At 44.0% G+C, this 144,179-nt stretch overlaps 7 protein-coding genes and 5 pseudogenes across 7 annotated transcripts in view; 7 read left to right on the top strand and 5 right to left on the bottom strand.

The window, feature by feature from the left end:
• LOC136479102 (rhamnogalacturonate lyase B-like) overlaps positions 1-2,366 on the top strand; it is a 10,813-nt gene extending 8,447 nt beyond the window's left edge. The window contains exons 7-9 of the mRNA XM_066477074.1: positions 1,007-1,785; positions 1,895-2,018; positions 2,124-2,366. Coding sequence (XP_066333171.1) covers positions 1,007-1,785; positions 1,895-2,018; positions 2,124-2,366 — 1,146 coding nt within the window. The remainder of the gene's footprint in view (positions 1-1,006; positions 1,786-1,894; positions 2,019-2,123) is intronic.
• Positions 2,367-18,505: 16,139 nt separating this feature from the next.
• On the top strand, positions 18,506-26,215 carry LOC136481217 (uncharacterized). The gene is made up of 2 exons (XM_066478571.1): positions 18,506-18,877; positions 23,864-26,215. Exons 1-2 carry the CDS (start codon positions 18,871-18,873, stop codon positions 25,972-25,974), a joined length of 2,118 nt encoding a protein of 705 aa, XP_066334668.1. The 5' UTR covers positions 18,506-18,870; the 3' UTR covers positions 25,975-26,215.
• Positions 26,216-33,884: 7,669 nt separating this feature from the next.
• LOC136479103 (uncharacterized) lies at positions 33,885-35,214 on the bottom strand (annotated as a pseudogene).
• A 1,930-nt stretch (positions 35,215-37,144) lies between these two features.
• On the bottom strand, positions 37,145-38,251 carry LOC136481218 (uncharacterized protein OsI_030282-like). The gene has a single exon (XM_066478572.1). It carries the CDS (start codon positions 38,192-38,194, stop codon positions 37,445-37,447), a length of 750 nt encoding a protein of 249 aa, XP_066334669.1. The 5' UTR covers positions 38,195-38,251; the 3' UTR covers positions 37,145-37,444.
• A 23,715-nt stretch (positions 38,252-61,966) lies between these two features.
• Positions 61,967-80,644, top strand: LOC136479104 (uncharacterized). The gene is made up of 3 exons (XM_066477076.1): positions 61,967-62,854; positions 78,035-78,566; positions 80,601-80,644. Exons 1-3 carry the CDS (start codon positions 61,967-61,969, stop codon positions 80,642-80,644), a joined length of 1,464 nt encoding a protein of 487 aa, XP_066333173.1.
• LOC136483828 (uncharacterized) lies at positions 64,352-66,318 on the top strand (annotated as a pseudogene).
• On the top strand, positions 74,195-75,791 carry LOC136481220 (uncharacterized). Its single transcript, XM_066478574.1, has one exon. The coding sequence runs from the start codon at positions 74,232-74,234 to the stop codon at positions 75,312-75,314; it is 1,083 nt and encodes a 360-aa protein (XP_066334671.1). The 5' UTR covers positions 74,195-74,231; the 3' UTR covers positions 75,315-75,791.
• LOC136481219 (uncharacterized) lies at positions 75,489-77,505 on the top strand. Its single transcript, XM_066478573.1, has 6 exons — positions 75,489-76,207; positions 76,286-76,549; positions 76,640-76,750; positions 76,857-76,941; positions 77,025-77,117; positions 77,199-77,505. The coding sequence occupies exons 1-5, from the start codon at positions 75,489-75,491 to the stop codon at positions 77,031-77,033; spliced, it is 1,188 nt and encodes a 395-aa protein (XP_066334670.1). The 3' UTR covers positions 77,034-77,117; positions 77,199-77,505.
• A 6,042-nt stretch (positions 80,645-86,686) lies between the features above and the next one.
• LOC136479105 (uncharacterized) lies at positions 86,687-88,199 on the bottom strand (annotated as a pseudogene).
• Positions 88,200-88,204: 5 nt separating this feature from the next.
• Positions 88,205-88,994, bottom strand: LOC136479106 (uncharacterized). Its single transcript, XM_066477077.1, has 2 exons — positions 88,281-88,994; positions 88,205-88,237 (listed from the first exon to the last, which is right to left on the bottom strand). Exons 1-2 carry the CDS (start codon positions 88,992-88,994, stop codon positions 88,205-88,207), a joined length of 747 nt encoding a protein of 248 aa, XP_066333174.1.
• A 1,827-nt stretch (positions 88,995-90,821) lies between these two features.
• Positions 90,822-93,559, top strand: LOC136479107 (uncharacterized; annotated as a pseudogene).
• A 10,537-nt stretch (positions 93,560-104,096) lies between these two features.
• On the bottom strand, positions 104,097-117,348 carry LOC136479108 (uncharacterized; annotated as a pseudogene).
• Positions 117,349-144,179: the final 26,831 nt, after the last annotated feature.

Here is a 144,179-nt window from a genome sequence, read left to right on the forward strand (position 1 = left end):
ATAATCTGCTGCATCCCTATGTGAACGCGCGGCAAGGGAAGGCGGCGTCGAAAAGGTACCCTGTTTGTGGTACTGTAGCCACAGCAGGGACAGGCGCCAAACGACTCACCTGCCGCACTGTGTTATCTAGTCACTGTAGCAGTATGGCAACTGTACTAGGACTAGATGGATAGAGTTGTATATATAGTTTGTCAGTGCAACTCAATAAAGAGAGTTCAGATTTGCCATCTCCTATAAAGAGCTCCGACCAATACTGGTGTCTTTGCTGTGTGCATGCTCTGTTCTCTCTCCCTTCTCATACCTCTAGTCATAGTGTGTAATTGGACAACTATAGACGTGGTCGGTAAGACTGAAGACTGGTGAGTGATCGACTCAGCCGATGATGCTGTTTGGGCCAACACACGCTGCTCACCGTATCCCGCTGCCTCACCTCGCACCCTCGCCCGTCGCTCAGGTCCACCCAACTACCCTTGCTCACCTCCTCCGCAGCCCCAGTCCAGCAGCAGCACCCACGGCCCCACCATGTGAATGTGAATATGCTCCGTGGCCCTAACCGCATAGATACGTCTCTGGATGCGATCAGCGTTCAGATCAATGGCTCCCCCAGCCCTAGGCCGCCACTTGGTGACTCCCATAAGCCCCAAGGTGACCAGCTGGAGCCAACACACTGCAGCTGGCGGTAGCCGCTATCCAACATTGGCTCCAGCAAGCAAAAAGGACAACCGGATAGCCGACCGGTGAGTGGCGAGGCTTGAATAAATTGGTGGTCGACGTGCTTGTCTTATAAGTGCGAAGATTTGAGTTGCTCTCAAGCTTGAAAGTCTGAACTCTCCACTGTTGTAGCCAGTGTCTGTTGCTCCTGACTCTATGTCACAGTATCTTCATGCTTCATGAATACCAAAAGTTTTTCTAGGTCACTAAAAATTAAGAAAAAGTTTGCAAGGTTATGTATTTTTGTACAATATATATACTATGTTTTGATAATTGTTAGTATATGCATCGTCAGGTGTTTCTAGGGACGCATTACACTGGGATCGACATAATGCTGAACCTGGGCGACGGCGAGTACTGGAAGAAGGTGCTGGGCCCGGTATTCATCTACCTCAACTCCAACCCCAACAATGGCAGCGACATCCGAGCTCTCTGGGACGACGCCAAGGCGCAGTCGCGAGCGGAAGCCGGCAAGTGGCCGTACAGCTTCCCGGAGTCGCCGGACTTCGCCAAGGCGGGCGACAGGGGCACGGTCACCGGCACCCTCCTGGTCAGGGACGCGTTCGCGAGCAAGGGCGGCGACGTGCCTGCTGCAACGGCGTTCGTCGGGCTCGCCGCGCCCGGCGGGCAGCCTGGCTCCTGGGCGACGCAGTGCAAGGGCTACCAGTTCTGGAACACAGCGGCGGCCAGCGGCCGGTTCAGCATCGGCGGCGTCCGGGCTGGGACGTACAGCCTCTACGCGTGGGTTCCCGGGTTCCTCGGAGACTACGTGCACACCTCCACGGTGACGGTGACGCCAGGGGGCGCCGTTGACCTTGGCACCCTTGTGTTCGAGCCGCCGAGGTCGGGCCCGACGCTGTGGGAGATCGGCGTGCCGGACCGGACCGCCGCGGAGTTCTTCGTCCCCGACGCCGACCCCAGATACGCCAGCAAGCTCTTCATGGGCAAGGATAGGTACAGGCAGTACGGCCTGTGGGAGAGGTACGCCGAGCTGCACCCGGTTGGAAATGACCTCGTTTTCACAGTTGGTCAGAGCGACTACTCAAAGGACTGGTTCTTCGCACATGTCACAAGGTAATCCTCCTAATATACATATATGGAATTATGGACAACAACCCTTACGGTAAAGATGCCAGGTGGTCATGATGGTCTATATGCAAAACATGCATGTTTGTGTTTGCAGGATGATTGGCAACGTCAGTACACCGACGACACGGCAGATACGCTTCAACCTCGACCACGTCGTGGCAAACGGCACCTACACTCTGCGCATTGCTCTTGCAGCTGCTCAAATGTCCAGACTCACGGTACACATGCATGTTACATATATACAAATCTTAATTTTGTAACCTAATCAGCCAAACATGCATGTCTGCTGATACAATACAATGTGCTCTCATCTTTGAAATAAGGTGCGCGTGAACGGCAGAGCGACTAGGGAAGCCGTGTTCAGCACGCCGGAGTTCGGCGAGGGCAACGCCATCGCGCGGCACGGCATCCACGGCGGCGTGCAGTGGAGCTTCGAGTTCCCCATCAGGGGCTACCTGCTGCAGCAAGGCAAGAACAGCATCAGCATCACGCAGACGATGGCGTTCGGGCCCTTCTTGGGGGTCATATACGACTACCTCAGGCTGGAAGGGCCTCCGCCGGCGTGATCACTCCGGCGACCTCCATTGCGCCGCTAGCCGAGAACAGTCACAACATCCTAGCTAGATGGCAATGTAGTCACAACAGGATATGGATTCCCGCATCTGTATTCTTCTATTCTAGCAGTAGTCGCAGAACAGTAGGAGAAGCCAGCAAAAAGCCTGTTCGGCTGCACTCATTTGCAGCTGATGCAGCGGCGAGCATGAGTGAGCAATGGTGGATGGAAAGTAACAAGTGTAGTCACAATTCTACAAATAAAGGCAGACGAACAGGCCGAAACCAGAGTGAAATAAGTTTGGAGGATAACTAGATGTTTAAAAATTCGACACAAACTAGCCCATCGATCCATGCTCCAAACATGGTTAGGTATGGTAATTCAATCCACAGGTGCTGCTGGTAAGCGAGCCAAGTCACACCTGCAGGTCTCATCGAGTCGGAACCCGAAATGAATGAGGGTTATGTGCGGATGCTAAATCGCACCCGTGAGTGCCTATCGCGGCCCAAAATATAAGGAACATACTAGGTAACCAAGTATCCATGTCCAGATGTAACGACATGTTTGCCATTTAGGTCTTAAATTTTAGTCCATTTCAAATATAAATGAGTGACTATGTGGTAGATGACTAGATGTGTGATATAAATATAAGAAATTTTGTTTATTTTCAATTTTTTGTACTTATTGATATAATCATGATGATATATTAATTGTAAGATGAACACACTTAATGGGTGCCCGAAACTCATGAGCGACCCGTGGACAAGGACGCATGTACAAAATTGCACCTGTGAGGTGTTGCAATGGCGGTTGTGACCAGGGTTTCAAATTTTGGTTTACATGTTTCTACCGACCAAAATTCATAAGTTTCAGAAATTCCGGTGCTAAATTTCAGTCAAAGGAAATTAAATCAATTTTGATCAAAGGAAATTAAATAAATTAATTTTATGGTGCTCAAATTAAAAAAAGGGAATTGTTTGAGATTTGATCCTTACACCTCCTGCAAGGCGGTGGAACCTTTCCACTAGATTAGATACCAACTTACGAATTTTGATTAATACAAATCTATCTGAAATCCATAGTTTTGGTCGCCTTTGAAGACATCAAAATTGACAAATTATGGCTGGAATTTTGCTGAAAATTTGAACCCTAGGTGTGACAAAATGTTGCAAGTGCTGTTGTGGGTGTGTGTTTACTCCACATGCAGCATACTCGACCCATTTGCCATCCCTAAGCACGGTCTACAATCTTATGTTGCATAAGTATTAAAAGTTTAGTAGATAAATTTAGGCCCCTTTGGCAGCACTCTCGATCCACTCCCGCGGCCACTCCCCACTGCTTCAGCTCCCTCTAGCTCTCCACTGCTCCCGGTGCTGTTTGGTGGAGCTCCCTCGACGACTCCCGCTCCCAACCCGCATCCCGGTAGGAAAGGTCAAGCTGTGGTGGCGCAAGGAGGAGGCAAGCTCGGCGGCCTCGAGCTCCGCAAGTTCGGCAGCCTCGGCAAGCTCGACGATGGCGTGCTGGATCTCGGCGAAGTCAACGGCGGTGGGATGGGTCTCGGCGAAATCGACGGCCGCGGGCTGGATCTCGACGAGCTCCGTGATGAAGAGGACCTTCCCAGCGGAGAAGTACGCGGAGACAAGCACGGCGGAGGGGCGCGAGAGAGACAAGGGAGCAGAGCAGAGCAGTGGAGAGCGGGTTTTTTCTGCTCCCCAGCCGCAGTGCAAGTTGGGCAGAGTGGCGGGAGCGCTTCCTACGCGGAGCAGCGCAGAACCGAGCCCTTTGGAAGCGCTTCGCTGATTCTCGTGGGGAGTTAGGCCGCTGGAGCGCTGCCAAAGGGGGCCTTAGGATATGTCTATACAGATCTTGGGTGATCTATGTAGTTCGGTTACCCGTGTGTTTGCACGTCCAAAAGCAGACGCATTTACAAGTGCAAACAAATCACGTATTAGTGATACCGAGTTCTAGTTACAATCGAAGCAAATACGAAGAGATCGCGTGCTGCTGCGGATGGAAATATTTAGTGATTCTACAGAGAAAGAAGAATTGGCCCACGGATTAGCGGGCCCGATTGGCTAAAGTCTAGAAATTATATATGGGTCCTTGGAAATTGGGGGCCCTGTTCTGTCGCACCTCCTGCACTCCCCTAGGCACAGCCCTGCTCAGACTGAGGTTGTGCATTTGTCTTTGGCCATGGACTTTGCAATTCGTCTAGGGCTAGGTCCATCACTCCATAAAAGCCTCTCCTACAACTTCTGGCTATGGATAAAAGCAGGGGCAAAGCTATAGTGATTCCTAGGTATTCCCAGGAATGCCCATCTTTTAGGTAATACCTCAAGTATACATCGACTATACTCATATGTATAATATATATTGGGTTTAATCCTCTATTTTTGGGAGTAAGAGCATCCCAAGCAACACCATTCCATTCCTCCCATTCCTAGGCCGGCTCATAAGGTTGTGCTTGACCATCCCCAATCAGCCAATTCCCCATTGGCTACTTGCAAGTACTAGGTCTGATGGCCGGTGGAGCTCCTGTGGCGGTCGATGCGGCTAGAACCGCAGGAGTAGCGAGTGCGAGGAACGGAGGGGTGGTGGTCAGGACACCAAGGGACATCCAAGTGACTTGTGCCAAGTGGAAGGCAGCAACAAAGGTAAGGACTGCGGACTAAGGACTATGAATCTATGATTTCTAATTTCCATTAAGCTAGTTGAATCAAATGATCATTTCAGACATGAAGCTAATTGTTTACAAGCTTGTCAAATCTTATCAAATGGAAATGCTCGTACTTCCACAAGCAACTACTAGAGAGGATCTTTTCCTCCATGAATTATGTGAAGAATAAATTGAGGAATAAGATGGGGGTATGAATCCTTGAGTGATTACTTGGTCACATTTATTGAGACGAACTTCTTTTTGCAAATTACAAAGAGTTTTCCATGCAAAGTTTTCAAAACACGTTTACATACCAATTAGAATATTTTTTGCAATTTTCTAGATTTTTCTAGATATTTTTTCCATTTTCATAGTGCTAAATCTATTTTTTCAAGCATCTAGAAATATTTTCATGAGCTCTAAATAATAAATTTGGAATTTTCGTCCCAATCTATTTCTAAATTTTTTTTTGAATTTTTAAAAGCTCGGAGACATTTTTTGTGGCTTTAAAACCTTATCGAGTATTTACTGATTTTTTTAACTAAAATGGATAAAATCACCTTCAAAACCATTCCAAACTAGAGCAGTGAGGTAATTTGAATGGTTTGAGAGTGTGGGAGGTAAGATGTCTAGTTTTGGAGTTTGAGGAGGAAAATCAGATTATATCAGTGAGATAGAATATACCTTTTTGCACTCAGAATTATATGGAAACACCTTGGAACAACTGCAAGCACAAGGAATTTTACACGGCCCATCTTGGAGAAGAATAGAATTTGAGCCCGACTCGTGTTTTCTGGGAGGATATTGGGTCAAAACTCGTTGTCAAGCAGGCCCTTAGCTATGGTCTTCATATGCCTTCCAAGTAGCGATAAGGCCCAATTAAGTAGCGATCTAGATGCAGGCCCAAAACTGATCAAAACGCGTGCTGCCACTTTGCAGGTCATCGCCATTTATGTACTAGTGCATTTTTTACCTAATAAAGCTAGCTAGCTCTGACTCTGACTGAGACCATTGCAGTTGTCTCCGGGCGGAATAAGGGCATATTTGGTTTGCCTAGTAGCTACTAAATTTAGTAGTTTTTAGTCACTTTAGTAACTTTTCAATCAAACACTATAACTAAAAGCTACTCAAAGGGCTTTAGTCATCTCTAATAACTCTGGAGTTACTAAAAGTGACTAAACTGTTTAGTAGCTACTAAAGTTTAGTAGCTACTAAAGTTTAGTAGCTCGAACCAAACACTCCCTAAAGCTTTTCAAGTGGTGACGATGATGTGTACTAATACGATGTCCACCGAGAAAACCATAAAAAGGTACAATTCAAGATTTGGTCAATGTCGAATTGTGCTAAGTTTAACTAAGTTTATGAAAAATATTATCAACATGTACGACTCCAAAAGGACATACTATAAAAACATATTTCACGATGAATCTAGCGATATTAATCTAGCATGATAAATATTAGCATCTTATAAATTTGTTCAAACTTTAAATCATTTGACTAAACACTATTTTAGAATTGCGTCATTTTTGGGATGGAGTAGTCAAACTATCTTAAATTTGACTAAGTTTATAGGAAACATTACAAACATGCATGTATATGACTCCCGATTAATATACAATTTAAAATATATTTCATGACGAAGCTAATGATACTTATTTAGTATGATAAATAAATACCAATATCTTTTTATATAAATTTGACTAAACCTTAAACAATTTTACTTACCATTATTCTATTCTAGAAGTTGCATCTTTTTTTACAGATGGAGCAGTATTAGCTAGCTAGCGTGGTTTCCAAGTGATATAGATCCAGATGGCTTTCCAAGATCTTGACGTGTGTGCATGTCTCTATCTGTCCCAATACAACACAAGTGTCTTATTGTCCCTTAATCTCAATGCACAATGATGACCATGCATGCATGCCTGCCTGTGCCTGCCCATGGTTTGATGACTGAACATGACATGGACACGCTGACAACTCCGTTGATCATAGCGCATGATGGTCCCGTGCCCGACCAATCACCACACAAAAGATCGCGGTCAGAACTCATCAGAAGGGCTAACCTAGGGTGCGTTTAGATCCAAAAATTTTTGGATTTTGGCTCACTGTAGCATTTCGTTTGTATTTGGTAATTAGTGTCTAATTATGGACTAATTAGGTTCAAAAGTTTCGTCTCGCAATTTCTTGACGAACTGTGTAATTAGTTTTTTTTTTCGTCTACATTTAGTACTCCATGCATGTGCCGCAAGATTTGATGTGACGGTTACTATGCAAAATTTTTTGGGAACTAAACGGGGCCCTAGTAGTAGTAGCAGCTGCTCCATCATCATACAGTTGTGGAGTACTATCATATATGTAATCCTCTGTACATATATGTACGTACTCATCTGTCCTTTATTAACTATCGGTTGGGAAGCGTGTTTCTCTCACAAGCACAGTTCGGAGCGACCAACAAAAAGGGACAGAGGGAGTACGTGTATGTTCTTGTGAGGGGTGGGGGTGTCCACTAGCTCCTGTTCAGCAGCGTGCTCAAAAAGCAGCAGTATGCGGATCACCGCCTTTTAGTTAGCAGCATCTTAGCATGGATGGATGCATTCAACAATACGCTAGCGTTAGCGTGCGTGCCTCTCTTTTGCCATCCCCTTATCACGCTGTCTTATATTGGAACGGCATGCATGTCAGCTTGTCACACACACACCCCGGCCCTCTCTCTCGAGACTGATGAGTACACACATATCCAGTAATAAAATTCTCTCGGTCGACTATATTGAATCGCCACCCACACATGCCCAACATTACGTTGATCGCCAGGTAGCTCGATCAGATAGCGCATGCCCGTGTGAAGAGTAACACCATGTTAGTTTGGTTTATAAGTTGTACTTTTTCAGTCAACGAACATTATTTTTCTCTCACAACAAATCAACCAATAGTACTTTCAGCTACGACTTATCAGCCGAACAAATATGATATAAATAGATGCAAACAATAATTTCAGTGTTTGATTAGGTATGTAGATGGGAACAACTAACAAGACGGTGGCAGCAGACACGCACGTACATCTGAGAAAAATCTATACTTATATACTAGCTGCTGCTAATTAAGTACTGGTACTATTTATTACCTGGGAAGAGAGGATGAGGTCAGGTGATTAAACTGCAGCATGGTTAGTTAAACCTACTATCTTGTCTGGTTACCATGTGAGCGCATACTGATCTCAGTCAGCTTGCTTACCTTAAATTCGCTTGTTCGACTTTTTTTAGCTGAAACAGTTTTTCTCTCACAACATTTCAGCCAAACTGTTGTATGGTTACTCAACAGAGTGTGCTGTGCAGCTATTCCGTAAATGACAGTTTCTTTGAATTTTACCTGCAAGGCTGTAAATTAATATTATATTCTCACCTTAAACTCACGGCAGACAGAATTACGGCATTCTAAACATTGCATAGAGGATGCTAAACAGCCAAATAATCCATCGGGGCATTCGGCTGGTATAAAAGGATTTTTTAACATATTTTTAAACTAATTTTAAAACTAACACTGTTTATTTTTTTTAAATCTAATATTTTGGCCGCGCCTATTCGCACGGAGCGACAAATTAACGCTACCGCGCCATACATGGGGCGCGCAAGCTTGTCCACGTGGCAGGGACCAGGCACCTGACCGGGACGTGGCCGGCTCTGTCGCGCCACCGATCAGGGCGCAGCGGTGACGCGCCACGCATCTTGGCGTGCAGTGACGCGCCACCGTCCAGGGCGCGGCAGAGCCGGCTAAAGGCCCGCGGCCCAGTCCCACCACGCCCTGCCCACCGCACGCACGCACGTGGCCGCCGCGCCCACCCGCGGCTGCCGGCTGCCGCGCCTGGCCGCCTGCCTGCCGCGCCTGACGCACCTGGCCGCCTGCCCGTTGCGCCTTCGCGCCCGCCGCGCCTACCCACCGCCTGCCTGCCCACCTGCCTGCCTGCCCGCCGACCGCGCCGACCGCACACGCGCCCCCCGCCGCGCCCGCCGCTCCACGAACGCTGGCACACCACGGCCGCCGGCCGCCCGCTGCGCCCGCCGCACCCGCACACCGGCGCGCCACCCCTCGGCCGCCCGCCGTGGCCCGCGCCCGCGCCTCCTGGCCCGGTCTAGCGCGCCACACCGCGAGGACGGCGCACGTTGCTGCCCGAGGACGACGCCGTCGTGAGGCGAGCCGCTGCCGTGAGGTACTCCCCTGGTGTATTTGTTGATTAAATCACATTGTTAGTATAGTAAGTTAGTAAATAAATAAAGATAGTATAATTAGTAAAGTATAGTTAGTAAAGTTAGTTAGTTTAGTTAGTATAGGCAATATAGTAAGTTAGTATGGATAGTAAAGTTAGTTAGTTTAGTTAGGATAGTTAGTGAGTCTAGTTATATATTGTATTTAGTATAATTAGTTTATTGTAGTTAGCCTTGTATGATGTTAATATTAGATTAGTTAGTAGTGTTATAATTAGAATATGTATTAATATTACTGTGGAGATTACGTACTACGATTTCGATGACTTGATGATTTTCTTGAAATGCTTTTGTAGATGGATTGTTGTGATTAGAATTTTTTACGGAGGGAAGTGTTAGGAGAGAAGATGGTATGTTTGAGGATCTGGAAGAAGAATTAGAATGGTTTGATGAACCTCCTAGGCTTTAACGACCTTTGTGTCCATTTGAATGCAAAGTTTGACGGTGATTTTACACTGAAGGGGAGGTTTGATACTGGGAAAGACTAGGAACACTATATTCTCATGCCCTTGCACGCCCCTGCTCACTGGTCCCGCTACACTAGGGTGCTCCAAGGTTCCAATGTGCCCATGGCTGAGGTGGTGGTGGAGAATGGGTACAGGATGGTAGGGTATCCTGGACGAGCATCCATTGACGGTGTTGGAGACAATGAGCAAGAATTAGGGGGTCGAAGGGAAGCAATTCAGGGTAACATAGATTTGGACGGTCAGTGACGCAGAGAGATGGCAGATTCATTCAAGTCAAGTAGGCTGTATAAAGCAATGATTTTGATGTGAACGAGTTCGAAGCAGATTTGGACGGTCAGTTGACGTAGGAGCAGGAGGAGGAGGACAGAATGGTGATGTAGTTAGTAGTGATTCGGACGATTCAGATGATGACCAGGGAGATAGACATGCTATGCCCACACCGGTTGATGCCATGCTAGTACCTATTCATGGTATGCCATTACCAGTACCAACTGAGGTTTTGCATGCTATCTAGGCTAAGTGTAGACTAGTCACAGATTGCCAGTAGATGATACCCCCTATGATTCATGGGGCAGAATTAGCGAAGCGTAGCAGTATGTTCTACCACCACCTTACACAGCGACTGAGCTTGAGCAACAAGGTCGATGAACATACCTTTCAGGGGCGTTCCGAACTATAGGGATGTCAGCATGACGGATATGGCATTTTGTGACACCAGTCTCTAGATGTGTAGAAAATTATTGTATGACCATGAGAAAGAAACCCTTAGGATGGGGATGATATTCAATACAATGTCAGAGATAAAGCTCTTCCTTTAGGACTATGCTGTGTATCACCATAGGCCGTACATCGTCACTCATTCAGACCAGGAGTTGAGGTACCACGTGATATGCAAAAATGGTTGTATGTGGAGGTTAAATGCACCAAAGAGACAGAGTGATGATAAGTGGAGGATAAGTAAAGTTGTCGAACCCCACACTTGCCTAACAACTCACCAAAAGGTTTTCCGGCTCGGGATGGCTGATGGCGGCGCTAGGGCTATAGCTGCTCGGCGTCTCGGTGTCTCGGCGAAGCGGAGGCTTGCTCTAGGCTCAGGATTAGAAGCGGTGGACACGAGGCATCCAATTTTATGAGGTGGAGGTGGCTTGGGCGGCATGGCAACGGAGCATGCATAGAGGAGGCGGATACACTCGGCGGCAACAGAGATGGTGTCCGGCTTGGACACGACACGAGGAAGAGGGAGACTCCGACACGGTGGCCCCACCTACCAGCGAGAGAAGGAGAGAGGAGCGTGGTGTGGCACGGACTACGCGACGACTAGGCTGTGGCCGGTGCAGCTTTGCGAGCTTCTGCTAGGCCAAACACGAGGAGGAGGTGCTGGGCCTACAACTGCTTCGGCCAGAGCTGGGTTGGGCTGTGAAGTTGAGAGCGAAGCTAGGCCACTTAGCCATGGGCTCACGGAAGCGAAGGAGGGAGTGGGGCTGCTAGCCCAGAAACAGAGAGGGAGAGGTTTTTCCTTTTCTATTTTGTTTTCCTATTTCCAAACCACATTCAAATTTGAACCAAATGCAAGTTCAAATAAAGTTTTGAATATACTTTTCAATTGAAATAAAAGTGAGAAAATTTTAGTAAGTTTTCAAAAATAATTTTGACAACTTTTTAAATTCTTTTATTTTCTAATTTTCTTTTCTTTTACTTCAAAGCTATTTTTAATTTATTTCCAAAAGCATTTTGAATGTTTTTAATTTGAATCAAATCCACACAATACAAAGAAACAAATGCACTGGTATGTATGCACAACCATATTGCTATACCCTATGATGAATTTTTAATTTAATGAAATTTTTTTATTTCCCTATATTTCATGAGCACAAAATTCAGAAATAAATCATTTCAAACCTATTTTTAAAAGAGGGCAAAATTTAGGGTGTTACAATTCTACCCCCTTAAGATGAATCTCATCCCTGAGATTTGAAAGACGTCGACTAGGAGATAGGAACATTCCGTCTTTAGATTCTTCTTTACTTCCTCGTGTAGCTCTGTCTTTTTGTTAAGGACCCTACTTTACTTTGCATACCTGTTGACCCTACTCCAAGTAACTTATCAAACTGATTCTAAGATTTTGACAGGCACCTTGAATAATTCTTAGGTAACTCCATTCACTAGGACATCTTTTCTTTTATACCAATTCTCTTTCTTAAAATATCCACCTTCCAACAAAGCCTAACGAATCACTTGGTCAGAAGGAAATTCTACTACCAATCTTCAAAACATTAATGTTTCCGGCTAAGTTGCTCGATCTTGGAATACAATTCCCAATCCTTAGTGTCACCCGAACCTTCTAGCACAGCTCTCCGTTGCTAAGGGCATCAGCCATGACTTTGCTCCTCGAAGTGATAGCACTTTTCCAAGTCATAAATCAATTTTCATTCCAACAAGGATAACACAAGCTCAAGACCAACTTAGTGAAGATGTCCTGTAGATTCTTGTGATCCTCCTATATGTCACTTTTACTTCCAAGAAGGTATTACTTTCATGCTCTATAATGGATAACTCCAGATGCATGTTAGGTAGTTCAACTCAAAATTTCTTAGTTGACTTAATGAATAAGCCACTACTTTTCTTCTTGTATAAGGACACATTCCACACCTTGATAAAGTGCATCCTAGTGGATATAAGTTCTTGTCCTAATTTGGCAAAGCTAATACTTAGATTTTACTCTAACCTCTTCTTGGATTTCTTCAAACACTTACTTGAAGTTTCTTGATCCAAACTAACTTAAAAGCTTCTCCGGTAGCTCTACCAATAATTGAGGATCTTGGATAAACCTTCCTTGAACCTTTAACCAAACCTCATGGAAACTCTAAGTTTCTCTCACATCTTTGAGTACCACCACGCTTCCACTGCGCAATCTAGAACGTAGGATACTTCATCTTGCAAATTCTTCAACTTGGCTATCCCCCTTAAGAAAAGATCAACCAGGAGACACAAGAAGGGTAGCTTACATCTCCTTCTAAATGAACTAACAAGTATCAAGGCGTTCGGACATCCCAATGATACTCTCGTATATGGGCATGAACAAGAACTCTAAAATTCCTCGCAAGTAGAAAAATATCAGTGCAGTAAAATAGCTGTAACACTCATTCAGTTAATCCAATAAAGTTGTAGCTTATACCATTAGAAAGCTTATCAAATTCTCCACAACTTCCTTATAGAACACTTTTCCAAATTCTACAGTTAACTTAGTTGAAAACATTGCATAATAGAAATTGCTCTAGGTTCCAAACAACACAGATGCATCGCCTTGTGATTTTCGTATCTCCATAACCAAAATAGCTATCAGGCTGATTCTTGCACTCAGAGAAAGATATTGAAGTCTACTATTGTCTAGAATTTGCTTAGGGTTTTTGGTCATCCAAGATTAGAGATATAAGTTGAAGAGTGCAGACTGCTCCGAAAGGACAGGATGGGGAGAACAGAAGAAAACCATAACTTAACTATTTATTTCATTAATTCTTATACCTTAGGCCCATAAGCTAAATGAAATTGTGGGAACACCTAAAAAGATCATTGCAATCATTACAAAGATTCAAAACAATAATTAGCATAATGACAATTCAATAAGCAATAAAGGTGCACAACTTAATCATTGACTCAACTTACGATACTATCGTTTTTATTACATAAAGGGCACATACTCCTATTCCTTATCTAAGGATCTTGGGTAGTCTAGCATAACTTCTTAATTCATCAATTTCACCAAATGCTTCGTTCGAGTTGGATATCACTGACACTTCCTGGTGGCAGTTCGGTAGTGATCTGACTCTGGCTACTTCCATGGTATAACTGTTGATTCTTCTGTAGACAAGATTTAATATAATGTCCTTCCTATTGGCAATGATAACACTTTCTCTTAGTTGGATGCTTCGTGATGTCATACTCCACAAAATTGTTGCTTAGTGTGTTGCCAGCTTGCTGATTCTGAAAGTTCATGTTTGTTTAACTAGACCGCTTTTTAGTTCGCTTGATCTTTCAGGGTTGAAACTCCTTATAGGTGATCGTCCACCCATCTATGCATACCTCCTGTGGAAAGAGTGTAGTAGTCTTAGCTTGAGACACTTCTGACGCTTTAGAGTCTGAGTATATCTGTCTAGGAATTAGAGCTAGATGTGATAATGTAGTAGAACTCGAATGTCGATTGCTTCTTTATTCTAGCTCTAATGAGACCATCTTTCTCTTCTTATCCACATCAATTTCATGGCTCCGGTTCACCTTGACTTCCCTCTAATTAGACTTGCTCTAAAGACAGGGAAAATCATAATGCTTGTAGCATTGACATTGATACTGACTTCCAAGCGTCCTGCTATCAACACCTTCATTGGACTTCATTTTCTTCCAAGCTTCTACCACTTGTCTCTTCACTGGTCCCTTTGGTACATTGGTTTGACCTTATGGCAAGCACTGTGGAGAACTTCCATATTGAGTCATTCCTTCAAGTACTTGTTGTTGCATAGCTACAAGCTTCTCCTTGTCGAATGCTCTTACAGACAACGTAGCTTGGTCCTCCTGACCTTTGATGCTGGTAGTCTCATTATGACCCATCTATATAGATGAAGAGAGAAGGTTCATAATAGAGACAAGGTTTTTATAACAGAACAGAGGCCAGAGTGAGCATAACTTTTACCAAATATCAAGGTTAGAGAGAAAGCAAGAATTAAGCGGAAATGAAAGCATGCTAAATCATCCAGTTCTATCTAGGCTTTCGTCCTACAGTCAGCATTGCTCTGATACCATTGTGTAGCACTTAGTTTTAAGAACAAAACCAGATACACATCATGTGTGAGTCTAGGAAGTTAAATCTCACATATAGCTACAAATAAGGGTAATATCAAAAGACAATGATTAAATACATAGCATATTAGTATAAAGATTATAACCTTAGAGTATAGATAGTGGAAAGACAACTCCGATCTTTAGGCGAAGACTCTAAATCCACAGGGACAACTGACTGGTTGACCACAAGCCTAATTTCTCTAAACTCTAGCAATCTGGTACCCATCCGGAATTTTTTCAAAATAATTGAAAGATAAAGCAAGCGTAAGTACATGTCGTACTCAACAAATATAACATGGGGTTCATGAGGCTTAAAAGGCTGACATTGGTTTAACTGTGATTAGCTTTTAATGAGTCATCTTTTAGCAATTGGGTAGCAACAAGTTTATCACAAGCCCATAAACACATGATCAGGTAAACATGAATAATGAATAGCATAAACAATTAACCATTAGTGAGCATCTTCATCATTCATATCATTAGTGTTCATCATCTATTCCGTAAGGGTTCCAAGGCCGCTCGTGACTATGAGCACGACTAATATACCAGTTTTACACTCTGCAGAGGTTGTACACTTTCACTGTGAGTCATGATTTACCCTTTTGCCCGAGGTCGTGAGCCTCTTAACCCACTACCAAGGAAGGTTGACAGGGTTCACTATGAAGCCTTTCAAAGGTTCGTCTAACAAGTTAGGGCTATTAGATTCACTCGGCAAACATATATAGAGCCTCCCTTCCCGATGGCACAATGACACGCAGCCTATACTCAAGAGGACAGAGGCCGCACTATATTCGATTCGTCAATCCATTCTTACGCCAATAAAGGTAACCAAGAACAACTAGAAAATGTCCCCATACTGAGCTAAAACTAGAGCCATATAACCTTCATAGCTATATTGTAGGATGATCACTTACAGATAAGTCCTTAGGGAAAGAAACCTAGAGCATCATAAAACAGGCCAATGCCCTAGCCCCATTGTTCCATGTTGCTAAAAAGCATATTTTAGTGTTTATTGCATATATCATTAGTCAAGTTACAAGATCATGGTTGTAGTTGAGCACTAGTATCATACTACCCAATGTAATACCCCATAGGTAACAAGGTACAAGGTAACAAAGTACTAGGGAATCCTTAGTGGTAACCAAGGTAGACACATGCAGCATGAATTAAATGATTAAAGGTATATAGGACAACAAGGATGATCCCATGCTATACTTGTCTTAAACATCGATCCTTCGGTAATCTTTAATCTTCAATGTTTTTCTTCTTCTTCTTGATCACTACGTATATCTCACCAACTAGATGAAATCATAAAGCACCACATAAGCATCCATACAATCATACACAAAGCAAACAACAGATCTAAATCAGAACAGTACACCAATCATAGAAAAATAAGTAAAAGAGTTTGAAACACGATTCTACGCATCGCTACGAACACACAGTCACGAGCAGCACTATAATCGGAGCCACGGTTGAAAAGATATAACTACCGAGAGATTTGCTTTATACGTGGAAAAGAAAACTATAGGCTTCATTTATTTTAACTATATAAATTCATATATATAACATATATTATAGATAATATAAATTGAATTAAGTCAATTTTAGATTTGAATTATAAAACTAAAGTAAAACAAATCATATTTTATTTATAAAGTCCAGTTGTATAATTATTAATCAAGATATGATTTAAACCATGAAATTTCAAAAATAGTAATATGGTAAACAATGTTACTAACGCGTAGATATCGTTGCTATGAATCTAACGCAACTTGAATGGGTCAAAACGGAGCTAAAACGCAGAAGATATGAAATAAACAATGTTTCCTTTATTAAAATAAAAGATTAAATCTAACCTCAAATTTTAAAAGTTGAAAACATATATAACAGTAGTATGAACATGTAGATTATAAAATTACGAACCTAACGCAATTTGAACGGACCAAATTGGAGTTAAAACGAAAAAGTTATGGCCTAAACAAATTTAGTGGCAAAACTGTAAATAGCTGAAAACGTATTTTCAATCTAACCGAAACAAAGTACGCTTTCAAAAGAAGAAAACGAAATCGGGAAAGGCGCTAGGGACCGCGGGTTCTATTTTGAAGAAACCGAGGGGCTCTTTAGCAATTGCGCATGTGAACCGGTATGGATGAATATCGACCGTCGGATTAGATGCGGCCGACTGAGATTGAACCAGGCGAGGAAGGCTGGCCGGAACAGGGCCGCGCGACGAGGTATCCGCGGCGGCGCCATGGACGAGCTCACCGGAGCTCACAAATTTGACGATTTAGGCCCCGGTTAGACTCAAGGGAAGTACGGGGAGCGGGAGGGGATAATCACCAACTCACCAAAAGGCTTTCCGCGGATGGAGAAGACGCGACGACGGCGGCCGGCTCAGGATGGTTGATGGCGGCGCTTAGGGCTATGGCTGCTCGGTTCTCGGCGAAGCGGAGGCTTGCTCTAGGGCTCAGGATTGGAAGCGGCGGACACGAGGCATCCGATTTTATGAGGCGGAGGCGGCTTGGGCGGCACGACAACGGATCACGCGTAGAGGAGGTGGATACGACTCGGCGACGATGGAGATGGTGTCCGGCTTGGACACGACGCGAGGAAAAGGGAGACTCCGACACGGTGGCCCCACCTGCCAGTGAGAGAAAGGAGAGGAGGAGCGCGGTGCGGCACGGCCTGTGCGACGATTGGGCTGTGGTCGGTGCGGCTTTGCGAGCTTCTGCTGGGCCAAACACGGGGAGGAGGTGCTGGGCCTGTGACTGCTTCGACCAGAGCTGGGTTGGGCTGCGAAGTTGAGAGCGAAGCCGGGCCACTTGGCCATGGGCTCGCAGAAGCGGAGGAGGGAGTGGGGCTGCCGGCCCAGAAACAGAGAGGGAGAGGTTTTTCCTTTTCTATTTTGTTTTCCTATTTCCAAACCACATTCAAATTTGAACCAAATGCAAGTTCAAATAAAGTCTTGAATATACTTTTAAATTTAAATAAAAGTAAGAATTTTAGTAAGTTTTCAAAAATAATTTTGACAACTTTTTAAATTCTTTTATTTTCTAATTTTCTTTTCGTTTACTTCAAAGCCATTTTAATTTATTTCCAAAAGCATTTCGAATGTTTTCAATTTGAATCAAATCCACACAATACAAAGAAACAAATGCACCAGGACGTTTGCACAACCATGTTTCTATACCCTATAATGAATTTTTAATTTAATAAAAAAAAATTAATTTCCTATATTTTATGAACACAAAAATTTAGAAATAAATCCTTTTAAACTTATTTTTAAAAGAGGCAAATTTTAGTGTGCTACGACCTGTTACCATGTGAGCCCATACGATCTCAGTCAGCTTCCGATCCTCCATACTGTATGGTTACTCAACAGGGTGTGCTGTGCACTAGGGTGGTCAGCTATTCCGTAAATGACAGTTTCTTTGAATTTCTATCTGCAAGGCGGTAAATTAATATTATATATTCTCACCTTAAACTCACGGCAGACAGACATTCTAAACATTGCACAGAGGATGCTAAACAGCCAAATAATCTATAGGAGCGTTCGACGGGTATAAAAACCGGCTGATTTAAGCTGATTCAATAACGTGGGCTGATTGCACATGTCATGTCATCTCATCTTTGCTGCCAAGCCAGCCAACAAACAGACAGCCTGTTCGTTTGGCTATGGCTTATCGTAAACGATCGTAAATTTTCAACTAAAATAATATTTTTCTCTCACATAAATTAAACAGCAGTTTTTCTTCCCGAACCGGCGACGATATGAAAACCAACCAAATAGGCGGAGAGTCCACCGCAAAGAAAGAGCAAAGCCCAAGACAGCACAGCTCAGCTACAGCGCACGCACACAGGCACCTCCTCCACTCAACCACACTGCACTGCACCTGCACGCACAAAAAGGTGAGCTCTGCTCTGCTCCCAGTTTAAAAAAAAAAGGGTCGTCTGGGGTCGAGTCGAGCCGTCGAGGGAGGAAAAGGGGAAGAACGGGCGTCCCAGCCAGTCAAGCTCTCTGCTCTGCCGTCGCTCGCTCACCACCGGAATTCGGGGAGCGGTGGAAAGAAAGAAAGAAACCGAAGTAGTCCGATCGATTTTCCCTAAATAAAAATCCCACCTTTTTCCATCTCCTTCCGTCTGTTTCCGGAGGGCGACGGATGTCTTTTCTTGGGGCTGGGGCGGCCGTCCAGCGACCACGGAGCTGCGCCGAGGCAGTTGGGAGTAGTCGCCCTACCGCTCCAGCTCCAGCAGCCGCTCCAATCTAGCCGCCGGCGAGGACGACGACCCGGCCGCCTCATGGAAGGTACGAGCTGCGACCCCTCTCCCCCCATCTCTCGCTCTGCTGGACTTGGTTTCCTTCTTGGGGGGTAGTTGATAGCTTCCGTTCTAGATCTGCCGCGGGGTTTCCCTGAGCTGTAACAGTTTGGGCGGCGCTGTTTCGATTCGCCCGGATTTTTTTCTCTCCCCACGGTTCGGGCCTGCACCTTGGTCGAAGCACAACAAATCCTGGGCGGATTGCTTGTTCTGCTCTTTGATTTTTCTTGATTCTTTTGGGCGGATGTGGCGGTGCGATTTGGGAGAGCTGCAGGCAAAGGTTTAATTTTTCGCAGTGCCAACTGCCAATGTATAGCTTAAGTGGATCCCAACCTTTGATTTTAGCTTCGAATGCGGTGGTTGATGCGGGTCTTTAGTTAGCTTTATATAGGGTGAAAGTAAACTGTTTCGCATGCTATGAGGCGGGCTGTGAATGTTTTGCAGCTCATGTGTGCTTGCTGATAAGTTTTTACTTATTTTAAGGCTGGACCAGTTCAGTTTTGGGAATGTATCCTAGTCAGTTTTAGGTTCCAGGAATCAGGATCGTGTGTGAACGAAATTGAGATGGGTATATTTTTCTATGCAGAAAGGAAAACAAGTCCATTCCAGTCCTGTGGGTTAGCTTGAAAATGGTATTATGGTAATTACAAATCCACAGCTCCCCAATCACAAGTTTAGTTGAATAATATACCACATTTTAGAATTCATTGCATATTCAGCCTAAGTTTCTGAGTTTTTGTGGTGTTCAAGCATAGATGCCATGTATACTTCGGTCAGCAGCAATGCTATGTTCTTGTGTCCCCTTGTGACACAATATAAATGAAGTAAAGATTGCAAAATGTAGGACTGCCAATTCAGTTCATTTGGAATTTCAGTCATTTGATATCTACAAAGCAGAAGTTGGTATCGTATATTTTTAAACAGTAAACATCTATAGTGTCCTTGCAGCAGTGGTTACCATGGTACAATCTTTGCTGCTGCCAGACTATCAAGTTTCATTTTTTTTTCTTTTTCTTTTTGTTTTGTAATGGTGATGGTGAGGGATATGCTCATGTAGAGTTTTGTAGAAGGAATGAAGGATAGGATGGGATTACTACATTTGGTTACTCAGAATTCTATTGTCCAGTAAATGAAGTTACTGCTCATATTTGGTTATCTCTGGTTCTCTGTATTTCTTGGCTTTCTAATTCCAATGATCATTGTGGTAAATTCAAGTTGACTTGATAAGTCATTTTTGTTAGTAGATTGGTGTTCGTTCTGTCATGTGGGGGCGCCAATATCAAAGGCGCTCCAAGGCTCGAGACGCAGCCAGGGCAGTCTCCAAGGGGGCACTAGCTGTAGTTAATGACAATTAGTAGTCTGGGGAAATGATAGAATTAATGAGAGATTAAGGATGATTAATGGGGAGAGAACCAAGGAGCTTGTGGCTGGCGCCTAGGGGCTGGGCAGTCCAATATATACCCTGTAATCAGCTTATGAAAAGGCAATCAAGAAACAAGTTATCTCCTAATCTACCTCTGCTGCTCTTAATCTCATCCCCTTCATCTTAATCTCATACCCTTCAACATAGGGCATCCAGGGGATAAACCCCACGCCATTACCAACCCAAGCTATGAGCTTCGTAGTCAAGGGCCTGCTACCTTGAGCACCGACGCCCTTGACAACTTGGTATCAGCTAGCCGGCGATCTTCTTCCACCTCCGCCCCGCACTCCAACCCTGCAGCCACCTCGCCATCAACCCCTGCTTCACCCACCGCCTCAGCAGCCTCCACATCCTTGCCAATGGCTGAGCCGTCCACCGCCGACCTGGCCAAGATGATCCAGGCCCTCACCACCACCATGAACGCCACCATCAACGACCTTCAACAGCAGGTCGCCGCTCTTCAGCAGGCGCAGCCACCGGCGTTCTCCGGCTCAAGATCGCGAGGCTCGGGCCACGGTGACCACCACGGGGACCGCCCACCTTGGTTCCAGAAGCTGGACTTTCCCAAGCTCGACAGGAAATTCGATCCGCTGGCCTTCCTTAACCGATGTGAGTCGTATTTTCATCAACAGCGTATTGCAGCCGAGGAGCAAGTTTGGATGGCGTCATATAACCTTGAAGACGGCGCCCAGATGTGGTTCCTCCAAGTGCAGCAGGACGAGGGTACGCCGTCTTGGCACCGCTTCTTCGAGCTCCTCAACCTCCGCTTTGGGCCGCCGATCTGCTCCAACCCCCTTGGTGAGCTAATGGTGTGCAAGCGGACGAGCTCGGTAGCGGAGTACCAGAGGCGCTGCTTCCTCGCGTCGGCATGCTCACGGAGGCGCAGCGTGTACAAGCGTTCACGGCAGGACTGCAGCCGCCGCTCAGCCTCGACGTGGAAGTCCACAACCCGCAGTCCCTCGTCATCGCCATGAGCCTCGCGCGCAAGTTGGAGCTGCGCGAGCAGTACTACCCCGCCGCTGTTCCAGCTCCGCCTGCGCCACAGCAGGCCTCACACGGCCTCTTGCCGGGGCCACCACCACAGCTGGCCTTGCCAGCCCCCCCACCCCGTGCAGCCGCCCCTTCTCTCACCGTCGAGGGCCGCAAGGTGAAGCGGCTGTCCCAATCAGAGATGGAGGAGCGGCGCCGCTTGGGCCCCTGTTTCAACTGCAACGAGAAGTTTGGCAGGGGTCACAACCGCGTCTGCCAGCACATCTTCCTCCTTGATCTGGCCGAGGCCGATGGCGACGACGATCCTGAGCAGACCGATGCTGCGGTTGCCAGCCCGCTCATCTCACTACTCGCCATGGTAGGCGTCCGCTCCAGCGAGACCATGCAGGTCCGCATCCAGCTGGGCGGGGCGTCCTTACTGGCCCTTCTGGACTCGGGCTCCACCCACAACTTCGTGTCCGAGGAAGCAGCAGCACGCACCTCCCTCAAGCTCCGACCCCGCGGCAACATGAAGGTCACGGTGGCGAATGGGGAAAGGGTGTCGTGCCCCGGCGTCTACCGTGCCTTTTCCTTCTCCCTCGCCGGCGAACCATTCTCCACCGACTTCTTCGCACTTCCTCTGGCCGGTTACGACGTCGTCCTCGACACCGAGTGGCTGGCCTCCCTTGGCCCGATCCTCTGGGATTTCGGCGCACTCACCATGTCCTTCTGGCACCGAGATCACAGGGTGTGCTGGACAGGCATCGCCGGGGGCACCGGCCCCTCTCTACGGACGTACAGCGCGGCTGATCTCCTGCCAGCCCTGCTGGACGATCGCCCTCGTCAGTGGCTGCGCTGGCTGCCATGGGCGGAATACATCTACAACACCGCTTTTCAGTCCGCGCTCAAGACCACGCCATTCCAGCTCGTCTACGGCCGTGAGCCACCCTCCATCCGCTCCTATGAGCCGGGTGAAACCAGGGTCACTTGTGGCCAAGACCATGGCGGAACGCGATGATATGCTGGCTGATGCCTGGGCCCGGCTGGAGCAAGCTCAGGACGTCTACAAGCGGTTCTACAACAAGCATCACTATGACGTTCACTACAGCGTGGGGGATTGGGTCTGGCTTCGTCTCCGCCATCGCGCCCCGGCCTCCCTCCACGGCGTCACCAAAGGGAAGTTGTGGCCCCGGTACTATGGGCCGTACCGCATCTCTGCCATCATCAACGACATCGCCTACCGCCTCGAGTTCCCTCCCCGCGCTCGGCTGCACGATGTCTTCCACGTCGGGCTCCTGAAGAAGTTCGTGGGCACTCCCCCGGCCATCCCCCCGGCTCTACCTCCTATGCATTATGGCGCCACACAGCCGGTTCCCGAATGCGCCTCACGCACCAGGCTGGCCCGAGGCGTCCGCCAAGTCCTGATACATTGGCAAGGCGAGCCCTCAACCTCCGCTACCTGGGAGGACATTGACAGCTTCACCAAGCGTTACCCAAGCTTCCAGCTCGAGGACGAGCTGCTCGTCAAGGGCTGGACGCCCTATGTTGAAGGGGATGAGATTAAGATGAAGGGGATGCGATTAAGAGCAGCAGAGGTAGATTAGGAGATAACTTGTTTCTTGATTGCCTTCTCATAAGCTGATTACAGGGTATATATAGGACTGCCCAGCCCCTAGGCGCCAGCCACAAGCTCCTTGGTTCTCTCCCCATTAATCATCATTAATCTCTCATTAATTCTATCCTTTCCCCAGACTACTAATTGTCATTAACTACAACTGGTGGGAGGGGTAGATGTCATGTGGGGGCGCCAATATCAAAGGTGCTCCAAGGCTCGAGACGCAGCTAGGGCAGTCTCCAAGGGGGCACCAGTTGTAGTTAATGACAATTAGTAGTCTGGGGAAAGGATAGAATTAATGAGAGATTAATGATGATTAATGGGGAGAGAACCAAGGAGCTTGTGGCTGGCGCCTAGGGGCTGGGCAGTCCTATATATACCCTGTAATCAGCTTATGAGAAGGCAATCAAGAAACAAGTTATCTCCTAATCTACCTCTGCTGCTCTTAATCTCATCCCCTTCATCTTAATCTCATCCCCTTCAACATAGGGCGTCCAGGGGATAAACCCCACGCCATTACCAACCCAAGCTATGAGCTTCGTAGTCAAGGGCCTGCTACCTTGAGCACCGACGCCCTTGACACGTTCTCTGATCGTCCTGAATATTGGATCCATATTTAAGTTTCTATGCTTTTTGCTTTGACTTGTATGGACTTGTTGGGCACATCCAGAAAAATCTCCAAAAAAGTCATGCCCATATATGATTGTATTGGTATTGTGTTTAGGTATTGATTGATTAAACCAAGTAGACATCTTTGTAGAGCAACTTTTATGTGCCAGATTTTCTTGTGATGTATTGTTTCATGCTACACTTGCTATCTTCAGTACCCTATTGTTTATCTGCTACTTGTCCTTTGATTGCTCATCTTGGATCCTAGAGTTTCTTGAAGTTTTCATATTATATTATTTGAACATCCATTTGTACAAACTTTACACTTAGTAACTGAGGGATTTGACGCAATTTTGCAGACCAATCGCCTGACCATGTATCAGTCGGTTCAGCACCAAAGAAGTCTAGTACTTCATCACGAGGCCGGCACCGTAATTTCTCATCATCAACATGCAAAGATTTTCTCCGGAAGTTTGTGGACAGTGAACTTTTAACTTCAAGCCTAGAGGATTGGTTCTCTGGTCACAGTGAAGATTGTGGTTTCAGGAAGCCAGCTTTTGATGTTCCTTTCGACCTTACAGAATTACAGAATTTTGATTATGCTCTGGAGGGTGTTACTTTTCAGCAGCTAGTACGGATGCCAAATGCTCTATATGCATCGACATCAGATGTTTTTGAAGCTACTGCATATCTTGCTTTAGAGGATTTCCTTCATGCAGGCATTAAAGGATTGTGGCAAACTTTCTGGGGTCCTGATGAAGCAATGCCATTCTCAGTTGCCTGTATACACAGCACAAGCTCCAAATTTTATCCTGCTGAGAAGGCTATTAGCAGTGGAAAACTCGATGGTGTTTGTGCAACCGCTATACTATTGAAGAATTTGAAGCATTCACAAGGAAGATGGGATCATATTGTCGTGTTGGCTTTGTTGAGACCAGATATCGGAATGGTTTCCGCACAGGGTGACCAGGAGCCATCTCCTGCTGTCTTAGGGGAGGCACTGTTCTTTGCTTTGCGTGTCCTACTATCTCGAAGCCTTGGTAGATCCTCTACTGTTCTTCGCAATTCAGACTGTGTTTACTTGCTTCTTGTTGATTCACAGTTTGGAGGAGTGGTAAAAGTGCAAGGTGATTTGAACAAGCTGGATTTTGATCTGAACAATGTTTATGACTGTGCTGCTGAATGGATAAAGAAACATGCCAAAATTTCAGTTTCTTCCATAGATCGAGTATGGAACAAACTTGGGAATGCTAACTGGGGAGACATTGGGACCCTTCAGGTTCTCATTGCAATATTTCACTCAATGATCCAATTTTATGGAGAGCCTAAGTATTCTCTCGATGAACTGGCGACGGAACATAGTTCAAGGCTACAAAGTCGAAGATCAGAAAGACATTTGGTTGATAGACAAGCTAATGGGAATGGCTTATTTCGATTCCAACAGCGAAGTCACTCTCCTGAAATTGTCGAAGTTCAGGAGGAAGCAGCTGTTGATGTGAAACCACATGAAACCTTAAGGCTTGAAATAGGATCTGTTGTATTGATGGATGATGCTTACAAACAGAAAGGTTTTCAAATCAATGACATCCTAACAGACAGTGATCCTCCTATTTATACTTCTACTCCTGTAGAAGAACCTACGAGAACCTATTTGCTGTATGTAGGCTCCAGTCCTTCTCATTTGGAGCCAGCATGGGAGGATATGAACTCCTGGTACCAAGTACAGAGGCAGACCAAAGTACTGACTGTGATGAAGCAACGATGTATTTCTAGCAGATATATACCACAGATGGTATCTTCTGGACGGGTCATCCATCCAGGCCCATGTAACAAGCCTAACTCAAATGGAAGTTGTGGTCATCCATGGTGCAGTACTCCAATGCTTGTCACCTCACCAGTTGGTGAGACCATTTCAAATCTGATACGGAATGGATTGTTCGGTGTTGAGGAGGCTCTGAGATGTTGCCATGACTGTTTATCGGCTCTTGCTGCAGCAGCTTCTGCAGGAATCCGTCATGGTGATATCCTGCCAGAGAATGTGATCCGTGTCAATAATGGTTCAAGGCATCCATATTTTGTGCTTATTGGATGGGGTCATGCTATCCTAGAAGATAGGGATCGGCCAGTAATGAATCTATTCTTCTCATCTACATTTGCACTCCAGGAAGGAAAACTATGTGGAGCATCTGACGCAGAAAGTTTAATTTATCTTCTATATTTCTCTTGTGGTGGAGTTTGCCCCGAGCTTGACTCTGTTGAAAGTGCACTTCAGTGGAGGGAGACATCATGGTCGAGGAGAGTTATACAGCAGAAGTTGGGCGACATCTCAGCAGTGTTAAAAGCTTTTGCGGATTATGTCGACAGCCTTTGTGGAACTCCATACCCAATGGACTATGAGATCTGGTTGAAACGACTGCGAAGAACAATAAATGAAGATCATGGGAAGGAGGTCGACACATCCTCAAGTTAATATTGCAGCACATTCCCTTGCAAATCCAAAATTTGGAAGATCAAGAGTGATCAGCCCATTACCTTTTGTTGTTGTTGTAGATAATTTATTTGTGAAAGGTCCATAGGTCATAGTATTGTCCATCGTTTCACACCATTTCTTGTATATAAGGGTATTTCAAAGTTGCAGTCTGCTGCTGCTATCCTCAATGGGATCACTGTCAATGTTTACTATTCCGTGGTCTTGCCTTCAGCCCTTCATACAGGAGATCCTTGAGGATATCAGCAACATGATGTATTTTGTGAATCTTTGGTAAATTGGTGAGCCTCTGTTCTGGTTGCCTTCAGAGATTCTGGTCCCATTTTATTCGGTTCTGGTAGGCTTCAGGATGATTTTGTTTTTCTTGTGATCAGTGTCTAAACTGTTAATCAGTCAGTAAATTTGTAACTGCTCTAGAAACTGGAGTTATGGCGGAAGACTTTGGAGTCCAAAGGTTTTAGACTTAGTAGAACTAAAACTGAGTATACGAGGTGTGACTTCGGCACTCCTACTCGGGAGGAGGAAGATGTTAGTTTGGAAGGTCAAGTAGTGCCTAGGAAGGATACCTTTTGATATTTAGGATCAATGCTACAAAGGGACGGGGATATTGATGAAGATGTTAGCCATAGAATCAAAGCAGGGTGGATGAAGTGGCGGCAAGCGTCTGGTGTCCTATGTGATAAAAGGGTACCATAGAAGCTAAAAGGCAAGTTTTATAGGACGATGATAAGACCTGCTATGTTGTATGGTGCAGAATGTTGGCCTACGAAAAGACGACGTATTCAACAGCTAAGTGTCGCGGAAATGCGTATGTTGCGTTGGATTTGCGGTCATACAAGAAGGGATCGAGTTCGGAACGATGATATACGTGAGAGATTAGGGGTAACGCCAATTGAAGAAAAGCTTGTCCAACACCGGTTGAGATGGTTTGGACATGTGCAACGGAGACCTCCAGATGCACCGGTGCGTAGTGGAATCCTAAGTCAGGATAGTAACGTGAAGAGAGGCAGAGGAAGACCGAAGTTGACTTAGGTAGAGGCAATAAAAGGAGACTTGAAAGGATGGAATATACCCAAAGACTTAGCCTTAGATAGGAATGCTTGGAAGACAGCTATTCACGTGCCTGAACCTTGATTGCTTCTGTTGGGTTTCAACTCTAGCCTACCCCAACTTGTTTGGGACTTAAAGGCTTTGTTGTTGTTGTTGTTGTTGATGTTATTGTTGTTGATGTTCAAGGTCCTGTAAATGATGTTCCATTGAGCTGCTCAAACTCGTATCCTGCTACTGTTCTTAAATCTCTTTGTGCGTGGGCTGTGGGGGTACTACTTTGCTCCATATGCATCAAGAAATGCCTTGATGGTGATACTATCTTTGTTTGCAACAAGAAACACTGATGCGTGTACAATTGTTTCACCTTTCATTGACTTCATGGGATGATGCCACATGCTCTTAAGTTGTGTTGTAATGAATGTTTTGTTCCCTAATATAGTCTGTTAACATATCCTGTCCAGGTTTTGAACTCGTTGCAGATTGCTTCAATTTGCAGAACTGAACCCCTTAAAACAGCCGCTTAGAAAACATCATTGCTGAGACTGCAACGCTGCAACATGATGGAAAATAAAGGATGTACATACTTGGTACCTGCTCTGTACTTGGAGGAATTTCGTTAGAAGTAATAATATGAGCTTGTGCAAATGCTGATTCTTTCTTGTAATTCACATTCCACAACGACCGTAACAGTGATTCGAAACATTCAAAAAAGTTTTCCCAAAATGATTGAAAAAACTTTTTTTTTTAAAAAAGGTACTGGCGGGTGTCGAAGGCGGTGCACGCCAAGGAGAGGCTGCAGCTCGCCGGGGACTACCTTACCTCCTCACCAGCGTCCACCAGCGCAAGGTAGGGGATTGATCGCCATGTTTCTGATGTGTTCGATGAAATGCTCAAGAAGAGTTTTTTTTTACCTCCACTTCATCTAAATGCCTCTCTCGATGTGCTATGCGTTGCCTAAAAAACAATCATTAATCAGCTAATTGTAAAACATGCCAAAAATTGCATATTTGAGTTCACTACGTAGGAAGCCAATATTGCGGCAGCAAAATAAAGAATGTGGATGGGAAGCACAAGGAGGAACAAGTAGCATATGCAATTGAGTACAAAACTTCTCTTACTGAAAAAATGTACTGTAATATTCAAGGCAGGATAAACCATGCAAAATTAATCATTGCATTAACTAACTTCATATCAGCATATGCTTCTGAAACCATGATGCAATGATGGGGGAAAAATCATATGGAAGAATTCTCTTGCTGCTTCTGAAACATGGCATATATCAACCATTGGTCCAGTTTAGTTTCAGCTTCATGTGATTGCTGAGCCTTTCCACCACCACAGGAGTGATAATAATCTGTTAAGTCTTCTGATAACCTTTAATCTGCGGAGTTCTGCATTAAAGTCAGTAAGGTATCCAATTATAGGCCATTAGCGTTTGGTAAGAGCTCGCATACAATTTAAAATTAGGATTCCTCCTCTTTCTTTTCTTTCGGGTTAGAATCGGGCTGTTTGGCTAATGGTTTTTATGGCTGATTCAATAGTGTTATGTGAGAGAGAATAAGCTACGATAAGGGTGAAAAGCCGGCCGAAACCACCAGCCGAACAGGATATGTTTTACAACACCCACCACCACTGCTGGTAAGGGTTCCCTTTTTCTTGTTGTAACCGGATTTGTTTTCCTAATAGTAGAACTATAGGTTATCATAATGTAATAAGCACGGAGAATATATATATATATATTCTGCAGCTGGCCATAAAATAACTTGTTCTATAGCCACCTTGATTTATGATAATGTTTGTACCAATTTACGATAACATGGATATGCATTTACGATACTCGTGTTACTATAACTCATGGTGATATTTACCATAATGTTATAGTAAATCGCTTAGTAAGGAGTTATTGTAGTCTCATAAGTTAGCATGGTAATTATCATAATTCAAAGTGGCCACAGAATAAGTTATTCTATGGCCAGCTGCAGAAGAGTAGTTATATATATATATATATATATATATATATATATATATATATATATATATATATATATATATATATATATATATATATATATATATATATATAATATAGCTGGCTACAAAATAACTTATTCTGTAGTCACTTTGAGTTACGATAATTACTATATTAATTTACGATATTATAGTAATTCCTTACTAAGTGGTTTACTATAACTTTACGGTAAATATCTCCATGTGTTATAGTAACCCAACTATCGTAAATATGTATTGACATTATCGTAAATTAGTATATAAAATTATCGTAAATAGAGATGGCTACAGAATAACTTATTTTGTAGCTGACTACTGAATATACTCTCTCTCTCTCTCTATATATATATATATATATATATATATATATATATAGGGTAAGGCTATTCTGTAAGCTGGCCATAGAATAACTTATTCTATAGCCACCTTGATTTACGATAATGTTTGTACCAATTTACGATAACATGAATATGCATTTACGATACTCGTGTTACTATAACTTACGATGATATTTACCATAATGTTTTAGTAAATCACTTAATAAGAAGTTACTGTAATCTCGTAAATTAAAATAGTAATTATCGTAACTCAAAGTGGCCATAGAATAAGTTATTCTATGGCCAGCTCTAGAACGGTAGTTATATATATATATATATACACACACACTTGTATATAATATCAAAAAGTCGGTCGCAACTCGCAATGAAACGTCCCCGCATCTGTGTACCCATGGGCATGGCGACCGGCGGCTCCAGCTGGTCCTCACTCCCCGGCGATCTCCTAGAGCAGATCTCCCACCACCTGTCCACCGATGCCGACCACCTCCACATCCACCAGGTCTGCGCACACTGGCGAGCCTCCACCTCTCCCCCGACCGCCTTCCGCCCGTGGGTCGTGGCCCGCCGCACGGGCCGGAGCAGCCGATTGCCAGCACCCGGCCGCTACTCCGTCTGGCAGCTCCCTCGCCGCCGCCTCCAGCACGAGGTGGAGATCCGCCACCCCCCGGTCGGGCTTCCCGTACTGCTTCGGCGCGTCTCGCGGCTGGCTCGCCCCAGCCGACAGCGTGCGGCCCCCCACGCGGCTCGTGCTGTGGGACCCGGCCTCCGGCGCCGAGCTCCGGCTCCCGCCCCTGGGCGACCTCGTCCAGGTCTTCCTCTCCGGAGACCCGCTCGCGTCGCCGTCGTCGGACTGGGTGGCGGTGGGGACCCAACTCTATGGCAACCAGGGGGCGCAGAAGTCCTTCTTCTGGCGGCCTGGGGACGCCGCCTGGAGCGTCCTGTCCAAGCGAGGCACCGCGGGGATCGAGACCGTCGCGTTCCACGGGGGGAGGGTATACTACATGGACTGGAGGTGGGTCCTCGTCGTCTGCGACATCAGCCTCGCGCCGCCGGCGCCGGCGCCGCCGCGCGTCTGGCTCATGAACATGAGCCAACCCATGTTCTGGCGCTGCAGCTGCCAACGTTACCACGGCGTGCGCGGGGCGCAGATGGTGACGTGCGCCGGCGAACTGCTGCTCGTCATTCTGCGCGTCGAGGGCGGCCACCCGTCCTTCGCCGAGGTGTATAAGACGGAATGGACGCCGGAGAATATGCTGGAGCTCCGCGACAGAGTGACGGACCTCGGCGACCACTCTCTCTTCCTTGGTCGGGGCGAAAGCTTCGCCCTTTCTGCCAGGGAGTACCCTGCTATCAAGAGAAACCATGCCATGTCTACGGCTTGGCACTTCAAGCACGTTCTGGTGACGGCACGCTAACAGAGTGGGCATTTGTGTATGACCTGAGCTCAGATACTTTGAAAGAAATTCACCACCCGAAAGAGCTCAGGGAGGACGGGACCAAAATTTGGCGGCCACTTTACTGGTTATGTCTCAGAAGCTCATACAAGAGGAACCAGCAACAATAAACTCTGCAGCTGGTTCCAAGCTGCTCCTAACCTGTTTGCTACTAGATGCATTTTGGCCTTTTGGGCGTGTGCAACACAAGAAACACTCACTTAAAATATAGCTAGTAGCTACGCATTCTATAAGAGCTCAAGCTTCAAATGCAAGTATATATAAACTTATAAGATCATATGAATATGAGATCTGTACAGTCCTGTTTATGATCTTTATTTTGTCAGAAGGTCTTTACAATTACCGATTCTGACATTCGTGACTGATGCTTGGGAAATTCTGCTAATCTATCCAAGGTGCCAAATGTTACTGTTAGACAGATGAATTTATGAATGCACTATGAAAACACTCAATGTGCTCTGAAATGACATTCAGCATATCAGCACTTGGAGCTCTGCTAGATGGTGATTAACCTCTGTGACTACTCACTGTTTGTCGTCTGATTTGATGCATTTGCCCTGTTTGCAAAGGGGTTTCCTGCCACCAAGAGAAAGTATGTATACTGTGCAGACAGATATCACGAGCAACACTACTGTGTCTGTGTTCCATTTGAAATCATGCTTTTTATAAAGAATTCCCTACCCTGAACAGCTTATGGAAGATGGGAATCGGCTGAATACTGCCCCCTGAAGTGGCAGTGAACTGAAGTCATTGGGATTTGGGAATAAGTTACATCATGCATTCAAGGGCTTGTTCAGAATGCAGTAATCTCCTTGGGAACTTTGTACAGTCACTGTTTGGAACAGAGGAGTGCCCTTGTGAAATTCCATTTAGTACCATGCTTTCCAAATGGAGAAGGAAAGAGTGTCGAATAAATTTCTACCACAATTAGTGTTTAGATTCAATCAGAATAGCATCAGTTGATGTCTGCTTAAATTTCTTCCTTCAGACCTTTGTACATGAACAATTTGCCTTATATTTATTTATTTATAAGAAAAGATATTCAGTAGGGCTCTCATAGTATTCTCCTGAAAAAAAAGAAAGAACAAATGCATGATGCCAACCTAACGTGCCCTCTTCATGTTGTTATTATTACAAAACTTTGTACTTGATTTGAATGGGAAATTTTTATTAAATAGCATCCTCTTTGATCAGTAATTCAGACACAAACAGATGTGTTTTCTGCATTTTCTAAATTACTCTCTCTTTTTCTGCATATCTATTTGCACATGATGACTACTGGTTTGTTCAACTTGGTCTAGTTTTAATAATGTAGTTTAACCTAAGTAATGAAAATATTGAACATAACGTGTCATTCTTTAGCAAGAACCATACTTTTTGCAAAACTGAACAAACAACCCAATTTCCTTCTTGCATCCACAAAAGGATTATATTTATCCATATGTTGGTATAAGCCCTCTGAGAAACCCCGTACTCAAGGTATTTGTCGTTAAGCTGTTTTAGGTCCCTGACGATCAAGATGGCCACTTGACTCATAATCAAGTTAGTTCGAACACATACAAGTGGACGAGATGAGCGCCTCATTCTGCTTCATGTAAAGCTAGATGAGTGACTACAAACGGAAGAGTCTCAAGACCTAGTATAGACTAGTGGTGGCCTTATTTTGATAATAAATCACCTCTTTAATTTGAGACTTACTTTCTTCCATCTAAACTTAATAAAATATTTATGTTGTTCTTGTATCGTGAATGTAACCGATGGTTTGGGAACGCTCTTGAGATGTGAATATCGAGTTAGTGGAGCTCGGAGTTTTACCTTAGTTCGAGTTAATCTGATGGACAATACTCGAGTTAAGTTAATTAATTGACCAGGGTCCTTGCACCCTTCTTCCTAGCAAGGGGTGGCTCCTGTTCATCAAGAGCTCGCTCCTAGTTTAGCCCCGTTAGTCTTTCACAAAGGGCAGCTGTGCCTTGATACTTCTTCCAGTCAGATCATAATTTCTTGCAGGGCCGCCGTCCCTGATATTTTTGGTGGGCCAGTGCAAAATTCAAAATGAGACCCTATGTATAAAAACAGTTACTTTAAAAAAAAAGTCTTTTTTTTTGTTAATCCTATTAGAAGTATAACTTTTTGATTATATCTTGCCAAAAAATATATGGACTTCAGCTCTCCAAATTGAAGCAATCTGCAACTGAGTTCAAAACCTGGACAAGTCGTCCTGATAAACAAACTACTGGAACAAAACATTCATCAACAGATTTTACAAGCATGTGACATCATCCCAGAAGTAGCTGAAGGTGAAACAATTGCACAACCACAAGCATCAGTGTTTCCTTGTTGGAAACAAAGACAACATCACCATTAGGAGGCATTTCTTGATGCATGGGGAAAATCTATACAGCACACACATACAGACAGAGATCTAATAACATCAGTGGCAGGATATCTCAATCAATAGAACATTACTTACAGGACCTTTAACAATTAACATTGCACCCAACAAATAACTTAGCCTTCTAAAAAAAAATGCTACTACGCCACACCACCACTAACCGCATATCTATTCTGGAGCAGTTACAAAGAGGAAGTGCCAAAAATTAATCGACTATATACCACACACTCGAGGTCCACATTTACCTACCGGTTAACATCCACAATCCTAGCACAGCACCAAATAAAATGGGACCAGAATCCCAGAGGGCAACCAGAGCAGAGGCTAACCAATTTACCAAAGACCATTTACAGAATACATCATGTTGCTGATATCCTCAAGGATCTATATACTGCACTCCTCTGTGAACCGCTGAAGATGGGAGCACAGAATAGTAAACAGTGACAATGATGCCATTGAGGATAGCAGCAGCAGATTGCAATTTTTGAAATACCCTTATCAAAGGGGCAAAGAAATGGTGTGAGACGATGGACACTACTATGACCTATGGACCACCTTTCACAAATAAATTATCTACAACAACAAAAAGTAATGGATTGATCACTCTTGATCCTCCACATTCTGGATTTTGCAAGAAAATCTTCCGTAGTATTAACTTGATGATGATGTCTCGACCTCCTTCCCATGATCTTCATTTATTGTTCTTCGCAATCTTTTCAACCATATGTCATAGTCCATTGGGTAGGTTCCGCAAAGGCTGTCAACATAATCCGCAAAAGCTTTTAACACTACTGAGACGTCGCCTAACTTCTGCTGTATAACTCTCCTCGACCACGATGTCTCCCTCCACTGTAGGGCACTTTCAACCGAGTCAAGCTCTGGGCAAACTCCACCGCAATGTTTTCAAGTCGTCCAATTAATCGTGATTAATCATGACTAATCATCCTAATCGGTCCCTGCTGACTGATTAGGGGTACCGTCGACTTGTACAAGTCATCCGATTAATCACGATTACGATTAATCGTGATTAATCGACCTAGTCGGTTCCATGGCGACTAGGTTTGACTGGACGACTTGAAAACGTTGCTCCACCGCAAGAGAAATATATAAGATAGATTAAACTTTCTTCATCAGATGCTGCACATAGCTTGCCTTCCTGGAGCGCAAACGTAGATGAGAAGAACAGATTCATTACAGGTCGATCCCTATATCTTCTAGGATAGCATGACCCCATCCAATAAGCACAAAATATGGATGGCTTGAACCATTACTGACACAGATCACATTCTCTGGCCGGATATCACTGTGACGGACTCCTGCAGATGCTGCTGCGGCAAGAGCAGATAAACAGTCATTGCAACATCTCAGTGCCTCCTCAACACCGAACAATCCATTCCGTATCAGATTTGAAATGGTCTGACCAACTGGTGAGGTGACAAGGATTGGAGTACTACACCATGGATGACCGCAATTTCCATTTGAGTTAGGCTTATTGCATGTGCCTGGATGGATGACGCTCCCAGAAGATGCCATCTGTGGTATATATCTGCTTGAAATGCCTCTTTGCTTCATCAAAGTCAGTATTTTGGTCTGCCTCTGCACTTGATACCAGGAATTCATATCCTCCCATGACGGTTCCAAATGAGAAGGGCTGGAGCCTACATACAGTAAATAGGTTTTGGTAGGTTCTTCTACAGGAGTAGAAGTATAAATAGGAGGATCACTGTCTGTTAGGATGTCATTGATTTGAAAACCTTTCTGTATGTAAGCACCATCCATCAATACAACAGATCCTATTTCAAGCTTCAAGGTTTCCTGTGGTTTCACATCAACAGCTGCTTCCTCCTGTACTTTGACAATTTCAGGAGAATGACTTGGCTGTTGGGTTCTTGGTAATTGCTTGTATGATAGTGCTGGTACTGAGGTTTGCTTGTGATTAGGTGGTTTGCCGTTGGAGAGTGTCTACCTTTTTTATTACCATCGGTAAAGGCAAGTAAACATGGTGTTGTGGTCGACATGCTTTGGCTTTATTATTTGAATTGCCTCCACTAAACTTAAGTAACTCATACCAGCCAGATAATATGAAATTTGAAGTTAATCATTTACTTTGATGGAGATTGCTATTTTACAGCTTGTGGTACTGTTCTATTTAATTATGAATTACGAAGTATTGCATTTGCACTTTTCCCGCTGAGATGCGTTTAAATAAACCGTAGCCGAATTGGTGCCGTAAGTACCGGTGTAGCAATGCACGTTAAAATAAAGCAATGTCGTTGTAGCCCGCACTCCCTCACCTTGAGACGTGTGGGTAGAAGTGAATTCATGCATTGCATTGCATTGCATTGCACCATTTGCATTTGCATTTGCATTATGAAGTTATGAAGTAATTGTTGTCTTTATTACCATGCTATAAAATCATTAGGGGTATTTTAAATTATGTTTGATAATGACAGATGTGTGTAATAATTAAAGCGTTATTTGAAATTATCTTTGTAATGCCAACGGTGGGTAATTTAGGTCCAATGTTAGGGTGTTATTTTGAATTATGTTTCATAATGGCAAATGTAGGTAATTTAGATGCAAATTTAGGGGGGGGGGGGTTATTTTGAATTATTTTTTATAATGACATATGTGTGTAATTTATATACATACAAATTTAGGGATTATTTTGAATTACCTTTCATAATGGCAGAGGTGGGTAATTTATTAGATGCAAAATTAGGGGGTTACTTATGTTTTTCATAATAGCAATGGTGGGAATTTTTTTTATAAATTGCAAGATCCAATGGCTATTATCGGTGGTAATGATTAGAGGTCTACCAAATTAAAGGTCAGATGTTTCTAATCATATATTGTGAGAATTTTTAGGATTTATCTATTTTTTCTAGCGTGTCTGGTGAGAATTAACATGATGCCTCTGTTGGAGCCTCTAATTAATAATAGTATGATATTTTGGGATTCTAACTGATTTGAATAAAAAACTTGTCAACTACGAAGTTTTAGATTGCATCAAGAACTACAATTTTGATATAAAGTTTGTCTTCGTCCAATTTCGTATGAAAAAGTTATGATTATTTTTTAATGCAATTCTTTTTAGAGACGGAGAGATCTAAATAGATTTTTAGAGACAAACCCTTAGAATGGCTATTTTTGTTAATAGCGATTTTCAGAGGTGAGCCTCTAAGACGACGGCCTCTCTAAATCTATGTTTTAACCGAGGCAGGTGTTTACCTAGAGGCGACCTGAACCTAGATGTGCCTGCCTCTGTCAATCAAAGAGGTGACGTTGCCTTTGTGGTAGTGCAAATTGGACCAGATCCGTTGAAAACACGACTAATCTAGTATTTCTGTTTGTTCTGCGCCACTTAATTAGGATGCCAGATTCGAATAGCATGTCGATTTTGGACTTGCAAGTGTTTTCTAGAGGGATAACACCATCCCAATTAACCATGGATATTTATTGCCCCGTTTGGCACAGCTTAGCTTCACCAGTGAAGCTGTTTCGCTAAATAATTTTCTCAAAACAGCTCAGCTTCGCCGAGAAAACTACTCATAAAGCTGTTTTCCAAAAAAAAAAACAACTTCACTAGTGAAGCTGAGTTGTGCCAAAACCATGGCAATAAATATGAAGCGTCCATGGTTAATTGAGATATTATCCAATCAATACATTCTACTTTTATACATCTCAAACCTGTAATCTCTTCCAACCTTCAATATCTTCTTGTTATATTATTCTTCTCTCGATGAGATTTGTGAACGTTGTATGTAAATGTAACCTTACAGACCTAGGACAAACATCTGTCCCCGACCCACTTACGACGGTCCCTGTGAGTTTTTTTTAAACCATCAAGATAATTATAATTATCCTGTAGGTTTAAGCAATAACCGTCAAAAAAAAAAATCGAACCGCTTTCCAATAGCGAGCCATGCAAACTCGTTTGTATATATTACAATTACAATTACAAATCAGTAGTAGTACCTTTATATGCTACTAGCAATATACAAACCGAGAGCACAGTACATATCGTCACACTACTACAGGTGCATGCATGCATGTATTGCCGCTTATATATGCAAAAAAAAAGCCCGTTTCTCTAGCAATGGAAAGAAGACATAACAAAAATACGGCACACAGGATAGGTTTTTTTTTTTTTTTTTACTAATCGAAACACTTCTTCCGTAGTGTACGTGGTTGCATGCAGGAGCTCTACCTTAAGCTTTAAGCTTTGCAGCAGCACCAGCAGCAGCCTGATGAGCGGCGGCGGCCACCGCCGAGAAGGTCTCCTGCATGACTCTGAGCTTTTCAGGAGGCGCGGCCGCAGCGACCGCGTCGGCCGCCTGCCCGTAGGCAGCAAGGATTCTCGCGATCTTGTCCCTGTCCCCCTCCGCGTACGCCTTGTTGATGGCCGCGTCGGTGGCGAGCCTCTGCTTGAGCACCACGTCCGTGATCCCCAGCTTCTTCTGCGGCGAGTCGCCGGTGGCGATGACTCCGCCGAAGGCCTTCTCCGTCTTGGCGTAGGTCTCGCAGAAGTGCTTGTCGACGGCGGGGCACTTGCCCGGGTCCGGCGCCACCACACCGTTGAAGGCGAACGCCATCGTGCCGAGCTTGCCCGCCGGCGACGCCGCGATGACGGCGTCCGCGGCCTTCTCGTAGGCGCCGGCCACGCTCACGAAGTTGTTCTCGTCTCCTGACGCCGTGGCCTTGCCGAGGGAGACGTCCATGTTGAGCTGCTGCTGCAGCACGGCTTCCACGGCCTCGGACCGCTTCGCCGGCGGAGCGGCGGCCACCACGCCGTCGAAAGCCTGGCGCGTCTTCGCGTCCATGGTGGACTTGTACTTCTTCGCGGTGGCCCACTCCGCCGGCAGTGCCCGCGGATCGGCTTCCTCCGCGAGCACTACCATGTCGATGGCAGCAAGGACGACGACGACCATGAGTAGGAGGAGGAGGATCTTGGCCGCCATTATATTGCTGTAATTTGTTTATATGTGCTATCAAGCAATTGGGTAGTGTTGAGAGACGCAAATATATATAATGACCAAGAAGATGGACGTACGGCATTTCTATTTCTTGTCTATAAATAGTGGAGATGGTATGGTAGGCGTAAGGCCAAGAGAGATTCATGGATAAGCCATATATAAGCGTGTGTTTTTTTGGCTCCAAATTTTAAGTGGCCTACCTCGACCCGTTCCATGCATGCATGTGTGCATGGCTGGTGTTTGGGGTACGTACCCCGGCCCCTCCTCCTCCTCCTCCTCCCCTGCCTTTGACCGAGGACCAACCGTATTAATATCACTTATTATTCATTTATTCATAAGATCACCTGAATCTGCATCCATCGGCTAAACATTTATGGTTTAACTTTGTCTCTAATGTTATTTTTTTTCCTACGGATTCAGTTTAATGGCTTACACAGGATGAAGATGATCAATGCTCATTTGTATACTCGGTGAACAATAAGTGGCCTCCAAGAGGTCAAGAAGCACTTGCTTAATAACCTTTGGAATTTCACAGTGAAGTACAAGGAGGCGGATCCGAGGAGAGGGACCTGGACAACTTGCTTAATTACCTTTGGAATTTCGCAGTGAAGTACTTCTTTGCGGTGGCCCACCTGACGGCACCAGCTTTGTTCCACCGCCTTTGAGGAAGAATCTACACTATCTATCAAGGTCGGTTTGAATGGAGAGTCCAGATTTACGTTGCCACGGATCCATGGGCCCACATGGTGCCGGGAGCCCCCTATAAAAAGACCCCTGGACCCCCTCCAGAAAGGCAACTGATAGACTACGATTCATTCAAGTCAGATCAAACTTAGAAGAGTAGAACTCCCAAATAATTAGAGCTATACACTACGCCAGATTTGCACATCATTGCCGGCATCATCACTACCGGATTTGTAAGAACCGGCAGTGATGTGCCTTCACTGCCGGTTATGAGCTTGAAAATAAAAAAAAATGATTGGTGCTAGGCTAAAACCGGCAGGGAAGGACCACATCACTGCCGATTTATGGCTTCAACCGGCAGTGTTTTAGCGGGCACTCATCACTGTCGGTTTAAGCCAAGAGCCGACAGTGATTTGGCTCTATCACGGTCGGTTCTAGCCAAGAACCGACGGTGATAAGCCTACAACACAAAAGGCTGCAGCCGTCCTCTCCTTCCTCCTCTCTTCCATACCGAGAACAGAGGCGCGCGTTTGGACCCTTTCCTCCATTGTTGCGGCTGCTCTTCACCATGAAGCTAGTGCTTGGATTTTGAAGAATGGCTTGATCTTTTTCCTTTAAGGTTAGTAACAAAAATCCACTCCTTTGATTTTGTTGCTTAATTAGCTTCGTTTTGATGGCTACATTCCTTGATTCTCATTCTAGTTCTTTCTCCATTCTAGAGAGCACTTTTCCAATTGGACATTTGTGCAAGGCTCAAATTGTGATGAATCCATCATCCAAAAGGTTGGTGTCTATGAACACATTTAAATTCCTAGCTAATTATTCCATGGTGGTCAAGATCATCATTGCTAGTATGTGATGCTATAATTAGTTCTTAGAAGTAGAGTAGAATAGTTGTTCTTCAATATTGTGCAATAATTGTTTTTTACTACGATTTTCAATTTATAGGGCCGGGGCTACCAATTTTAATCTTTCAATAATTTATGTACAATAATGTTTTCCAAAAATGGTACTTTCGAGCTACAATTATTGTTCATGAAGCTCGATTTCTTATTAATTCTTTGTAATTACTATCTCAGTATTTTTTTGTGCAGAGATGGATCGAGAGTGGATGCATCCGTCCCGAACGGACAAGCGGTACATGCATGGCGTCAGCCAGTTTATCACCGATGTCAAAGCCCATGCTGGGAATGGGAACCCTGTCTTCTGCCCATGCAAAGATTGCAAGAATCATACGAACTTTCATTAAATTGAGTCTATACGATCACACTTGATTACCAGGGGGTTCATGCCAAACTATACGATATGGACTATGCATGGCGAGGTTGGTGTGAATGTTCTGCAGGAAAACGATGATGATGTGGACATGCCTGACGTAGCCATCCACGATGCTGACGAGGAACCCGGTGTCAACACGGAACCTATGGCCACAGTTAATAATGTGTTTAGGAACACGCTAGCTGACGACACCGAGGATAACGATGGCATTTCTCAGCTGCTACGTAATGTAGAGACCGGATGTCTTAGTGAAAGAGAACTGAGAAAGCTAAAGAAAATGAGACAAGATGGCAAAACACCATTGTATAGGAATTGTCCAATGAGCAAACTGGAAGCCGACATCATGCTGTTAGAGTTTAAATCCAAAAATGGATTGAGTGATAAAGGCTTCGATCAGTTGTTAGGTATAATAAGGAAAATGCTCCCAGAAAAAAATGAGTTACCAGAAAAGACATACTTGGCCAAGCAAATGATCTGCCCCATCGGCCTCGAGGTTAAAAAAATCCACGTGTGTTCCAATGATTGCATATTGTACCGTGGAGAAAAATACAAAGACTTGGACAAGTGCTCCAAGTGTGAAGCTCCACGGTACAAGGAGGGGCCGTCAGATGAGGGTACCAAGACCAGAGGAGGTCCCGTAAAGGTCGTTTGGTATTTCCCTATAGCTCCCCGGGTGCATAGGCTGTTTGCATGTGCAAAGTCAGCCAAGCTGTTGCGTTGGCATGGCGAAGAGCGTAAGAAAGATACAATGATGAGGCACCCCGCCAATGGGCATGACTGGAGGACTGTCAATACTATGTTCTATAAGGACATAGGTGGAGAGGTAAGGCATATTTGGTTTGCTTTGAGCACAGATGGGATGAATCCTTTCGACTAGGTTAGAAACAATCATAGCACCTGTCCAGTGACGCTCTATATATACAACCTTCCACCTTGGGTCTATATGAAGCGGTCGTACATCCAGATGCCACTACTGATCCAAGGGCCAAGACAACCTGGGAATGACATCGATGTGTTTCTGGAACCAGTGATCGATGAACTAGTGGAATGTTTGAAAAGGGTGTGCCTGATGTTTGGGACGAGTACAAAAAGGAACATGTCACGATCAAGGGAGTACTTATCGCTACAATCACCGACCTGCCAGGTCGAGGTTCGTTGTCCGGAGAGAAGACAAAAGGCTATACTGGATGTGTCGAGTGCTTGGACGACACCGATGAGGTAAATCTGCTAAATAACTCAAAGATAGTTTATATGGGACACCGTAGGTTCCTACATAAGGATCACCCTTACCGCAGGAACAGAAAATATTTCAACGGTACTATTGAGAAACGCTTAGCTCCAAAATATCGAGACGGGCATGCGATACTTCGAGATCTCAACAAACTGGAGGTTGTCCTTGGGAAGGGGGACAATGTAGTAGCAGCGTCTGATGGGAGCGTTTGGAAGAAAAAATCGGTTTTCTAGAAACTACCTTACTAGCCATTTCTGAGTGTACGCCACTGTCTTGATCCTATGCACATCACTAAAAATGTGTGCGCTAACACTCTTAACACCTTGATAGACACCGGGGGGACATCGAAGGATTCACTAGCCACACGCCTGGACATGCAACACTTGGGAATCAGGAAGGAGATGCATCCCGTGGAGCTATAGAATGGCCAGTTTGAACTTCCGGTTGCGTCATGGACATTGAAGAAGGAAGAAAAGCGTGCGCTTATTTCTTTCTTCAATGAACTCAAAGTCCCGACGGGCTACTGTGCGAACCCGAAGAGGCTAGTGAACATGAGAGAACTCAAGTTCAACTATGGCCCTATGAAGGCCCATGACTGTCATGTCATTATGACTCAGCTGCTCCCTGTTGCCCTACGTGGTATCCTCCCCCCAAAGGTCCGCGCCCCAATCATAAAGCTTTGCTCGTTCTTCAACGCGATCTCAAAAAAGGTTATTGATGTCTCCACGCTAGAGCAGCTGCAGTGGGACATAGCCAAAACTCTCGTTAGGCTTGAGATGCATTTCCCGCTGACTTACTTTGATATCTCATTGCATCTGCTCATTCATCTTGTTGACCAAATTAGAGCCCTTGGCCCAATGTACCTGCATCAGATGTTTCCTTTCGAAAGATTGATGAAAGTTTTCAGGAGGTATGTTAGGAACAAATTTAGGCCAGAAGGGGGCATGGTTGAAGGATGGTCAACGAAGGAGGCTATTGAGTTCTGCATATATTATCTGGACATCAAAAGGGTCGGAGTTCCAGAATCTCGTCACGAGGGAAGACTACGTGGCAAAGGAACGATTGGGGAGAAATCTGTTACAGTAGACGACCTTGTTTCTTTCAGACAGGCACAGTTCGCTATTCTCTAGCAAGCCGAGGGTGTGATGCCATACATTGACGAGCATAGGCAATCGCTGCAAACTCTGTATCCGAGCAAGTCACAGGCTTGGCTGGATAAAAAACATAAGGTGGAATTTGTCAGCTGGTTGCGATGTCGCTTGCTTAGAATAAAATTGGGTAATCAACTGGATGCCTTAGCCAAGGGACCTTTGAGTACATATCTTAAGTACCAAGGGTATGAGATCAATGGATTCACATTTTACACAAAAAGCAAGATGGAAAGAGCACATACCAAAATTATGGTGTTTGTTTTGATGCTCATGATGAAAACAACAACGTGCAGGTGACATACTATGGTTTCATATAGATATGGGAGCTAGCCTATGGTCCGTTGAAGGTAGCTCTTTTTCGCTGCCAGTGGGTCCGGCTCGAGGAAATCAACACTGACAGCGAAGGGTTCACTACCGTTGATCTCACTAAGACCGCATATAGAGACGACCCCTTCGTCCTTGCAAGAGATGTTATGCAAGTCTTCTATACAAGGGACAACAAGACAAAAGGAAGGCTAAAAGTAGTCCTAGAAGGGAAAAGAAAGATTGTCGGTGTCGATGGAGTGACGGATGAAGAAGACTATAGGGGCTATCAGAAAATGCCTCCATTCGAGGCGAACGTACCCCTACCTATCCTTCAAGAGGGTGACGAACCTGCTTACATACGAATTGATCACAATGAGGCCCTCATTGTTGATGCACCTAAAGATAGTTAGATATTGTTAACTATGTAATCATTATGGAGACGTTGTATCAGTAATTCGCACTGAATATTTAATTTATATTTTGTGCGCATCTCTACAATTTAGTTATTGACTATGTAATCAAATATTAAGATGGTGTTCACAAACACTATTATTTGATAATTATAGACCATTAATTAATTATCATAGAATTAAATAATCAAGACACAAATTTTTGTGTTATTTTAGAATATAAACTAACTGCATTATTTCTATTAATAAATAAATAAAGAAAAGCAAACTAAGCAAACTCCCTATCCTAGCTCAGCGGTTAAGGCCGCGCACTCTGTACTCTGAGACCCGCACTCGAATCCCAGGCGGGCCAAACTTTTTTTGATTTTACATTTATTATTCAGTAGTGCATTATGATGGGATAAAAGAAAAAAATAAAACCATTCTAACCAAACTCCCTATCCTAACTCAGCGATTAAGGCCGCGCACTCTCAACCCCACGACCCGCGCTCGAATCTCAGGCGGGCCAAACTTTTTTATATTTTTTACAAAAAGGCTGCGATGGCAGGCTCCAAACCGACAGTGTTTTTTTATATTTTTTTACTAAAAGATGGCGACAGGGCCCTTCACTGTCGGTTTTGGTTTTGAAACCGGCAGTGATAGCTTCTATCACAGTCGGTTGCTCAAACCAACACATAAGGACCAATTCACTGTCAGTTTTTAAACTAAAACCGATAGTGATGTGTAGATGCTCCTAATATGCCAATAGTGCTCCCATGACCACAACGGTTGGAACGCTACTCCCACCTACCCCGATAACTTTAGTGCAGAAATAAAAATATACCACGACTGCTAGCCCTTATAAAATGGCCCTCGGCCAGGAGCTAGCATCTCCATGCATGTTGGTTTCAGCCAGGCCTTATCAGTCATGATACAATGTTTTCCTCTCACAACAAACCACATATATTGTTATGCATCGTAGTCCACCAAAATGGTGCACACATGAGGTACTAGAAGAATGCTACTGAAGATAGAGCAACATCGAAGATTGGAGATGCCACGAGGTTCACAGAGCCATCCGCTGTGGTGCCCAGCTGAATCCGATGTGCTCTAGACTGTACCGAGAAAAAGGCCATGTACAGCAGAGGCATGGATTCATCGATGAAACCTTATCATCTCCAACCGATATAGCTCGTAGACCACCTCGGTGCTATTGTTTGAACCCTAGTTGGTGCAAGAAGAATGCTACTGAGGTGGTTAAATTGTAATGTGTTGATACACATTGATGGTAACATTGACCTGTACGCAAATAGGTCTTTGTTATCGTATATGGAATTTTAGTGTAAGGTCTTTGTTATCGTATATGTAACTTATTTCTATTTTTTTGTAAGTTTTTGATGTATTTCATTACTATCTAAATAAATATATCGTTCTTGTTAAAACTTTCCCACTGTAGTATTTAAATAAATATATCCTTTACATATATGCACCTTCACTGTTGGTTCTATTTAGAAACCGGCAGTGATAGCCACCTTCACTGTTGGTTCTATTTAAAAACCGGCAGTGATGTCCATGCCCCCCTATATAAAACAAACTGCCGGCCACATACATCGATCCCACCCACCCACGAACTCTTTCAGTCTCATTTCTCACGTTTCACTCTCACTTCTCAAGACATCCACTCTCTCTCTACGTGATTTGGTCATGGCTCCTGCATTTTTCAATGGTGTTGATATGTTGTCTTCTCCAATATTCTATCTATATTCATTTGATCTATATTTATATTCATGTTTCTTTGCATTCTACATTTATATATATTCTTATTCCTTGCATTCGATCTGTATTTAATTATGTTGCCACATTTTACTTGGAAGAATTTTTTTGTGCATATATTTTATGTTCATATTTTTTTTGCAATTTATCGATCAGGTGGTATGAACAACGGACCTCCCCCACCATAAGAACCAGGTTTCCACCCTGACGATGAGCCATTCGCTCCTAATGTGGTCATTCTACGGTTCCCTATTCCAGCTATTATATGAAATATTTTCCAACATCTTTTATTTTTTTATGCTAACAAATAAGTGTAATTAGTTTAATATCATTGTTGCATGTATATATGTCGCAGACTATATCCCCAATAGATTGGCTGCGAACAACACTTAGCTGGTTCTTTATCTTGGACATCGTCGAGAACACGACATCTAATGCAAGTGGTCGGCAATGGACGTGTGAACTCAGTTTTTTCATCCCTATGAGGGGTTCAAATCATCGGAACCATATCCACGGGACAGGAATACAGAGCCCAGACGTGGTAAGCGCCCAATTAAGTGTCATGCGCATCTGTTTAGAGGCACTTCGATGTATTTGCTATGATGTGCCTGATTTCTCGCACTTCAAGGCACTTGCTTTGAATGCTGGTGATATCCCCGTCCCGCAAGCAAGTGAATGGTTTGCAAGCTACAACTATGCGGATGTGGTAAAATGATCACTTATACCTGAGTCGTGGTTATTTATTGTTTATTATTGTAATAACATTCTCTAATTTTTTTTCTCCACATACAGATTGCGTTACAGGATCTTACCTATGCTGCATGTGGCTTGTGGGCCGTTCTAGACCAAGCTACGGAGCAACTCGGGTACAATTGTGACTTCTGTAATGAAAACCTTGGCTAGCTCACTATAGAAGGACGCCAGTACTGCATAAGGATTACTAACAGGGGCAGTGGTCATTCAGTAGGTTACATCTATGGCCGACCATTCTTTCGGTATTGTGAGGCATGAGAGAGTGCACTCATACAGGCATTGGACTTCATCGATACAAGCGGATACATAATCTGTGACATCAATTACCATATATGGCTATAAAGGCATGTTAGTGTGCGTGGCCCGATCGATCCCGGTAGTGATTCTGATAGTAATTAATGTTTATTTAGCTAGGTTTTCAAGGTCATAGTTTAATTGGGTTCTAATTTTAATATGTACGGTTTTGTGTGTTTAATTATTGTCATGCATGTAATTTTCGTGTAACATTTGTTGGGCAATTAGAAATATACATTTTGGTGTTATATTGGTCTCAAAATTATTCTCAGGCTTGCACGTGCCACGTGTGAAGGAAACACCAAGTTTGAGATTTTTCGGAGATGGTTTGCTACTTTCTGAGGTTTAATTGAATTTCCGCGCGACGAGACCGTTTAATTATAGGTTGAACTGAGTCTACCCACGAAAAGATCCAGAATGGTGCCAAACCTTTACACAGGATCTAATGTGCCCTAGGGATAAGAATTTTGTGGAGGTGGATAAAAAAATATATTGGGTCCAAGATGAAATTCACCCTCTTTTGTCTTATTCAGCACACAGAAAAATATAATTAATAAAAAAATGATTAGAAAAACCTAAGATCCTGTGTGTAATATTAATTTGGGTGTACAAGATTGCCAAAAAAAATTCAAGCCATTTCGACATAGGCGGAGTATACATGCTTCACAGAGGTACATGTGCCCTTTCATCAAACGATGACTATACACATAGGTTATGAAGGTTTCTATAGTTCATATGCATTTCGGTGTTGCATTGGTCTCAAACTTTTTCTTAGGCTTGCACGTGCCACGTGTGAAGGAAACACCAAGTTTTGGATTTTTCGGAGATGGTTTGCTACTTTCTGAGATTTAATTGAATTTCCGCGCGACGAGACCGTTTAATTATAGGTTAAACTGAGTCTACCTACGAAAAGATCCGGAATGGTGCCAAACTTTTACACAGGATCTAATGTGCTCTAGGGATAAGAATTTTGTAGAGGTGGATGAAAAAATCTATTGGGTCCAAGATAAAATTCACCCTCTTTTGTCTCTTTCAGCACACAGAAAAATATAATTAATAAAAAAATGATTAGAAAAACCTAAGATCCTGTGTGGGGTCTTAACTTGGGTGTACAAGCTTGCCAAAAAAATTTCAAACCATTTTGACATAGGCAGAGTATACATGCTTCATAGAGGTACATGTGCCCTTTCATCGAAGAATGACTATACACATAGGTTATCAAGGTTTCTGTGGTTCATATGCATTCCGGTGTTGTATTGGTCTCAAACTTTTTTTTAGGCTTGAACGTGCCACGTGTGAAGGAAACACCCAGTTTTAGATTTTTCGGAGATGGTTTGCTAGTTTATGAGGTTTAATTGAATTTCCTCGCGACGAGACCGTTTAATTATACGTTGAACTGAGTCTACCTACGAAAAGATCCGGAATGGTGCCAAACTTTTACACAGGATCTAATGTGCCCTAGGAATAAGAATTTTGTGGAGGTGGATGAAAAAAATATATTGGGTCCAAGATGAAATTCACCCTCTTTTGTCTCTTTCAGCACACAGAAAAATATAATTAATAAAAAAATGATTAGAAAAACCTAAGATCCTGTGTGGGATCTTAATTTGGGTGTACAAGTTTGCCAAAAAAAATTTCAAGCCATTTCGACAGAGGAATACATATGCTTCTATTTATTCAGTATATAAGAGAAATTTTTTAATATATATAAACATCACTGTCGGTTCCAAAAAAACCGGCAGTGATGAGAAAAAACCAACAGTGATGCTTGTTATCACTAGCGGTTTATTTTGAAAACCAGCAGTGATATATAAAAAATTAAAAAAATAATTGTGCCAGCCCTCGGGTTTGAGCTCGAGTCTTGGGCTACAGAGTTTAGACACTTAACCGCTGCGCTAGTATAGGATGTGTGCCAAGGTTTATTTATTTTATCTTTTTGACCTTTAGACCGCTTAATAAATTATAAAATTAAACTAAAAAAATTGGGCCACCCGGGATTCAAACATGGGTATCGGGGGCTAAGTTGCGGGGTCTTAACCGTTGAGCCAGTTGGAGGTATTCGAAAGAAGTAGAAAATATAAGTTACTTATTCTGTAACCCCTATACGGAAATCACTGCCGGTTTAAAGAATGGCCCGGCAGTGATGTACCCCCATCACTGTCGGTTCCTACTTACAACATGGTTTTCGTGGCAGATGACAGACATGCTGCAACATGGTATTATCTAGAAGAGCAACAGTCCTATTGGCCCCTCGATCTCCGGTATGTAGCATTTCATATACTACGGTCTTCGTGACAACGACCACGATGCATCGCCACATACAATCCAGGGGACAATGTAAGCAAAATGAGGTCATACAATGCAACATCCAATATGTAAGCAAATAAAACGAGGTCATGCAATGCAAGTATCAACCCAAGGTGATGATGATCAAACAAAGGATTCGACGACCCGATTTTTTTAATTTCAGCACCAGCAAATTATTACATCGACCTAAGACATAGATTAATCACTAGTGCTACTAATTACTGTCGGTGCTGCCACATGCATCGTCCCCTGCTGCCGGTGCTCCTCTTCATGCTTCTTTTGTCGCTCAGCCCTGCACCGGCGCCGTTCCACGTCCATCGCGAGACGCCGCTCGGTCTCCTCCTCCTGGCGGCGGCGCTCCTCCTCCTCCTCGCGGTGGTGCTCCTCCTTCTCCTCGCGGCGGCGCTCCTCCTCCTTGGAGATCGTGACAACGCGCTTCAGGATGCAGTCGTCGGTCTCCTTCTGTGTGATGGCGCGGAGGTGCTGGTCCTCCTCCTCCTTCTGAGCCGTCTCCAACGAGTTGAAGACGACCTCCTCCACCAGAAGAGGTTCCGGTTCCTCCTCCGATGCGGTCTCATGGTCCAGATCGTCCTCGAGGTTCACCTCGAGGTCCAATTCGGACGACGGCGTTGGTGGAGGCATCAGGGGGTGACGTGAGGACAATGGGTTCAGCATCGCCCATGTTGTCTTCAAGCGGCGAGGCATTGTGGCGGCGGGTCGAGGGCCGGGGCGAGGTGTGCGTGGGAAGGGTGCTTCACTTTCTTGACGTGCGGTGGTGCAATGGTGGCCGACTGTGTGCATGGGGGCCTAGCTTATATATAGGCATGTCGGTGGGTGGAACTGATCATGGTGCAATAACTCGCACCCCTCGGAAGACGGAGCGCGCCTACGTTGGGAACCGGCGCGAGCAGCCGATGGACTCCTAGGTAAACGCGGCGTCTCTTCTTGGGGAACTGAAGGGCCGCGACCAGTCCAAGGACCGGGTAAAACAGCGGTCTTCATGGGAACCGCGCGACCAGCGTGGCCAGGGAGTTGAAAGGCCTACGCGCAAAGCAGGGACAGATAATCACTCAAAGGAATAAATTCCTTCAAACTTTCTGAAATCAGGTGATAGCTCAATGGTTTGTCCGCTGCTCTAGAACTTGTAGGCTTCGGTTCGATTCAGGGATGCAACACATTTATTTTATCTTTTTGACCTTTAGACCGCTTAATAAATTATAAAATTAAACCAAAAAAATTGGGCCGCCCGGGATTCAAACACGGGTATCGGGGGCTAAGTTGCGGGGTATTAACCGTTGAGCTAGTAGGAGGTATTCGAAAGAAGTGGAAAATATAAGTTACTTATGTTGTAACCGCTACACGGAAATCACTGCCGGTTTAAAGAATGGCCCGGCAGTGATGTACCACCATCACTGTCGGTTCCTACTTACAACCGGCAGTGATGTACCCCATCACTGTCGGTTTCTAATTGGAACCGGCAGTGATGAGGTATGGTATAAAAGGCCGCCGCGGGTTGAAATTATCCAAATTTCAACCCCGCACCAACCGTTCCCCGCGCTCCTCTTCTTTGACGCCGACTCCCGTGCACTGCCCCACGCCAGAGCACCCATCCACTGCCCCCTGTGCCGCCGTTCCTAGTCCCGTGCTCCTCTTCTTCGACGATGAGGCCCGTGCACCTCCCCACGCCGAAGCAACCGTCCACCGCCCCCGCGCCGCTATTCCCAGCCCCACGCTCCTCTTCTTCGACGTCGATGCCCGTGCACCGCCCCACGCCGGAGCACTCCCCAGGCCATCCACCGCCCGACGCCGGAGCACCGTCGAGGCCTTCACAAGCACACACGGATAGCTGCTTTCCCACCCCCATGGTAAGTGCGTGGCTCACTGCCCGCTAAGTGTTAGATGAAATGCCCCACGGTTGTTGTCTTCCCAATAGCATCCGATTCCTATTTGATTGAGTTACATGTTGTTACTCCTTAGTTTAGCTATCCTTATATATACATGCTGTTACATAAACCAGTTAGTTTTTCCCTGAAGAGATTGTGCTACCTACTGATTTGTTGAGGACCTAGTAATCATGGCCCTAAACTGTTTAAGAACCATTGATGTTATTTGCATGTTGTCGCAACAAGTTATTCCCTCGAGTCACAGTTAAGTGACCTTTTGCGCTGTGTGCAGTCTAAGTATTTAAACATTGATCATCAACACCTCTTGACATAGTTAGATTGAATATGTGACAATGATATGAGCATATATATCTCGAATAGTAGTTGCATAATGTTATGATATCTCTGTACTTTGTAATTATTGCAAGCAATGGAAACTAGCAGTCGAAGGTACACATTAATGACTGTGGACGTCTTATTTGTGATGGTAGGGAGTGTTCTATTTGTGTAAGAGTTAGATAAGAATTTCTGCTCTTGCTTAAGCAATGATGGATTCTTGTCAAATGTGTACAGGTATAATCGCTATAGGTAGAGTGTCAATTGATTTTGATGGAATGTCAAGGATAAAGAACATTAAATAGATTTAGTTTGGCCATATAACTTGAATAATAACTCTTGTTCAGTGAGTTACCATTACCACTTACCACATGCCTAATTTACTTAAATGTATAAGCAACCATGGCATGGTATGTAGTGCATGTTGGTCACATGCCTGGGATTTATCGAACCTAGGAAGATTGCTATGCTCAAGTCAATCGCTACCCTAGTAATTTGCACAAAAAATACAATACAGAAGCTGAAGCTTTGAGGGCCTACTATAGTCATCCGGCCTACCTTGCAAACCATGGACAACCGGCCTACTATGGTCCAATGAATGCAAACCATGGCCATCCGCTGGCACTGGAGATCGAAGAGAAGCCACCCGCCGGAGATGTGAAGATTAGGAGAATTGCTCCTTGGTCTTGGAAAGATGTCATGCTTTTATTTATGGCTATGGTCATCGCTTTTATTATTTGGAAGTTGATGTAGGCTTAGTTTCATAGAACAGTAGGTGGACTTTGTTGTATGTGGTCAATCAAACAATGAATTTGTTCTAGGTGAACATATGCTATTATTTGACTTTGTTGTATGTGGACTTATTATTAGACTTTGCATTAAACATATTATATATATATGAACATATGCTATTAGTAGATGTCCACGGCCAAAACTAACCACGATCGTGTCACAGCCATGACTCATCGTCGCCTGTTACCCCATCACCGAAGAACTGATCGGCAACAAGAAGCGGCTGATATCGCTGGGACGGGAGAGCCGCATGATCCGACAAACGGTGACGGTGTCAATCAGGTCGATGAGAACGAGCAGCCATGGACCCCGTCCGACCTGCTCGATCTAGGTTAAAATGACCAAGATGGCCAGGTAACTTTGGTATCATGTCACTATGTAGCCACACACGCTAATCAATTGAGAGGGTCATAGCTTACTTGGTGTCTCTAGCAGGAGCCTCCACCGGCCGAGGAGCCAGAGGGTTCGGGTAGTAGGAAGGCCAGATCTAAGCGAGGTGTGTCAAAGATTCCTGTTGGTAGGAATGCACACTGGCACATTACTGAGTTTAATGAATTCGGGGATCCACTCTCACCGCCTATATCTTTGATCAAATACAAGACTATCCTCGGGTTACTTGTTAGGGACTTCATCCCAATTAAGTATAGGAAGTGGATTGGGAAAGATGATGACCAGTGGAGGGTTCCCAAAAGCGAGAAGGATTACATATGGGATGTCAAGATCCTAGAGTATTTCACTTTCCCAGCCGACTATGACAGGGAGTTAGTCAAGAAAAAAGCAAAAGAAATCATGGGAACTGTAACACCCTAGGTGTTTGGCTTTGACAAAAGTGCATTTCATTTCATAAACATATGCATCATCCATGTCACCATGCCATTATCACTGAAACATACATATGCAACATTCGCAAATTCTGTTTGTTTCATACTTGATTGCTTATGAATGGTAGTAGTGCAACATGTGAATGTAACATGAGTTTCTCATACCTTGAAACATGGCAACATGGTAGTAATATGACAAGTATAAAATAATAACAAAGTCATGAAACATGTGAAACATTGAATTGCAACATTTGGGTGAATTGCTTGTTTTGTGGCTTCATCACATGTGATCATTAGAAATTGGTATAACAATTGTGTAAAGTGGTTGATCATGGTCTAATACACCTTAACTACACTTAGGGTAATTGTTGGAACATTGTTCATGTGGATCAAAATGACAAAAATGCCCTCAAGTGGAGGTTTGACTTGAATTGACCCTTAGAGTGCCACTGTTTGACTGATTCAAAAGACCAACTTAGAGACTTTGCATGGCTGTACACTCTTTACCAAAGTTGTAGCTCACTTATCAAGGAACAAAAGTTGTTTTATGATCATCTCATGAAAATGGCTAGAACATGCTCAAACATGGCCCACAAGTCAGAATTCCATGCTGATTTCACAATTGGAAAAATTGCTAAGTCATAATCCATTTTCAGTTTGATTGAGCCATCTTTGGCTTGATGTAACTTCTGATCCATGGCGATTTAGATGATGGTCCTTGAAAAGAAGTTGTAGATGGATGGTAGGCCTACATTTTTCATGTACGCAGTTTTTGCATTAGATCAATCGTTTAGCCGTATCGACACGTTGAAGTCGCGCTGTCAGTCATAGTCATCGAACTCTGAATCGAAATTTCAGAAAATCGTTAGAGCTCGCCGTGGCCAACCGGCATAGGAGCTGCTCGCCGTGTGGCGCGCATGCTCTGCCGACGCCACCATGTCGCGCGTCTGTGCTCTAGAAGAAGGCCAGCGCCTGCCCGACGCACTCGCCTGCTTCATTTGCTTCTCCTTCGCCTTCACCGCGCGCAGCGCCGAGCCACAGCCGCCCTCCATTTCCGACCGAGCGTCGTCGTCACCGTGCGTGCTCACCACTGCAAAAACGCGCCGGCCATCTTGCTCCTAGCCTCGCCGTGATCCCCTCTACCACCTCCATCGTTCAATCGAGTCAATTGAGTCTTGGTAAGCGTGTATTCGTCAATTCTTCCACCGCCGCCATGACGGAACTCGCCGGAGTTGGCATTCCACGCGGCCAAATGCCACCGTAGCCTTTTCCATCCCTTCTCTCCCTTGCGCTAGCTGCTGCGTGTGCTACTGGTGCTTGGAGAGCAGGCCACTAGGGCCGTAGCACCGTCGACTCGCCGAAGCCGGCCATGCCGTGGCCATGCGCCACCATGGCTGTCGCCATTGCTTTTAGCCACGACTATCACTTCAATAGATGGTTCCAATAGATGCGCAAGGGTGAGGTGAATGCTGTAGCACCGCTGGCCTCGCCGGAGGAGTCACCGGCGACGAGCTACGCCGTCGTCTTCCTCCCTTCCCCTGCCTATGTCACTGTCGCGCGGGTCCCCTTTGTCAGTCGCTGCCGCAGAGGCGGGAGCCAGCCTGGGCCACACCGTTCTGGGCCGCGCTAGCGTCGCTTGCGCATGCGCTGTGGGCCACCGGATCTGTTCGGGCCGGCCCAGCAAGTAGAGTTAGGGTTTCAAATTCATTTCTGTTTTATTCTTTTCACAGAATTGTGTATAGATTCAAAAATATGTATCTCCTAGTTGGTAGCTTGAAATGATGTGGTTCCAATTTTGCTAAGTTCATGATAATGTCTAGTTTTTATTAAAAATATAGTTTATGCTATGTTCTGTTATGAAAAATGGAGTTGCTAATTATCTCTTTTAATCATGAAAGAAATAGGGGTAATTATATCTTTTTCTATGTAGCTCCCAATGGTATGAAATTTTTATGGTGTACTGCTCATATCATGAATAGCTTGTAGTTAAATTTTCATACATTTTGGACACTGTATGTAGGAGTTATAAAATTCTCTTATTTGCATGGATGGATCTTGTGTGAATTTTCATAATTTTTCTATAGATCCAGAAAAGGTAAAATTTGGTGAGTGCTGTTCTTATGCTAGAATGATGCTAGGAAAAATGAGAAATCTGTTGCTTGACACTTTTTAATAGGGTTTCCTAATTATGCTAAAAATAGACATGCCACCTGTTATTTTGGATACAGCAAGTTCTGCTTGCCCAATGGCTTTGAAAATTTTATGGTAGTCTATGTGAAGCATGAGATAGCTACTATAATTTTTGTAGATTTTTCTGAATAGTTTTACTATATATTGCTTTAATCACCTAGTTAACTAAATAAATTTGAAAAGGATATTAAATAATTTATTTAGAAGTTGGCACTATACTTTCTAATGTTTCTCTAGTATGCAAAACATGTTGGTAAACTTGGTTTGGTCCAATTATGCTTTTGCATCATCATTAAATAATTAATTTAGTAACCCTGTCATTTCTAGACAGATTCTAGGTTTACTGGAATTCGAATTGATTAACGTAAGAATCATGCTTTGATGTTTACAAATGATTTGTAGAGAATTTCATAAGCTTTCTAGAATGTCCTCATGCAAGTCAATTGGATTTATAGAACTCTGGTTATGATTGAATTAAGGAACTACTCGTTGCATGTAAAACCTTAACTTTGATTTAAGCACGCCTTTAATATTTCCTAAACTTGTGGTAATGTTCCTAGGTGTTAGGCCTTTAACTGAAGATGAGCATCTTTATCTTAGGTTATGCAAGTTAGGTAAGTTGATCTCGTTCTTCAAGTTAAGTAGATACATGTTTTAAAGTGATTTGAATAGAGCTATTCTAAATCGGTAAACGAGTGTCCAGTGATGTTTTTGTTAAACAATTACTGTGATTCATTCATCATGAGCATCATGTCATTCCTTATGCATCCATGATATTTATCTTGTGCATCGGCATGCAATAGGTGTACCGGAGGGTGTGACACTGCTGGAATTCAAGGAACCGAGCGAGCAGCAGCAGCCGACACCGGAGGTTCAGGAGGTGCAGCCTTTAGGAGAAGTGCCAGACGAGGTCGCCGTTGAGTGCCCGGATCACCGTCCGTGCAACTTTGTGAAAGGCAAGCCCCGGAGCATATTAAGCCTCCTAATTTCCGAAATGCAGTTACAACATTATTATTACATATATATATATATATTGTTGCATTAAGTTTAGGTGTTGGATGCAAACACTTGCTGCATTGGTTATCCAATCCTTGTCCAGATATTCCCTAAATCCTATGTGGCTCAGGCTCGGTTAGTGCTTAGCCCTGCTTAAACATGGTAGAAGTCAGGTGATTTCCTGTCACCTGCGAGATATAGGAAGATACATATGGCATGGTTGGCTATATTTGCTATCGTGGAAAATAACCAGTCTTAATTTGAAATGAAAACCGGGTAGAGGCTTGCCGGTTTGCAGTGACTCCGTCTGTGTCGATTAAGGACTGAATCTTGGAGCCTTTCCTGTTCATGTTGAACGCATGCCTCTCTCTTAGTTGGCCGGGTCTGGAGACCAACCACGAAGCCGAGTAGCTCACCTCAGGCCGGGAGTCGATAAGTATAAAGTGCGCCTCGGAAGGGAGCCGTAGGCGTGAGTCCAAGGGCAGGTGATTTAAAAGTCCTGATCATCCTGGCAGAAGGGTAATCCCTGAGAGTGCTGGCGCTGATCGAACCCACAAATTTGGTTCCTGAGTTGTTCCAAAGGTGACCCACGGCTACCCTTGCTAAGTATGCCAGGGTGAGAGTTAGGAATACCCCCTCAGCTGAGTTGTAATTCGATTCGAGTCGCCGTCTCTCCCGGTTAGTGAGAACTTGACGGGCTTATCTCCAAAGTAGATACACTAAATAACCTAATGGTTCGGAAATGATGATATGATGATGACATCCTTATTATACTTGCTATGGTTAATATTGTTTGCTCCTAATAAGTGAGTGCTCTAGTACAGGTGCATATCTAGTGGACAGGTAATTGATGATAAGCTTGATGCGAAGTTTAAATTGGTTACTATAATCATAAGCTGTTTTATGCAACTGTGTCAAGCTAGCCCACCTCATAAGCCTTGCATTACCCTTGGTGTCTTTTATTTCTGGTTTTGACGGGTAAGTCTAGCTGAGTACCTTTCGTACTCAGGGTTTATCTCCCACCTGTTGCAGATGACCAGTTCTACTTTGGTTGCTGCAAGTATTGCCTTCTCCCGGCTGGGGATGAAGACTAGACCGTTGGGTGCGGTCTCTACTAGTTCTCGTACCTGATGATGCTTTTGTGGGACATGACTCAGATCTGGCAATGTATTTGAAACTATGAAGTTATGTACTAAACTATGTTGCTTCCGCAAATTCAAACTTGGTTTGTAATATTTATTTGAACTCTGATGGATGTAATCCGAATGCTACTTGTGAAATGTTGTAACGAATGATATGTTGTGTTGAATCACTATGGTCTTGGTTTGTATGTCGAGAGTTGGTTGAAATCCTTCGTGATTTCCGGACTACCGGGATTATGGGATCTTAAGTACAGGAATTTGATCACTTTGGTGATTGTTTTTGTACTTACGTTCTTATGATTTGGTCGGTTCTGTTACAGGAACATGCTTCAAGAATTTCAAGGGGACATTGTACAAGAATTTTGTCCTCTAAAATAAAGAGCCAGATTTCGATGGTGGACAATTTAGCAAGCAGAAGGACTTCTGGCAGGCTTTCAAGGAATACAGGTTATCTGAGGAGTACTTAGAACTGAGCAGGAAGAATAAGGAGAATTCGCAGAAAGCGACGAATCCTCATCATCTTGGCTCTCGCGGCTACACCAAAAAGATGCCAGAATTTGAAGCAGAACTTCAAAAGATGGATCACCTTGTTGAGGAAGGTGTTCAGGTTGAGACCGCCGATTGGAAGCCCAAATCGGTATTATACTGTATGGGGAGAAATGTATGGCACGCCGAGGACGGGAGCTTTAGCTCCTCAAATCAACCCATGAGCGAACTCATCCAGAGGATCTCCTAGGTAACCGAGGAGGTGAGGCAAGGGACTCGCACTTCTAATAGGAAGAAAGACGTCCTCACCCAAGTACTCAGAACCAAGGAGCACCCTAGTTGCACTAGAGGAACCGGTGTTGTTCCTTGGAAACTAGCATTCCCCCAAGAATCTAACACTTACCAGAGCCGCTCGAGGGGTAGAGCAAAATATGAGGCAGAGTATTTGAGGAGACTAAAAGAGATGGAAGACAGAATGGAAGCACGGATTGAGGCGACCGTTGAAGCGCGAGTCGAGCAAATTTTGCTGTCCAAGGGGTCAGTAGTACCACAAAACCCTACTCTTAGTGCCTTTAGCCCATAGTTTAGGGGTCGCAACAGTTGCGGATCGACCCCGCTCGACGAAGAAGAGGCGAATGTGCCTCATCCGGTGGACGACATCACTGAACCCATCAATGTCAGGTTGTACATCCGTCAGGAATGGACAAAGGACAAGGTGGCGCTCGGCCAGGCCTGGCCTGTGGGAGACGAGATAATTAATGGCCACCCAATTCCAATGGGGTACGCTCGCGTCACCATTGACAGAATACTTGATAAGAAGTATAACAAGATACCCTTTGAGTACCCCGTAGCGAAAGACAGACCGAAACTTGGTCAAAACAAGGGCTCTCAAGTCGCCTGGCGCAAGTGCTTCATTAAACTTGACCATCAATTGTCCTCTGATGATGAGGACGACTGCGAGTCTTCGCCCACCCGCAATGATCACTCACCATCTCCCAACAGAGATCACTCCCCTCCTCATCCAGAGCCATCACCCTCGAGAACATAGAGGTCTCCTTCTATTCCTCCTCGTCCGACTCCATCTTCATCAGCCCCAAGAAAAGAGACTCCTCCTCCTCCTCCTCCTCCTCCATCTTCATCAGCGCCAAGAAAACATAATTCTCGTCGTCATCCTCCTCCTCCACCTCAGCCCAAAACAAGATCAAGGACACCCTCACAGTCACAGAAAAGGTCCTTGGATTCGGTCGCTAATGCTCCAAAAGTGGACCAACATAAAAGAAAAAGGCCGTTCAATGGCAGCGTTACCACCTTGATGAAAGACAAATTTACAGCACACATCTCGAAGGAAGATTGTGTTAGTTTCTTCAATCTATGTGCCTCACTGCCTCCATTTTTGTTGAAGTCTGAATTCGAAAGGCAAACACTATAATAAATATGCTACAACAAGAGATGAAGAAATACACAATAAAGATTTAAGGAACATTATGAAGTTAGTCGAAGACAACCCTGATTTAACCATGGAAGAGACCACGAACATCTATTATGATGTACAAGGGACGGGAACACCGGTAATGAAGTATGAAAGGGGCAATCTTTTGGTTCCCGATTATGAGTATAAAAATCTGACAACATATATGCGCTAGTTACATGAATATTACATGGCTCAAGCAACAGAGACGGACAACTTTGGTTTTGAGGTTATTATCCATTCGCCACATGTTTTCCAATATCATGAAGAAGAGAAGTTCGATGTCGAGTGGGAGTGCTTGTTCTAGCTATACCAGAAACGCTCTCTCGATGTTCAAATGTTGACGCTGTGGACTATGTAAGTACCCTACACGCATGATATTACAATTAACTACTCTCTCGATACACAAATTGTTAACTTTTGAGCACTTCCCATGATTTTATGTAGATGTATAGCAAAATTTTGCTTTCTAAAAAGCAAATGGGATTACATAGGCTTCTTGGACCCCATGCGAGTCAATGAGAGGACATGTCTAGGCCTCTATGGATGTGACGTGGAAGACCTAAAACAGAGATTGATTGCTGTTTTCGATGAATTCACGATGAAGAAGAAAACCCACATACTTCTAGCCTACAACTGCGAGTATGTGTTCTCGGCTTTCAATTTTATGCTTCTTTTTTCGTTAAGATTATTCGATAATTAGGATTCTGTGATTGCAGCAACCATTTCGTCTTCATTTGTGTTAATCTTGCCAAAAAGCTGCTCGAGGTGTGGGACTCGAAGAAAAAACCATTTCATCATCTGGATGCACCGGTGACAGTGCTGAATTAGTAAGCGATCCTAATAACTATTATTTTCTAATCACACATACCGCTTTCTAATGTTTCTCCTTTTAATGTTGCTCAGTGTCCGAAGAAGACATATCGGTGGGACACCGGTCCCATTCAAGGTTGTCGAAATGGAGGGGAAGTACCTATCATAGCCAGCGGAAAATAATGAATGCGGGTTTTATGTAATGTGGGCAATGCTTCGCTACATCGGCAGGTAATCGAAAGAAGCTGATAAGTTGGTGTGTATAATCTCCATTTCATTTATGTCTATTAATAATTCAACAAAATGATTTACTGTTCCTCTTTGGATATCATCTTTTTTGAACAACAGCGCAAGAAATATAAGCACGAAAGGCTGCTAGACATGGAGATTGTCGCACTACAATCGGAGCTGGCAAAATTTATCTTAGCTGAGGTATTGGAAAAAGATGGAGTATTTTTCCATTGCACAATCCGTGAAGTACAAGGACCAGTATGGCCCAGAGCGGCTCGCCAGATTATTGTAGGAAGCCTGAGAAGCATGTGTGAAGTCCAAGAACATTTCTTTTTTATTTTGAGGGATCGAGATGTGGATAAGAACATTTGAATTGTAATCGTAACATTTGTAATGTTTAATATTGATGGACCTATCATCTACGTAGCGTATATAAAGCCATACCTGATTCCACAAAAAAAATATAAATTAAAATAAATTATAAAACAATAAAATACGAATGGGCCATCACCGCCGGTTAGCAACAAACCGGCAGTGTTGTATTAACCATCACTGCCGGTTAGAAGGAAACCGACAGTGTTGGCTTGCTCAACACTGCCGGCGTGAACCATGAACCAACACTGATAGTTACGAGAACACTGCCGGTTTGATCCATGAACCGACAATGTAGGCTTGCTCAACACTGTTGGCTTGAGCCAAGAACCGACACTCTTGAAGCAACCGTCACTATCGGTTGACACTACAAACCGGCAGTGTTGTTCAACTGGACACTGCTGGGTGGAGCCAGGAACCGACACTGTTTCCTGTAGATCAGTGTCGGTTTTTAAGGATCGACAGTGATGTCAACCCCCCATCTCTGCCGGTATGCCACTATCGGTTCAAAATCCGGCAGTGAAGTGGGTTTTTGAACCGGCAGTGATGTCCAGATCTGGGGTAGTGATAGCAATAGTTAGCTAAGATAGTTCAAGTAGAGTCGGGCTTCTGCTCGGATTCCAGACCAAGTCACTAGAGGCTTGGTATAGCCATTGTATCTATTACATTTATCTGCTTAATGACTTTAATCTTCATTTATATTATGTTCTTAGTTATCATGCTTATAGTTTACTTTAAGTATATGTTTAGTATAGTCGAAGTTATCATTGTGTTTATGCTTAAGATCATAGAGCGCTCATCTCATTGTTCGAACGGGTTGAGTAGCCAAACCTTGTGTAAGCGTGGTGCTTATACACTGTTTTGCCTATGGTTGCACCCTCCATTCCGGGATGTGTGGTGGGTCACAAGGGGTGACAACCTTCTGATTCTCTGTATTCCATCCCCCACACGAGTGTAGGTTTAGTTGGACGTATATCATGGCGGAGGGAGATATTACGATATGTTCCTCTTTAGAGATGTCGCTTATGCATGAATATAGAGATAATCTTTTGCTATTGCTAAGTATATACAATGATAGTATGCTATGACTTGTAATTAAGAATGACTTAGGAATTCATCTCTCTTGTAATCTACTTAGATTAATTATTGCTATCTTATGGAGTCTCTCTGAGTGTTATGCTTATCATATATACATATTGGTTAACCCCTGTCTAGAGTAAGTGTTTAGTCCCTTGGTTCATTGATAGTATAAGTTTATCAATCTCTTTAGCCACCGCTCCTCCCTATGGTAAAATATAAATAACGATACCTGGAATACTCCCGGGTGAAGTGCTACAATGGTATTCTGTGCGCTTGCAGAACTCTTAACTTTTACTTGCATTAATAAATACCAACATTCGGTTGTTGGGAGCATCATGTACGCTCAAGTATGTACTCACCCTGACATGGCATTTGTTACCGGGATGCTTGGCAGATATGAGTCAGATCCAGGTCCAAATCATTGGAAAGCCATTAAGAAAGTCTTGCGTTATTTGCAAGGAACTAAGAGCTACATGCTCACACACAGAAGGTCTGATGACCTCGAAATTATTGGTTATTCAGATGCTGATTTTGCAGGGTGTGTAGATACTAAGAAATCTACATCAGGTTATATATTCACCCTTGCTGGAGGAGCTATTTCATAGAAAAGCTCTAAGCAAAGTGTTATTGCATCATTGACAATGCAGGCAGAATTTGTGGCATGTTATGAGGCTACCGACAGGCTGTATGGCTAAAGAATTTTATCCCGGGGTTGAGAGTGGTCGACAGCATATCTAAACCACTCACGTTGTACTATGGTAATCAACCAACAGTAATCTATTCGAATAACAACAAGTCAAGTGGTGCTGCCAAATATATTGACATCAAGTACTACGTTGTGAAAGATAGAATCCAAGATCAGACAATTAATGCCAAGTACATAAGTACAAAGTTGATGCTAGCGGATCCGCTCACTAAAGGCCTACCACCCATTGTATTCAAAGGACATGTTGCCGGCATGGGTCTGGTAGAGAGCCTCTGATGGATGTGGTTCTGCCTCCCCTCCCTTCCCAGGAGGAGGAAGGCGGCAGGCTGAGCCCAAGCTGGGTCCTCCTCGACGAGACCGCCTATGTCTCCGCCGACTCCGTCTCCAACTCCACCACCGCCGTCGGACAGATGAGCACCGGCAAATCCATTAACTTCTCCTTGTGCCTCGGCCGCCCCCCGCTCCTCTCCAACCTCTGCGCCCACTTCATAGGCCCTGTCTTTGGCCCCACCGTGGGCACCGTCTTCGGGCCCCCCGCCGGCACCCCGGCCGTGCGCTGCGTCAGAGTTCCCCCCATTGTCGTTAGCACACACGCCGATCTAGCCCTCCTCCGCATCACCATCCCGAGCGCGCCGGGCATCAACGACGATAGCTCCTTCGACTACTTCGTCTACACAGCCCGCCAGCGCCCGGGTGCCTCCTCCCTCGACCTGCTCCCGAGGCCCACTGGCTCCCCCTGCTTCCAGGACAGTGATGTCGCCATCCTACGCTGCTCCAGTGGCGGCTCCCGCTACGTCATCGCCGCCCTCAAGATCACCGGCAACCAATTGCACTTCAGGCTCCAGCGCTATGACTCTGACACCCGCAGCTGGACCATGATGCCCTTGTCCTTTCACCAACCAGAGAGAGACAGGGTGCTCCCCATCCCCGACTCGGCCACCGAGGAGGTCTTCCACAACACTACCAAGGTCGTCGTTCTCGGATCTACAACCGTTGGTTGGGCCAATCTGTGGAGGGGCATCCTGTTCTGCGACGTGCTCAATAAAAACCCCGTGCTCCGTGACATGCCACTGCCCAAGTCGGCGAGGAGCAACAGAAGTAGCTTCTGCGTAGGTAGCCCAATCGGTCAGAGGGACATCACCGTCCTCACAATCCTAGAGGAGGTCACTACGCCAGATTCGCGCAGTAGGAACGGGGCCATTTTTACTGTAGGGGCGGCTAGGGTTGGGGGGCCCCCCTACAGTGGGCGTCCTCGGGCCCCAGTAGCCCAGCCACCCCTATAGATGGCACTGTAGGGGCGGCTGGTAACCTGAGCCGCCCCTACAGTTGGGGCTGATCTGTAGGGGCGGCTCAATCACCAGCCGTCCCTGCAGTGACCATTTTGTAGGGGCGGCTACCACCAGCCGCCCCTGCTGTTCTACTGTAGGGGCGGCTGAATCACCAGCCGCCCCTACTGACAACGCACGAATAAATAGCAGCAGCCACCCCTTCTTCCACCTCGGGACATACTCTTCTAAAAAAAAGGTTGGGAGGCCTTTGGCTCCTCCTAAAAATTGCTCTACTAAGGGGGAAGATTTTGATCTCAAATCCTTTGATGAAGAGGCTCTAAAAGGTAAGGAAATGCTTCTACAACTCTTTATTTGAAGTTTAATTCGTTGGTTAATCAGTAATTTGATTTTTGGTTTTCTCTTTCATCCATGGAGCTTGAGCTAGTTATGAGTGAAATTGGACTCTAATTTTCACTATACTAGGGTAATAGGTAGGAAAGTAAGATTGCACCCTTTGTTAGTACATCTTTGTTGATTTTAGTGTAGTATTAGTGAAGTTTGATGCATGTGTCATGAAACCCTATATCTAGATCTAGATCTAGGATTTTGTTTTTATATTCTTTTTCAATTTTTTCTTTATGTGACTAGGGTTTGCATGTAGGTGAATGTGTAAGATTTTAATTGTTGCTAATGTGTAAAATATCCTCTACCATGGCTACTAATTATCATTTAATATTTATTTTGATTCCTTTCTATAATGTGTGTTTTTAATTAGTTATGGATAAATAGGCCATTAATTAATTATCCTCTACCACGAAATTGGAATGGAGTTTGCATGAAAGGTAGTGGATGAAATATTAAATGTTGCTAATTGTTTTCTTTGAAATTGTTTATTTGAACCTATCAATTTATATTTCAAAATATTTATGCATTAATATTCAATTAATTAACTATCCTCTACTACCATGGTGCATGTCTCAGGTATATACAATTATTCTCGAGTAATATTCTTTTTTTGGTTGTTTTGTTTCTATAAGATGGACTACAGGAACTCTTGGATGTATGGTTCGTTAAGACACGACGCTCTTTTCCGTGATGAGGTGGACAAATTCATCAAAGCCGCAGAGAAGCATGCAGCGACGTTGAAAGAGAATAGTGACACGATTATTTGTCCCTGCAAAGATTGCAAGAATCTTATTGCATTTCGAGATGTGAGTACCATCAAAGAACATCTGATTAGGAGAGGATTTGTTCTGGACTACACCGTGTGGGTTCATCATGGTGAAACAGTGGTTGTTGATGACAGCGACGATGATCTAGCTGATGAAGCTGAAACCCAAGCATACTTGTCCCGATTCACAGACGATCTTGAGCAACAAATGGATCGTGACTATGGCAATCAACAAGGTGGTGGCTTTGGCAATGAACAAGGTGGTGATGATGCTGGTGGTGTCAGCATTGATGGCGAAGCACGTGAGGGGGATGCAGATGACGATGACAACTTGGACGAAATGCTTGGGGCCTTGGGACCAGAAATATTAGAAAAGAGCAGGAGAGGTCTAGAAAATCTTGAGAGGGTGACAAAAGCATCGAAGAAGACTGTGTATGATGCTGAGAAGGGATGTCCGACATACTTCACACTGCTACGTTTTGTGCTTGAGCTACTCATCCTGAAGGCTAAGTACGGCTGGTCGGACTACAGTTTCAATGATCTGTTGTGCCTCATGTCACGGTTGCTCCCACAGCCGAACATAGTTCCTGCCAACACATACCAAGCGAAGAAGGTTATAAGTCCACTCACATTGGGGGTTGAAAAAATCCATGCATGCCCCAACCACTGTATCCTTTTTCGGCATGGCACATCGTTCGAGACTTTAGATACATGTCCTAGGTGTGGGGCTAGTCGGTACAAGAACAATGACCTTCAAAGTGGGGTGGAAGCCTCCACAGGAAAGAGGAAGAAGGGTGGGAAGAAGGTGGTGCAAGAATCTCAACCCCCAGAGGAAACTCTATTAGGCAACGATGCAAATAAGAGAAGAATTCCTGCCCTGGTTATGTGGTACTTGCCAGTGACTGACCGCTTGAGGCGTATGTTCCTAAACCCTAAGGAAGCCGCACTGATGACATGGTGGGATGATGAGCGTAAGATGGATGATGATACGATCGCACACCTGGCCGATTGTAGCCAGTGGCAAGCGTTCGATGCCAAGTACAAAGCAGAATTCAGTGATGACCCATGGAATGTATGGTTCAGCTTGAGCACTGATGGAATGAATCCTTTCAATGAGAGGATGACCGACCACAGCACATGGCCAGTCATCTTGACCATGTACAACCTCCCAACATATTTGTGTTAGAAGAGGAAGTACCTTCTCCTCACCATTCTTATCTCCGGCCCTAAACAACCAGGCATTGATATAGACGTGTTCTTGGAGCCTCTGATGCAAGAAATGGAGAGGCTATGGAGGTATGGGGAGCCGATGTACGATGCATTCCGGCGGGAGGACTTTATATGCAAAGCAATAATATTTGTTACTACCAATGATTACCCCGCGCTGTTTGCCCTGTTTGGATAGTTCAAAGGCAAGACTGGATGCTTAGTCTGTTTGGATGGTACTAAATGGGTGTTCCTAGATGGATCCAGGAAGATAGTTTACATAAGGAACCGGCGCTTCTTAAAGACAGGTCACAAGTACTGTGGCAAATTGTACCTAAGATACTATGACAACATCCCGGAGGATGAACCCCCTCCAGAGAGACGTCGTAATGGAGAACATGTGTTCAGAATGATCCAAAACATACACGTCGTCTATGGAAAGAAGAATTCGGATGGAACGATTAGAGATAGAAGCACACCTCCCATCGAAGGCGTACCATTCAAGAAGCAATCGATCTTCTTTCAGTACCTGCCTTATTGGCCAGACTTGGAGGTCCCCCATGCCATTGATGCGATGCACGTGTAGAAGAATGTCTTTGAGAGTCTCATGGCTACCTTGATGGACACGGGCAAGTCAAAGGATGGTCTCAGATCATGGAAAGACATGGTGCAACTGAATGTGATGCGGGAGCTTTGGCCGGTACAGCAAGATAATGGCAAGTACAGTCTTCCCGCGGCTAGCTTCAACCTAACCCTAGACGAGAGGAGAGCTATATGCAATTTCCTTAGGGGGGTCAGAGTGCCGACTGGGTTTTTGGCGACCCCAAAGAAGCTAGTGTCGATGAAGGACCTATCATTAACATACTGCAAGGCTCACGATTGTCATGTGATGCTGACAGTGTTCCTACCAATTGCAATCAGGGCTATAAAGCCAGAGTTCCTAAAGATGGCCATCACCCGCATGTGCTACTTCTTTTCGAAGATCTCACAGAAGACGATTCGCAGGCAAGAGCTGAGTGACCTACATGAATTCATGGTGGAGACCCAGAACCAGCTAGAGATGTGTTTACCTCCCACTTTTTTTGATATAATGGTACATCTCATGATTCACCTGGTTCATCAGATCAAGGCGCTGGGCCCTAGCTTCTTGCATGAAATGTGGTCCTACGAGCGGTTCATGTCGGTTCTAAGCCGATACGTGCATAACCGAACACACCCAGAGGGCTCCATGATAGAGGGTTATAATTCCGAAGAAGTCGTCGAGTGCTGCCAAGAGTGGCTAAAAGTACAGAGAGGGATTGGTAATCCCGATTCTCGTCACAAGGGAAGGCTAGCTGGGAAGGGCACAAGTGGTAGGAAAGTGTTCCTCGACAATGATTACAGAGAGGTGAGTCGGGCGCATTACAGTGTCTTGCAGAGTATGGCAGTGATGCAACCGTACATTGATGAACACATGGCTATCATTATGGCCGAGAGGAATGGCCGTTCAGATGATTGGGTCATGAAACAGCATAAGCAACGCCTAACATCATGGTTGAAGGACCAGAACATACAGCCTGGAGAAACCATAGATTCTATTACCATCAGTTGGTTGGCGACTAGGCCATTGAAATAGGTGACGTCTTGGAATGCTTATGACATCAATGGGTACACATACTATACCAACACAAAGGACAGGAAATCTGTGAATCAGAATAGCGGCGTCCGAATAGAGGCTCTCGACGGAGTGGGGCGAAAGGTGCTGTACTTTGGCATAATTGAAGATATATGGGAACTTGACTATGGAAGGGATATAAAGGTGGCCCTGTTTCGATGCCGCTGGATCAAGCAACATCAATTAAATGAGATCGAACAGAGAGTCGTCGACCTCCAGAATGTAGGCTACCAGGATGACCCTTGGGTGCTCGCTGAACGAGTCGCGCAAGTCTTCTATATGCCCGACCCGCAAAGTAACCTCCCCCCAAAGAAGAAGACAAAGCACGTGGTGGCCTCTGGAAAACAATATATCATCGGAGTTGATGGCGTGGACGATGTTGAAGCTTACAATAAGTGTGATGAGATGCCGCTATTCACAGACTTTTGTAAGAAGATCGAGGTTGTGGAAAAGAACCTGCCCAAAGATGTATTGCCATGGGAACGAAAAGGTGTCAAGGGGAAAGTTGTTATGGTGGGCTAGCTAGTTTATGTAAGTGTGTCAGTGTTCGTAAGACTACATTCATGTATGTGTGTGTGAGACTACATTTATGTATGTGTGTGAGACAACATTCATGTATGTGTGTGTGAGACTACATTCATGTATGTTTGTGTGAACAATGTGTACTAAGAATTTAACAAATTATGAAATTACCAAAATAAAAGTTGTAGATCTCCATGAGTTATTCAACTTTGGTATTCATTACTTTTTCAGTTGAATTGATTTGGGGGTCCAAATTTTGGTTCGAACTTGTCATTTTTTTAAATTTCAAATTTGAAAGGTCCAAATTTTGTCAAATGACAAGATGACTAAAATAAAAATTGTAGATATTAATGAGTTAAACAACTTTGGTATTCATCACTTTTTATGTTGAAATCAATTTGGGTCTCAAATTTTGGTTCGAACTTGTCATTTTTTAAAATTTCAAATTTGAAAGGTTCAAATTTTGTCAAATGACAAGATAACCAAAATAAAAGTTGTAGATCTTGATGAGTTGAACAACTTTTGTATTCATCACTTTTACATCTGAAATCATTTAGGGTTTTAAATTTTGGTTTGAACTTGTCAAATTTTAAATTTTAAATTTTAAAATGTGTAAAACATTGTCACATCCAAGTTTGATCAAACTTAAATGCTGAATCATGATTTTAGAAATTTTTAGGAAAAAAAACCATCACATTTGGAGTTAGTATGAGGGAGAATAACTGGTTACAAAATTTACCCATAGATTAAAAAGAGAAATCACACTGTTCTAGATGATCCTTACATGATCATAGTGAACAGTGTGTTTTTTTTAATCTGTGGGTCAACTTTGTAACTAGTTTTTCTTTCTCATACTAACTCTAAATCTGATGATTTTTTTTCTAAAATTTTCTAAAATCATTCTCTATCAATTTATTTTGTTGGTTTTGTCAATATATACATATGAAAAGTTTGAGCAATTTAAATTTTGAATTTTAAAAAAAATGCAACTTCAGACAAGATTTTGGTACCCCAAATGATTTCAGCTGAAAAAGTGATAAATACTAAAGTTGAATAACTCATCAAGATCTACAACTTTTGTATTGGTCATTTCTTCATATGATAAAGTGGTAATGACATTGTTCACAAATGTGACACATCTCTCATAAGGTTTTATAAACTATATGAGACATGTGTAAGATTAATGAACAATGTATGCTAAGAATTTGTCAAATGAAAAAATGACCAAAATAAAAGTTGTAGATATTCATGAGTTGAACAACTTTGGTATTCATCACTTTTTATGTTGAAATCATTTTGGGTCTAAAATTTTGGTTCGAACTTATCGTTTTTCAAAATTTTAAATTTGAAAGGTTCGAATTTTGTCAAATGACAAGATGACTAAAATAAAAATTATACATATTAATGAGTTGAACAACTTTAGTATTCATCACTTTTTATGTTGAAATTATTTTGGGTCTCAAATTTTGGTTCGAACTTGTCATTTTTTCAAATTTCAAATTTGAAAGGTTCAAATTTTGTCAAATGACAAGATGACCAAAATAAAAGTTGTAGATATTAATGAGTTGAACAACTTTGGTATTCATCACTTTTTATGTTGAAATCATTTTGGGTCTCAAATTTTAGTTCGAACTTGTCATTTTTTCAAATTTCAAATTTGAAAGGTTCAAATTTTGTCAAATGACAAGTTGACCAAAATAAAAGTTGTAGATATTAATGAGTTGAACAACTTTGGTGTTTATCAAATTTTCATTTGAGATCATTTGTTGTCTCAAAATTATTTTAGTAATTTTGATTTTAATTTTTTAAAATTTATTTTTTTTTCCATTTTTCAAGGTTAAATTTTGCAATTTTAAACTGTTGTAGTTGTTTTAGTTATTGTATATGTAAATATATCTATAAAAAAATAATTATAAAATTTTGTACTGTATTATTTATTATTTACATGTGAATAATTCATTTTTATTAGAATTTTGAAAAAAAAATTCAATTGTAGGGGCGGCTTATAACCTCAGCCGCCCCTACAGTGGTTCTGTGTGCTGTAGGGGCGGCTTATAACCTCAGCCGCCCCTACAGTGTATCTGTAGGGGCGGCTTATAACCTCAGCCGCCCCTACAGTGTCGCTGAGGTATATAACCGTGCCGGCCCCGTGGGCGCTAAGTGTTGGGCGCTGAGGTATACTACAGTGCCGTCACGCTGCCCAAATTCGCCGCCGGCGCCGCCGCACCGCCGCACCTGCACCGCCGTCGCATGCCCCTCCCTGACCCTCCACCGACTCCTCCACCGTCCCCTGACCCCAATCGCCGCCCCCGCCCCATCCAACGCCGTTCCCCAGGCCGCGACGGCGGCTAGGGTTTGGGAGCACTCCTCGGCGCGGCCTCGACGACGGCGGACAGGGGACCAGCTCGTCGTTCCCCCCTGCAGCAGCGACCAGCGAGGGGAGAAGAGGTTGGTAAAATACTTTTTGTAGGATTGCTGATTAGAGTTGTAAGCCCCTTTCTATTCTAGTGGGTTTTCTTAAATTATACAAATTGATGTGAGGCCTGACAGTAGTATAGACCATGAGATGAGGTTGGATTGCTGATTAGTACATCCACCAAATAAACGTTCGCCAGCAAATGTTCTCGGTATTGAGAACGAACTAGGTTTTGGAATTTTGTAGGATGAATAAACCTAAATAAATTCTAGATCTGAGGTGGTTATTAATTAGGAGGTTAGACACTCAACTTTCAGAGAACGTGTTATGATCTCTTTGGATTTCTCACTGCACTACCCGAATCCATTTTCCCCCTGACGATAGGGAACACTCCTTGCGGCTGACCACCAGAGATCTGACTGCCAAGATTGTGAAGGTTTCTCTATGAACCTGATGCCCCCAAATGTTATTCAAGATCTGAGTGCCAAGATTGTGAAGGGTTGGGCTGCAGTAGTGGCTCGCCACGGCGTTTGCTGCTGTGTACTGTCTGCCACCTCACAAGACTATGTGTGATTGAAGGTAAAGATGTAGACTGCCACTCTGCCTTATGTTCTTCCTATTCTTTTTGTATGGGAAATTTCTTAGGTAAATTGTGCTGTGTGTATTCCAGTTGGAAATTGAAAGAATGGTCTGATGCATGATCGATCTCCCGCCCTCAATTAAGAAATCTTGGGCTAGTTGGCAAGTTCTTATTTTCTCGGTATTAGATTGGAATTTAGTACACTGTCAGGATAATAAAGAGCTTAAGTCTCTGCCATAATGCAGAAAAGTGCTAGCTAGATGTTATTTTCACTAGTGGCAGATGGGGCTGATGCTAAATGATTTAATTTTTGGATTTATAGTTGGTGATAAAATTTTCAGACTTATGGTCATAAGGGAGGAGAGATATTTATTGAACTTTTATTAGCTGCTACTACTATCAGAAGAATAAGATAGCATCTTCTGGAAGATATGATCAATGTTCATTCCTAGCTAATACTTCACATGAGTGGTCTTCTTATGCCAGCCACACAGATATTAGTTTGTGAATGCATTTAGTTAGCACCAGCTCTGCTTCAACAGTTGAGTATGTAGCCATATACTTTGACAGCTCAGCCTTACTTCTTTTTATTCGTTGATACGGTGTATTGTGCTCCAGCTTTAGTTTGTAAATACATGGATTTCCATGAGTCTAGGTCTCGAGTGTCTGCTCAATACTTGCAGACAGAACAGAACAATGGGTGATTACTACCTGCTTTCAGTTTTGGATACAAGCCATATGTGAGTCTGACTTGTTCTTAGTAGTAACCCCTTTTTAACCTTTTGATAAAAAAAAACAAGTAGTTGAGCAGTACATACAGTACTTACTAGTAGAGAACAAAAGTGGCAGATACAAGTAGTTGAGCAGTACATACAGTACTTACTAGTAGAGAACAAAAGTGGCAGATTCGGCCCAAAATCTCTTGGAATCCGAGGGATTCATAGCTCAGATCGTACAAAATCATGCTTTAAGCTGCAAGTAATCCGGCTGTCAGTGTCTCAGCGAGCACATCACCGTGGTAATTATAAACATGCAGCAACTTTTCACCCTCCCCCTCTCTCCCCAGCTCCTAATCATGACCTCAAATCTTTTATTTTCCCCTGTTGGCAAGCAAGCAGGAATGATGCCAGCATAGTACGTAGTTGCCTAGGCCCTAGCCGAAGCAGAGCCTTTTTGCTCTTTGGGTAAGCACAAGACAAAATGTACATGGCATATGGCGACATGGCTTTGTTCCGCATCATGAGGCATCATTGGCCATGCTGCTGCCATTGTGCCTGAGAGGAGCAAGCTATCATGATTCATGATCCTTGGGCGTCCATGGCGACAACCCTCCAAAGTGCAGGATCAATTAGAGGATGGATGGATCGGCCAGGCTAATGAGCGTCCTTGATTGCAGAATCATGTGCTCTTTTTTTCCATTTTACAACCAAGTATTGCAATCCTCCTTGATAAACTGCCTGCTACTACATGCCTGCAACTGCAGTGCCACCATTGCAGAAAGCCAGAAACACACACACGCAGCGCCGCAGTGGCAGGCGAGGCGAGTGGACACTGGACAGCGGTGCCTGCCTCAGTGTCTCTGCTGGTTTGCCATCAAAGCGCCGTGGTGGTGGCCGTCTGAAACTCTGATGAAAGCCTCTTAACCTGATCAAAGAAACAGAGTTGGAGTTTCTTTGATCAGCCAGTAGCTAATCAAAGAAATAGAAAGACACCCAGCTGATGCTAAATCATGCTGTGGAGTTTTATAAAATCCTCTTTGCAGAGGAAGAAGTATAGTCTGCTTAGGGCCCAGTGTACACGCTGACTTAGGACATGTTTGCATCCCATTGTCTAGAATTCTTATCCATATTCACATAAGCGCCTGTTAGTAAGGAATCCATTTCTATGACTGCCTGCCCTCTTTTCCTCGAGACAAATGTCACAGAAAATAGAAGTATTTTCAGAAGACCAATTCAATTTGTCACAGATTATACCCATCTAGAATGTTTCAATCAATTTTAATATATCAACAAGATGTAATTTTACAACATGTAAGGCATGAAAACTTAAAATATCTAGAGCCTGGACGACTGCATAGAAAATGTTATTTTTATATTTTTCAAATGGTCTGATCAGTTCTCTATATGATAGTGGTCGTTTACTGCGCTAAATAAAGATCATAAGGGAAATCATGGAACAGCTGTTAGAAATCAAATTAAAATAAATATTACCAAGCTTCATCCTGTCTTTGCAAGAATATTTTAGAATGGACTAAAGTGGATCAAGTTTGGCTGTGCTGCACTGCAGTGCTTTGCAATAATCCTACAAAGTCTAAACGTTATTGGCTAAACTTTCATTTTGCGGGCTGTTTGAACTTGAGTATGCAAATGCCTTTGTGTAGTCATTCCTGCCAATATCAAGAGGTACCCTACCCTCCTGATATAAAAAATGATCTTGTATGCCATAGCTTCAGGCATGATGAAGGAGGCAGTGACCAAGTCTGTTGCTTATATATAATATATGGGTCCCACAATGTGTTAGTCCATCTTGCCATAAGCTTTGTTTGTATAGCTTTCTTGTTGGTTTATATGGCATCTGGTGCATGTGGCAAGATAGAGTATCTGGTGATAGAATTTTAGATTTAAAATCGAATTGTGGCTGCAAGAAACTTCCAACACAAGAACGGTCAGTATCGTTTCAGATATTCTGTCCTGTTATTGTGCTCAAACTGCTCAGGCTGTGTTTCCTGCAATGCAAAGCCTGGGTTTACATGGTGATTGGAGACTACAGAGATATCATTCTCTGGGCCGCTACTAGTACCACTAGTACTACTACAAGTACTACTACTACTAGTACTACTACTTGTATTACTAGTACTACTACTTCTACCACTAGTACTACTACTTCTACTACTTATACTACTTTTTTTCTTGCATCTCTTAGAACAAGGCATAATGTCGCGAACATCAAAGAGTGCATCCCGATGCCCCGTGAATGATGAGCAGCCATCCCATGGAGAGCAAGAACTAGATGACCAGCTTACTCAGGAGCAGTTCAATAACGAGTTAGAAAAGGGTCTAGAAGTGATGCTTACTCAGGAGGACCTTGTCGATGATGAGGATCCAGTGGGGGGAGCCCAGGGAAGAGAAGGCGGAGAGGATGCCCAAGGCGAAGAAGAGGATGATGATGACGACACCTCATCAGGGGGATATGTAAGTCCCGAGGATCCTTTCCCACAAGAACCCAGATGGAGGCCAACGGAGGACGAGTTGGACAAGGATTTTGATCCGAACGACGAGGTACGGATAAAGCCTTAGTAGCTTGTAAATTTGGCTAATGCTATGGCTTTATGTTACCTCTGCTAACACTTTTGACTTGCCGGATACACAGGTTGTCCCTACTCAACCTCTGAAAAGACGACGTCGGCCTCCGGCTCGTCTTGCCGGACAATACGTAGCGGGGCAAAGGAGATCAAAGGAAGGAGCCATAGGTACTCACAATGAGGCCTCCGCTCCACAACCTCAGGACACAACCACGACTGAGACTGCCCAGCCAAAGAGGAAACGAGGGGGGATTAGAAAGCCAAACCAATATCACGACAAGGAATGCTATGTGATAACGGAGGTCGGACCAGACGGGCAGATCCTTGGGCCATATACATACAGGGCGAAATTCTGTAATCACATCGGGTTTGTAGTTAGAGATAAGTTGAACCCAGCTATCTGTAGCTGGAATCTTGTACCTATGAGCCAAAAGGTAGACCTATGGGAGAAGCTGAAGCAGAACTTCAGGTTTCCAGAGAGAACGCACGAGTTGGTACAACAAAATGCTTTTAAGATAATGGGGCAGAGCTTCCGACGTTGGCGGTCAGATCTGAACAAGAACTTTATCCAACAGAAGTTAACTCCTTTCCACGAGTATGGCAACATAACTCCTAGTCAATGGGAGGAGCTCGTGGCTGAGAAGACTTCAGAGGCATCATTGTCCCTCAGTGCCCGTAACAGCGAGCAGGCGAAGAAGAACCAACACTACCCTCGTCTAGGCCCCGGTGGCTACGCTGGCAAGCAAGAGGTCTTTAGGAAGATGGACGCAGAGGCCGAAGCTGCCGGGAATACGGAAGTGCCAAAGTTGAAGCCATGCCTTAAACAGTGGATATACGCGAGGAGTGTCGATTCATCCGGTAGTAGCCTCAAGTTTGCTAAGCCGGAGACCGGAGAGGTAGTATCAAAAATACTGAAACTTGCTGAAGACAAGGAGAAGGGCGCATTCAACCCTTCCAGAGAGAGGGACGAGCTTACCGTTGCCTTGGGAAACCCCGAGCACACAGGACGCACCAGGGGGCTAGGGAAGAGGATGTCCTGGAAGCACGGATTCGTAGAGGAGAGGCACATGTACAAGAAACATGGCAGAGACGGAGAGTCTAATCTTGAGCGCCAAGTGAAGGCTCTAGTTGAAAAGATGTTGGTGGAGAAAGGACTATCTACGATGGAGCCACAGACACCAATGGGGCCGCCCAGAGAACTGGTGGTAGTTGGCAGCCCTCCGGATGTTCCCAGCAGTCAAGGTTCTAATGCAACCGAAACCCCCGTCGATCGCATACGGGCGCCAACCAGTTGTAAATTGGTGGTTCCGATGGGCAGGCAAAACGTGATCATTGAGGTGGCAACGGGCGTGGCACATCCTCCGGGCGGCACGTGGCACAATAGGGACATCCCGCAGGATTACACTCGGGTCGAGGTGCATACCGTGAAGCCCGAGTTCATGACTTGGAAGATAGAACACCCTACTCCCGAGGGGCTCGTGTTACTTGGAGACATCATGAACTAGTTCATCCTCTGGCATAGACGGGACATTGTATTGACCGAGTCTTCGCCAACTCCGACTGAAGTTCATCCTCAGGAGCGACCCGTCGAGGACGGGAAGGTATACTCACCGGCCCATGACCATGACCACCACACGCTAGAGACTTCTCCACCTCATACCGAGCAAGGGCATGATGACATGCCACATCCTTCTCCACCTCGTATCGAGCATGGGCATGATGACATGCCACATCCTTCTCCACCTCGTACCGAGCAAAGGCATGATGAGATGCAACATTCTTATCAACAAGCGCAGCCGATACATGAACAACAAGTGTCTCATGAACAGCAATTGCCTCATGAACAGCCGATACGTGAAGAACAAGTGGCCCTTGGAGCAGGTGATGCACAAGTTGACAAGGACGTGCCCGAATGGGAAGCTCGAAACAAAATCCCAATCAAGATAAGGCCATCGTATGTGGGCATTAATGACGTCTCGTCGGTGCACAAGTGGATGGCTCATGACCAGTTCAAGCCTAAGAACCAAGTAAAAGAATTCAGAGCACCAGCTTCTGAGGAGGGCACCACTGAGGAGGGCACCACTAGCAAACTGCACAAAGGGTTTAACAAGTATCCAGTTGTTGATAACCTCAAATGGTCAGATGATTGCCTGGATAAATATGAAAAAGGCAAGAACTTCCTACCAAACCGAGTCATACAGTGCTTGCCACGTGGAATGAGAAAGTTCCACGATTGGTACTTGCGTGCTCAGATAACAGAACTAGAAATCTTACAAGCATGGATCCCTGCCGGCACATTTAGAGCCCCAGGTGGGCAAATTACCATTGAGTTTAAGGATATCCAGGCATGCTTCCACCTCGGACGAATGGAAATGAATCTGATTCGCATATGGTGCTTGTATGTCCTTGCCCTCTCGATATGATATGAATGTAATCTTTTAATTTTGTTGTAACTAACCCGCGCTGTGATTTGTAGAATGCAAGCGGACTTTGTGAAAAAGAGGCCAGCTCTGAAACACGGGTATATAGATCCTTCACCTATAGCATCAACAAATTTTAATTACCCTAAAGAGTGGAAACTAGATTGCAAAGAACTAGGAGCTGGAAAGACACTTAAGAAGAAAGAGGACATTAGGAACAAGAAAATATTGGAAGAGTCCCTCAAGGTTGCGGCATACATTGCCCTATGTTTTAAAAATCTCCAACAACACGATAATATATGGATACCATACCACTTCAAGTAAGTTCGACTGTATACTTAGCTTTGTTCAATATACTTTGTTCAATGCAAAAGAGCTTATGTGTTCCTTCTATGACTAAATTCATGCAGCGATCACTGGATTTGCATAGGCGTCTGGCTCTCACATAGCATGGCATGGGTCTTTGATTCAGCGGATTTCCCAGTCGAGACATACAAAGACTTCATAACAATTGTCAAGACGTATATATATTGACAATCCTCATTTTAGCTACTATGTTTGTATACATACTTGTAAGGTTCAATGTGGGATACTAACAAGTTGCATTTGCTAAAACCATTGGAACAGGGCATTCAGGCACTATGTCCAGGAACATAAGGGGAGACATCATCCAAATAGGAAGGAAAAGTTGTATGTCAAAACTCTATGTGTGGTAAGTGTCATTTACTTTGGTACTCCATATATTACGTGTCTGTCAATAGCATTACTTAACATCTCCATATGCAAAACACACAGTGCCCCTAGCAGAAGCCTGGGAGTCTACATCGTGGATACTACACATGTATTATGATGAGTACCATCGGTGGCTACAACAGAAACCCCAATCTGGTAAGTTTGAACCTCTTCGCTTGTAGTATGAAAAGTTCGCATATGTTGTGATATAGTAAACCTAAACTCTTTCTCTTGTAGTTGGAGAAAGATAAAGACACGAGAAGGAACCCATACAAGGATGATGAGCTCTTAGAGATGGTCGGCGACCTTTGCAACTTTATAATGGACCAGATTGTGTATCATAAAGACACTTACCATCATCTTCTTTCCGACTTAGGTAGTAATCCTCTGTACAAACACCTTCGGGAGACTGATAGGTTAGCCCTAGGCCGTTGATGACAATGTGGACTTGTGGTATGATTTGGATCAGACTTTGAAACGGTTTGGACTTTGTTTTGCATGTGGACTTGTGGATATCTTAATGAACTATGTTGTAATGATGGACTTCATAATGGACTATGTTGTAATGATGGACTTTTGTGAATTATGATTTGTGATGATGGTCTTGTGTTTATGGATGTATATATGTATATTTGTGGCGGTCAGATTCGAATTTGAATTATATATATATATATATATATATATATATATATATATATATATATATATATATGTGGTCAGATTTGAATTTGAATTATTTTTTTTGCTGGAAAATCCACTGTAGGGGCGGTTCTTGATTGAACCGCCCTTACAAATACACACAGCAGGGGCGGCTGGTGATACGGCCGACCTTAAAGAAGTACACTACAGGGGCGGCTGATATTACCAGCCGCCCTTACAGAGGGAACTGTAGGGGTGGCTGAAAACACCAGCCGCCCTTACAGAGGGAACTGTAGGGGCGGCTGAAAACACCAGCCGCCCCTACAGGGGCGGTTACAGAGGCACCCTCTGTAGGAACACATTGGGAAGGGCGGCTGGCGCAGCCACCCCTACAGAGGCTCTAGAGCCGTCTCTACAGTAACATTCTGTAGTAGTGGGTGAAGATCAAGTACGTCGACATGGAGTTTCGCCCTGGGGTTGTCCCATCACCTCAACGCCGGCAGCCGATGGACCACTCCGGCTCCAGCTCTGACGGTGAAGATGACTTTGACGTTGCTGACTACTGGACGGCCACCGTCTGGAGCATGCCAGTGCCGATTACTTCGTGGAACGACTGGCACAAGGATTGCACAATCGATGTGGCCGACACCATTGTCCAAAACCCAAGGCACTGCGAGGTGCTGCTGGAGTTGCCAACAAGGCTGAGCACTGATCCAGAGGATGCGGCGGTGAGCTTGAGAAGGCTGTGCACTGGTTACCCTACCTTGGGGCTTGGCATGGATGGCAATTTGGCCATTTATTTCTTGTCCAAGGTGGATGACCGTTCACCGGAGGGATGGGTGATCGAAGTTGGCGTCAAGGACAATAAGCTGCATGGCATCGCCAAGCTTGATGACAGGAAGAACAGGTCTTTCAGACGCTACTACCGTATCACTGATATCTCCAAATATCTGATCAGGGCTACAGGTAACTAATTATATCTACTTGATGTACTCATATTTGTTATATGTGGTTCAGCAGTCTTATTATCGTACAAATGATCATCTTTTTTTTTTGGCTCGTGTTGGTATGGGTAGTTGACTAGCATAGAATTTAAGACAGGTGAGCATAAACTTTGCATTAGTTATAGTATTGATAATCCCTCCCCTTGGACTATTCATAAAAGCCCTGTAAATTAAAACCCTGATGCTATAAAATTATGATTCGAGATCAATGAACAGATGATTTTGATTGTCCAGTTAAAACATTAAAAGGATAGGATTTCCCATGGACGGAGCCGTGTGGAGGTTATGTGGTTTCAACATGTTGGTCTTAGGATTAGGAGAATGAGGATAAAAAAATTGAGATAGAACTCAGCAGGTAATACCCTGATTCAAGAACCGGTGTCCAACTTGTTCATTTGCCAAATGAGCATACCTGTGATCTTGAATATTGAAGTGCCTCTTGAGCTCAAAAGTTTCCACTGGGTATTGCTATTGTTGATAGATGGACTAAAACTAACCTAGGTTTTACTAGTTAGTTTTGTGCTCCAGGCTGCCAAGTCAGTCTATAACTACCACTTCTTAAAAAAAACGATGAGCAGGAGCACTGCTGTTTCATTTAAGAACGAAGAAAATACCAGGTTCTACATAAGTTGTGATTACATAAACAACTGAAAAACAGCTCTAGAGTCTCATCAAAGAACCCTTACATCATCCTACAGCTGGCTCTCCACAAGCCATCTTTTGCAGGGACATCTCCTCCTTGATCAATAACAGGACATGTGTCTTAAAAAAAACGATGAGCAGGAGCACTGCTGTTTCATTTAAGAATGAAGAAAATACCAGGTTCTACATAAGTTGTGATTACATAAACAACTGAAAAACAGCTCTAGAGTCTCATCAAAGAACCCTTACATCATCCTACAGCTGGCTCTCCACAAGCCATCTTTTGCAGGGACATCTCCTCCTTGATCAATAATAGGACATGTGTCTTGTAGAGTTGTAGGACTGTTTTTGCTCTGAAATCCCCTCTTTCTTTCCTTCCAAATGTTCCAGATCATGTACAGTATGACAGCCGCCTTGATGCATTTCTGATCAGCAGGGATGTCCATCATGTTATTGTTCCGCCACTCCTCGAACATTTGGCTTCGATTCTGAGGAACCTGCACTTCATTGTGTCCAGTCTCAGTCGAGTTCCCACGCCTCTCGCATAACACCCAGTTTTCTAGGAGCAAGTATTTCTGGAAGTGCAAATTCTTTGATTCGTTAGCCTACCAGAATAGAGTGGACTCTCAACTCTGCAGAGACAGATAGGCTTGCCCTAGTGGCTGGCTGCACTCGGCAGCCATAAATGGCTGTCCACGCAAGTTTAGGTACGCAGCTCAATGCTCAAACCTGGCATTTCCTGGCACAATGGGCTGGCATCGCCTCTGAAACCAAAACACATGTAGTACTAGTTCTCAACCTACCATTACCAACTGGGGACTAGCATCATGGAGCAATCAAACCAATTAAAAGTGGCCATGGCCATCGTGCTCATGTTGTAGCACCAGAGCATAGTGCGTGAGTGTTGTAGCGCTAGGAATTGTCGGGATCTTTGGTTCTTGCAAAAATAAAGGATAATAAAGCCAGAATATTGGTTTTGGCTGGTGACAAAAGGAGGGTTACATAATGCTTTTTCTGTTTTTTTTTCCCCCACGGTCTCTTTGTCTGAACTTTCTTCCTTGTTGGTTTTTTTTTTTCTTGCCCTGCTCTGCTCTAATAATACTCGAGGCAGCTGAAGTCGCACCTAAAGAATTATATGGTTTATGTTGTTAAGAGAAATTTGGTTCCATAGTTGGCTCCATGGATGTAAACCAGGGAGCATCACATTTAGAATAGAAGCAGGGGCCCAACCGACCGTCCCTAATAATTCTTGCTTGAGTCTCGTTTATACAAATGGCAGTAAAACAGAAAAGAAAACAAATGGTAATTCTTGCTAGGGCCGAAGAATTAATCCTCCATGTGTTTCTTTGATCAGGCGCAGCAGGAGCCCTTGTACGGACCAGGATGCGTAATAAGTAGCAGAAAGTCTGGACATGAAGCAGGGGTATGCGACAAGGAGTGATGTATGATGAAGCTGGAGAAGAGATGCAAGATGCAGATGTTGGGTGATGAGGAGCTTACCGGGAAAAGTTTCTTTACCTAGGTGGTAATAGGGGTCTTGCATGGGTCATTTAGAATACCTGCTTCATGCAAAATAAAACAGAACCTGATCGATTTTGGCATGCGAAACACATAGCTGGCCTCTCTTATCTTGCCTGTTACTTTTTCCCCCCCTAACAGTTACGTTTCCAGTTATTATGCAGAGTACGAAATCTGCTACAGTAGTTATGGTATTACTGATACGCCTCTTGCAATGTTTGAAGAGCGGGAGCTATACTGCTGTTTCTCAGATAGAGGAGAGGCCTATGAAGTTGATTTGTTGGTCGAAATCCATGGATGCTGCTGCAGAAATGTCTCCAGATTCAGAGGCGCGGCAATCGCGCTGTGCCGTACATGCTTTTTCAGCCCACAAAACAGGCAGCCCAACTGACATCAGTAGCCCAACCTTTACTTGGATATATCTTTTTTTCGCATCATTGTCAAGTGGAATTCAGCAGGAAAGAGGGATTCCAGCAAAGATCCCATGTCTTTTCGGCTCGCTGAACTGAAGGAGCTAGAGAGACTGATGGACCAGCGCTCTTTGTCATCGTCTTTTTTTCAGCCATGGAAATTGCTGCGCCTCTACTTTCAAGATGCCCTGACAGCGAAATCGGGGGACGCCCAGAACCTCTTCCCTCCTTCCGGCTTTGCGGTTCTATTTGTACATGAGCTGAGATCGATGGCTGCTGCATAAATAAACATTTGTGGTATTTTACTAGGATGATACTACTACAGACTAGAGTTCAGTACTCCGTATTCAGTGATCTGATCTGATGATGATCTCGATCTGGTTCAATTATTGGAAAAAGTCTACTCAACCCTCCCACCTTTTATACTTGTCTACTTCACCCCCAACTATGAAACCGTCTGTTTTACCCCCTGAACTTTCTAAAACCGTCTATTTTACCTTCTGGGCGGTTTTCAGCGGCGGCTTTGCTACAATAACAGCGGGTCTGCTACAGTAACGGTGGTTTGCTACCGTGCCTGTGGTTTCGAATTTTTTTATTTATTTTCGGTGAATTTTTGAAAAATCATAGTAAATCATAGAAAAATCATAAAATGAAATATCTAATTTTGTTGGACTCCACATGAGTAGATCTACATAGTGAATATATAATACGGTATGCTTTAGTACAGAATTTTTACTGTAGCCTTAGATTAATTGGAAAATCTAATTTTGTCTGTAATTAATTGGAATAATTCATAGCTGCAGCTTCTATGGTCCAATTATGGTGAAATTTTTATGGTACGCTAATTATTGTATGCTTGAACTATAGTAAAAATTTCGTACTCATTGGACTATGTATAACTTAGTTATAGATAACTTCTAATTAATTACAGACAAAATTGGGTTTTCCAATTAATCTAAAGCTAAAAAAAAATTGTACTAAAGCATACCGTATTATATATTCATTGTGTAGATCTACTCATGTGGAGTCCAATAAAATTAGATTTTTGGTTTTATAATTTTTCTATGATTTACTATGATTTTTCAAAAATTCACCGAAAATAAATAAAAAAAGGAAATTCAAAACAACGACACTGTAGCAAACCCACCGTTACTGCAGCAGACCCGCTGTTACTGTAGCACAACCGCCGCTGAAAACCACCCAGGGGGTAACATAGACGGTTTTAGAAAGTTCAGGGGGTAAAACAGACGGTTTTATAGTTGGGGGGTGAAGTAGACCAAGTATGAAAGGTGGAGGGAGTTAAGTAGACTTTTTCCTTCAATTATTCATTGATCACATCCCCCATCAGAGCTAGTCAGCCTGTTCCGCTCGTGGTTTCAGTTGACTTTTCAGCCGTACCGTAGCTTATTCTGCCTCATATAATACTGTTCAATCGGCCGAAATTAGTCGAAAAACCACCGGTAGAACAGCCCAGTATCTCTAATCGCCGCCCGCCGGCAACCATGGATCATGACGAATTCGTTCCCTGCTTGAACCGGCCGGCCCAGCAGAATCCGTTGCATCATCCATCGCACAGTGAGTGCTGTACATTCTGAGCCCAAGAAGCAGCCGGGCCGCTCAACTGACCTCCATCAGCAGCAACTGATTTTAATTTTCTTTTTCCTAGAAAAAATACACACCTTTAATCCTTCATTTACTTATTACGTCTACAGTGGCAGTAGTGCATCGATCGATCTTTTTCTCCCGTCATTGTCAAGTGGAATTCAACAGAGAGGGACAGGAAAGAGGGGGAGCAAAGATATGCATGCATGGCCCTATCACACACACACACAAATCCGTGCTGGACATCAAGAACCGTGCAAAACTCTTTATCCGCTTCATTTGTTTGAAAAGTTTGTTGTAGAAGTCAGTACAGGAAAGTATATCCAAAGTTGTCAGAAAAGTCATACCAAAAATGTGTTGAAAAAGTTATACAGAGAAATTGTTGAAAATTTTTATTGAAAAATTGTGCAGAAAGTTGTACAAAAAATTGTTGAGAAAAATTATACCAAAAGTTTGTTGACAAAATTATACATCCAAATTGTTGAAAATTTTGTTCAAAAAATTATACAGAAAGTTGTAGCAAAAATTATCCCAAAAGTTATTGAAAAAGTTATACCAAAAGTTTTTGTACTCTTTCTAAAAAAGAAAAAATACGGAAAATTATTTTTGCAAAAAAGGGAAGTTAGTGGATGTCGTATCACGCACTCCTGCTGCACGGAGCGCACGCGTCAACGTATTTCGTGTTCTAAATTATACCCAAAAAAATATTAAGAATTCTGGAAGAGGGCACGTACACATCACGACACAATCCACACCCACGTTACGTTGGGACAATGAAGAAATTAACTGGACATCAGGACATATATATGTATGTACATCAGTTTCTAAGAACAAGTCGTTTTGATGATGTTCAAACGCTTTAAACTTTGGCTGTAGATAAGTGTTTATGTGTTGAATTTGAAAATATAAAAATGATATGAGTAGATTCATCTTAAAATATGGTTTCGTAAAAATATATTTTGACTATACTTTTATACGTTGTATTTTGAAAACTATGCTAATTTCCAAAACGACATGTATGTACGAAATCAGATGGAGTAGTCAATTCTTTCGGAATAAATCCAAGGATATGCTGAGCCGAGTTTAGGACTTGCACCGTGCGTATGTTTAGGGCTGAAGTTGATTGCACGCTAGCAGTACCCAACTCAAAATATATATACACTACACATGCAATGTGTGTGTGTGTGAAACATCCGTCTAAATTTAGACGCTAACAAACGTGTGTGCACTCGTTCCAAAGTGATAGGAGGGTAAAGATAAAGTGGGACATATCCAGTGAAAATGGACTAAAGCTCGGAAATTCTTCCAAAAAACATGTTTCTGAGGTTTCGAAAAATTCTGAAACTTTGCATACCCGTAGTTCATGTGACAACACACTTTGTCGCAAAAGTTAAGATCCAAAATCTTTGTACATTATTTCATACAAAAATATCAAAATTTAGGTTCTTTTAAACTTGAAGACAAATTTAGTACACAATCACCCAAATTTCATTATTTTGTACGGATTAATCTATAAGGAATTTGGATCTCAAATTTTGCGACAAAGCACATTTATGGATGAACTATGTATGCGCTAAGTTACTAGATTTTCCGAAATCTCAGAGTACGTCTTTTGAAACAAATTTAAAATTTTCAACTTTAGCTTTTCTTTTTCACATGTACATGTGTCCCGAAAGACAGATAAGCGAGCGTGATGTACGGCCGCCTGACTGGTAGCCTTGACTCCGTAGTATAGCTAACCTGACTTGCTAACCGTTCGATTAAGGAATGCTGTAAGGCTCGGATCAACTTAATACGGAGTTTGCTCCAATATATAAAGCACACACCCCCCGGGCCTCCCTACCCAGACACAGCCACCCACCCCACCCACCCACCCAGCTCTCCCCAGCACCTCGCGGGCGTCTCTCCACCCCCTCCTAGGCTTCTCCGGCGCCTACCCGATCGCCGTCTAGCGTTCCAGCAAGGGATCAGCAAGGGATAGGACTCGGGTAGAGGTCCGTAGGACATGGGGATCAGGGGAAAGAGGAAGCAGGGGCGGCAGGCCGCCGACCCCGAGCCACGCGGTGCGGAGGCACGCCGCCAATCGCTCCTGGAGCGACTGCTCCCCCGCCTTCCGCGCCGAAGCTGAAGGGTTGATGCTCTGCGAGAAGGCCACCTCGAAGGCTGGGTGCCTCGCCGAGAGCCTCGCCAGCAGGTATTCTGAGTCGCCCTTGTCCAGCCACCTTGCCGGCCACGCGCACGCGGAGGGCGATGATGCAGCTCGTGCCCTGCCACACCTCCTACGCGCCTCGGCGCTCCAGCCAAACTGCCTGGAGATCTCCTGTTCCCTCGCCTCCGCGCACATGGCCCTCCAGAAGTTTGGGCGGGCGGCGGACGAGTGCAGGCGCGCCCTCGCCGTCCAGGATCCCACGGACCCGGCGCTCCACATGTACAGCTGCTGTGGCGCGGCCGCCGCCTCCAGGACCACCCGACTCCAGCGTCCCAGCCGCGCTGCGGGTTGCCTTTGCCAAAGAGCGGCTCCGGGGTCTCCTTGCCCAAGTTTCGACCTTACCTACGACAGCCGGGGGCGGTCCTCCGCCAGCTCTGCAGCGGCATGACCGAGCTCCAGCTACACAGCTTTCTCCAAGTTCCGATGATAGACGTGACCGCGTTCTTCCGTGCGAGCAGCAACCCTTATGAGCAGCAATTAGCGACATCACTGGAAGCCGCGTTGGAGTTCCGCAAGGCAACCAACACATGGCAGTATTGGGTCTGTCCGCAGTGCAACTACCATTACCCAAATGCCGACCTCTTCTCATCCCACATCGAAGAAAAGCACATCAAATCACTCTCAGAGTCCTTTCCGTGTGTGCCCAAACCAATCTCCGACGAGCAGTTGGAGTTTCTTGTGTCTTGGTCTTGGGACCCGGTGCCAGGAGCTGACATATCTCCCAAGGGAGATTCTGGATGCAAGGGACGTGCTTCCATTCTGAATCAGATAAAGAGCCTGCTTATACGCCTCAGAGGTGTTAATGCGCTTTCTGTTGACCTCATGAACAAACTGACAGAACTGTGCAGCAAGGGCGAGAACCCTAGTTTTCCTGAGCAGTTGAATGCAATTGCATCGTTAGACACACAAGCTCTTCAGAATCTGGCCAGCCGTCTCCAGCTGATAGCACCTGCTGATTGGTATCGTGAAAAGAAATGTGATGGTGACCATGATACTACTGTTCATTTTAGAATAGAGGAGGAGACAGTTGTTCCAGATTTTGGTGATGGGAATGCCAATGGGTCAGTCGATCGAGACCTCCTCGTCAGCTGGCTATGCAAACCTGTGCATGAAAGGTCGTGGACCAGCACGAGGCAGGATTGCATGACTAATGGAGCTGAGGTCTTGGGAAATCTTGAAAAAATGATAACTTCACTTGAAGAACTTATCAAACTGAAATGCAGTTTCACTGACAAAGACTATGACTATTTCGACCGAATGGTTCGCTAGCTTCCCCACTACACACTCCCAATAGTATCTTTGTCTAGTCTATTGGTCTATAAACCAATGTTTTAAATAGCCGGCTAAGCCTCTTAGCTGCTGACCTTCTCAGCAGCTAAGCACAGCTATAGCGGGAGATAGCTGCAGCTATACCATTTAGCTGTTTTTGCAAAAAAAAAAATGAAAAAAAAGACATGACCTTGGCATAACTTCTGAAAGGAGTACATTACAACAGGCTGCACTGGGCCATTTAAAACTAACAGACAAGGCCATAACCAGTTGATAGTTGATACATAACCAGTTGAATAAAGCTAACAGTACAACACAAAAGGTCATCAAGAGTTCTAGTCTCACTAATCAGACAAGGCAATATTGCAATCAGACAGGATACTAAATTACTAATACGAGGCAATATTGCAATCTTCATTTCTTCTAGTCTCACTAATCAGACTCAGAGACAGAGAGAGAGGAAGACTTATCAGAGTCAGTAGTCTGCATTAGAGTACCATCAGCACAATCTTCTGAATCTGATGATGGAGCTTCAGGCTGCACTAGGCCATTTCTCATCAAAGACTGCAGGCTCCTGACTTTCCTCTTCTTAGGGTGCACAAGCCTTTTCCTTTTAGCTTGTGGTTGTGCTTGTTGTGGTGTGTGCTTCTGTGATTCTTGTGCACATTGTTGTTGTTCAATTCACTTGGCAAAGGCGTAATACCAGTAATGAATTCATTATCATCATCTGCCACAACATCATCTACTTCTTTCTCCAAAGGATCTCTATCCTTCTTCCCTCTCTTATTCCTTAACTTAGAATTAAATTTAACAAATACAAGATCTCTCATCCTTTCATGAAGTAGCCTATTGCGCTTCTTTGTATGAACCTACCAGTCAAGTAGTGAAGACAAGGCTGCAGGTCAGATTTAAATTCCATGAACAAACATTAACATTCAAAAAAGATAGCATGCACACAAAGATGCATGTCATAATTTTCTTTTTACCTGTTCAAATACTGACCAGTTCCTCTCACAAGCTGAGGAGCTGCAGGTCAGACTCAGAATCCTTGCTGCCAATTTCCTAAGATTTGGTGTGCTTGTGCCATGGTGCAACCACCATTTTGCTGCATAAACATTAAACAAGTTAGAATTTGAACAGCCACCATCTTTGTAATACAGTGTCACAATTCGCACTCTCCAGCACTGTTATGGTTCAAGTTGGGGCTTCACTGAAGTCTGGTGGGCCTAGAAAGAGCCAGTGGTGGTAGGCTAGTCCAATTGTGGTAGTGGTTGGTGTATGGAGTGGCAAGGTTGTGGGGGTGCTGCCGACTGTGGGGTGGAGGACCCGCAGCAGGCTGGGTCAGGGAAGGGTAGTTGTTGGATCTGGCTACAGAAAATTTTGGGTGTGAGACTGCTTGAAAAACAGCCGAGGGAGTGGGCAAGTGGCAAACTGAATGCATAGGAACAACATAATTCAGTTAGCATGCTTGCAGAACACTATTGAACAGAATGAGGCAAAGGATTTCAAAATGATGGCTGAGCATGAATAGGAGGTGAAGCGATTCAGCAACCTCACCTGGATTGAAATTCTTGTTCTTTCGCTGCCTTGTGGCAATTTCACTTCCAAAACTCCCTTGCTGATTTTGATACAGGTCGAGTTCTTCAATTATCTTGTCTTGGGTTTCTTCATCACCAGCCACCATCTTTGTAATACAGGAAATCACACCTGCTGCAAATGATCCATCTTTCACAATCTCTGACTTATTTGGGTAATAGTAGTAGGGGTTCAAATAGTACCCAGCCAGGTGTAGTGGAGTCTTGAGCTTATTGTCCCATCTTCTATCAATGATATCCCAGACTTCTTTGAAGCGGCTCTCATCATTATCAAACCTCTGAGAAATTTCTTTCTTCGCCTCCAACATTAATCCATGGAAGAATCCCATTGATGGTACATCGCTGTCCATTCTTCTCAACACATTAGCCAATGGCTCATAGTAATTAACTGCAATGTCAACATTTTTCCAGAAGGCTTCGGATCTGATCACTTTGTTGGCTTTCTTCCCCTTGGCCTGCTTCAAGTAACCCAATTCCTCCATCTCATCCGATTTAAATAGTCTTGTCAACTCTTTTTTGTTGTCTAGCAAGCCTTTTAGATTCAAGTAAGCAGTGGCAAATCGTGTAACCCCAGAGCGAACCAAGTCTTTCTTAAGAAACTTCCTCATCAAATCCAACACCCTAGTATGAGCATACAAGAAAACAGTCACTTGCCTTGCATTAGCAATGGTCTCATCAACTGGTCCAAGCTTACCAATATCCTCTGGCATGAGATCCAAGCAATGAGCAGCACATCCATTCCAAAATATTGAAGGTCTTTTTACTGTCAATAGAGTTGCTGCACTTGTATTGACGCTAGCATTATCAGTCACCACTTGGACAACATGTTCTTCCCCTATCTCTTCTATGTACCTATCCACAAGTTCAAAGATATATTTGCCATCTTTCCTGTCACCCGAGCATTCCACTGAATCTAAGAAGAGTACCCCATGAGCACTATGCACAACTAAATTCATCACTCCCCTACCCTTCCTATCTGTCCATGCATCTGTCATGATAGAACAACCTGTGACCTCCCATGATTCCTTATGCTCCTTGAATCCATCCATCACCTTTTCCTTCCTTTTCTGCAAGAACGGTCCACTCATCTCATAGGGACTAGGCCCTTTCAGATTTCTACCAAATTGTCCAATGGCCTCTAACATATGATCAAAGCTAGGAAGGGTGACTGTGTTGTGTGGAATGCTAGCTTCATAGAACCACTGACATATGTACTCACAAGTTCTATCCCTCCTCTCTTCTCTTTTCTGAGTTGTCAATGCTGTTTGAACCTTTTTGCTTAGATTAATTCCTCTCTGTGTCATACTAGCAGATTCTTCTATAGAAGGAGGCTTGTAGTACTTGTCAATAGTTTGACCACCTGCTACAGATCTAGAGCTACTAGATCCTCTTGTCGCCTTTGGCTTCACCACAAGAGCATTATTGCCATGATCTGAACCTTCACTGCCACTTTCACAATCTGAGTTTTCTATGTTAACTTCAGCTCTGTCCATTTCCTTTTCTTTGTTTTTTCTGTTCTTTTTCACTAGTCTTCTTCGTAAGCAAATCAAATATCTCTTGCTGCACTGGAGCTGGAACTTTTCCACACTTAGTAGTATTGAAACCTTTAATTCCTGCAAGATGGTACTTAATTCTTGTAATTCCACCACTGCAGAGCTTGTCACAATACTTGCACCGTAGGTGATGTTTCTTGGTTATGTCTGGGCAGAAACAGTGAGCCCATGCAGGGTCATCTGAGTTGATACCAGGTTGTTTTGGTCCAGCTTCTACTGAGACAGAGGCAGCACTAGACGGGTTACCTATATAAAGAGCAAACTAAGCCACATTAAAACCTAAATAAGAGCAGACTAAGGTATTCTAAATTTCTAATACTGAGCCTTTTGTATTGCCATTTATTCATCTTCTCAATTAATCTCTCAATGTATTTCTGAATACGCTATTCTGCTCAACTCAACTGGACTAGTGGAAATGGAAAATAAATAATAAATGCGATATATACACCAGGCAGGCATCAAAGCAATCGGACACCATCTGGTTGCTAGTAATAAATTGCTGACTGTTGACACCATATCATTATATATATGCTCATAGTTATCTCAAATACCAGTAGCAGTATTGTAAACAATAAGCAGCTCAGCTGTTGCTGATTGATTTTCACTTTTATGTTGCAACTTTGTGGATAAACTATCCATAGTGCCTCTTAAGGTTTCCAATGTTGACTCTGTAAGTATATGCTGTGGATTCTTCATAAAATAACATGCCTGTGAAGCATTCATGATACAATTATTGTCATTTATTTACATACTTGTGAATGGCTGTGCGATAACCATTTTTGAATCAACTTCCCAGTATTACTGCCTGTGCTTAACATGGATAATTTCTGCATCTTTTGGTTACCAACAAAAGGTGGCTAATGTATTCAAACTGGTTACAGGTCCTTGATTACAAGACTCAACAAAGCAGACTCTTTCCATTGCTGGCTTCAGCATATGCATTTAGATTCGTGGGTGACTGGCTCAAGTGGCTATACATGGATGTCACTCAGAAACTGGAAGCTAAAGACTACTCAACACTGCAAGAAGCAGTTATTATCAATTACCACCTAGGCCAAACAAGCACGGGAGGCAAGTATATGAAATATTAAAATTAGAGGTAACAAATATTGACAACTTGTTTACATATAGTGAGATCTGCGACATACAAGCAAAAAAAAAGAGAGGAGGTTGTGAGCACTGACCAGATTGTTGTGCCATGCTGTCGCCTTTGGTGTTCTACTGCTACTTCGGTGCTTCGAAGACGAGGAGCACCCAGCGCTGACGGACCTCCTCGTCAGACTGCGCCGCTGCTAAGCTGCCTCCGGCGCCACCGCCGCCCCCCGCTCGAAGCAGCCGCCGGCGCCGGTCGCCTCCACGAGCCGCCGCCAAAGGGCACAGCTGCCGGCCTCTATTGATCTGCTCGATGCCGATGCCGGGATGGGGAAGATGAAGAACCGAGTTGGGACAAAGAACGGGAGAGCGGCCAGGCCACACGGCCGTCTTCGGCCCGCCGCTGCCAGAAGAGAAGTCACCGCCGTCGCCGCGTGCTCTTTTTTTTTTCCGAGACGGAGAGTGGGTGGAAGTGGAATGAGTGAGTGACCGAGTGTTAGGGTTACTCAAGCTGAGCTCGTGGGTGAGTGAGTGACCGAGAGAGACCGCGTGCTCGTGGGCTGGGACTCAAGCTGGGTCGTGCTGCGTCAGTTTTGTGGGCTGCCAAAATTTTTGCCGGCCTCGTTTCACAGTTTAGCGGCGCTAAATTAAGTCCAGTTTAGCGGCTATTGCCGGCTAAACGCCGCTATTAGCGCCCGGCTTTCCTTAGCGCAAAAACTGTATCGCTTAGCTGCTTCCTTCCCAGCAGCTATCTCTGGCTATAGCTGCAGCTATAGCCGGAGATTTAAAACTTTGCTATAAACTTTGCTGTGAAATATGCATGCAGGCTACCATCGATGCGGACATTCTAAGAATAACTGGTGGATTGGAGTATCTCAAGAAAAGGCTTGCTAAAGTTTGCACGTTCGATTATTCTGCGATTATTCTGCCTGCTTTCAAAGCATACCTAAATGTTAGTGGTCTAGTTTATGCTGTTGTATAACTAAGTCTTAGTAAGCATTTACTTTGTTTTACTCTCACTCTTTGAATGTTTTTCCTTCATCCTTAACAGGCTAAGATGAGTCCCTTTTTGAAAGATGTCAAGGAAGTGGGTGCCAAAGGTTCTGACGAAAGACCCAAGAACTTGGATGACTCAGGAGTATCCCAGGATCAGAGCCATGAACAGCTCCAACAGGACAATAACGTAAGAACTGACCATGGTTTTATCTTTATTTTCCTGACTAGAAGGCAATAATTGTTCTCAGTTCCATCCCATGCACCACGGTGTGAACCATGGAAATGTTACCTTTTCAGGTGTCTCAACCCCACCAGGAAGCTAAATCGCATGATGAAACCAAGACAAAACCGTAAGCATGTTTAAGTTGCTTTATCTTTGCTTCCTTAATGTTTCTTTTCCCTGAGATCAACTCCCTAAACACTTGTTTGCCACATAGATTGTTTGATATTCCTTGTTCTGAAAAATCATTTTTATTGGGACTTATGCTTTCCTTCTGCTACTTAGTGTTCTGCCTGGCTTTTTCTCTAAATAATTAGACTTGCCATTTTTCATGCTGTTGACATGGAGGCATTGTACACTATATCGGTATATCCCATGGAAGAAAAGTCTATCAGCAGCTAAAATAGTCAAATTTGGGACACATTTTATTTAGTTCTTCCATTCGAACAAAATTATGTAGCCTTACATATCATATGAATTACTGGAACCTCTCAGCTACTAAAATGGTCAAGTTTGGGTGTTGTTTTATTGAGTTCTTCTATTCGAATAAAAAGTATGTCATCTTACATACTATATGAGTTATTCATTGCCTCCCTGCTTGTCCATGTGCGAATACACCTCTCAAAGGATGAAGTACTAGATTTCTGGAAATCTCAAATCTTTTACATGAGATGCATACCTTTAATTGTTTTTTAATGAGCAGGAATCCACCAACCAAGAATTCTTATGCTACTGCCCATCTTACTTTTGGTGAGACTGTCAAAGAAAATTTCCTGAGATTTCTTAGAGAGTAAGATATTTAGTGCACTTCCACTAATATTTAGTAGACTGCATATCTAGTTTTTAACATCCTATACTTGGTCCAGGTTCAAACTCAATCATGCGGAAAGTTCATTCTATGCGGGTGAGTTAAAAGCTATGGTACATCGTGGGTCAACAACATTTTGTGTTTACTACAAACACACTGAATAGTATAATGACCTTGCCAAGAGCTTGTGCCAGTCTTATGACAGGTCTGAAACTTGCTACTTATTTGCATTAAGGGTTTCCTAAGTTATATAACCTGAAAATATTAGTGAGTACAAATCCTTGTAGTTATACTCAAGTACTTGTATTTTGGGGCAGGATTAAACATATTTTACAGGATGCCACAATGGAATTTATTATTGAACAAAAGATGGTGGAAGAAGGCAGAAAAGTATCAGCCAAGCTTCCAGAGCTATACATTGATGACCTACCCCCGCCGAGCAGGTTCGTTCACTGCATTGGATCAAGAAAAAAAAGAAAAGTCTAGTGCACCTTTGTTTTTTTGTGTAATGACTAACTTTGTCATTTCAATTATGCAGCATTCAAGCTCTTGCAGTATTCAAGCAAAATAAAACAACTTGTGGATGAGGTGCAGATCTACGGAAATCCACATGATATTATTCTTGTTCTCACTGAGCTGGGCAGGAATCTATATCTTAGATTTTTGCGATCTGTTATTAGACAACATAAGAGAGGAAAAAGCTGGAATGAGATTCTAAGCATTGAGGATCTGCTAGTTCGAAATGGACCAGTGTTCAAAATTTCTAAGGAAGCAGTGTTAGATGCCACTCACAAGTCAATGGCAAAGGACTTTAAAAAATTGGCTGAACTACTCATGGCATCATTTCAAAAACCAGGTCCGTGTTCTATGTACTTTGATCGTCTTGAGGATGATCTGTCTATATCCTTTGAGAAGCTGAGAACTTGTGGCTCAGATTAGCAGACAATTACATTCCATAGATATTTGTTGTCCCATCTTGCATTAAAATGGGCAATGGCAAGAGGCCATCTTTGGCTTGATCTTTACCAATGTTTGAAATAGCGGGCTATCATATTTAGCGGTGAACTTCTTCAAAAGCTATAAAAAGCTATAGCAGGATATAGCAGAAGCTATTCATTTAGCGATTTTATAGAAAATATAAAATTTCTTAATGAACTATGCACGAAAATATTTAACTAGACAAAAATTTTATGAACACAAATACTCAAATACATGTAGAATATCTAGGAGGATATGTTTTAAATCCATTATATTGGAACCAGCGGCACATGTAGAATATCTAGAAAAATATGTTTTTAAGTCCATTATATTGGAACCAGTTGTTTGGAACAGTTGAGAGAGGGTGGAGAGAGCTCGGCTTTGGAGAGGGAACACACTGGGGTTTTCAACAAGTGGAAATGAGTGGGAGGTGAGTTCCCTTGCCTTCATGCCCTTGGGGCACTTATATAGGCAGTGGCTATTTACATGTGGCCCCTTAGAAGGGTTGGATTTCACATGACACTACTCTACCTACTAGTTGGACCTCTTCTAGGGGAGACTTGGCCCATATACATCAAGGGCTCCCCCAACATTGCCCCGTCAAACACTTTGGTGGGAGCGGCTTCACCAACACTTCAGCTTATGCAACAACTCACTCACACCAATGCTTTGGCGTGAGGGGTCTCAATATCATCTTCAGCCACCGCAATGACTAACCTTTGACTCTAACAGGTAGAGGGCCTTCTCCAAAATCTTTGACATTAGCACTAACCACTGTTCGCCTAAACGGTCGTTTAGCCCATTTACACACCGTGTAAACGCTACACAGTGGTACACCGTTTCTTTTTAATTAGACGTTTAGCCCATTTAAATGGCCGTTTTGCCCGTTTAATTGACCGTTTAGACCGAATAATGGCTAAACGGCGAGTGACCGATTGTTTACCGTTTAGCGTTTAGGATAACATTGGCACTAACAATATACCATTGTCGATAAAAGATGTTCGGCAGTCCACCGAGGGGTATCCCACGATGGTAGATTTGTCGTAGAGGTGAGCGAGATCAGGAGCGAGATGGTAATACAAGCACCAAGACACAAGATTTAGACAGATTCGGCCGTCAGTATGACGTAATACCTACATCCTGTGTTCTGATATGTTGCATTAAGATGTATCGATCTGTCCACTAGGGGACCCCTGCCTCTCCTTATATACTCTGGAGGGGCAAGGTTACAAGGAAAGCATCCTATTTGGTACTATACAATAGCTTGCGGTGCACGCCGAGCAGCGTCGTGCACACCTTGATCTTGTGGGCTGGGCTACCTCTGATGGTGCAGCCCATGTCTTGTCTTGTGGATACCGAAGGCCATACCCCCACAGCTAGTCCCCGAGCCTGACAGTAGGTGATGTAGTCACATGGTGCCAAGGTCAGAAAGTAGAAGACTAGCCGAGCAGGCAGCCAGTCCCCGGGCATAGCCTCGAGATAAGAAAAGCACACATTCACCTCAAGGTGAAGTGTGCCCACTTAGTCCCTAAGCCTGCTGGAAGATGAAGAATAAATCTTGTAGCAGGGTCAAAGAAAAAGAAGTCTGAAACCTTGCCAACGTCGTCTAACATGCGCGTATCAAGACCCCCGACGTGCTGCCCAAAATCAACACCCTGATCCGAACAGCATAGAGCAACTTGATAGCACACCGACGAGACGTAACAAGATCCGAGCAGCAAGGGAGTCCCTGCCATAGCTGGCGATGTCTGAGCACCGAAGAGCGAGGAGTCCCCGACGTCGCTGGGGATGACCGAGCACCGAGGAGCGAGGAGCCCCCCGCATTGTTGGCAATGACCGAGCACCGAGGAGCGAGGAGTCCCTGGCGTCACTGGCGATGACCGAGCACCGAGGAGCGAGGAGTCTCCGGCGTCGCTGGCGATGACCAAGCATCAACGAGCGAGGAGTCCCTAGTGTCGCTGGCGATGTCCGAGCATCGAGGAGCGCGGAGTCCCCAGCGTCACTGGCGATGACCGAGCACCGAGGAGCGAGGAGTCTCCGGCGTCGCTGGCGATGACCGAGCACCGAGGAGCGAAGAGTCCCCGGTGTCGCCAGTGATGACCGAGCACCGAGGAGCGAGGAGTCCCCGGCGTCGCTGGGGATGACCGAGCACTGAGGAGCGAGGAGTCCCTGACGTCGTTGGCGATGACCAAGCACCGAGAAGCGAAGAGTCCCCGGCGTCGCTGGCGATGACCAAGCACCGAGGAGCGATGAGTCCTCGGTGTCGCTGGTGATGTCCAAGCACCGAGGAGCGAGGAGTCCCCGGCGTCGCTGGCGATGACCAAGCACCGAGGAGCGAGGAGTCCCCGGCGTCACTGGCGATGACCGAGCACCGAGGAGCGAGGAGTCCCCGGCGTCGCTAGTGATGTCCAAGCACCGAGGAGTCCCCGGGGTCGCTGGCGATGACCGAGCACCAAGGAGCGAGGAGTCCCCGGCGTCGCTGGCGATGTCCGAGTATCGAGGAGTCCTCGGCATAGCTGGCGACGTTTGTGCGGTAAAGTGTGCCCACTTAGTCCTAGAGCACGAAGAATCTGAGCGCCGAGGAGTAACCGACGTAGCTGGCGATGAAGCACGAGCGACGAACAATCTGGTCAACTGGTCGGCGGCGAAGTGAGCATTGAGTAGAAGCGATCGGTGAATAGTCCAATCAACTGGTCGGCGATGGAGTCCATGAACCAAGCGGTCCGACCAGTTGATCGGTGGAGAAGTCCGAGCACCAGGTGGTCCGATCACCTGGACGATGATCCTGCAATACAAATATGTAGAACGGGTAGTACATGATGTAAAAATATATGAACTCCGGAGAAAAAATAGCTATGTAGTTCGGCGATCAGTTGGTGTGAAGATGTATTTATATTTAATATAAACCGCCCGACCAATTAGTATGTAGTTGAGTCTCTAGCCCTAGCTAGCCCATAGTCCATAACGTTGAGCGCGGAGCCCGTGCACGTGTAGGAGGAATAGTCATCACCAAGGAGCCGCTGCCAACCACCCATAACGCAGAGGGCAGACGCTCATGCACGTGTAGGGAGGAGCCGGAGACAGGACCGTCTCTGGGGACATCCGAGCGTCAACATGACTGTTTGGGGGTTCAAAAAATCGTTTGGAGAGCAAACATGGAGAAAACAGCTCGGGGAAATATTATGGCGATATATGGAGATTGGAGAATATTTAGAAGAATATTAAAGCGTGACTTAGCTTTAGATAGAAAGTCTGGTCAGCAACGTATGGTGTTATCTGATCGGCGTTGACGGTGAGCTCCTGGCGGGCGGTGAGTTGTTGGTGAAGGCAACCTCGGAGGTGGTTCTGAGATCGGATCTGCTATCGTAGGGGCTGGTGTAGCCAGCGATGAATCGTCATCATGGACCAGCATGGATCTCCACGAGATTGATGACGAGAACGCACTGTTGAATTGAGGTCCATCTGGCTCACCATGGATCAAGCGCACACCCCTACCTAGCGTGCCAACTATCGACAAAAGATGCTCGGCAGTCCACTGAGGGGTATCCCACGATGATAGATTTGTCATAGAGGTGAGCGAGATTAGGAGCAAGATGGTAATACAAGCATCAAGGCACAAGATTTAGATAGGTTCGGCCGTTAGTATGACGTAATACCTACATCCTGTGTTCTGATGTATTGCATTAAGATGTATCGATCTGTCCACTAGGGGACCCCTGCCTCTCCTTATATACTCTGGAGGGTCAAGGTTACAAGGAAAGTATCCTATTTGGTACTATACAATAGCTTGCGGTGCACGCCGAGCAGCGCTGTGCACGCCTTGATCTTGCGGGCCGGGCCACCTCTGATGGTGCGGCCCATGTCTTGTCTTGTGGATACCGGGGCCATAGCCCCACAACCATAGTCAATATCTTCAGTGACTACAACAACTTGCCTCTGCCAAAACTTTGGCATGAGGGGCTTCCCTGACATCTTCAGGATCTACACCAACATTGCCTTCGTCAACACTTTTGGCAGGAGGGCTTTTACCAACATCTTCGACATCCACCACAAGTCGCCTCCACCAAAACTTTGGCATAAGGGGCTTCGCCAACATCTTTGGTAACTATGATGGCTCATCTTCACCGACACTTTGGTAGGAGGGGATTCACTATTATCTTTGGTTGCTATAATGGCTCAAGAGCTAGGGGAGTATACTAGAGGACCCTACAATCTGTAGGGCGAAGTCTTTTGCCCAACGTTTATGAGAGATGATTTGGAGGCTTCACGGAAACCTTTAGCTACGACTACTATGACAACAACCATTTGTAAAGAAAAGACATGTCTCCATGCAAAGCCTTAGACAAGAAGGTCCCGAAGGTGAAGATATGCATGCCAAGAAGGTCCCAGAGATGAAGATCCATGCATTGAGAAGGTCCTAAAGGCAAAGATCTACACGTCAAGAAGGTCACGAAGGTAAAGACCTATGCGTCGAGCGAACCTAACAATCCATGTCACAGAAGCGGTCGAGGAAGCCAAAGCTCGTATATGAAGATACCTTGGAGATTGATATAGAAGCACTTGGAGTCAGTAGCTTCCTATGTTAGCACTTGTATAGGCTAGAGTCATGTACATGATCTTTTCTCCATGCCCATTTTCCCACAAGGTTTTGGGATGAAGTGTTTAGTGAGGCGCACACGCATAGGTTGCAAAGGGAGATCCCCATGACCAGGGTTTGAGTTCTATTTGCGTCTCTTCTACTATGGGAATCTATTTGGTCATGTTGTACCGACAATAACCTATTAGCTGAGGGGCTACTATTGGGGAGCCCATGAGGTATGTGGGCCAAATATCCCCCTAGAAGAGGTCCAACTAGTAGCTAGAGTAGTGTCATGTGAAATCCAACCCCACCAAAGGGGCCACATGTAAATAGCCATTACCTATATAAGTGCCCAAGGGCATAAGGGCAAGGGGCTTCACCTCCCACTTCCAAATCCTAGTGTGTCCCCTCTCCACCGCCGAGCTCTCACCTCCCTCCTCCTTCTCTCTCTTCCAACACATTACTTAACATTTATCATATGGATCAACGTACTATTGTGATCAACACTCGACATTCAACAATTCAACAATTATTTAGTGGTTTATTACATCAATTAATGAGTAAAGAACATAAAGGAGAGAGAGGGGCATAGATTATAGTCCTTTAGTCTAGACTAAAGAATTAATATCTATCTCGGTCAGTATTAACGGTGTTAAATATATATCGCGATGAAACCAAATAGTGGTGTTTAGTGGAGCTAAAATATCATTAGCAGAAATAGTGAAATAATTAGCAACAACGTAGCGGTAGATAGTCTGAAAAGCTATAGCGAAGCTATAACGAAGCTATAGCGGGCTATTTAAAACCATGATCTTTACAGAGTGCACCAGGGACTAGGAAGGAATGATCGAGAAAGTTTGAAAAGTAACCTGAGCCAAGTTTCTGTAAACCCAGACTGGACATCTGCCGTGGAGAAGCACCCAATGCTGAAAGATGTCTTTCGCGAAGGTCTTGATCCAAAAGGTAGGAATTCTAAGGGGAACTCACCTAGCACCACAAACACCTACGCAAACCATCTTCAGCATTTGTTGCTCTTTATCCTCCATGTTGTACGGCATGGTCCAGATCATACCAAGGTGTGACATGATATTCTAGTCTTCTCTTAATCTCTTAAAAGTAAAAGTCTAGTTACGGCTTTTAAGTATTGTTGACCAGTCACTTAACGTCTGAAGTATGAAACCGAGTATTTGGTTTCATACTGAAATATTAAATGATGTTTAATATTCATTTAGGGCTCGCTTGGTTGCCGACTTAGCTTGGGCATCTGCCCCCAGGCAAAGCATCCAGCCCCAGGCTGAGCAAATCAGACGCCTGGTGTTGGATTCCTGGCACAGGCAGCTTTCCACGCTCCAAACCAAACGAGCCCTTAGTTTACTGGTAGTTTCGCCATCATCGTGACAATCCCACACCCACATGTCAGGCCATCTCACCCTTCTTTTCTCTTACGCCCAAACCTCACATAGCAGTTTTATTATCATCTTTCCTTTCTTCTGTATTCTTCTCTCTTACACTCCCAGGCTGTTGGGATGCGTACCTCTTGGACGTAGAGGACCTGAGTAGGGAGGGGTTTTGTCGTCGCGGGTGCACAATTTGAGTTGTCAAGTGTCCTCAGGATATCGTTGGCGCTGGCAATGCTCATGGAGACAGCACTCTGCCAATGCTTTGGTGGTAATGGCTGGGCGAGAAAGTATTGGTGTGGTGGTGTGAGGCTGTGGATATATAAAGTTTAGTGAGAAGTTGCACAACAGAGGATCAATGTGCATGGCAGCTGGGATGGGCTGTGCATTGTCACGAACCAAGCAAGGATACATTTGTTTTGACTTTTGAGAGGAATTACGAACTGGGAGGAGAGGAATTAAGACTAGGAACAGGAAGTACTAGACGCTAGGAGGGAGAGTCAGGCTTGTTGATGCCTCCACATTTTATTTGGTCCCTTCACTCTTTATACCATCCTGTAGCTACTTGTTCACGGTGCCAGCTTGCAGTCCAAGCCCAAAAAACCCCAAGTCCACAACATTCTCCACTCCTTGAGGATGAGCGTGATTCCGCTGGGATCCCAAGGTACTTTGAGTTCCATGATCCCTGTCCAGAACCCACAAACTGCAAGAAGAATGCTTGTAGAATAAGATGGCTAAACTTGGAAGTTTGTTGTACTGGAGCCTCCTTGCCTACCTTCGCCGCAATCCTTGTATCAACTCTGTTGCTTCATGCTTAGCGGAAACATCAGAAACACCCTTTGATTGACAACACATTAAAGCTCATAGTCATAGCTCTTGGAAGCAACACCCCACAGTTTAAAACTAGGGATATCACCTATGTAGAAACACAGAAGTTGCAGCTACAGTTGTCACTTAGCCATTCTTGGCCTCTTGATTTCATGGATATCAAAACAAATATCTTTGTCTGTATAGCTTGTAACGGTGTCTAATGGATGTGCTCGCTTAAGAGTTGTTACTAAGGTTGTTAGCTTTGTTAAGTTGCACGCACCGACCGGTTCAACCCAAAAGCTTAAGCTCTCAGGAAGAGGTGGGCAATGCACTTATACACACTTCAACACCCCCACTCACGTGCAGCTAGAGAGAGGCATAGCAGCCTGAGAGGTGCAAACGTGGAAATAAAGGGGCGGAGTACTTAAGTTGCCTCTACTAGGATTCGAACTTAAGACCTTTGGCTTTGATACCATGTTACGTTGCACGCACCGACCGGTTCAACCCAAAAGCTTAAGTTCTCAGGAAGAGGTGGGCAATGCACTTATACATACTTCAACAAGCTTCAGGCAACTAGCCTGTAGTGCAATTTTGGTCTTCCTTGTTTGTATAACTGGTGCTACTGTAACTAGCTTGAGCGTATGTTGGGGTGTATTTAGAAGGGACAGTGCCCTCCCTTGTATCTTAGTTTCTTATTTTCTTCTTAATGAAATGGCGCGGAACTCTCCTGTATGATCGAGAAAAAAAGTCTGCGGCAGTACAACATTAGAGCCAAGGAACCAAATCACTCCTGGGACATGCATCAATTTCTAATGGCAATCAACTCTTGTGCCATCATTAAGAGCAATGATCAATGTTAACAATATTCTGCTCAGCCCCACATGAGTTTGGAGATGTAAAGAGCACTAGGAGTGGAGAAGAAACAGTACAACATCAGTGTCTGCCAAGTAGGTTATTGCTGTGGGGTCAGCTTGCAGAGCATCTCCACTAGGATCCTAGCTCTTAGTTCCATCAGTGATATCAAATTGATCAGCAAGAGCCAACTGGACAAAAGGATAATGGAATTTCTTATCTTGATTATGTAGTCATGAAAACGGTAACAACCTATCAAGAGGATTCCAATATTGTGTGAAGGGTCTCTTAATAGATGTACATCAGTTAGTCTATCACGTGCGTCCTGTAGAGATAGGGAAGATAAACCACAAGGCTCAGCAACTTTCAGATAGGGAAGATAAACCACAGCACTGCAGCACAGTCACATTTCCTTGAGGTTAATCATGTAGTTAATGTCACTGTACATGTCAGTCACCATGGTGGCAAAACTACCTCTAGAACTATCTAGGGGGCATTTTGACGATTTTAAAATTTAGGGGCTGAATACCCGGTGTCATACTTAAAAACCACACTGTTTCATGTGATTAAAGACTGTTTCCATTTTACAATTATTATGGATTTTAACTCCTAACAGTTGTTAAAAACTTTTTTAGAAGGGTGAGAAAGGTGAACAAGAATTCAAGAACCTGGATGGAAGCAGACCTGATCATAGCCCAGAAGCTGTTATGGATTTGGTTCATCATTTGCGAAGCAACAAGATGGTGAAGGCGAATAAGTATATTTCATCCCTCTTATATATTTTTGTTCTTTCTTAAAAATATTTGCCAAAAAAAACATCTGTTTATATTGCAGGTTTGCAGATGCGTGGACTTCCACAGCACCTCAAGCTGATAGATGCTGATTATCCCGTAAGGCAAAAGGTAATTATACAGTTCTAGGCAGAAAAATGTGGTTATAGTATCGGCAGTATGGTTCACATTATTTTTTTGAGATGAAACACAACAGTTCCATTAGGGGCGAGATGTGGTCATTGGCCACTGCAGTTAACACTAACTTCAACGAAATTTGTAGTTAGCTGTAACAACAGGTCCATAAGGTGCACACTGATGAGTTTCAGCCCTTTTCAATGAAAGCTCCTGTTCTTCATAATTTGGACTTTAATTCATCTCTGAAAGTAAGCTGCACAAGCTCAATGTCCCAATCTCCTGTACGAGGATCAATAAAATCGGATGCCTTTGTTACCATAACGATTCATTTGTATGATGCAACATTCCTAGTAATCCCATGAGGTACCTGTGTATCATTTGATGCTCCCAAACCTGTATACTCCTTCCATCACCCACTCACACCTTTTAGATACATGATTTTAGAGCTTTGGCACCTTTTAGATACTTTCGCCATATTTTTTATTGCATGTAGCAGCAATGACTTTAACTCAAGTAATTCTTGATGTTCTGTTAGATGCAGGTGAAGGGGATCCATTGGTAGAATTGTTCTCATCAGAAGGGGGCTTCAATCAACCAACTAGAGCTTTTGCTCGTCATGCATGTTTCTGGCTTCGGCTCTAATTTTAACTAGTGGGATAAGCCTTAGCTGTGGAGGACTTGTCCATTCCCGCTTTCAAACTTCGAGCTTGGGTACATTATGTTTGTACACTAGTTCAGTTCATCTTCTTGTTCCTTCCACATCTTCACGAACGCAGTCGCCTGCTGGGATATACTCTGAATCCGGTGGCAGCCGACCTCTTATCCAGGCAACGGCCCGGATGGATATCCATGAGCACACACTCAGCCAGGACTGATCAGCGAAGTAACACTGCATACGTATTGCCTCGATGAGGCCTTTATTTTTGCCAAATTTCTCTCTGGACATTCGCATGGCGCTATGCTTTTTATTCTTATATATATATGTGTTATGCCCAAATTATGCTTGGACTTTTTTTATTAAAAAAACTCATCTGGACTTTTTGTTGTGCCATTGATGCACCTCATTGTACCCTCGAAATGACTATTATTTTGTTCATCCAATTCTAGGGTCCACTTAATTAAATTTAATCATTTGCGTAAATCGTATCCTTTATTAAGAACATCTTACAACCAACAAAGAAGATCAGACATGCGAGGGGATTAAGACAGGGGGACCCGTTGTCGCCGCTGTTGTTCATACTTGCCATTGATCCGCTGCACGGAACCATTGAAGCTGCAGCTCAGCAAGGCATCCTACAACCGGTGCTGCCCAGGGCAGCAAACTTACGATGTTCGTTATATGCAGACGATGCCGCAATCTTTGCAGAGCCAAACGCCACAGAATTGGACCACCTCCATAGAATCCTCCACTTCTTTGGGGAATGTTCAGGGCTCAAGGTAAATATCTCCAAGACGGAAATCTTCCCTCACTGGTACAGAAACGGACTTTACTCCCAGTTGGAAAACCCCTTCAGTGCCGGTTTCCCAACCGGGAGCACGAATCCGGGACTAAAGGGCCCCTCCTTTAGTCCCGGTTTCTCGTCCGGGACTAACCTTTAGTCCCGGTTGGTAAGACCAACCGGGACTAAAGAGGCCTCCCGGCCTGGCCACGTGGGGCGGCCCTTTAGTCCCGGTTGGTATTACCAACCGGGACTAAAGGTTTCCTTTTTTTCTTTTTTTTTGTTTCTATTTTCAATTGATGATTCATTTTGTTTTTCGAATAGGTTTTCGAATACGCATTCTACGTTGCTAGTAATATACGTATTCTACACGTTTATAATGTTCGAACATTTTGTACAAACTAAAGTATGAAACTAACGTATATATTACATGTATATACATATATTGTACGTTATTTAATGTACATATAATATGTATGTATATATATATATATATATTACAAATAAAGCTTGCATTGTATATTCTATCATATTCTTGGGATAACAAATTCACTCCATCTGGTTTGGCTTCCATGTTTCGTTGACGTCATTATAGAACTCGTCGGCGGGGTTGAGAACCTGGTCATTAAGAAATCCTGCTATGGTTTCTTGAATTGCTTTCAGTTGGTCACGTCGTATGACTTTTTCCTTCAACCATAGAGTCTTCAATAAAAGTTAAAGGAAAAGTATTAATATATACATATGTGTTGGTCACGTGATTACTTATATATATGAGCAACAAAAGAAATTATGAATATATGAATATATTTATATAACATACTTTGAGGATCTCTTCAGGAGTTCTTTTTGCGTACGCCATGATGAACTCGCAAACATAGTATCCACAGTAGTTGTTCCCCCTGTTCTTGCCTCAGAACCCACTTTTACAAGAAAAAAGATCCGGTGAATTGAAAGCATGCATGGTGTTAATTGAATTATATATATATATATGTAGCTAGTACTTACTTTGTGTGCGATTACATCTAGTGACGCTTTGCAATATTTCATGTGGTGTTCCTCAATGAAACTTTTCCAAACACTGCGCCCAATAAAATAAAAAATTAATTTGGCCTTTAATAATTGTTGCAGTTAAGAGATCGGGTATATATAGTTGCTAGAGAGACCAAATTACCCTTGGATAATATCTATCATGTCTTGGTACTTTATTTGCTCTTTTCTTAACGAGTCTAAAATGCTCAACCGACTCTTGGCCATATCGATGACCATCAATATCCAGTGATTGCTGCATATGTTTTTATACACAAATATGATCGACATTAACTATATATATATATATATATGGGAGATAGCTTAGCTAGTAAGCAAATAATTGAACAAATGTCCATATGATCGACACTAATTATTTAACACTCACTTGAAGTTGTAGGAGAAGAGTATGTTCTTATTTTGTTGGTTCACCAAGAACCTCATGAGATTTTTCTCGAGTTCAGCTTTCCATTGAGGCGGGGGGTTAGGGTGTTTGAATACGACATTTGGATCAACGAAACCAACATCATTATCCTTTCTCTTTCTGAGTTCTGTCATCTCATATCTGCGTATATAAAAATATAGTGTGAGGATATATAATTTATATATATACATGTAGCTTTATATATATACACTTTAATAGTAGAAAATAATCACACTTACAGACAATAGCAGCTAATGAGACTTTTGTCGAGAGAGTCTAGGTGGCATAGTTGGTGTAATTCTACAAACTCGACATATATAACGTCATCGCCACGGAAGTAATGTTGGTTTCTAACTCTGACAGGAACAAAGGCCTCTCCCCGTTCACACGCCGCCATGTACCACTTGTTTAGCAGGTACATTTGCGTACCCAGTTCACATAAGGCCTCAGGGTTGTATAGACTCTTTCCATGTTCAAATTTCTTCCAATGATCCACTTTCGGAGCAGATGGTCCTTCAGCGAGCACTTGGGCAAGGTCCAAACCAGTTTCCTCGTAAAACCGAGCCAGCTCCTCAAAATCAACGTCTAAGTCTAAGTTCGAACCATATTCATTACGAACGACAAGAGGGGGGACTGATTGTTGCGATTGTTGTCCGAGTTGTGCAACACCTTTCCCTGGTCTAGTCTTTTTCTGCGCCGCCTCAAATGACTTGGTGAGAGAGCAGTCGTAGTCCGATTTTGGCAGGGTCTTTTGAGATTCCCGCTTTTTCTGGTCCACCTTCTTTCTTAGAAGATCTAGAGGTAGGTAGAAGTATGGTTTCTCCGGGTTCTCCCTCGCTTCTCGTTGCTTTTTCACTTTTTCGAACAAACTGTCCACATCTTTTTGTACTGCAGCATTTAATTCCTTTTCACTTTTCTCGTAAGACAGTTTTTGGGGAATAACTGGATTAGATGAGGCTTTCTTCTTTGCCGGCTGATGGGCCAACGACTTCGTTTGTGGGGCGGACCTCTTAGGAGCTGGCTTCTTCTTAGTCATCAAGGGAGGTGGGGAAGCCGTTGGAGACTTCATTGGAGGCATTGGAGACCTCCTTGGAGGCGTTGGAGACCTACTTGGAGGTGGCGGCGGTGGCAGCGTTGCCACCTGATTTCTTGGAGCACTATGATGATCTGGAGATTGGATAATTGGACTTAGGTTGGTGGAGACCCTGTTGTGTGAGTACAAAAAAGAATAATTAGGTATAAGAAATTGTTATTTTTAATCATGCATGTCAATAGAAAATTAGTGAAATTTTTTTGTTCACTTTTGTCCACACCTATTGTCTGGCAATTGAGGAAGCGGCGGTGGACTAGAGACCCTGGGAATAATGATGTAGCGCTTGCGCCATAGTATGAATGTCTTCTCTGCTTCTCCTAGAGTCTTCTCCCCATCACCTCCTGGAATGTCAAGAGCCAGATCACTAAAACCTTTGTTAACTCTATCCACTGAGATGCTAACATATCCAGGTGGTATTATTGCCCCATGGATTCTTGGTGTCTTGGTAGGATCTAGAGGAGAAAAAACACCGAGAGCCACCATGATTGTGGCATTCTCTTTTGGAATATGTAGCTCACATGATGTAAACGGTGCAGTGATGTCATCCACAGGGAAACGTAGCATTGTGTCATCTTGATTTGGCAACTTCGTGGAAGCGCAGCTGCTTTTCAACTAATCAGGGGGCTAATATTAATGTTGATTCCTAGATCTGATACCTGCCTTTGGGCACTCATTGCTATTTACACTTGCTTTATGATTTCGTCCTGCATTCTAGATTGCATGTTTTTTCGCGTGCTTGTGCTTGAAGCTACGCCTCCCGTGACTCACGAACATATTCCTCCAACCTGCTGATCCGCGCTGCTTCCTCATCCTTCCTTCTCTGCCGGCTTCTATAGTTATCTCTGTCGTTAGGAAAACCATGCTCCCAAGAAATGTTCCGCCCTAAACCTCTCGTTCGGCCACTGTATTCAATAGTCCCGATGGCATACGTCAGTTCATCCTTCTCCCTATTGGGCCTGAACGCACCAATAGCTTTAGCTTGTAGAGCATAAGATAATATTTGTGTTGCTCTTTCGAGTTTTGGGCCATGAAACAGCTTCCCGGTCTCTAGGTCCAGTCTTCCCCCATGAGCGAAAAACCAATTCTTCGCGCGTTTGGGCCAATTGAGTGATTTTGGTGTGATACCCTTGGTAAGAATGTCCGCTTCCATTTTTTCCCACCTAGGAATGGCAGTCGTGTAGCCACCAGATCCCATGCCATGGTGGTATACCTTCTGTCGGGCATTCTCTTGGTTCCTTCTCACCCGTTCCTCACCCTCGTTCGATGTCTTGTACTGTACAAAATCATTCCAGTAGGGCCTCAACTTTGCGAGCGGGCCCCTAGTATTGAAATTGGGCATTAGGTTCTTCTTGACGTATTTCGTGTATAGGGAATTCTTCCAAGTCTGGAATTGTGTGGCCATCTTCTTCATAGCCCACTTTCGAACTAGCTCCTTCAATTCATCATCGTTGATATCATCATAATCATCCGCTTGCAACATGAAATGTTGAAGGATTTCATCCCAAATTAAATTCTTATCAAGATCAGAGACAAAACTAACATGAGGCTCGTTGATCTTTTGCTTCCATTCACGGGCACTGATCGGAAGTCTGTCCCTTACAAGGTACCCACAGTATTGCACGAATTTCCTTGCATGTGGACCAAGTGGTTCGCCTGTCTTGATATTGAATTCCGATATTATGTAGCGCCCCTCCAATGGCTTTTTCGGGCCTCGAATATTTCTGCTTTTTGCCGTTGTGGTCGTCGATCCAGAGGGCTACGTATAAAAAAAGAATAAATAAATATCATGTGTACACATAATAGATGATAGATATTCAAATATATATATACAATATTCAAATATATATATAAATATATATACCTCGCCAGTATTTTCTTGCACAATATTTTCTTGGTTATCTTCAAGAGCCAGGTATTGACTCCCGTCATCTACATCCTGCTGGTCACCATCGGCAAATTGAGTGCCGGTGTTGATAATATTCATCATTTCTTCATCCATGTTGTCTCTCGAGGCAGCCATCTAGCTTTTACTCCACTAGATATATCTATAAAAAATAAAACATGTTTCAATAAATAACAATCCGTACTAGTTGACCTTGCTTACGTGATCATCTCGGCGAGCATTTCTCCACCAGACGGCACCGTACTTGGCCGAGGAAGAGCTCTGATTCTACAAGGAAGGGAACACGGTCTTCCACGACCATTGCCGCTCTCCCTCGTAGAATCAAAGCTCCTCCTTGACGTTCGTTACCGCTCGGCAGAGAACATGCTCGCCGAGATGAACACGGTCCGCAAATCAACTAATACAGATTTTCTACAATTTTCTAACTATTTTCTAAGTTTTTCATTTCATGGAAAAATTAATTCTAAAAAATAAAAGACATGATTTCTAAGTATTTCATTTCATGGAAAAAATAATTCTAAGTGACCTGCTCGATATCGGTGAGCTCGCGGGCGTTTAGGTTGCCGAGGATAGTAACATTTGTAGATGACATTTGTAGGTCTAAAGTTATCAAATATCCATCAAATTATAGCTCAAAAACATGTTTCAATAAATAACCATCCATACTAGTTGACCTTACTTACGTGATCATCTCGGCGAGCATTTCTCCACCGGACGGCACCATACTTGGCCAAGGAAGAGCTCCGATTCTACGAGGAAGGGAACACGGTCTTCCACGACCGTTGCCGCTCTCCCTCGTAGAATCAAAGCTCCTCCTTGATGTCCGTTACCGCTCGGCAGAGAACATGCTCGCCGAGCTGAACACGGTCCGCAAGTTCAACTAGTATGGATTTTCTACAATTTTCTAACTATTTTCTAAGTTTTTTATTTCATAAAAAGTTAAAATAAAATGTTTAGTCGCGGAGTCCATAGAAACGACCATATTTTGACCTAGCAACGCATTGTCAATTGTCATTGCGTTGCATTGCACCCCGGACCGGACTCTAGACAATAAAATACTATGGTCGATCGATGCCGTTCTTTGTCATACAGTCGCACGGCGACGGCCGACGCATTTGTTCAACCACCAAATTTGTCAGGTCCGGCTGTTTGGGCGTATCGTCAAAAGAGAATGGATTTGCTTCCTATTGCATGGCCTTGCATTTCATCTGTCATGCCAGTCAGAGGCACTAGTCCCTGGTGTGCTTCAAACCTCTACTGGTATACCGAGACGCAGCAGGTTAACGGTGGAAGAAAGAAATGAGGAAGACGAGCGAAGTGCACTGAGATAGCAACGCAACCGCAAAACCATGACAGGCAGAGCAGAATTCCAAATGGACGTCCACATAGTCGAGCTGAACGACGACTGACGCCTGCCTGGCGCTCTCGATGGAAAAGAGCCGCACCACACCGCACCGCACCGCAGCCGCGTGGAGTCGGTAGGACGAGTTCTCCGCCGTCCCACGCGTCGCGTTTTCAAGTGTTACAGAAACTCAAACATAAAATTCTACTGACAGGCACATACAATAGAAAATAGCATAATCTTTCCTTGGTTCGATATGCAGTGAATGAAGGAAGCACATACAAGAGAAAATAGCAGGCATAACACTGAAGAGAAAATAGCAGGCATAACACTGAAGGAAGCTGTCCGAATGAGTTTGGTATGCAGCACGTCGAGAAAAGCCTGGATTTACCATCCTAATCTTGACTTTGATATTTCCTCCATATCTGGGACAACATGAAAATAATAACTATAGCTTCCCATGTCATCTTTTAAACAACCAGAATTCATCTCACCGGTGAGGCAGCGTGTGTGGGGAAGGCTCGGGCGAGCTCCGGTGAGGCAGCGCGGGGAAGGCTCGGCCGTGCTCTGGTGAGGCAGCGCGCGCGGGGAAGGTTCGGGCGAGCTCCGGTGAGGCAGTGCGGGGAAGGCTCGGTGCGCTCCGGTGAGCACGAGCGAGGTGGGGGCTGGGGACGCAGATGGCATGCGCTTCAGCGAGGACGAGCGAGGCATGCTGGCCGGCCGGAGAAGAAGCGCGCGTGCGCGTGGGGCCGGTGACAGCGTGCGCGCATGATGAGGCGAGGCTAGGGTGGTCGCCTGGGAGCGGCGACGCTGCTGGATCGATCTGGTGGAGAAGATGAGGCAACGGCATGGTGGAGATAGAGAGGAAGAGAACTAGGGTGTGGTTTATAAAGGGAGACCTTTAGTCCCGGTTGGAGCTACCAACCAGGACTAAAGACTCTTTAGTCCCGGGCTATGGTTATAACCGGGACTAAAGGTCTGAGCTTTAGTCCCGGGTGTAGCCACGACCCGGGAGTAAAGGGCATTTTGGCAGGCCGCAAAAACTGCAGCTCTCCTGGGTGGTTGATCCAACCGGGAGTAAAGGGGGAGCTGCAGTTGGCTTTCTCCAATTTCCATAAGTTTTTTCCTTTTTTATATATTTCTTTTATATAAATATGCAGAGAGTTATTAATTGCCTAATAAATAAAATATTATCCAAAAAAATTATAAAAAAAATTCTTGGACTTGGTTTTGCATTATTATACACAACAAAAATTTGTAAACTAAACTTTTTTGTTTTACTGTATAAATATTTGACATAGTGTAAATAATAATTATAATTTGCACCATGCAAAAATATACTACTTAAATTAAAATCATTAAAACTATTGTTTTTCGATAGGAAATTAGTTTTCACATCTTATTAACGTTCATCATTTGGTTTTTCATCACACATTCTCCATGGGAAATCCACCGTCTAGCAGAAAATTCATTTAAACCGTAGAAAATATGAAAACACGATAAAAAAATCTGAAGTCACAATTATTACATAATAGGTCTAATACATCACTATATATATCAAGCGGGCACAATAGTGAATTTCTTCTTAACATATATCCCTTGGTTATGATCGCGCCGTAACCATGGAGTGTCCTCATCATTTAGCTGGATGCTTGGGTCTTTGTTCATTGTGAAGGGTGGAATTCGGTCATCCTTTTCATAATCTTCTGATATGTCTGACTTATCTTCAATTCCGACGATGTTTCTTCTCCCTGAAAGAACTATGTGGCACTTTGGCTCATTGATTGGGTCGTTGTTGTTTTTCCCTCTCTTCAGTTTTGTAGACATGTCCTTAACATAGAACACCTGATTCACATCCTGTGCAAGGACAAACGGTTCATCTTTGTACCCAATATTGTTGAGGTCCACGGTTGTCATTCCATACTGGTTGTCGACTGCTACCCTGCCTCCAGTCACCTTTACCCATTGACACTTGAACAAAGGTACCTTAGAAGTAGGTGCATAGTTTAGTTCCCATATCTCCTCTATGCGGCCATAATATGTTTGCTTATTTCCATTAGGGTCGGTGGCATCTATGCGGACACCACTGTTTTGGTTGGTGCTCCTTTTATCTTGGGCTAGTGTGTAAAATGTATTCCCATTTATCTCGTACCCTTTGTATGTGAGGATATGCCATGATGGCTACCTAGCCAACAAATAAAGTTGCTCATCAATACTCTCATCACCCTGACATTCTTTTCGCAACCAGTCGCTGAAAGTTTCCATGTGCTGACGCGTAATCCAAGCTTTAGACTTTCCTTGAAACTAGGATCAGAGCAACTCTTTATGTGTCTCGATATACGGATCCACCAAAGAGGAGTTTTGCAGAACTGTGTAGTGTGCTTTATTAAAATAATTGTTCTACATACCAATATATGGTTTCTTCCCTAGTGTCGCCTTTCAACTTAGTCTCCCCTCGTGTCGCGATTCAGGAACACCAATCGGGTCAAGGTCGGGAATAAAGTCAACACAAAACTCAATGACCTCCTCTGTTCCATAGCCCTTGGAGATGCTTCCTTCTGGTCGAGCACGGTTGTGAACATATTTCTTTAGGACTCCCATGAACCTCTCAAAGGGGAACATTTTGTGCAAGAACACAGGACCGAGAATGCTAATCTCCTTGACCAGGTGAACTAGGAGGTGCAGTGGCGGACCCAGGGTTTTTACATAGGGTATGCGCCGCAAAAAAAATTCTTATACAATTCGGTAAACCATATTATAATTCGGTAAAACGATGTCAAATCTTAATATAAATTGTTCAAATGAAATACAAATACTTCGAAATATAACAATAGGAGACTTACAATATTACTTGTTTATCCGCCGCTTTCTCAATGACATGAATGTCTCCATTATATCATCTTCATTAACTTGGAAGAAAATATCCCGCTCAATAAATGTGACTAGACAATCATCCAAAATAATATCACCTATCTTATTCCTTGACTTTGTTTTCACTATAACCATTGCAGAAAATACCCTTTCAACACTCGCAGTTGCCACTGGTAAAAGCAATATCAATTTGAGAAGCAAGTACACCATATCATACACTTTGTGCCTCTTTGTTTCAACAAGCTTAACTGAGAGATCAACAATGTTGTCTAGACCTTGGAAGCTAGCATCTTGTCGCATGTCATCAATATAATTATCAAGTTGCAATTCCAGTTTTAAAAAATCATTGTTGGAGAAGTCCTTAGGATAAAATTCAGCCAATCTACGTACCTTCCGTGCATCAAAAGAAGCAAAGGAGTTGGAAGGACTGAAGGCTGACATACAAGAGAGTAGCTCCATATTGATCTCATCAAACCGATTATCAAGATCTTGACTAATTTGATCAATGACACCAATGTATACTTCTCTTCGGAAATGGTCATCATTTGTTTGGTTTCGGGCATGAGCATACCGTGCTGATTTTCCATAAGGCACATAAGCACCATCCATAGCAGGAACTTCAACACCATGTTTAATACAAAAAGAAGTGACCTTCTGAAGAAAATTATCCCAACCATTAGACCTCAACTCCTGCATTATGCTCTTTGCCACATTAACAAGTTAGATTGCATTAAGAATATCTTGATCCTTTCTCTGCAAGCCCTCGGATAACTCATTTGTATATCCAAGAATAACATACATTAAGTGCATAAAGAAAACAAACTCAATGGTTTCAAATGCTCCAAGCACAAAATGTATCTTTGTCCAATCTTCCTTATATGCATTATCAACACCAAGTTCAATGAGCACATCATGAATTGAGGAATATATAGTGATGATGCTACATATAGTTTTGTAATGAGAGCCCCACTGAGTGTCACCAGGCCTAGGCAAACCCATCTCTTGATTTAATCCACTCCCTGATTCAAGCTCGCCACACTCTAGTGCTTTCTTGACATTCTCAAGCCTAGCATTTCGAAGCATATCATGACGCTTGCAAGAAACCCCAACAATGTTCAACAAGATAGATACTTGATCAAAAAAAGTCTTGCAGTCAGTATTTCCTTTAGCAACAGCAACAAGAACTAGTTGGAGTTGATGTGCAAAGCAATGAATATAATAAGCGGAAGGTGATTCTTGCATGATTAAAGTTTTGAGCCCTTTAATATCTCCTTTCATATTGCTAGCCCCATCATAACCTTGACCTCTAATCTGCTGCATACTCAATCCATTACTAACAAGTAAAACTTCAATTGCTTTCTTAAGTGACAAAGAGGTAGTATCATCTACATGAACAACTCCAATAAAGTGCTCACATGGCCTTCCAAGTTTATCAACATAACGCAAGCAAAGAGCTAGTTGTTCTTTATGTGATATATCACTAGACTCATCAGCTAAAATTGCATAGGTCTCATCACCAAGTTCCTCAATTATTTTCTTTCTAGTTTCTATGGCACAACAATGAATAATTTGCTTTTGTATCTTTGGGCTAGTAAAAGTGCAATTACATGGTGCATTGTTCAAGACATACTTGTTCACTTCTTCACTATTTCTTGCAAGAAACTTTAAAAGTTCAATAAAGTTGCCTCTGTTGCTAGACTCTTCACTTTCATCATGTCCACGGAATGCCAATCCTTGATGCAAAAGAAACTTGATACATCTAAGTGAATATGTCAATCTTTTCTTGTAAAGACGAAGCTCCTCCTCACTCCACTTGTCAATGTTATAATCAATTGCTACCTTGGGATTCATAAAACCAATGTACTTCTCTTGAGTTGCTTTATGTGCCCTAGAACCAGAATGTTTGAGAAGTGCTGTGTTTCCTATATTCCAATTATTCCATCCATCAACAATAAAAGTTTTTGACCCACTGCCCTTCTTGAACAAGTAGCATATGAAGCAAAATGTAGAATCCTTCTTGACACTATATTCAAGCCACTCATAATTATACAACCATTGTATACTGAATCGACGAGGTACGCCTCCAATGTTTCAGTATGGAAAATCATGTATATAAGGTTTGCAAGCACCTTTAGTAATATATGCTCTACGAATTGCATCTTGATCATTAACATGATAATCTTCAATGGGCAGCCTTTCACCTAGATCATATGGTGGCGATTGATGTCATATGCCGGCGGCTTTGATGCGGGCAGTGGCGATGATGCTAGCGGGGGCGAGGGCAAATGATTTGCAATTTCTTCAACTTGTACTCTATGTTCTTCTTGATTATGCTCTTCCACAATATTTTCATCCGGAGGTGGGTCAATAGCAGCCGCCTTCTTTGCTGCTTTCTGAAAAAGGGATCGAATGTCTCCGTTTCTTTTCATAATTCAAGACTCAAGAGTTTTGGAAAAAACACTCGCCAATTAGCCAAACTAACGATCGGAAGAAAAAACCTAGAACTGAGGAAGCTCGGGGATGGACGGGGAGTATCACCTAAGGAACTGAGGAAGGACTAGCGATCACTCGATCAGTCTTGCAGGCAATGGCCAGGCCAGGCAAAGCGACGGCGATGATCTGCTGGTAGGAAGGTAGGGCGGCGGCGCGCGCGCTGGGCACGGCACCGAGCGGTCGAGCTAGAGCCGGCGCTGGCGCACGCGAAGAGCTGGTAGTCCCAGACTCCTGGTATGACGCATTGTAGTCTCGTAGATGAGGCCCGGGTCCAGCGCGTGGTTGCCTGCTTGGGCCGGATGTGGCCCGAGCCATAGTCATGGGCCCCACGAACGAGTCACCGAGCCATAGTCATGGCCCCTACTTGCGCACGTGAAGAGTTGTATCTCGTAGAGCATGATGTATGGTTGATGGGTGCAGTGGACGGGTGGCCCACAGGGTGGTCGGTGGAACACCTTGACCACCCACTAGGTCCACCAATGAGGAGGTGTGTCATGATAATAAAGAAGGAAGGGGGGAACACCAACTCAAAGCTGACAAGACATTGAACCACATCATTCTATAGTTTAGCTAGATCTATTGGATCGATTGCCTTCTGAGAAATTGCATTGAGGAATGCACATAGCTTCACGGTGGCTAGACGTACATTTGGAGGTAGAATTCCTCTTAATGCAACGGGAAGCAATTGTGTCATGAGCACGTGGTAGTCATGGGACTTTAAGTTTAGGAATTTCTTCTCTGGCACATTTATTATACCCTTTATATTCGAGGAGAATCCAGATGGTACCTTGATGCTTGCTAGGCATTCAAACATGCTTTCCTTCTCTTCTTTGCTATGAGTGTAGCTGGCAGGACTTAAGTAATGGCGTCCATCATCTGTCTTCTCTGGATGCAGGTTGTCTCGTTCTTTCAAACATCGTAGGTCCTGTCGTGCTTCAAGTGTGTCCTTAGGCTTCCCATACACACCCATGAAGCCTAGCAGGTTCACACAAAGATTCTTCGTCAGGTGCATCACGTCGATCGCGCTATGGACCTCTAGGACTTGCCAATAGGGTAGCTCCCAAAATATGGACTTCTTCTTCCACATGGGTGCGTGACCGTCGGCGTCGTTCGAAACAGGTTCGCTGCCATGTGCCTTTCCAAATACTACTTTCACATCCTTGACCATATTGAGTACATCCTCACCAGTTCGGTTGCCTGGCTTGGTCTGGTGGTCTGCCTTACCTTTAAAATGCTTGCCTTTCTTTCTTAGGTGGTGATTCACAGGAAGAAATCGACGATGGCCAAGGTACATGACCTTTCGACATTTTTCAAGAATATACCTTTAATGTCATCAAAACAGTGCGTGCATGCATTATATCCCTTGTTTGATTGTCATGAAAGATTACTTAGAGCAGGCCAATCATTGATTGTTACAAACAATAATGCTCGCAGGTCAAAGTACTCCTGTTTGTGCTCATCCCACACATGTACACCTGGTCTGTTCCACAAAAGTAGAAGTTCTTCAACTAGTGGCCTCAGGTACACATCGATGTCGTTGCCAGGTTGCCTTGGGCCTTGGATGAGCACTGACATCATAATAAACTTATGCTTCATGCATAACTAGGGAGGAAGGTTGTAGATACATAGAGTAACAGGCCAAGTGCTATGACTACTGCTCTGCTCCCCGAAAGGATTCATACCATCCATACTTAAAGCAAACCTTAAGTTTCTTGCGTCATTTGCAAACTCCAGGAATTCTCTATCAATTGCTCTCCACTGGGACCCATCAGCAGGGTGTCTCAACATATTGTCTACCTTACGGTCTTCTTTGTGCCATCGCAACAACTTTGCATGGTCTTTGTTTCTAAACAGATGTTTCAAGTGTGGTATTATAGGAGCATACCACATAATCTTGGCAGGGATTTTCTTCGTGGGACATTCGCCCTCAACATCACCAGGGTCATCTCGCCTGATCTTATACCGCAATGCATGACATACCGGGCATGCATCTAACTTCTCGTACTCCTCGCCACGGTAGAGGATGCAGTCATTAGGACATGCATGTATCTTCTGGATTTCTAATCCCAAAGGGCAGACTACCTGTTTTGCTTCATACGTAGTGGCGGGCAATTCGTTATCATTCGGAAGCATCTTCTTTTGGATTTTCAGTAACTCCCCAAATCCCTTGTCAGATACACCATTCTTTGCCTTCCATTGCAACAATTCTAGTGTGGTACCCAACTTTTTCTCCCACGCATCACAAGTTGGGTATAACAATTTCTTGTGATCCTGTAGCATGCGCTCGAACTTGATCTTCTCATTTTCACTTTCGCATTCTCTTTGTGCGTCACGAATGGCCTGACCAAGATCATCAGCGGGCTCATCTTCTGCCCCTACCTCTTCTTCAGCTTCCCCCATTGCAGTATCATTGAAGGCCCCATATTCAGCAATAATGTCATCATCGTCCCATTGTTCTTCTTTACCTTCTTCCATTACAACCCCGGTTTCTCCGTGCTTCGTCCAACAAATATAGTTTGGCATGAAACCCGACTTCAACAAGTGTGAATGAAGACTCCTTGAGCTAGCATATTCCTTCAAATTCTTACATATGGCACATGGGCAGCACATGAAACCATCGCGTTTGTTTGCCTCGGCCACACGTAAGAAAGAATGCACGCCCTCAATGAACTCTTGGGAGCGGCGATCAGCATTGTACATCCAATGCCGGCTCATCTGCATTACATGACATACATACCATATTAAAACCTAGAATATAATTAGTTAATTATACGACATGCATGCCACCATAGAAGGTATTAATTTATGAAAGTCTCGCTACAATGTAGACAATCCCAACTACCACTAAAAAAACTAAAGCTAAAATGCACTTCAGCAGCATAAGGATTTCGCGACCAATCCCAACTAAAACAGACAGATCATGCGTTTGTTCAACATCTATGGGCTTCTTCCGTAGGATCACTGCCTCATCAGCCGCCGTAGCCACCTGTGCAAGAGAGTTTTGCACGTGTTCAACATACTCTTCCTCCCACTACCAGCCTGAACATCCAGTGCCATCCCACTGAAATTAAAACAAAAATTAGAACTTTAATCACAATCATCATGAAAATAAGTATAAATTAACCATAATCATCAAATGAGACAAAATAACTCACATTGCGATCCGGACACTTGTAGAAGATACAGCCCTTGTTGGGACACTCCTTCCTCACCCGGTACTCCATCACAATCTTCTCCTCACACTTGCCGCATGCAATGAGAGGGAGGTCCGGTCTCAGTCGCTTTGTAACCCGATGAGAGGCCGAGGACCCGAAAGCAGTTGCCATCTACTCTCTATACTCATTTTTAATATAATAAAAATTTCTCATTTTATAAACAAATAAAATTAAAAAAACTCTAAAATTCTCTATATCTCTAAAGCATGAAGTGTGCTATGCATGCTAGAAATGAAAGCTCAATACTAGTTTTGAATAACTACTTTAACCTTCCTTCATCCAAATATGCAAACTTTAAAGTGATTTTGAGCTTAAATGGCTTACAAATAAAAAAATCTACCATAAAAAAACCACATATATCTAGTCCACAAAATGAAATAAGCTACTGATGAAACATGAGAGTATAAAGTTGGTAACCTTTAGAACCAAAGAATCGATGGAGGAATGGAAGAAATCTTGTGATCACCGCTGATGAGGAAGAAGAGAGGCCGACGATGAAGCAAGAACACTGAGCTCGAAGTGGCTCGGGCTCAGGAAGGAACAAGGGGTATATAGGAGGGGACCTTTAGTCCCGGTTGTAGACAGAAACCGGGACTAAAGGTCCCTTTCTAGTCTCGGACGGATCCTCCAGCCAGGAGTAGACTTTTACTCCCAGTTGGAGGGACAAACCAGGAGTAAAAGTGAACCTTTAGTCCCGGTTGGTAGATCCAACCGGGTCTAAAGGTCCCCTCCAGCAAAAGCCTGGCGCAGTAGCCGTTGGGCAGGGACCTTTAGTCCTGGTTGGAGCTACCAACCGGGACTAAAGGTTTCTCTAGTCCCGGGCGCGAAAAATACCAGGACAACAACCAAATTTTGAAGTGGATCAAAGGTCATTTCTCTACTAGTGCCTATTAGGCTGGACGATGGTACGGTTCACCAGCTTTTACAAAACTTCCCCGGCAAGATAGGCAAATTTCCAGGGAAATATCTTGGTCTACCTCTCCATGTTAGGAAGCTGAGAAGAGTAGAAGTACAACCTCTTATAGACAAGATAGGTGCTAGACTCCCGGGGTGGAAAGGACATTTCCTGTCCATGGCTGGCCGAGAGACTTTAGTCAAAACCGTGCTATCATCTCAGCCGATCTATCACATGACAGTCTTTGAGGAACACAAGTGGCTCATAAAAGAAGATCGATAGAATATGATGGAGCTCCCTTTGGAGGGGAGAAACACCTGGTAAGGTCTATGGGGGTCACTTGATTATCAACTAGCCGACCACCTATCGACCCAAAATCAAAGGAGGATTGGGGATTTTAGACCTAGAACATTTTGCAAGGGCATTGCGTTTACGTTGGCTTTGGTTCCGCTGGAAACAAAAAGATAGACCGTGGAACAAACTAGAGCTGCCTTGTGATAGCAAAGATAAGGAGCTGTTTGCGACATCAACGGTGGTCACTATTGGTAATGGGAAATTTGCTAGTTTCTGGACTTCATCCTGGATAGGTGGGAGAGCACCCAGGACTATAGCTCCGACGTTGTTCTGGAAAGCAAAAAGGAAAAACATCACGGTGCAAAAGGCCCTACTGGATAATCGTTGGATAGCCCACATCCTACCTATTCTGACACCGCAAGAGTTGAATGAATATGTGACGCTATGGGAAGCTGTCAGCCAAACTATGCTTGTTGAAAATAGGGAATACACTATCTATTGGCGTTGGACGTCTGATGGCGAATACACGACCAAGAGCGCTTACAATATTCAGTTTCAAGGGGCTTTCAGTAAGTTGAGAATTATGCCGATCTGGAAAGCAAAGGCCGACCCAAAATGTAAATTTTTCGCCTGGACTTTGCTACACAAAAAAATTCTTATGGCCAACAATTTGATGAAAAGACAGTGGCCAAATGACCCTATATGCAAGCTTTGTAGAGTAGAACCGAAAACGCCAACGCATCTATGCAAAGATTGTGTATTCTCAAAACAAGTTTGGTCCCTTCTCAAACAATGGCTTGGACTATCTTTGCTAGAATCAGTTGCAACAAATGGATCACTACATAACTATTGGCGCAGATGTCACACGAAGATTGAAAAAAAAAATCAAAGAAAGGTGTTCGACAGTGTCATGATATATTTTTGGTGGAATGTTTGGAAGGAACAGAATAGAAGGACTTTTCATAATACGATGTTCCAACCAAGACAATTTGCACTCCTGTGCGAGGAAGAGATAGAACAAAATCAGTTGGCGACAAGATCAAATGCACAGGTCAATTAGTGTTAGCAGAGTTACCTCCTTTCTGAGGTGTTGGTCTCGGTTACCCCTTGTTTTGGTGTTGACGTTGAGGGGGGAGGAGTTTGTTCTTGTTTTATTTTCTGTTGTGCTCCGTTGGGTTGCCGGCCTGTGTGCTGGGAGAGTGGTGTCTTTTAGTTGGCTAGTTGTTTTTGTAAATATCTTGTTTTTTCTCCCTTTTCCTGTCTAATAAAAATCTGGCAACCCTTTTTTCGCCTTTAGAAAAAAAATTAAGAACATCTTGTGGTGCCTTCTAGAAAATATGCTATATTTGACTTCATAATTGTAGTATTTACTTTTGATCCGACAATTTCTTGAGAAAGCTACCTAGTCTTCTATTATAGATATCCCCCCCCCCTGCCGATACGTATGTACTTTAGGTCTTATATGTGAAATTGAATGTTATACTTGATGTATTACCATAGATATACGTGAGTGACCTGCCAAGAACAAATTGAAACATGGTAGGAGATTATGTGCTTAGAAGCAATAAAATAAAATAAAATGTTGAAAATTATATACAAGCATACTGCTTGCTACATTGAGTTCATTAGAGCATATTCAGCAGTCCCCTATCCACAATAAAACTGTCATATAGTTCGGACACTTCATGGTCCAACAGTACCCCAATACTATCCTGTTGGGGGATTTGGCTTTGGGGGCTTCTAGAGGCACCCCAACTGCGCAGGACAAGGGAAAGGGGGAGCCCTTTTCTAGAAGTGTCCGGAGCACTGAGCCCCTAGGGTGCCGAAGGCCCCGAAGGAGGGGGGTAGCCGATTACGGTGGCTCCCGGAAGCCCCACCACCTTCCGGGAAGCTCCAAAAGGGAAGAGGGTCCACGGGAGTGCCCCGCACCTGGAGGGCGGAGGACCGGAAGGGAGCGTCGCTCCTGGGAGGCGGCGATAACTGGAAGAGGGGACCGGTTCACCTCGGACGTGTCAGAAGCACAACGCCTTCCATCACCTGGTCAGAGAACCCAGGGGTACGCCGGTGTCATCACGCACTACCCCGGCTACGAGACAACGGAGGACGAGGAAAGACACGAATACCCCTGGGCGACGTCACGGAAGGACGGTGGGGACCTAGAAGCCACTTAGAGTGTAGAGAAGAGGGTGAATATGTAATCTCTAGGGGGCATCCCGCTGCCCTCGAGGCTATAAATAGACCACCAGGGGCACCATGTAGCGGTTGAGACATTGAATCAAAGGGATTATTCCGTACTCTCCCCAACCAAGCCCTCCAGAACCCCTTGGTTCTAGGGACCCCTCTCTTACTTGTTTCAACTTGTATCCACCAACATATCCCCAATTATTGGTGTTGGAGTATAAATGAATTGCCTGTATTTTTCCATTAGCTTAGGCTTTTGGGCTCAACTGGCCGGTGAATCAGGGCCAGAGGTCCCGAGTTCGAATTCTGGCAGACATAATTTAATAAATAAATTATTACCCACTCCAATATTCCACTTTGTGGCCGGAGCGAGCCTTCACATGAAGGGGGTGTAGAGTATAAGTGAATTACCCACATTTTTCCATCAGCTTAGGCTTTTGGGGTCAACTGGCTGTTGCATGTAGCTCAATAGTTGGTACAGCCCCAATATTTACCCCAACTCCCCCAAATGGAGGGGACTTGGAGCTAGCTCAATATGGCAGCTCCAACTGCTCCCCACCGGCCGTGGCAACCATTGCCTCCCGCCGATCGCTGGCATCTACCGAGTTGCTCAATTCCCACCGGCTGAGACTCCTGCTAGTCGAGCTCCCCGCCACCTCCCGACCGCCGTAATCGTCGCATCCCGCCAGTCGCTGGGATCCCTCGAGCCGCTCACCTCCCGCCAACCAAGCCTCCCGTCGGTCAAGCTCTCGGCCGCCGCAACCGTTGCCTCTCGCCAATCGCTGGGATACGTCGAGTTGCCCACCTCCTACCGGTCGAACCTCCCACCAGTCGAGCTCCCAACAGCCTCCAGAGCTCCGCCTGCTGCTGACGCCATTGCCTGAGCTCCATATTCACACGCCGCCTCCGACCTCGGCAACCGTTGCCTCCCACCGGTCGCTGGGATCCGCCGAGCCGTTCACCTCCCATCGGCTGAGCCTCCTGTTGGTCGAGCTCTCCACCACCTCCCGACCGCCGCAACCATTGCCTCCCATGTCACCTCCCGCGAATCGAGCCTCCCGCCAGTAGCTCGCCTCTCATCGGTCAAGCTCTCGGCCACCGCAACCGTTGCCTCTTGTTGATTGCTGGGTGTCAACATAAAATTTTATCCCATGCCGAGGGCACACGAGCAAGCCGGAAGGGTCCGCCCGATGGAGCTGTAGATCCGCCTAGCTTCAGCGCAGGGATGGTCGATCCTGCGCCCTTCTCCTGAGACGTGCCAGTCAATTTGACCCTGCAATTGACAAGGAGAGAAAGTTTATCAGTAATTAAGGGCGGAACATGCCAGTGTTGCCAGACAGTCCCGAACGTGCGTCTTTAAGAGCCGATATGAAAGGAGATCGACTAAATAGTCGATTCCAGCATATCCATAAGAATAAATCGGTTAAAGCTCATGGGGTTATGTAAGAAGAATCATCGTTCAGGAAGAATATCATTCTTTGGACAAATATTAGTCAATGGCAATAAGATGTCAACAATAATTAATTCATGCTAAGCCAATGACTGCAAGCAACCGAACTCCTTTATAAAAGAAACAGTTCATCAACATTCAACCATTTAATAGAAATAAATCTAATGAACATGTTAGATCTCATCTATCGCTATAACCAGTGGAGCATGAGGCAGAATCATGCAGGCCGTAGAAACAACAATAGACTCGACGACCCTAACTTATTACTAATATCAGTGGGGCATGAGGCAGAATCATGCAGGCCGTAATACAATAATAAGATCATGGGGCTAACACATCTTTCAACCTATCGCTACTTCAACGATCTCGTGATGCGAACTATTCGTGAAAGCGCTTGATATCAGCTAAAACAGTCGATTCAGGCATAGCGCACAGTTAAGGTCATGCCCTCTCAGGAATAGATCTACCAAATAACGATTCCCACTCCACGGTGCTAACAGTGGAGTGTGAGGTAGAATCACACAGGCCGTGATAATGGGCCATGGAACAGTTTTTGCTAGCCAATAGATCTACTCAAGATCAAACATGCCTTAACCGCACGCTATGCACGATCAAGATTGATGTAAAACAGTTGATAGAACATAACTCATCGTTTAAAGTGCAGATTAGATCAGTTTAGATTAACAAACGATAGGTTAAAAAAGATATAAGGCCGATCTAGATCAATCCCAATCAGGTGAAGTGATATTGCTGTAATTAAATAAATAATGGAAGCAATAAGCAATATCAGTAACTTAATGAATCTATCTGAAGGAACACCTCCTTAGATAGAGCCGATAACTTAACCTTAATCTGGTTCAAGCAGTGGAGGTCGACCGGATTGATGCAGCCGTACTTGAACTAGACAAAAGTCGATAATTAACTTATACCAGAGTCGCAATGGAGGTCGACCGGATCGATGCAGCCGTACGAACAGAGATATAAGCCATGACGGTACTTACAGACAAGTAGTGGAGGTCGACCGGATCAATGCAACCATACTTGCTGAAGAACTCGTCGAGATCTACTCTACTACTACTCCTAAGGGGTGGCCAGAGCTGAAAAAAGTAAATAACTGGTATTTGATTGATTGTGTGTCCTTTACAATAGCCGGGGTTTGATATTTATACCCGGGACCTACGCATGACTCCTTTCTAAGCATGACTCATCACAATTTTTAACCCTAGAGAAAACATTCCTAATTTAAGATAACTTGAACTCTAATCTTTCCCTTTTTGGAGAGTCCAACATGTCTCATCCTAGCATCGATCATAGCCTTCGTCGTTATTCACTGGCGCTATCTAAAGAAAGCTGATTCTAGTTCCGTATTTGAATCAGCTGGTTCCGATCTGCACGCAATTGATTCCTTGATGACATGATCTTGGGAGTTTTTGAGTCCCTGTGACTCTTCTTCCAAATTTTGGTGTAAACACATGCCACCCAATAATAGGATAAAAGTAATTTTATTTCAAAATTATCACGTCTGTGCCCCTGATAGGTCCGCAGTCACGGGTAAAGAATCTTGATCTGGGGTCTACTATTTGTCGCCGTCTATGTCAGCTTATGAGCCCATGCTTCAAAACTTTTACGAGAGCATCATTGCTTCACAGGCTCTTGGATTCATCCTTCTAGGCCGGCTATAAAAATGTCTATCCAACCCTAGAGAGAGCAACTCAACAATTCAACCATGTTTCTCTTCTATCTTCCTCCTCAAGTGCTCCCGACTCCGCTAGACCCTCCATGGTCTATCCTTTTGCTATGAACATCTTGAGCGGTTAGAAGAATTCTTGTGCATAGGGTGATTGTGTCTCCCATTTTAGCACCTTGTCGAGCAAGAGAATCAGCTACTGCGGTTAGAAGAATCCTTGTGATATCGCCTGGGTCTTCTCTCCATACTCGCAGAGCTGTTCTAGTGTTTGCAAGGGCCAAAATGCGTGGACACTTTCCCCTTGTCTGCTCAATCAAATGCCCATCGGTAAAGCCACAAGCTTCTTTCCAGCGGCTTCCCAGTCACCGAGAAATCAGCTGGGCATCTATTAGACATGCGACTTTCTCCTTCCTCTATTGCAATTTTATCAACGGGCCGATGTGACTCGGTTTATGATGACTTTTGGCCCTATGGGGATTCGAACTCGCTTCAATCCAAAGAAACTTTGGTGGGATGATTGCTGGTCAATGTAAATCTTTTGTATCTATCCCATGACATTCTGTAACTTGGGAAAGCAATAAGTCTGAATTTGTTATCTTTTTGTTATCTATTCCCTGAATTCTCAGAGCGTCGATCCTTTTCCGTATCTGATTTCAATTTCACACCATTGGCGAAATCTACCTCTTTGCCTTCCTGGGCTATATATACAGGCCACGGCTGGGGATTTAAAAATAACTCGCTTCACCTCAAACCTTCCACGTCCTTAGTATAGTTCCTGCTCTTCCATAGGTTTGAGATCATCGAGAACAGCAAGAAGTTTGCTGAGGAGGCCCTCAATGGACCTGCATCATCATGTCAGCGCCTTCATTATCAGGAGGGTACAACTCATGGTGCCCCCACTGCCTCAGGGGATAGGACCGACTCCGTTCGGCCTTTAGGGTCCTCTTCGTTAATAGCTCATCGCTAGCTCCCTTGTTATCAAAGGAGGCAGATTGACAATGGCGATCTACTTGCCTCCACTGATCGTCATGGTCAGAGTCTCGCTGAATGTCTCTCCCTCATAGAATCGGCCCTAGCCATGGTTCGATGTCGATCACCTCTCGAGGTTGATTCAGTGGAGGATAAGTTGGCCAAGGTCGAGGCCAGAATTACGGGTGAGATATCTGTCATAACCTTTGCTTCCTTTCAATTTCATCTTCAAGACTCTGATCATCTCCCCTTTGAATCTTTTTTAGATCTGTTTGCCCAACTAGAGAGCCGCCAATTGGCTGCAGAGCACGCGGTGGGATTCATCAATGCCAGAGGCGCCGTCCCGGTGGTTCGCCTACATGACATCCTAAACCGTGTCAGGGAGGTCACTTTGCATGGCATTCGCCATCGTGCCGCCATGGCGTTGGCTTCTGTGCAAGTCCATTCTGGCCACGAGCTTCGATTCCTTCCCCATGGTTTCCTAGCCACGGCTCACCCTGAGGATTATGAATGCCTGATTGAGGATTTCTTCAGTGTTGTGAACTTCGTAGCCTTTATCTCTCAGGCCGATGATATAGTAGCCAAAGTGTTTTCCGGCCCGTAGTTTGTAATAGGTCATATTAGCAAACAATTTCTCCGTCTTGAGTGATTTTCCTTTTGTTTTGTACTTCATACTATATGCATTACTTTGTCCGTGTTTGCTTTGCTCCTGCGGGTGATACACATTGTACCGGCTTTTACCCCTCTGGGTTTATCTTCGCACTAGAAGTGATACCCTTCTGGTATCGGCTATTAGAGCTGACAATCGAGCAAATTGGTTGTCAAGTATTAATCCAAACATTAGGGTAATATTCCTTTAAATATTCCCCATTTGATTGCTCTACCAAATTCTTCTTCTCCTTTCAGTGTTTCCAAAATATAAGTATTACTAGGCGCATAACGCTTGATCTGATAAGGTCCTTTCCAATTAGGTGACCACTTTGCCGGATTTGTTGTCCTTTGACCTGATCGGCAATTTTACTCTCTAGACCAAATCTCTCTCAGAGAATTGCTCATTCTTGACCTTTTAACTATAATATTTTGCAATCCTTGGTTTATGGGCTTCAATGTTTTTCAAGAGCACACGTAGCCGAAGGCAACTCAAGCCTTCTAAGTCATTCATCATAAAATTTCTTGTAGACTTTGGCTGATAAATCGCTCTGCAACATAACGCGCCTTGATCCAGTTTGAACTTCCCAAGGAGGGACTGTATTATGGATATACACGAGTTCATAAGGCGACTCTATCAGCTCTTTTGATCTTGGCCATCAAGGGTAATTCATCCCAGCCCTCTCCAGAGTCTTGTCTCCCTTCTCCATTTTTGAAGATCAGGTCCTGAAGGTGACACAAGCTTTAGGGGAGTCTTTTGATCATGAAATTCTTTTGGCCAAGGGGAACTCGAACAGGCATGAGGCTAAAGGACTGTCACAGTCGATTGATCACCTTTGTTATGGCTAAAGAGCTGATTTTGAAAATAGTCGATTCTAGACTCTTAGTTTTAATCCTATCTAGGTCTGAAAACACGGCCTTTATTAAGAGAGCCCTTTGATCTTCTACCAGCGAGGTGACGCTTCACCTCCTATTAATTGCAGTTGCCTTTTACATGACCCAACGTGTTCACCCCTTCGTCCCATGGCTTCAAATACCGGCCAAGGGCTCTAGCCTTGAACACATCCGCACTTGCAACCGTTCCTGTTTCTCTGCCTTTCTCCGCCCTCGCAGAACTCTATAGCGGCCTTTCTCTCTTCCTGTAGATTCAATCAACTTCATGGACGGCGAAGAGAACCATAGCAAGCGCATGACAGAGGAGGTCCTGGAGGAGAACATGCCAATGAACCAGCGCCTCTAACGCATGAGGTGAGATTGATATCCTCTATTCATGATGATGATCTTTTCTGACTTGCCTATAGGTTCATCATGAATGACAGTCTTCGTCTCCTCCCTAGGGTCGGCAAGCCCTCTGATGCTGCATCTTCCATGCCAGCTTTGTCGTTAGACTCTTCCAACTCGTATGATGGCGATGATGCCCGACGCTTCTTCCGAGAATGGAGGGTGGTGGAGGACTGCTATTCTGAAGTGATTTGGAAAAACGGCCAGCTTGAGATCCATCTAGGGGTCTTCCAAGCGGCCCTTAATGCGGCTAAGGAGGAGGCCAGTACCGTTCGAGCACGACTGGCTGAGTCTGACGCCACGGTGGCCGGTAAGATGAGTTCCATGAATGCTTCTATTCTGGTTTCCACTGCCTTTGTCTTGATAGTCTTCTGTAATTGCTAGCCCAAACGGTGCAGTTGGAGTCTCTCCAACTGGCGGCAAACGCGACCACGGATGCCATCAATGCTCAGGGTTCCCTCATTGATGCTCATCTCCAAGACATCCCGGCCCATGTTTAGGAGATTGCCCACCACGACGTTCGTCACAGCGCGTCGGTGGCATTAACCATGGCGTAGGTTCGGACCAGGCATGACCTCCACACCATGGAGGTTGGCTTCTTGATTGGTGACGGCCCTGAGGGACATGAGGACTTGATAGAAGAATTCGTCATAGCGGCGGAGGCCATCGTGGACATCACATCCACTTAGGATGCAGTGAACAAGGCCTTCGATTAGTTTGTATTTAGGGTAAACCGATGAACAAAGACTCCTATTCTTTTATGAATGTGTCTTAGTGCAATACCCTTGTGTATAACTATTTTTGTTTTTACTTCTTGCTCTGGAGGCAATACGTATCGTATCAGCTTTTATGCCTTTGAAGATTTTCATCTCAGATCTCATTTTTTGAACTAGAGGCGATACCCTTCTGGTACCGGCTATTAGAGCCGACGACTAAATGAATCGGCTATCGAGTATTAATCAAATGCTAGGATAACATCCCGCAGAACCTTTCATACCAAAGGTCAAATGATTAATCAACCCAGGTCAAGCATTTCATTAAGTACCACAAAACTTTGTTTAAGAAATCCATTGATTTTGACCCGCACTTAGGATTCCATTTAGCATTCATACGTCGGCCTAAACCCATACTCAGAACTAATGCTTCCTTAATCCAATGGCCGATGTGAATCCATGACTATTCACTAAAACAAACTCTCAGAGCCGATCGCTTGCAACGGTTGTTGGCTTTTATTGCGGATTTTAATGAAGCCTCCTTCCCATAACTTGTGAGAAAAGCACTAGAAGTCTCCTAGTTCCTAGAAGACTGGATTGGCTATTGCGATGCTCATAGACTCATCAGTGCAAACCAGTTCAACATCATCTCCTTGCCATTGAATCAAACATTGATGCATGGTCGATGGCACACAATAGTTCGCATGAATCCAATCACGATCGAGGAGCAAACTATACAACCCTTTTCCATCGATGACGAAGAATGTGGTGAGCAGAGTCTTACTCCCGATTGTTAGTTCGACGTTTATTGCCCCCTGGGTCTTAGATGCATTACCTCCAAAATCCTTAAGCATCATGTCTGTCTCCATCAGATCTTCTGGTCCCTTGCCAAGTTTACAAAAAGTGGTGTAAGGCATAAGATTGACAGAAGCACCTCTGTCCACCAACATCTTGTTCATCGGCTTCCCATCAACCAAACCGTTCATATATAAAGCCTTTAAGTGTCGATGCTTGACTGGTTTATCAAATATTGCTTGTTGTACAACTGTCAACTTGGCAACTATTTCTTCATACTCTGATTCATCAAAATCTGAATACACTTCTTGATTTGTCGGAGCTCTGAATTATGATGGCAACAGAAAAGCCATTTGGATATTAGATGATGGTTGCTTTTTATCGGCTGTTTGCTTAGTACGCCATACTTGAGGTTTATCGGGTGCCTGAGTCTGTTCCAACTCTTTATTCCTTAAGCGTTGCACCCTTCTCTTCTGGCTTCTTGTAAAACCTCCTAGACACCATTGGCCTTCCTGCCAAACGTATTTTCTTTTGTTGCCTTCTTCTTCATAATCAACCTAGTCTTGGTCAACAACTCGTTTTCTAAGCCGATCATGAACACTTTTATTTTTTAAGTGCCAATCCATGTTATTATGATGATATGTGTCTTGAGCATGGATAGACCGGCGGTTGGTTTGAGATTGCCTAAACTCTCAATATTGATTGCTACATTCTAGACAGTCATGTCTGGTAGGCAACTTCAAACCTTCATTCCAGCAATGTCTGAAGAAAGGACAATTCCAATGTGATTTGGCTTGCTTCCTTTCATACCTCTCTTTTTCCAGTTGATGCTGGTATTCTTGATCCTTTAACCAACACTGATAATCATTTTCCTTCTGCCGCTGCCACTTATTCAACAGAATCCGAGATGTAACTCGCGGCCTTGTCGCCTATGCTTTTGACGTTTTCCCTGCTCATATCGGCTCTTTTGCTCATCGCGGCGTCTCTTAATTTCTCTGTACTCGTCAGCCGATATTTGCACCTTAGGATCGACTGTTCTAGCTTCTCTTGATTTGGCTGATGTTAGGACCTTAGTCTTTCCTTTGATCAGCCTAGCATCAACCATGTTTTGATCTCTTGGGAAAGGATTATCATCAACTTTCATTTTCTGAGGCATATCAAATTTGAACCTTGTGGCAAAACCGCCTAATCTAATGCCTCACTTGAGTGCTCGTCTTCCATTAAACACTAAGCACTCGAGGAAGAACACTAGATTACTCGGTTCCGTCGGGCACACCCCAGGGGAGAACCCGAAAATCCACATTTTTGCCACCAGGATCACAAATGAGAGAATAAAGCTTACATCATTCGTAACCATTTCTTACATCACTTTTAATACAACATCAGAGTATAATATTTATTAATATAACAGCGGAATAAAATCATATTCAGAGGTTGTTGATGCAAAAGTGGATCTGCAAACACAAAGGGCTAATACCCGAATCGATATCCAAGGCATGCCAGTCGATTTGACCTGTTAATCGACAAGGATGAAGATACGAGCACTTTGGTCCTGACAACAGCGATACGCCCGGAAGTCACGGCCAAGAGGTACTCACGCGGAACTCGAGGATCGCCGAAGGTCGCACTGAAGCGATGCAGCTCGCCGAATCAATGAAAACTCGTAAAAAGGAAAAAATAATGCAAATTGACGAAGTCGCCGAAAAGTAAGTAGATGCAAATAGGAGTAAAAATTGGTTTTGATATTGATTGATATATTAATTACATTGCCCCTCACTCCATATTTATACCCTGATCTAAAGAGACACAACCAAACACAACTAGGACACCAAGCCCATATCTAAGGAAACACGTGACTCTTACATGAATCATACTCTAACAAATATAGTAAAGGAAATCAACTCCTACCTATTCCCCTGTCCGCCTCAATTACGATGGAAATCTCACCGTCCTCCTTCCCATCGGCATACTCCCTGTTTCATCGGTAGTAGTCTTCAAGTCTTCCTTCATCGGCATACTCCCTGTTTCATCGGCAGTAGTCTTCAAGCCTCCCTTCATCGGCATCGACAATAACACCTCCAACCTCATCGGCAACGCCCGAGTCTAAATCAACCTTTCCATTGACCACCACCAGCTATCGGCAACCATCTTTACAAGCTGGCTTTCATCGGCTATCAGAGTATACAGTAACTTTCCCCTTGCTGATTAGTCCACTTCGATCATTTTGACACGTGCAAAAAATGGTGTCAACACATGCCCCCCAATTTCGGAGTATAAAACCATTAATGCTCCGAAATTTACTCCAGATAACGTTTGCCTTCGCCCGATTACCGTAACTCATTCTTCAAGCCAAAACTTGATCTGTTATCAAATCTAATCAAATCTAATCCTGATTCACGCACTTCAGTAAATATCGCACATTCGCCAACCACTCTTGCCTTGATTATGGTTAAGATACCGAAACAATAACCCATCGACAAGATCTTAACATGATAATGCTGTCATTTTCAGAATTAAAATATCCTGTACCGATATCTCTTCCAAGTCATGATTACTTGCCATCAACTCATCTGTACAATCCCCTGATTATCGTGCGAACAGTTACCATATCCATCTGAACCACCTCGACCTACATGCGCGCGGTATAGAGATAAGTCCAAAATACCCTTACTCCAAGCGGCTTATAAATAGATTCCTCCGGAACACTCGTCTTCTACCCTCAGACTCCAATCTTTGACATTTTCTCTTTCCGGCGGCGACTCCGACGAACAACTGCGCGACCTCAACCAACAAGAACTCTTCTCCAGCGTTAACCTCAAGTCTCCGGCTCGTACCCCCATCTTCCTCAAGATAATGACAATCAACTTCGACGTCCCGACGGTTCGCTCCACTTCCATTACCTTTTACTTTGATTCCCCTAGTTTTTGCAAATCCATACAGTTAGTGATTTTTCCTTTCTTTTGTTCTCCGGATCCTTTAAACTTAGGAACTGCGCAACAAATTAGTTATTCCAACCGATCAGTCGCATGTCCAATGCCTAGGACCAATGGGCAACCCAGATCCAACTGATCTGATTAATGCAGAGGTTAACAGAATCCCCTTTAGAGCCCAAAATTTCTCTCTGAATTTATGGAAAGACACATTCCGATCTTGGCCCAAAACCACCAAAGGGTGGAAAGATTGGTACTTGAGGGTTAATAGATCGATGCAAGTATACTGGGCAGAACGGAAGTTAGACCAATGCATTAGGCTATCTATTGCCAATATGCAGAAGAATGAATCAATGATGATTGCAGCTGCTTACTTCTGGTCAGACACAACAAACACTTTTATGTTTGGACATGGCCCAGCTACTCCCACACTTGCCGATGTCCACATGCTCACTGGCTTGGATATTTCAACTGCCGATGAAGGCTCCATCTATGGTAGAAAATCTGAATATAGGGTGAATACCCGCAACATCGGCGGTTGGACGGGATACATTCAAGAATACCAGAAGACCGGGACACTTAACCAGAGGGAACATGCCACATTCTTGAATATGTGGTTAGAAAAATTTATCTTCTGTGGTCGATCAGTAGGACCAACCAACGCCTTCCTCCCCGCAGCTGAACTTTTGGCTAATGGTGTAAGGTTTCCTCTTGGCCGATACCTTCTGAGCTCCACTTATCATCTTCTTCATCAAGTGTCTCAGAAACTTTTGCTTGGCGAACCCATCGGCAACCTAGGAGGCCCGTGGTGGTTTATCAACATGTGGCTGAATGCCCATATGCACAAACGTTTGCAATGGGACTTTTTTGCCCAACAATTCCCACGAGAAACTGCTGAAGACCATGTGCTCGGGGACGATGAATCGGCAACACGCTCACCCCTCAATTTTGGTGAAGCCATAATTGTCCTTCCTGGAACAGAGGCCAATGAAGACTAGATCGGCAGATTCTTCCAAAGCTTCTACAATGGTCTTTCTCGTGATCATAGGGCCTGGGTACCTTATATTGACGAGGAAAACAGATTCCCCCTTCTTTTCAACTTTGCCGATGACACCCTGAATCAGGATAAGGAACTCATGATGGCCATCATTACTCCCAGGGCAATTCCAGTAAATACATTTGGTAGCGGGAAAAACACCAACATTACGTATGAATTTTACAACCCATCGGCAGTATCCCGCCAATTGGCTTTTGGGCAACTGCCAATCAAACTTTGCTTTGCCGATGTGATCAAACCCAGGGAAACAATCACCTGTGGAACAGATTGGAACAAGATAGTACAACTCTCCCCCGATGCCAATACTACAGATGTTGATATATCCACCTAGACGCCAGTATCCTTCATCACCGAGTCATATAAGCAATGGTGGCGAGAGTGGAAGGAACAACTGTTTGCAACTTCTGCTCACACATATCGGCACATGATCGACCCTGAATATGCCATCCCTGACGACGCAGTAAGTTTCTTTTAACTCCCTTCTGCTTTTCCCTTCATATATTAGTAACTGACTCTCCTATGACAGGTTAACAACCTAGCACCATCTGTGAGCAAAAGTGGGAAACCCTTCGATCTTCAGCCTGTTTCCCCGATATCATCGATCGGCTACAACGCCCCCACCTTAACTGCTTTGACTCACCAGAAGATCCGTACCAAGACCATCACCTCTAAGTCCAAATTGGCTATAGCTAGGGCCACTCCATCGGCTGCTGCTACAACCTTGGTCAAGGCATTCAAGGTAACAACCTTGTTTATTTCTACTTATGCCGATCACAAACTGTATTAACATTAATCATCAGGGGGTAAGAGCTGCTGCTGGATCGTCATTGGCAATTCCTCCGATATCAAGCACCACTTCTTTTGACAACCCTTCAGAGGTATCCTCTTGACTTCTCATTTTATCTGTTAAATATCATACCTTACACTTGTTTTGCAGCAACAATTGGGTACATCGGCAAGCGTACCAGATATCCAAGCTTCACAACCAACAAGTGCCGATGCCCCCCAGCCAATCGTTGCCGATGCCCAAGCAAAGCGCAAAGCTTTAACAGATGCTGAGGCACAGCCAAAACGACAAAGGTCCATGCCGATCCCTACATCTGCCCCAATGTCATCGGTCATCATACCTCAAGAGCCAACCACCGATGAAGTCACAGAGGATATCCCATCGGCAAGCTCAGCCGATCCCCCACACGGCATACTCTAGGTTGCTTCCTCCAGTCAAGCACAGGAAATTGCCTTGAAACAGGTAAACCGATTAACCTAGCTGATTTACAATACTCATACTTATCCTTAACTGACCTCCTTTTCTTTTCCTCAGGAACAAGACTCCCCAAACAGCCTATTCTCCTTTGCTATTGACATCTCTGACGATGATGGAGAGGAAACAAGTTCTTCCCTTGCACTGGGAACAATATCGGCAGAAACTAAGTCCAAGTTGGAAGCTCTCCTGAACTTGCTATAGCAGGATACCGCCCAACTGGTAGATGACTCGGACCCCACAAAGGCAATTTTCAAAACAATCCGTGGCCAGGTCCCTACCGATGTTGAAGAAGTACTCTTCCCAGCAGCCCATTTAGAAAGCCACCAACTGCAATATCAACGGGCTGCTCAACGTATTGCCGATAGAGCAACTCAGGCTCAACTCAAAGAAGAGATGCTACAACTGAAACAAATTGCCGATGAGAAGCACAAGGGCATCGGCAACTTGCAGACTTCGGGTGCTGAACTTAAGCAGAAAATCTTAGATTTATCGGCAAGGAAGATGGCTCTATTGGCTGAATTGAAAGAAGTCGATGCAGCCTTAACTCATGCTCAACAAGAAGAAAGCCAGCTACCCAATGCCATCAAAGCCCTTCAGCAAGAAAGAGATATCTAGGCTCGCAAAGCTTTGGCCATGAAGAAAAAACTCAAGCCTGTAGAGGGTGCTGCCGATGACGATATCAAAGAAATGGAGGAAGCCGACCAGATTCGCCTGCGTGCGATATTAGCTATCCAATCCTTGTTGAACTTGTAATCTTGTTTATTGTATCGGCACTTTATGAGACATTAACATCCTTGCATAATTCTAGCCGATAGGACTGTTATCGGCACTTATACTTTTATGCATCCATCCAGATACTAGGGTAATATTTCTTTAAATATTTTCCATTTAATGCTCTGGAAAACACAACCCCTTCGAGGGTTTCTAGAATATATGCGTTACCAGGAACAGACTGATTTATCCGATATGGACCTTCCCAATTAGGAGACCACTTTCCAAACTTTGAACTTTTAGTTCCAATCGGTAAAATCAATTTCCAGACCAGATCTCTATCGGCAAACTCCTTTACCTTCACCTTCTTGTCATACCATCTGGCTACTCTTTTCTTATTTTCTTCGATGCTAACTAAAGCCCTTAACCGATGACCCGCCACATCTTCTAACTCATCCTTCATAAGAGTATTATAATCATCGGCTGTCAGCTGATTTTGAGAACGTATTCGCCTAGAGCCAACTTTAATTTCCCAAGGCAATACTGCATCGTGTCCATATACTAACTGATAAGGCGTTACTTTGGTTGCACCATGATATGACATCCGATATGACCACAAGGCTTCATTTAATACTGTATGCCACCTCTTAGGATTTTCTTCAATTTTGCGCTTAATGAGTTTGATAATCCCTTTGTTAGAAGCCTCAGCCTGACCATTAGCTTGAGCATAATATGGAGAAGAATTTAAAATTTTAATTCCCATACCTACAGCAAACTCATCAAATTCTCCTGATGTAAACATAGTGCCCTGATCGGTAGTGATAGTCTGAGGAATACCAAATCGGTAAACAATATGCTCTTTCACAAAATCAATCATATTAGCTGATGCCACCTTTTTTTAAAGGAATTGCCTCAACCCATTTTGTGAAATAATCGGTAGCAACCAGAATAAATTTATGTCCTTTGCTCGATGGCGGATAAATCTAACCAATGAGATCGATAGCCCATCCCCGGAACGGCCAAGGTTTGATTATAGGGTTCATAGCCGATGCAGGCGCTCTTTGAATATTACTAAACTTTTGACATCCCTGACATCCTTTAAAATATTTAAAACAATCTTCAAGAATAGTCGGCCAATAGTACCCATTCCTTCTGATCATCCACTTCATCTTGAAAGCCGATTGATGCGCCCCACACACTCCTTCATGAATTTCACCCATCAAGCTTTTCGATTCATCACTGCTAACACATCTAAGTAAAACTCCATCTATAGTTCGATAATATAATTCATCATCGAGGAGCACATACTTGGTAGCTTGGAACCTTATATGTCTCTCAACCTTTCTATATGGATCCTTTAAATAATCGACAATCTCCTTCCTCCAGTCATCGGTATCAACTACCGATGTTAGCACTTCCTGAATAGGCTGATACCCTAAAGCATGCTGAGCTAGTCGATTAGCTTCCTCATTATGCAATCGAGAAATATGTTCAAGACGAAAATCTCTAAATCCTTTCAACAATTGCAAACATCTTTCATAATACGAAATCAAAGCTTCACTTCGGCATTCATAAATTCCAGCCAATTGATTTATAACTAGCATAGAATCACCAAAGATTTCAACAGCATCGGCACGTATCTCCTTTAGTAATTCTAACCCTTTTATCAAGGCTTGGTATTCAGCCTGATTGTTCATCGACGTAGCAACAATCGGCAATGAAAACTCATACTTCCTTCCTTGAGGTGAAATTAACACAATGCCGATACCTGCTCCTTCACCACATGTGGACCCATCGAAGAAAAGTGTCCAGGGAGCAACCTCTAGAGAGTCCACTGTATTACAATGCTGAGTGACAAAATCAGCCATCACTTGCCCTTTAACTGCCTTAGTTGATTCGTAACGTAGTTCAAATTCTGATAATGCTAAAATCCACTTGCCGATTCTACCACTTAATATCGGCATCGACAGCATATACTTGACTACATCGTCTTTGCATATGACCGTACATTCGGCAGATAACAAATAATGCCTTAATTTGACACAAGAAAAGTATAAACACAGACATAATTTTTCGATGGCCGAATACCTCGTCTCAGCATCCACTAATCTTCTGCTCAAATAATAAATAACACGTTCTTTCCCTTCAAATTCTTGAATAAGAGCTGAACCGATAACTGTATCATCAGTTGACAAATATAACCTGAAAGGCTTCCCGTGTTGAGGTGGAACTAGCACTGGAGGATTTGTTAAATATTTCTTAATTTCATCAAGGGCTAACTGCTGCTCAGCTCCCCATACAAATTCCTGATCGGCTTTCAATTTAAGTAGTGGACTGAAAGCCTTGATCTTACCCGACAGATTAGATATGAATCTTCTAATGAAATTAATCTTACCGATCAAAGATTGCAATTCAGTCTTATTGACAGGAGCAACCACCTTGTTAATCGCATCAATAGACTTCCTACTGATTTCGATGCCCCGCTGATGCACCATAAAACCCAAGAATTGTCCTGCCGATACACCAAATGCACATTTATTAGGATTTATCTTCAATCCATGCTTCCTTGTGCACTCCAGTATCTTTCGTAGATCGGCTAAATGTTTTGTGATATTTTCAGACTTAATCACCACATCATCAATGTAAATCTCCACTGATGTGCCGATGTATTCATGAAAAATAAAGTTCATAGCTCTCTGATAAGTAGCGCCGGCATTTTTCAAACCAAACGTCATAACTATCCACTCAAACAACCCCACATGACCTGGACATCTGAAAGCAGTTTTGGGAATATCTTCTTCAGCCATGAATATTTGATTGTAGCCTGCATTACCATCCATGAAGCTGATAATTTGATGTCCGGCTGCAGCATCAATCAACAAATCAGCAATCGGCATTGGATAGCCATCCATCGGTGTGGCTTTGTTGAGATTCCTGAAATCAATACAAACACGAAGTTTTCCATTTTTCTTATAAACAGGAACCACATTAGAGATCCACTCTGCATATCGACACTGCCGAATAAACTTTGCCTCAATTAATTTAGTTATTTCGGCCTTAATATCAGGAAGTATATTAGGGTTGCATCGGCGCGCTGGCTGCTGATGTGGCCGAAATCCAGATTTGATAGGTAACCAATGTTCAACTACCGATCGGTCTAATCCAGGCATCTCAGTATAATCCCAAGCAAAACAATCTTTATACTCTTTTAACACATCAATTATTTGCTGCTTACACTTGGAATCTAACTTAGCACTAATAAAAGTAGGTCTTGGCCTATCGCCATCACCGATATCTACTTCTACTAAATCATCTGCCGATGTGAACCCTTGACCTAATTTTCCATCATCGGCAAACCTATCCATTAAAACTCTTCTTCAGAACCGACTGCTTGGATCGGTGGAATTTCATAATCAGCAACTCTAAGGAACTCTTTTTCCCAAGCTTCTCCTGATATGCATTTAGTTCGCTCATAAGTATCTGATTCTGCCGATGCGATGATATAAGAAGAATCACCAGGGACAACCTCAATCTTATCCCCAATCCACTGTACGAGGCATTGATGTATTGTAGAAGGAACACAGCAATTAGCATGAATCCAATCCCTCCCTAGAAGCAGATTATATGCACCCTTGCCATTAATAACAAAGAATGTCGTCGGCAAGGTTTTGCTGCCGATGGTCAATTCAACGCATACTGCCCCTTTAGCCGGTGACACATTGCCTTCAAAATCCTTCAGCATCATATCGGTTTTGGTCAAGTCTTGATCTCCCTTACCAAGTTTCCGATATATCACATAAGGCATAATATTAATCGCAGCCCCTCCATCGATAAGTATTTTAGATACAGGCTGCCCATCAACTCTGCCTTTCACAAACAAAGCCTTAAGATGCTGTCTCTCGTCATCGGTAGGTTTCTCAAAAACAGCCATCATTGGATCTAGTGTCAACTGAGCTATTTGATCAGAGAGAACAACTTCTTCCTCATTATCAGATAACGCCAAAAACTCCATCGGCAACATGAATACCATATTAACATCTGCCAATGGACCCTTATTTTTGTGTTTTACCTGCCACTGCTGATGACCGGACCTCTCATTGGAGGAATTTTCCTCTTGGTACAAATCCTCCTGACGCTCACGTTGCATCCTCCTTCTCTACGTCTTTGTCAGACCCTCCGGGCACCATCGAGGAAACTTGGTTTTCCAAATCGGCTGATAACAGGTCCTAGTTGACTCTACACGGCGTATATTAGGGTCCCTGTAGAATATTTCCTCATCGGGAACTCTTGCATTTGCCATTTCCTCAAGCTCCTCTTGATTCCTTGGAAAATATCCAGCGCGTTTACCAAGCCTTTCATGTACACTAAGTCTACCCCCCAGCCGATCATGCACTGATGCTCTGCCTCTGATCGGCTCATTGATAAATAAACCCTGATTGCCAGGTTGAAACCTCCTTTCTAACCGATTGACCCCATAATAACCATTGCACTCAGGGCAATTTTCAACAGTTGGCAATTTAATACCTTCTTCCCAGCAATGGATAAAAAACGGGCACCTCCAATGATCTTTATGCCGATGCCATTCCTCCCGACGTCTTTCTTCTTACTGTTGTCGATATCGATCATTACGCTGACGCCAACCCTCCTGCTGCCTTCGATGAGTAATCACAATGCCAGGTCGAGGAGGGTTTTTGGAACTACTGCTTTCTCCCAGCAAACCCTTACTTTTTGCATCATCGGTAGTTATCCGATGTTGGGGATCCACTGATGCGTTTTTCTCAGTAGCCTCTGACGTCAATACCTTGGTCTTCCCTTTGGCCTCCAACGTATTTGCTGGAAAAGGGTGTTGATCAATTTTCATCGGCTTCTGGACCTTGGAAGTACCAAACTTAATTCTCCCAGATTCAATAGCCGATTGTAACTGTTGCCTGAACACCTTGCACTCATTTGTACTGTGTGAAGTTGCATTGTGCCATTTGCAGTACAAGATCTTCTTCAACTCTTCTGCCGATGGGATCACATGATTAGGTGACAGCTTAATTTGGCCCTCTTGAAGCAGAAGATCAAATATCTTGTCGGCCTTGGTGATATCAAAGGTAAACTTTTCTGGCTCTTTCTGACCAAAGGGACAAGATATCGGCCTTTTATTCTTAACCCACTCAGCTAAGCCGATAACTGGTTCTTCACCAGAATCAGAATCTCCTACTTCTTCAACAAATGATACTTTTTTATTCCAATTCTTTTTAGGTTCAAAAACCCTAGTGTCTTGATCAGAAATCCTTTGCACAAGATGACTGAGACTTTCAAACTCCTGAGAAGCATATCTGTCTTTAAGATGTGGCAATAACCCTTGGAAAGCCAGATCGGCAAGCTGCCGATCATCCAGCACCAGACTGTAGCACTTATTCTTTACATCTCTTAGCCTTTGCACAAAGCTTTCTACCGATTCATCATTACGCTGTCTCAATTTTACTAAATCGGTAAGCTTCTTTTCATGGATTCCAGCAAAGAAATACTTATAAAATTGTTTTTCTAGATCAGCCCAAGTAATAATAGAATTTGGTGGTAATGAAATGAACCACATAAATGCCGATCCAGACAAAGATGATGAAAATAATCGAACTCTTAATTCATCTCTGCTGGCTGCCTCTCCACATTGAATAATGAAGCGATTGACGTGTTCCATTGTTGATGTGTCCTCTTGCCCGGAGAATTTAGTGAAATCTGGTACCTTGTACCGATTTGGGAGAGGAATTAAATCACATGCAGGAGGATATGGAGTCTGATAAGAATAAGTATTGACCTTGGGCTTTATCCCAAACTGATCCTTCATAATTTCTGCTATCCTATCGGCCCAAAAAGCATCAGCCTCCTGATGATGAACTGGCTGAATTTCCACAGGAAGTGCCTGCTGATATCCCTCCATGTATCTTTGTGGCCCATGATCTCCAGCAATCGGCATATTCTCCATTACTTATGGTCCATTAACCTGTTGGAAAGGATTCATCGGCTGAGCTGCCGATGCTTGATTCTGAAAACCAGTTTGCATATGACCTTGTTGAATCCTTGCAACCTGTTGATTTTGCTGAACTGTATGTTGAATAGGCAACTGTCCTGACCAACTTACCGATGGCTGGTAATTTGCTGACATTGTTGGATAATTATAACCAGCTTGAGGCATGAACTGAACCCTAGTTTGACTCATAGCAGGGGCTTTCTGCTGCATCGGCAGTAAGCTTGCCGATGGACTTGAATTGGGTGCTTGAACCAAAGGCATCTGGAAACCTCCTGGAGTTGATTGCACAGTAGTTGCTGTGGCATATTGAGGCACTTGAGCCATCGGCGAAACAGCCGATGGTATAGGAGCTTTTCCTACTGCATCAAACACTTGAGGTAATCCAGGATTGAAAGCAGATGACTCCGGAGGCATACCATATCCCCACCAATTAGCAGGAATCTGGCTATTTTGAGACACAGGACCTGACATAGCTGATGCCGATAGATCTGTATTAAGCTGAATTCGTCCTCCTGGTAGTACCGGATCTGATCGTATCGGTGTAGATTGAATATTAGGTAAGCCTGCCGATACTGGAGGGGAAGTAACTTCTGTACCCACAATGGCCGAGGGAGCCGATGGAGTATTGACAGATGCCGGCTCTGGTTGGTGATAGGCAGGCCCAACGTAATGCGGTGACGCTTGTCCTTCTTTGAGAGTTCGAACCACAGCATTATGAACAGTATTGGACAACACATTGGAATGATTAATCAAAGCATGATTTACTGCAGAATTAACCATCTCTTGAAGTTTACCAGGATTGGAGTCAAAGGTAACCTGCCGAGGCAACGGCAAATCTTGCTTCTGGATGACTTGTCCACTCTTGTTCAGGCTAAATGATTTCAGACAAAGCTGCCTGTATTCTTCTACAGCCTTTTCCATAGCCTGCCTCTGCTCTTCCTTAAGATCTTCTTCTGATACCGCGATAATGTTCCCCGCATCGATCTCGGAATTGAACATATTGATCGGATTGATTGGTCCCACCGGGCGTGCCAAAAGATGTGTTGATGCAAAAGTGGATCTACAAACACAAAGGGCTAATACCTGAATCGATATCCAAGGCGTGCTAGTCGATTTGACCTGTTAATCGACAAGGATGAAGATACGAGCACTTTGGTCCTGACAACAGCGATATGCCCGGAAGTCACAGCCAAGAGGTACTCACGCGGAACTCGAGGATCGCCGAAGGTTGCACTGAAGCGATGCAGCTCGCCGAATCAATGAGAACTCGTAAAAAGGAAAAAATAATACAAATTGACGAAGTCGCCGAAAAGTAAGTAGATGCAAATAGGAGTAAAAATTGGTTTTGATATTGATTGATATATTAATTACATTGCCCCTCACTCCATATTTATACCCTGATCTAAAGAGACACAACCAAACACAACTAGGACACCAAGCCCATATCTAAGGAAACACGTGACTCTTACATGAATCATACTCTAACAAATATAGTAAAGGAAATCAACTCCTACCTATTCCCCTGTCCGCCTCAATTACGATGGAAATCTCACCGTCCTCCTTCCCATCGGCATACTCCCTGTTTCATCGACAGTAGTCTTCAAGTCTTCCTTCATCGGCATACTCCCTGTTTCATCGGTAGTAGTCTTCAAGCCTCCCTTCATCGGCATCGACAATAACACCTCCAACCTCATCGGCAACGCCCGAGTCTAAATCAACCTTTCCATCGACCACCACCAGCTATCGGCAACCATCTTTACAAGCTGGCTTTCATCGGCTATCAGAGTATACAGTAACTTTCCCCTTGCCGATTAGTCCACTCCGATCATTTTGACATGTGCAAAAAACGGTGTCAACAGAGGTATAAACAATTTAATTTAACAGCGGAATAGAAACATATGAACAGAGTTACAGCGGAAATAAACATCTATTAATGACATGATGAATTATTGATATATAGCAACTATGACAACAGATTGTAAAACTTTCTTTTATAAAAGCATTTAGTGAGAGTTATAAATAACAACTACGATCGCAGCGTAAAGGAAATCCTCTCTGAGCCCACCAGGAGGAATCCACACACAAAGGTCAGCTCAAGCGTCCACCTATTACCTACAACAGGGGGAATAAAACCCTGAGTACTCAATTGTACTCAGCAAGACTTACCCGATAGGAGAAAAGAAAAGACTCCAAGGATGTAAAAGGCTATCTGGCTTGTGGGTTGCATTTGCAGGAAGCATTACTAATCGTGCGTCCTTATGTTCGATTTTTATTAATAGCCGCATTGGTTCATTAACTAACCATTCTATGTAAGCACCTGTGCTACTTTCAAGTAGGTGGTAAGCAAGCAGATTTCCTTTGTCCACCTTCCACCTTTCAGTTCTTACTACGATGCTAAACCGCAGACAAGCCGTACCGGATTTCCCGGTGATTCGCGAATCAATGCCCCCAGCTGGGTACCCCGAAAACACACGCCCCGCTTGTACCCTAGGCACAAGCAGGACCAACCCATCACTCTCATGTCCCGGGTGTCCAGGTCCCCATCCAAACTGGGACTCCAAGCCCCCGCCCCTGAGTCCCAGACTCAGTGCGGTGCAAGGACCTCCTCCACCAAAAACAAACCCAGACAGTCGGTCCAGAAAGAGCCGGATCCGCGACAAGAGAGCAACAAGTCTTCCAAGCGCCCATACCCAAGTATGTGCTCGAGATAATAAGTCTGTGACCTGCCTAGAGTCATATGCAACGATCGGTCCTTAACCGACCAGACAGGGAAAAACGGTGTAACCAAGCTATGACCCGCCTCCGCGGCGACACAACTTCTTACACCCACCAATACTCAAACCATATCCCTGCGCGGTCACCATTTTCCTTTCCACCATTTATATTTCAAGTGATGATCATACAGTAACATATTTCCTATATCTCGCGAGCGACAGGCAATCACTCGACTTCTACCGGAGTCCTGTAGCATAGCATTCTACACGATCCTATCATACTAGTAAGACTCATAGGATAAAGATATATATATGCAAGTGGGTTTCATTCAACTCCTTAAAACTTAAGGCACAAATATAATTTAAACTGTAGAAAGTAGGGGTTATGCACCGGGGCTTGCCTGGGTAAGATATATTAAAAGTTAGTATCAGCATCTTCAGATCATCCACCATCAGCTGGATAACAAGCCCATTGCAGCATCTCCTGGAGAGAATACCCTTACACCATCTTCGGATTCCCAATCATCCTTCGATCGATCCGTTGATCCATCATCGTACCTATATGATATGCAATGTAATGAAATGCAAGGGTATGATCAACTGACTGCAATCGTGACTCGTATAAATTCGCTCTACGTCCCTCAAGTTAACGGGCTAATTCTAACGATGATCGTACTTAGGCTACATATACACGTTGTCGGATAAGGTGTTACTTCCCAACAATTA

Source organism: Miscanthus floridulus, chromosome 9 (assembly GCF_019320115.1).
Source record: "Miscanthus floridulus cultivar M001 chromosome 9, ASM1932011v1, whole genome shotgun sequence".
In the NCBI taxonomy this organism is placed as follows: domain Eukaryota; kingdom Viridiplantae; phylum Streptophyta; class Magnoliopsida; order Poales; family Poaceae; genus Miscanthus; species Miscanthus floridulus.

Bases quoted from the DNA above. Each gene is read 5' to 3' on its own strand.
- LOC136481218 (XM_066478572.1), bottom strand. From the start codon at position 38,194: ATGGCGGCCAAGATCCTCCTCCTCCTACTCATGGTCGTCGTCGTCCTT.
- LOC136479104 (XM_066477076.1), top strand. From the start codon at position 61,967: ATGGATGTGGTTCTGCCTCCCCTCCCTTCCCAGGAGGAGGAAGGCGGC. The intron at 62,855-78,034 runs GTCACTACGCCA...ATTCTGTAGTAG, and splicing joins TCCTCACAATCCTAGAGGAG to TGGGTGAAGATCAAGTACGT. The intron at 78,567-80,600 runs GTAACTAATTAT...TTCTTTGATCAG, and splicing joins ATATCTGATCAGGGCTACAG to GCGCAGCAGGAGCCCTTGTA.
- LOC136481220 (XM_066478574.1), top strand. From the start codon at position 74,232: ATGAGCCAAAAGGTAGACCTATGGGAGAAGCTGAAGCAGAACTTCAGG.
- LOC136481219 (XM_066478573.1), top strand. From the start codon at position 75,489: ATGCCACATCCTTCTCCACCTCGTATCGAGCATGGGCATGATGACATG. The intron at 76,208-76,285 runs GTATGTCCTTGC...TGTGATTTGTAG, and splicing joins CTGATTCGCATATGGTGCTT to AATGCAAGCGGACTTTGTGA. The intron at 76,550-76,639 runs GTAAGTTCGACT...AAATTCATGCAG, and splicing joins TGGATACCATACCACTTCAA to CGATCACTGGATTTGCATAG.
- LOC136479106 (XM_066477077.1), bottom strand. From the start codon at position 88,994: ATGTTAGAGGCCATTGGACAATTTGGTAGAAATCTGAAAGGGCCTAGT. The intron at 88,238-88,280 runs GTGATCAGATCC...TTGACATTGCAG, and splicing joins AGGGGAAGAAAGCCAACAAA to TTAATTACTATGAGCCATTG.